Raw genomic sequence first — 140,078 nt, 5'->3', positions numbered from 1 at the left:
TTTTCTTCTTTTCAAGGCCTGTTGAAGAAAATACATAAACCAGAAGAAAATACATAAAACAACATGATAATTTACATACAAGAAAACTGATAGTTTATTTTTATTGGATAGTAATGAAGAAGGGAAGAAGTGAAAGAGAAAGTTTCCCCCACAAGAAGTAGCTCAGTTAAAGCCCTGTCCTCAAAATGAAGAAGAAAAATCTTGCAGTTAAAACAACTCAATATTGAATCTGAATGTTGTCTTCTTGTTGTTTGTTTCTTAGACAGGCTTTGCCTGCGAAGTGCTTTCACAGGATGCTATTTAGTTGGCACTGCTTTGACCCACCAAACCTGTTCATTGTGGCAGTGTGTATACTCTATGTCTGACTGCCTTTCCCAGCTCCTGAGTGATGTTTTTGCAGGGGCTCCAGTTTCAGTCCAGATACCTCACCGAAGAGCTGCGGAGGATTTTCACTGAGGACACTGACTCTGAAACAGAAGTGTTTGAGGGCTTTGCTTCAAACGAGGTGCATGTGAGCAAGAAAGAAGTTCTGGTAAAGGCAGTCACACCTACACGTGAATGTGCTTCTTTTTTTTCCTGTCTCTTCTGTGTAAACTTCATGTTTTTGTAGGAATTTTTCTGATACACTATGATGCTCTTTTTTCACACTGAATTAAAAAGTCTTGTCCTAAAAGAGGGAAAGAATGCTTTATTTAATGTAGCATCACATATTAGAAATGGGAACTACTTCCACTGCTTGTAGATTGTACTGGGCAAGATTGTTCCTCTGGAGACAGCCATGTCTGTATCCCAGACAACACTAATGTGTAGATGTTTTGTTAATCTCTGCACAGGCAGAAGTTGCATACTGTGAACTTGTAAAAAGATGTTAATTTAGGTGAATTTATGGTGATTCCTTTGGATGGAAAGAATGCTGCCTAGAACTAGGGATTTAAAAATTAATTCTCTTATGTCAGAGCCAATATTGTAACGTGGGATTTTTCTTACCTGTAGACGGTGGAGTCAGACTTGAGTGATGAAGAACGCGATAATTTGTTGGGTAATGAGAAAGAAGAGGAGGAAGAGATGAAGAAGAAGGTTTCTCCCAAGAGAAGAAGCTTTGGCCTTCGTGTTGCTTTACAGTTTCCCACCAGGAAGTCATCTGAGAAAAAAGTGCCTGAACAGGCTTTGTCTGATTTACCTCTAAAGGACAGTGAATCCCTCACGCCTCTTTCAAAAGAAATAAACCTCAAGCGGTCGGACAAAGTAGAGGGCTCTGCTTCAGAGTCTGAAGAAGACATTAAAGAAACACAGGAGGAAAGTTCCAGTGCACTGCTTAAGAGAGCCATAAATATTAAAGAAAATAAAGCCATGGTAAGACTTAAGAGCAATGTTTTTTTTCTCTGACATTTGCATCCAATTACTTAGCTTTAGCAAACTTGAATTTTAGGGTCCCTGCTGGTGCTGTGCTGGAACTTTAGGAAAATCTTATGGTGACATTTTCTACCTGGGAAAACCCTGAAGGACCCTCAGCACTCAGACAATTACCCCTAAAATAATCTCAAGTAGGGACTGGCCTGGTCAAGTTTAAAACCAGAGTAGAACTAAGAATTTTTAATGTGAATATGAACAAAGTTATAAATGACCAAGTTTTGCAGCCTTCAGAACATATCAGAAAACCAGCTGGTTCTTTCAGGTGGTTTATGGTGTTGTTTGCCCAATAGTGTTTCTACTTTTTGTTTGTGTGTGACAGATCTGCTGCAGTTACTGATTGGAAAGCCAGCTAAAAGCTGCTGAGGATGATAAATGTAATTTCTCGGCTGTGTGGGATGTGATTTTTACAGTATTGCCTTACTATATAACTGCTGAACGTGTGTGTTTGTGTGTGTAGGTGTGGAAAAGAGCAACTGATCATTTACTAATGCTTTTTCCTTTATTATCCAACATGCCACCAGCTCTCTTTAATTATCATGCTGCTATGTAATCCAAACTGATGTTAAATCTTTAGTAGCTCCTTCAGTTTTACTATGTTTCAGGGAAAGTTGCAGCTTCCAAAGAGTCTTGGGGCTTAAGCAATACCTCTTGGTGTGGTACTGCAGCTCCTGTGTAAAAACTTGCTTCAGCTTTGTACCTGCACTTCTAATCTGTCGTGTGTTCCCACTACTGTTGTGTTGGTCTTGCTGCTCCTTGGTCCTTCTCACCTTCCACTCTTCCTTGCAGTTCAACCACTGTGAAATTCACTGGCATCCTAGGAGCAGTACTGTAATGGCATTAAATAGCTCTTAATAAATGCCACACTGAAGTATTTACTGAGAAATACTGTATTCAGCTTTTAATATCTTGATGGCTGTGGCAATCTCAGAGAGCTGGCAGCTTGGCTCATCCCCACTACCAGTGGCTTTTCAGAAGTTAGCCTCATTCTGGAATTCCAGAACAGGTCAGTGCCTTTTTTGTACCTATCAGCCACTGCTTATGTGGAAATGTACTTCCAAGACATCTTGTGCACGGTGCAAGAAATCATCATCCTGCTGAAGTACTTCTGATGCTGTACATGATCAGAACATGCATGCATTGGGGGAACTGCAAGTGGGGCTTAGTTGCTCTCTAACTTTGTAATGAGTGTGTACCCAGTGTCTGCGCTGCTTAAGTGCAGAGCTGTCTGGCAAAGAGCACAGATGTGTCTGCAGTCAGTAAAAGCTCACTGGAAACCTCTTACTGTCTTCTGGCACCCTGTCTTTTTTTTCTCCCTCCTATCATATGAACTTCATTTCTTGTTATCAATCATTACCATGTTGTAATGTACTCCTTTGGTGCTGCTTTGATAAGACACTATGTAAATCTGACCAGTTTAATTCCCAGTAAGAATTAGTAGGAGCTATGAAGTTAGTATTGTTGGCAGAGTTTTTGCTCATGGCAGAGTAAATAAACGCCTTTTATGAGCCTCACTTTATTTAAGTGCTTTCATAAAGGTTCCTTGCACATGTTGAGCTGTAATTTGAAGTGCATGTGAGGAATGGATGGTAGGTGGTGTTGCTTGTTTTGTAAGTTGCAGTGAGTTTTCAATGTGACATCACTTGATTCCAGCTTGCCCAGCTGCTGGCAGAACTGAATTCCATACCGGACCTGTTCCCAGTGAAAACGCCCTCCTCGACTCCTGCAGTAAGTTCCCAGTACTGGTTGGTGGTGACAGTAATTTTTGTTAGACTTAGATGTTGGACTTAATGTGTTGCATTGGAAACTTTCAGCAAGTTTGTTCTGGTTTTCTTTGGGTTTGGTCACTTCATTTGTATAAATTTGCTATGGTTTGTAAAGTGCCAGAGATTACGTGAGGAAACAGAATTTTTTAAGATAATTTATGAAGAAAGACAAAGACCAAGATAAGATGCTACTTCATCCTTTTGGCTCCGGAAATACTATTTGAGATTTTGGACAAATGTCTGAATATGTGGGAATAAAGAAGAGTAGTTGCTTTGCTTTGGATTTAGATTCTGTTTATTTCTCTCTTGTAGACCTTTCTTCTAAAATCCACCCTTCCCAGTAAAACTATGGTCATGAAGTTGAGCCATTCAACACAAACAGGAATTATACAGTAGTTATTTCAATTGACTTTTCTGAGCTTTAAGCAGCTGAGAAACTTTGCTTAGCAGCTTTCTCTGTAGAGTAGCATTTTTCCATGTATATTATAAATTGAAAAGATTTGAAGAAACCTTGAAGGACTGTATGACAAAGGACCATGTCTTTGGTGGATGTCCATGTAGGACTTCGGTTGCATGAATTCAATCATGCAGTAACTGGGAGGTGGGACAGTGTGAAGAGTGTATCTTGTACCTCCCAAGAATCTCCAAAATTATGAATCTTGAACTAAAGGAAGCAGCTTCTTAATACCCTTTCAGTTAAAAAAGTTTAAAAGAAAATTAATGAGAATTCAGCTTGTTCCTCAAACTGTGTACTCCTCAATGTTCCTCGATTGTGTATTCAGATTGTGGGAAAATCAGAATATTTAGCTACCAAAGAGCAGTGAGACCTGGCTTCCACCCTAATATGCCATGTGTTAAATTTTGGTATAGTTCTGTGATGTTAATTGGAACAGAATTTGACGTTAAGGTGTGATTTTTGAAAGTAGCAAAAAAAATAGTCTGTAGGGAGTATATTTGGTGGTGGGGTTTGGCTTAACAAGTAAGGAGGAGGAGAGCAGTAGATCTCTTCATGATAGTGCAAGTGTGGTACAGATATTTTCAGGTTGTTTCTAGTGTTATGTTTGTAGTGTTCTAGACACTACAAACATAACTGAAAAGACAGTTACTGGAATTTTCTTCTCTTTGTAGAAACAGAAGAAAACCCCAAGGAGGACATTCTCTGAAGGCCAGATAACACGCCGAATGAACCCAACCAGAACTGCTCGTCCACCAGAAAAGTTTGCCTTAGAAAAATTTACTGTGTCAGCTGTCAAATTTGCAGAACACATCTGTAGCTACAGACAACAAAACCTCTTGAAGAGACTCAGTGTGGTATTTGCCAGATTTTGATATCTCCAGTAGTTAGGAACTAGGAAACATTTAAATTGTTGGCCAGCACTTAGACCAGACATCACATACGCAAAGTTATTGAAAATCTTTGAGATTAGCTGCAGAAGAAGTTATTTCCAGGCCTTTCTGTCTCATCTTTCACCTGTTAAGTGGGCTCTATTTGTGACCAGGGTTACTCGGGCATAATAAGGCAGTTAACTTGTGGTCTGTTATTAATTCTTCATCTGAAAATTACAAGAGCCCGTAATGTACAAAACCTTGGAGTGGCAAGGCAGTGGGGTGGTGGAGGTGGCAAAGCAGATCTTCTCTGTTACCAGCCTCAGGAAAAAAAAAAAAAGGCAAAAATCCTTCTCTGGAAATAGCAGAAGGAAGATGTGAGTTATATGGCTGAACTGAGAACAAATTAAGGGAATCTGCACCAGCAAACTGTTAATGTACAGGCTAGTAATTGAAAAGTTGCAGATTTTAATATTTCCTATTTTTAAAAATATGATTTTTTCCTCCTCTAGCCTATGGTGGTCCTTTGTCTTGCTTATATTTTTTTATAGCCCTTATGAGGAAGACCCTTTAAGTTTGAATCCTTAAAGGCTGGATCCCAGTTCTGCTTGTAGGAGCAAGTGCTGGGCATAGTTAAAGCATTATAGAAGGAACTTGGCTATTAGAGGAGAGGAGTAGCACCAAATGAGAACCTGGGCTGGTAAATGACTGTTTTGGACAGAACAGAACTGATCTAGAATGAAGGACAAATGAGGTTTTCAGAGACAGGTATGGGGAAGGCTCAGTAAGAATCTGATGAGATTTGTTCATGAATAGGGGTCAAAGAGAATAATTATTTAGAAGGAAAAAAAACATCACTTAGTGGTGAGTGGAGTACTCTCTTCCAAATAACAGATTAATAAGAAAGGCCTGGGATTGGCAGGACTAACTTAAAACTTCAGTAGAGGTTTTTTTTTTTGCAGAACATTGGAGATTGTCATTGGAGAAAGCAACTAGAGAACATACAAGGAGATTGAAGGATGAAAGCATGGGAAGGCAGATGATCACAGTTCTTGATTTTGAGAGGGAAGAAATGGAGTATGAAGAGTTACAGTGGAGGAGGAGAGGGAATACAAAGAAAAGTTAGCAGTAAAAACGTGTCAAGGATTTGTGCAAATAGAAGTAGTAATAAAGGAAAGGAATTAAATAAAATTAATAAAAAGTGTAGTAGAGAAAAGATTATGGAGGGAGAGGGAGAGAAAGGGGCAGGGATGATTTGGAAACTATTCCCCGTTCTTTCAGTGGTGCATGAGCCTGTAGTTTGCCAGCTGAGGACTGCATACTCATTGAAGGAATTTGTCACCAAGTGTGGTGACAGATGCTTCATGAGATCAGACAAAAGGTATTGAGATGAGTTTGTTTAGCAGGGGGATTGTGGAGTTCGCAAAAGGAGGAGATCATCCAAGTACTCGTCTCATCGCCCGGTAGAAGACATAACTGAGGAGGACTTGGACAACATTGCAATCACTGTTAGAGACAAAATCTATGACAAAGTTCTTGTAAGTGGTTGCCATATTTTTCAGTGTGTCTGTGCTTGAAATGAAAAGTCTCTCACTATTTCCCTGCTGTTTTCTAAAAGGTCTCCTTTCCTGAGGCTCTGGGGAGTTCAGCTCATCATTGTCACACAAGTATAGCTTTGAAAGCTTTGCCAGACTTCTCTGGGCTTGGCTGTGATGGTTGATACTCCCCACTGGCTTTTTACCCCTGAAAAGTGTTTCTGTGCCACAGAGCTATTAAGTCAAGTTTGCTATAGCTATTACTTGCCACTAGTAAGAGTATCCTTTTTGTCTCTCTTGCTAATAAAAGTGTTGTGTTGTACCATTAAATAATAGTGATCCCTGCTGTTCTTTGTACCTCTGGAAATGACATTTCTGTACAGGTTGTGTGGTGTCCAGTGTTCTTCATGGAAGTCCTCCTTCCTTGCTTTCACTGGATTGGGCTATTGGTTATCATAAAGATCATCTTACCATGTATGTCCGGCTCCATGGTATTGGCAGGGATGAGTCACAAGATAATTTTGTCAGTACTTTTAGGTTTTTCCTAGAGAGAAGAGGGTTATGAGGTTCATGTAATTTGAGACTTCTAATGCAACTGAAACTTGGCACTGTCTCTGTAAAATTCCTAGCATCTTCATATGATTACATCGTAACAGAACTTCCTCTTCATTGTTTAATTTGACCTTGGTTTGAAGTTTGTGCTTATTATTATTAGGAAAGCTCTTCAATGGGCATTTAAGATGTCCTTCATGCAAATGTTTTTCTCTTCCATTCCACGTTTAGGGTAGTACTTGCCACCAGTGTCGACAGAAGACAACTGATACAAAGACAATCTGTCGCAAGCAGGGCTGTGGGGGGGTCAGGGGGCAGTTCTGTGGGCCCTGTCTTCGAAATCGATATGGTGAAGATGTGAAATCAGCTCTGCTTGATCCAGTAAGTGTCATTTTTGAACCTGGAATGAAAGTTTAATGAATACAGCTTTGTTACTAATCTGTGATGTTAAGAATACACTCGTGGTAATGGGGTTCAAACCTTTTTGCCAAGAGCAGATCTGTAGTATTAACTAATAGCCATGATGTGCTAGCCCAATGTGGCAGTGGCTGCTCTATTAGCACCTGTGCTTTTATGTGCAGCTGCTGGGCAGCTTGGGGGTACCTGACTTCATGTACCAGCTGGTTAATTCAGTCCCAGGAATTGTCCTGTACCAGCAGGCAGAATGAGGCAAAGGAACTTGTTACCGTGGGTACCCATCTCTTTCTAGGGAGTTGACCACAGTCAGCCTAGCATGGAATGAGTGTTAGGCATTTCAGATGACTTCAGTCTATTTAAAAGTCAATACTGAACACATCAGAGAACTTGAGACTTCAGAGTAAGAAATAGTCAAGCACTTAATAATTTTGTTAATCCTGCAGAATTTGGAAAATGTTAATAAGGTTGATTGGCTGGCTGACAGAGGCTTGTAAAACCTTGCCCTGAACAATCACGTGGTGTGGAAGCCATACTCACATTTTTCTGAGCAACAAGAAGTCCAGTATAACATTTTTCATAACTTACTTTTCCCCCTCTCCCACACTCACACCCCTGTAGGCCTGGATCTGTCCTCCTTGTCGCGGAGTGTGCAACTGCAGCTACTGCCGCCGGCGGGACGGGCGCTGTGCCACCGGCATGCTCATCCACCTGGCCAAGTTCTATGGCTACAACAATGTCAAGGAGTACCTGGAAAGGTGAGAGCTCTGCCCTCTGGTTGTTCTTTTTTAAACTGTTACAGCCCTTTAAATAACATTTGACTTCTTGTGCCCTGTGGCAAATCTTGCACCTATGCAAAAGAAGTTTCTTGGATTTAAAATATTTTCCTTGGCTGAAAGCAGCTTATTTGAAGTGATGTATATTGTCTGTGTAAACAACTAATTTGATTAAAAAATTGAAAGGCTTCTGCCTGTTTTGAAATCCCTGTTGATTGGCTGAAGTGTATAGAAGTGCTGTTTTGGAAGTTATCATCTTCAGCAATGGAATTTTTTGGGGAAGCTGACTTTCCTAGAAAGCACTAACACTGTTTTCTCATATCTTCTAGTTTACAAAAACAACTGGCGGATGACAATTGAGAGCACTGAACTCAAGCCGTGCCTGAAACTGGTTAATATGTTAACAGTTTGACTTCAGAAGTTTATTATTATGTTTTACATAAAATAGAATTGTAGTATATAGCATATTCATTTCTTTATTGGAAACTTGTTGATTGATATGGTCTTACGCAAAAGATCTCTCAGGAAAATGTTTTGGTAGAGAAATCTACATGCACAGACCTATATGTTAAGTGAAATGGCACTCTTGAACCTTGAGTGGTTAATTTTTAATAGAGCTACACAACCACAGGATGGAGAGCTTGGTCAAAATGAGCAATATTTTTATTTATATAATTGTGCAAGTTTGCAGAAAGGGTGTTTAACAACTACCTTCAAAGCACCCCATCTTCAAAGAAACAAAACACCCTTGTCTACCATCTTGACCATAAAGATCTCTTATTCCAGATCTGCTTTCTGAACCTGTTTCACCACCTCTAGTTTATAGACCTTGTCCTTGCAAAGAAGGAAAAGATACTTTAATCTGAATGCCATTATATTCCAGCCAAAGGTGATGCAATCAACAAATGTGAGGATGGTTTTTGAAAGTTTTATTCCAAAGTGCAATTATTCACCAAAACATGAAAGTAGAAGAATGTTTAAAAAGAATTTAAAAATATCCCAGTAAAAAAATCCAACAAAACTTCTCACCAGCAGTTTTTGTGTAAGGTACCTGCTGCCTGAAGCATCTACCACCTGTTGTAACTGGTCTATATCAGAGTTCAGGAATAATTTTTTTTTTACTTACAGTTCATGCTTAGATATTTTTTCATTTGTACAACCAGACTTTCAAACAACTTCATTTAAATGCCAGATATTTGTATTGCATGTTAAAGTATGTTAAAATTTTGTAATATACACATTTCTTTTTATGTAGAGAGAATAAAGACTGATCTAAAGAAGAGTATTTTGTGATTCAAGCTACACCCTGGTGCTGATGTTTCCCATTTACTTTCCTATAGCAAGTGTAATGGTGCTTGGAGATTAATAATCGTTATGTGGAGAAACACATGAGCACAACATTGATGGGTGAGGAAATAACAACATAGACCACATAAGGGTTACATTTAAGATTGTGTTTTTGTGAGACAAAAACACAAGCCTTAATGTGACACTTATGCTCTAGCTTTTGCTCTAGCTGACTGTCAAAAATCTCTCTTTTTACTAGCAGGAAGACTGAGAAAGTGGCATGTTTTATTGAAAGCTTAGTATGAAACTGACAGGAGTGAAGCTATTCCTGCTGGAACCCATTTACCTGACTTCTCAATTTTCAGCTTGAAAGTCAAAACACAAGTTGTCCTCCTGCTTTTGCTTGTATAAGCTGGACATTCATAAACATTCTTGTTTTCCCTTTGATCCACTGGAATAGCCTTTTAAAAAATGTCTGGCATTGCTGAAGTCAGCTCCTGAACCATGTTTCTGCTCCTGGCCCCACAGCCCTCTGTGGTGCCCACAGTAATAGTAGCACCCGCTTTACATGATGTTCTGTAGTGCACGACCAGAATCGTTTGTGTTTAAACAGTTGCTAAATAGTTAAGGCTACATTTGGACATACAGATGTAGTGTAGACTACATTTGGTTGATTTAGATTTAGATTTTGTTGGCCTGCTCTGCATGCTCTCTATGTTCGAATGCAGAGATGAGTCCGTAGCATCTGTCTGGACTGTACTTGTGGATTCGTTAACATGCCCTTTTACTAAAAGCAGAGATTTAGTAATAAAGAAATTTTATATATGTAAACACCAACACAAGCCCAAACTGCACACTCAAGGCCATTCAAATGACAACCTTGCTATTGCTCCATTCCTCTACCCTAACTTCCCTCTTGGGGTTTACCTGCTGTAGTAGCAACTCCTTTCCAAAGGAGTGGCTTTCTTTTTATTATATTCAGGTCTGGTGAAGAACATGATGTTTCTCTGATTGCCACTGGGAGTCACTCACCTTTCTGTAATGATCCGTAGCTTTGTTGACAGCTTTTCTTAGTTAAAACTAAAATCTCATGTTGACAGTAGGCCTGAACTGTTCCTGAACTTAATGCTTCAGTCTCAGGAAGATACAGATTCAAAAGAACAAAATACGGTGTTTATCATGTAAAGGTTGTTAAAAGAGGAGTTGCAGCTCAAAAGGTGAACATGGTTTCCATTCAGGGACAGCCTACAACCCTACTACAGCGTTTGCAATAACTGTTTGCTTAAAAGTCCAGATGAAAAAAAAACCTTAATTCTTACACTTTGCCCACCTAATTAAACCTCATGCTAATCACAGAATCACTGAGTATTCTGAGTTGGAAGGGACCCACAATACAGGTGTTCTCAAGTACTTCCCTTTGTTCTTGGTATGTCTCCCCAAAAGCTTTTTAAGCATTATGACTCAGCAAATAAAACATTCATAATTCTTTATATCTCTTTATTTAGAATTGGCAACTTATAGTCAAGGTAAGAGAAAAAAAACGGCTAGAGACGATTTTTGTGGGGTTTTATGTTTGTTTGTGGGTTTGGGGGTTTTGTTGGTAGGTTGGTTGATGTTTTTTTGTGTGGGTTAGGTTGTGGGTTTGTTTTTTTTTTAATTGCAGTTATGTAGGTTACTTGATCCAGGTTACTAGCATGTGCTAGCTACTACCCTATTCTGCACCTCTAAGGGTTGCAAAAAATATATAGAAGTTCATTTTTGTGAAATTTATAGTTTCTGGAATAGTCTTTAAGCTTCTGAACCTCAGTTGGATTAGAGCTGCTGCTTTACTACAATGCAGGCCTTGTTCAGACATACTTAACAGTTATTTAAGTGCAGGAAGTATATTTAATGATTAGAACACCAAGCTGGTATGAAATTTAAAGCCACAGTGACAAATGCCAGCAATCTAGCGCCATGCCTAAGCTTCTTGGTGCTGTTCATAGGGTCACAATGCTTTAGTGCAACTCTTGATGCAACTTCACTGCCTAATAGAGTCCCTGAACTAGGAGATCAAGCAATTTAAGTTCATTTCTTACCTTGCACAGAAGGCATACAGATACAGGCTCCTTTTCTTGCTGGGTGGTCATACTCCTCCTTGGTCTTTTGGTTACATCTGCAATTGAGCACACCTTATCCAAAGGCCAGTTGTTTCTGCTCTGCATTGCAGCTTAAAAAAAAAAAAAAGTGCTTTCAGTAATTCTATATTCAGACAGTAATTCTAATGTCAGAACTGTCAGCCTCTTGGGCCATCATGCTCAAGCCTGAGACTGGGTGGGGTCAGCCCTTCTCCAGAGAATTATGGCAGCCCAGCCAGTGTCCTGTGAGGAGCTCCTGGCCACATTTCTGCTAGCCAAGTGAAGCATTTAGCTCAGTGCCATTGGTGACTATGCAGAATTTGAGCTACACTGTTACCAAGCGCTCCTGTGGTGTTCAGAATAAATGCAAACATACATTTACAGATTCACAGAATATTCTAAGGGAAAGGGACCAACAAGAATCATTGAGTCCAACTCCTAAATGAATGATACATATGGAGATTGAACCCACAAACCCTGGTGTTACTAGCACCGTGCTCTAACCAACTCAGCTAATGTTCTGTGATTGTGACAGGAAATGAGATTACTGCTTTATTCACTACACTGGTGAAAGTTTTCCATCCCCTACTGTGGCAACAACTACACAAAGAGGATTGGGAGACTTGATTTATTTTTCTCATTAGCCTCATAACTCTTTTATAGAAGAAAACAGAATGGTACCATGATATATGCGCTGAATTAGTTAAATAACAATGGTAGAAAAAGTTGCACTCTTAAACCTCTTTTAAACCTCTTTTTAAACTATACAATCAAGCTCTTATTTCCTTAGCTGCTCTGTCCTCACACTTCTGAGTAGCACAAGACAAGTTTGGATTGTTCCCCTTGCTTTCAGGAAAGGATTATTCTAATCTTAAAGTGATTTTAATCTTTTTATTTAAGCTGTGATTAACTCTCCAGACAGCATCACCAACACAGCTAACACCAGTAGTTACAGAGAAATATCTGACATTGAAACCATATGCTTGGTGCCCTATACCCATCACTGCTGACCTGTCAGAAAGCACTGAGGATGGAACAAGCCAGAAAGCCTCACCACTGCTGGCAGCAGAAGGTCCTGTGTCCAGATGTCAAGTCCTTGGTGTCTCATGAGAAAATCAGTAATGCTAAAAGAGAAGCATCAATAGCTCCGGCCTCAGCTGTGAGTGAACTGCTTTTTTAGACAAAATAAACTACAGATTTCAAGTGTAGAGTCCTTTTATCTACAGAGGAAGTGCATTGCTGAAGTCACCAGAAAGTACAAGCTTATGTAAGTCTAAGGTGATTGTTTCAGTGGAATTTGTTGTTTTCCCCAAGTAAGTATGTCTGAAATCAGTTGTAGAAGGTGATCAGCATGGTATGGGTTGCTGGCAGCAGAGAATGTGAGTATGCTCAGTCCTGTTAAATCTGCTGTCTTGGGGAGAAACCTGAACGTCACCATAAGAAGCTGCCAGAATTTGCTAACAGCTGATGCCTTCTGAAATGCAAATTGTCTGATATCGTTTTCAATGGCATTTAAACTTCATATTTAAACTTCCAATGAGCCGGAGCAAAGTGCAAAAACCAGGAACATGAGGGATTCTGACAGAGGTCCTGAATAATGGCACAATGCAGCATACATTGCCATGAGGTATTAGAAGACTTTCCAGAAACAATCCCTGTTTCATCCATGTCTAACCACTGCTGATTGCGGGCTAACAAAAAGGAATCCCACAGGATGCTGAACATGCCTGGTACTTGGGACAAAGGGAGGTGAGAGAGCCTTTGCTTTAACAGAGCGTTTGGTGTTCAAATGAAAACGGAATCTTGCGATTTCAATGGGGACCAATAGAGGAATCTTTGGATGCATGTCCCTGCCCTTGCTGGCATGTTATGCCTTTTGATGGCTTTCACGTAGGGAAAGATTTTTTTTGTTTCTTTTGTTTTAAGTATCCATGCCATTTTCCTCATATCTTCCCCTCCAAGTTTTGTCTTCCTCCGTGACTTTTTCCCCTGCTTTTGCAACATCTGTGAGCTTAGTTTTGGCATGTTTTGGTCCCTTGCAATGCAGCTTCTTTCCTCACAGCCTGTTTTTTGAAGACACTACAACTCCCGATTTTCTGTTTTTTTCAATTGCATTTCATTTGATCCTATCTCCTTTCCTGAGTGTTTGTAAGCCTTTCTTTTCGCGATCGCAAGATTCCATTTCCCATTCTATGTCCACTTCAAGGGAAAACTGACTTTCATTTGGAGAAAATTTGGAAGAAATAAGAATGGAACAAGGCTGCTGGGGTTACATCACTGGAATAGCTCTGTATAGTAGCTAAACCCTGTCACTGTGGGGTACTTGCCAGTGGACAAATCTGTGTTTGGATGCATATGTTGGTTTAGTCCATGTGTCTGGCAAAACATCACAGAAGAGTGTATATTGTGTGTATTTCAGCACTTCCATAAGAGCAGAAAACTTCAGCTCCCCATTTGGAGAAAAAGAAAAGGCAAACATAAAGAATAACTATTCTTTAATTACCAAAAGAGCCACAAAACGCCCTGAAATTATTAATTTGTCTTCAGACTGAGGTCCAGCTTTTTGAAAGACCTATGGATCTCTGAAAGTAGAAGGTTCATCACCTTACTCTTTGAGGCAAACCAGAGCATAGGGTCTCCAGGCAATAGTCTTCCTGCATGATTTCTGCTATGTTAAGCTTCTCAGGAAGCATTTCCAGAATATCACCCAGGACCTTCTTGACCTCTTCAAGACAATACAACAGATTCAGTAGAAGTCCCAGCAAATCAACTCTTTCTGACTCTTCTACCTTCAAGTGTCTGATTTCTTCAGAAGAGCACAAATATCTCATTTTCTTAGATAAAAAACAGAGATGCTCCCTCCATCACCTTTGGTGTCTTCTTGGCAACAGTAGTGAGAGGAATGAGTGCAAAGCAATTAACACTTAGCAGCTTCTATTTAGCTTTACATTTTCAGGTAACATTGACCCTTGAAGCCTACTAATGCATTGTCCTGGACTTGGGATGACTGCTGTTACTAGGATACACCCTGGAATTGTCTTGATTTTCAGTCAAGTGTGACTTGATTTTTCAGTCAGTAGTTTGTATTTCTCTAGTACCTAATAGCTTCCATCACCCCCTCCATCACCCACAGTCCTTGCTGTCTCAGGCATTAGGCAAAACACAGCACAGGCACAGACATGCCTCACCCCCAGAAAGAGCTTCTCTCGCCTCAGGCTTGCTCTGGAACTGAGACAGAACATAAATGAAGAACAATTCATAACAGGGCTAATGAGCAGGAATTGAAATCACAGCATTAATGCAGCTCAGCCTCTGTTTCAGCCCTAGCTTTGGCAGACTTAATGATGAATGCCATATGCTATGGTCCAGACTCCCTGAAGTGGATGGGGACTGAGCAAGAAAAGCACAAGCTCCCCCCAGGAGATGAAGCAATGTTTGGCTACTTGCATGCAGAGCTGTTGCATTTCCACCTGCAAAGCCTCCGTGATCTGATAGTGATAAGAGGGGGAAAAAAAGAGAAAGATTTAAAAAAAAGAGTGCTCAGAGGAAAGGGAGGAAATAAAGAAAAGGATGGCGAAACCAGAGTGGCAGTTATAGGGGACTTTAATTAACTCTGGTAAGGATAAGGAACTGAAGGCTCAGTCTCACATCATGTGCCAGGCTTTGGGGCATCTGGACATAGTTTCTCAGACCTACACTCAGAAAGGAGGATGCAGAAGATGGCACAATCTGAAAACAGAACTAGCTGAGATTTGTGATTACATTTTCATTCCCTGCTCCTTTATTCATTTACTCTCTTAAGCACCAGTGATGTTCTGTGCTTAAAACCCATTCTTTTAAATTTTTCTGGAAGGAGTTTGGCTATAATAATGTATCTGTGTGTCTGACATATCTGGACTATGAACAGAACTGCAATGTCCCAGCCAATTCCATATTAAGGGACCAAGCTAATCCTGGTATTGGGGTTGGTCTGTTTAACCCAGCATCTGATAGTTTATCAGTAGGAATGTTATTGTTCTGCTAGACTCCAGGTTCTGTGGTCAGGTGCTGAGGCCAAGAGATGGTCAGACACCTTCCTTGGCCAGGATTCATCTCTTCAGACTACCCAGAAACTAAAATTCCCTGAAAACTTCCTCTTCCTTTACTGCTTGCAGAGGAAGTCTTGGAGCAGCCACAAAGCTCCTGCTCAGAACAAGTTCCCAAGAAGGGAAGCAGTGGGAGAACCTGTGCTTGGGCTGCTCTAGCATGGAAATCCTGCACACCACTGTGTGGCTGTGCTGTGGATGCAGCAGAAAAAGTCAGGACTGCAGGCTAGGAGGGACTTCCTATGCTTGGCACAAGTGGGAAGGTGTAGGAAAGCTACCCTAAGGAGTTTTATCATGCAGGAGATGGGAACAAAAGACAGAGGTCAAGACTAGACTCACCAATTCAACCAACCATGCCTTTTTTCTAGTATTTTTGCTCTATTTGTTTATAAAAATATATTAAAAAAAAAAGTGAGATAGATCCATACCTTGTTTCTCACCCCAAATAAATTCAATGTGAAAAAGAAATTGGTCCAAATATCTTCCTAGTGCATTACCTCTTGGCCAGGTTGGTGCATTATCGCTACCATTAACTCATCTGATCTTTTCTAATTTGATGCCTTCCCTCCACCCCCAGCCCCCAAAATTAAGTCTATTGCTGAAATAACTCAGTAAGATGTGTATTCCACCTGTCACTAAAAGCACTGACAGTACACTGGATGAAGAATTTCACCTCTTCACTGCAGACTGGCCTGATCCCTTTCCCATGGAGATATGGCTTGCTTTTCCAAATGAGAGTTGAAGAGATTATCTGATGTTGACAAGAATCCCATCTCAGCACTGGGGTGCAGTCCATATAGTACAGGGCTTTCAGATGGAAGAATTTCATCTATGTATTTGTGGTATCCATCATAATCCAGATTTGGAGAGGCCAAGAAACATGGTGCCAAGTTCCCCTCCAAGCTGTAGGAAAAGAATAATGTTAGTGGTAATGCTGACACCAGAAAACATTCTCCTGTAGCTACAAGGTTTCAGAAATTTATTTGAAGTTTTTAGACATGACAGCTGCATGTTCTGATACAAGGGAACAGGGTTACCAAAGGATTCCCAGCATAGTTACTATTTGCATAATTTCTGGACACTTCCATTTTCTGTGGGGTTGCTTCTTACTTCATGAGGATGCTTTGCATGTATTTTAAGGACTGTCACTACTCATGCAAGTGTATTTTAAATATTGCAAGTCTGCATCACCTCACCAGCCAAACAAGGATTCTTATGCCATTTTGCTACTTCACTGCATCTCTCCAAGTGCAGGAGTGTTGCATGGGGTTTTGTACTGCTGCTTTGGCCTCAGTGAGGTAGACAGTGGTGACAATTTTATTGGGATTGAAAATTAAGGTCTTAATCAGCTCATTATTGAGCCAAGTACTAATAACTGCACTATTCCTATAGAGCAGGAAGACCCTAACTCTGCCAGGATATTTAAGATAAGACTTGGGACTTTGGATCAGATTAAGATTTATGTAGACAGGATTTGGGTGAGAAATACTCCCAGTGGGCTAAATAAAATAAAAAGTAATAAATAAAATAAGAATAAAAGCTGTAGCTGTCAAATTTATTTTTCTAGACTTCCCCATCTCCTGTAAGAACTTCACTGAATTCAAAGAATTTCTCTGAACTTATTGTCATAGAGCTGCCTGCAATTTAAAAGAGGCTTGAAGTTGTTCTTGCTGAAAAATATTTCTAGCTCTAAGTGGTACTTTTCACAAAAGCTATTTCTTCCTAATGCAGGGTCCACTTCACAAAATCACAATAACATTTAACAGCTTCTGGCATTTAGAACGGTCTACAACAAGCTACTTCTCAAAATAACACCAGTAAGCACTTATTTCTGAAGTCATTTTGGTTCTGCAACCAGCCATTTACCTGTGCCTGAACTTGCACCACTAACCTCACCCACAATAAGCTGTATCTTAAGATGCCACTTTGAAGTAGTGCTGAGGTTTTGAAAAAAGCCCTGTTATTTACCTCGAGTGGAAGATCAATTCTGTCAGACAATCTGTACTTACCAGTCTCTCTCTGCTGGCACTTAAATCAGGTTTTACTGCATTTGTGGGAGTCATGTGCACAGAGGGAGGCTGTGGGTTACTGGGGTATGAAGCAGGAGCTTGCTGCCCTTCTGTCTTTATGACTGCTCCCAGGTGAGGTCTATCAAAGATGACACACAGTGGGTTATTCTAATGGACCCATGTGGAATGAATTTGTAGCTAAAAGAACTCATCATAAAGCAAGAAGATAAAAAGAGAAGGCAAACTCCCCAATGAATACAAAGCCCCACTGCTGATGAAGGACCATCCATTCATTTGGCTGCTAGTCACTGAATGATTTTCTGGTTTTGCTGGTAATTCTGGACTTTAACTTTTTCCAATTACAGCAAGAAACTAAGAAAGAATCTTCACTGTTTAAAATACCAGTGGATCTACACTAAGGGTTGGGTCTCTAAACTTTCCAAAGGGCATACAAATAGTAGTGATTCTGTTCAGGTTTCACCACCTATACTTATTTTGCAATTATTTGAATGAAAGTTCAGGCTTGTGAAGGTTAATGGACTACCTAAAGTACTAAAGCAGTAATTCTTTACTTATCCATAGGCTAGAGGCAGAGCTGGAGCCGACAGGATGAGCTTCCCACCATGCCCCCACGACCTCAGCTGTCGTATGGAGAAATCAGCCTCTTTGGAGGTCAGGAGTACAGTGGTGTTTAGCCTTTCCATCTCCATGGCAACTTACTCTTGGGCATCTTCTCCTGAGCAGTTACTTCCAATTGCCTTCATCTGAGTGTGGCTCTTTGACATATGAAATTCTGCTTCTTTGGGACCAAGGAGACACCAGCCCTCTGCTCTCGCTCACAGCTGAAAGGCAGGCTTCAACCCACTGCCAGGGGTGAAAGGGGCACTTTTCCCAGCTTATCCTGGCTCCACAAATGGCCTACTCACACCTAACATGATAATTTTTAATTTTTTTTCCTCACAAATGAACTTTTCTTTTACCTTTGGACAATGAAAAACAACAAGTCTGGAAAGGGTGCTTGAAAAATCTCTTTGTTGTTTTTAGCAAATTGTGTACAATCAGTTCTCTAAAGTGGCTTCCTCAGCAGCTGAGGAGAAACAGACAAAATTTTAAAACATTTATATAGAGATCAAAAAGTACATATATATAATACATATAGTATATATCTATATTATATATGTGTGTACATATATACACACACCGCTGTATAAATATCCACATTTGTTATTTGTGTATATGAAACAGATTAAAACAGTTTCCATGCAAAACTTCTTAAAATTAAAGTTAAAACAACATTTTCTTTTTGTAGCCTCAAAAATTTCAGCATTTGCTGCTGATTAGAAGCAACTTTGGCAATCTGGCCCTTTGGAGTCATGGATGTTTCACATACACTGCTGTCCAGGATGAAAACTCAATAATGAAATTTGAATAATTCAGTATATGTCAGCTGGTAATAACCTGACAAAGCTACAGAAACAGATGTGAGAGGGTAGCAGAAAATTAGAAACAGTCTTACAAGCTATTTTTCCTATTTTAGAAAGAGTGAGGTGCAAGGAAATGTATAACATTTCCATTATTTTTTGAGGAAGAAAATGTGCAAAGAGTAAGTTAAAGTTCTGAGGATAGTGCCATTCTGGATTGCTGAAACTGGTGAGTTTATCAGTTACATTAGTTAAAGTGCAGTTCCATAAGAGATACTTGCCCATGCCTACCCAAAACTTTCTAAATGGAAGCGCCTTAAAATAATTTTCCTGGGAAAATGGAGACCTAAGTGTATCCAATGTCATTAAGCTCACTATACAAGCAGTGTTACAAAGCACTGAATTCAAGTTCCCAATTAATTGTAGTTGCAAAAGTAGACAAGCAGTAGGACATCTCACAAACCCTTTCAACCAAAATCGGCTCAGTGTAAATCATTGACAAAATTGATTCCCCCACAGCCAGACAAGATATTGCTGCAGGATGGATGAGAAAATGCGTGGTCTTCTCTTTCCCTTAGGTTAAACATACTGTGTTTTCAGAGCTTTAGGTTACATATGAAGGTTCTCACCAGGACTGGGCTGAGGAATTATTGCAGACAGATCCAGCAGAGCCTGCAGTCCCAGGCACCCTTTATGTGGCCACCTTACATGATCTCACCAAGGATTCCTGTGGAACCCACCTGTGGAACAGAATGCATCACTGAATAAAACAAGTCAGCTGCTTAAAGAATAAACCAAAGCTGTTCTGAATAAACACTGCTAAGAGACATAAAAGAAGCCCAACTACTTCCTTTCAGAAAGCTTCATCGTTATACATTTGCATTGCTAGGTTTGGTTTTTCAGCAAATAATATTAAAACCAGATTTCTTTTATTTCAATCCAATGAGAGGTATCTGAGCAAAAATAGAAAGTTTGTGACTAAAACTGAGTAATGGTGTAAAATGCATTATCCAAGCTTTATGTTTCCTACCTTAGGCCTTATAAAAAATCTTTAGAGTAAACCACATTTTCAAAACACTACATTATATGAGAGAACATAACTTTGTGAACAAATGCATGTATTTTCCCATACAGATCTTTAAAAACATAATCCTCATGAGTGACAGGAAGGTAACCTACTGTGCCTTTCTTGGAGGAGAAATAAAAAACTTGTATCTGATTGCAGTCTTTTATATCTCCTCACTAGGGAACGTTTAGTTACTGAAATTCTACATTATTTGAAATTGGGAAGTATTCAAGAACTTTGGTAAAAATTGAATTAATATTAATCCCATTACTGCACCATCCTATAAGCATTAAGTTTATTGTAGAATTCTAGTCATAATGCCATAGAGAAAGCATGTGGTTAAGGGTGGTAAAACATTTTATTCAAGGAACAACTGTCTTTCTCTTTTATTTGGCTTCACAGCATTTGAAGCTTCTTTTTGCTCCCCTTTGGTTTGCAAAATATGCCAGTTTGTGATGAAACCTTTGCAGACAGGAACCTTTACGCCCTTGGGGGCAGTATTTGCCTCCCAACAGTTTCAGTAAAAACTTAATTATAGGCTTTAAATATTACATGATGTGACAGAACAGAACAAGTAAAATAGCTGCAGCTATTCCAGCCTGCTTGCTACATAAACTTGTATGCAGCAATTTGATTATGTGAAATGCTAATCCATCTTTATTTTAAACTGGTTCAAAGAACAAATGAAAAAAAAAATTAAAAAAGCCACTGGAATATAATATGCAGTGCTGCATGCTTGTGATGAGAAGGCTGAATAGAGAATCCCTGTGAAAAATGCCAGCAACTTGGGTTTAGAACGGAATGTTCTTGCAGTCAGAATAAACCTGCTTTTCTCTTTGTCGGCAACAAAAACTCATTTAATGTTTTTCTAATTTCATATATATTTATCTCAAGAAATTGCTTTTTCCTTTGTCTTTTGGAAGAGTATATCAATATTCTAATGCAGTACAAGCTCATTCAGCTGCACACTTCTGGGACATTGATTATACTGGGATAATCAAAGCTGGTGATATAAAAGGGACATTTTTGCGAGTGTGAGAAAGCTGCGGAGTTTGCATTAGAAATATTTTGGGCTGTCAGGTTCACATAATTGCCATTGTACTCTATACAAAACTGGTCTGTTGTACCCAAAAAAACCCCAGAGCCATTGCTGGGTGGGTGGATAATGGGGAGGACAGAATCTACTTTCCCCCACAACAACATCCAGTGACAAGTCCTTGAACACGTGCGTGGGGATCAGAAGGTGGAGGGCATGAGTGGGACAATGAGGCAGGACCAGGCATCCTGTACTTCACATGAAGAGACCTTAGCTATTGCAGATTGGTGTGCTGGAGTCTGTCTTAGAAGCAGGAAAAACTGAGAAACAAGATTACATATTCTCGGGAAAACACTATAAACTGGTGGGAGTTATAACAGAGTCATGGCAATTTCCACTGGCTGATGAGATAGCTCAAGTTGCCCAGTTTATGCTTTCTGGTCAATGCTTAATTGCCTTCAGGAAGTTCTTCCCAAAGGACAATAAATTTATATTCATATGATTTACGTGTGTATATATATATATATATGCACAAGGTCATAGACATGCCTATATACATAGGAACTGACATTTAAAAAAACCTGTTGTCTTATTTCTCTCTTCAATATCTATGTAAAAAAAATCCTCGTGAAACCACAGGGTAATGAATCACTAAGCAGTACAATGAGAAAGGCCAATAAGCAGTATTACCAAGAGGACAGAAATAATTCTTGCTCCTACAGACCTTTCTGGTATTCCCTGCCATCAGAATACTCCCTCTCATTAATTAGCAAAATGAATTATCCGGCTTATGAATTGTGGTTTGAAAAGAACAGCTTAAAGCAGCAAGATTTATTAGCAAAGAAAACTAAGGGTTGGAATAAGCTGATTTCATAGACTTTTTTTCTAAATGGGAAGCATTATTAAATCATCATAATAAAATTAAGCAATTATTTCACTATGACACCAAGTACCACAAAAGGGAAAAACAGCTTGATGTCCTACTAACTAAATAAAGGCTAGTAGGGGTATGAAGACAAAAACAAAATTAATTTCTCTGAGTAAATACAAGCTGGGAGATATGGAGAAAACCATATCATCAAGGGGTGACATTTCTGTCTCTTTTATTTCTTTATAAATATCTCTGAAATTTATTTAAATTACTCAAATGGGAGGATCTATTCAATAATATCCTATATCATTCAGTAACAAATAATTACTGCCTTTTATTTAGACATTTCACATTTTCACATACAGAACTTACACAAATGACCTCAACTCGGTATTTAAACTACACAAGTCTGAAATATGTTGTAGCTCAGAAAAAAAAAATCACTCTTGTATCCTTAACTTTGACTCAAGGGGAACATTACTGAGAAAGTCACAACAAGGTGGCATCCTTAATACATAATAATGACACATTCAGGAAATGCACCATTATTTATACATGTGACGTGCTGTAAATTGCTTCCATCATCAGAGCTAATTGTAGTGATTATTAATGCAGTGTTATGAACTGTCAGAATTGCTGTTTGTAATTACATTTGTGCAAATGCTTCATTACCTGCCTAATGAATTTGGTATATATGCACATGTAAACCCCTGTTTTTGTTAACATAATGAAGGGCATTTTTTTTCCCCTTAGCTACTGATGTGGAACTGGTTTTACCTATATTACAAAGCTCAAGCATCCACTACCAGTAAAAAACCCACAACCCCCCTTTGATATGGTTTATTTTCATACTCACCATCACATAATGCCAGCTACTTAAATAAGCTTCAGGGAAAGAAGTGCATCCCCCTTATTCAGTATAAACATGTGACTGAGTGGAAATTACCTTGATGTGTGGTTACCTGACCGCTTCCTACCTTCTTGTGGGCCTCTGAGCAGTTGCTGAGGATGGTGATACAGACGGAGATCTCAGGTGCTGATCTGGAACCTTCCATTCCAGCCCCAAGGGCCAAACTTCAGCCTCCCAGGAACAGAAGTGGGAAAATTGCACAGGGGAAAACAGATGCTTTTAAATTTTCCTTCTCTGGCATGCAGGTCAGAGGTCCCCTGTCAAAGAAAAAAGGAGTAACTTCTGCACCAGTAACAGGGAGTGTTGCTGAGGGCTGTGCCTGCCTCATCTGCCAAAAGGGAGCACTCACAAGGCTGGAGCTGGAAGCAGAGTGAGAAACAGGTTTCTAAAGAATCAGAGGCTATTGGGCAGTATTTTTTTCAGTAATTCCCAGATACAAAATTGTTAATAGTGACATTTTAGTTCCCAATGTTCCCTAGGAAAGGAGAACTGTTTGGTTTGCTACTGTTGGTTTGCTACTGAAACCAACAAAAACAGAGTCTTTACCTAGAAGCCTATAAATATTACTCAGATAACCACTATAGCTTCTTAGCTAAGTCATCCACAGACTTTATCCCAAGTAGAAAATGTACTAGTTTAACATTTATTAAAAAGCCTTCAAACTCTTTGAAATTTTACACCATTTCCCAAAGGGTCATGTTTGAAATTGAAGTTTAATTTTTTTTGCCTCCATTATTTATAGTGTTAATAGAGAATTTTAGCCAGATGATATTCAGCACAAGCATTCATCTAGTTTTTAAATTATTCTCCATTTGCCTGTAAAACCTGCAGAAATTAATCCTTATGTCTCTGATATTTTTCTATATTTTATCCTTTAGTTTAAGAAGTAATAAACAACAAAATTAATTTTGTTACCCTTGAAAATAATGATGTGTGGAGGGAACATCAGAGGGATCAACTCTTGTCTTTCAAAAGAAAATAGATCATCCTGAGCCGAACAACATGTAGCAGAATTAGGGCAAAGGTAAAGGATTTTATGTCTGACAAAAAAACCTCCTTAAATCAGAATACTGATTTCAACCATGAAAAAGTACAACACAAGTTTCTACCCTGAATAAAACCACAAACCCATGAAATGTATTCCATCTGGATTAAATCATACTTTGATTTTCTTATTGTAATTAAAAAACAAAAAAAAAAACAAAAAACAAAAAAAAAAAAAAAAAAAAAAAAAAAAAAACAACAAAAAAAATAAAACAAAAAAACCACCAACCTTAACCAGAAATATATTAAAGACAGTGTCTGCACAGGAATTTGTGGTAAGCCACAAACACCTATGGCTCAGAATAGTAGGTGAGAAAAGAGAGTTCTCTAAAATGTAAAGCTTAGAAATTGTTTAATTCAAAAATATACATATATATTCTTTCACTAAACACAGACTGAAACAGGACAACAATGTATATGAACCACCTTTACTAAAAATTTAGTCTAAATTTTTCAGCTTTCCCTTAAAAGTATTATAATACTAAGTTATAAAAAAATGGAAAAAATAACAGAGTGCTGTATTAATAGTCAGCTGCTCAGCCACAAAACCACAGTTATTCCTTTCTCACAAATGTCTTTCCAAATCATCCTACACCATCAAAATCAATCCATTTGTAGCTCTGACACAACTTTTTTCTTTTTTTTTCGCCCTTTTTTTTTTTTTATTTTTCCCCTGGCATTGGCTAGTATTCCTTTCTAAAGGAGTTCTTACCCTTTTCACATCCCATGTGTGCTGTGCTCCAGCAGCTCCATGAGAATACCCTGCTGGAAGGCGAAATGTGCAGTTAGGGCTGCCTTCATCATGGTCTGCTGTGCTGATGAGAACAAGCTGACTGCTCCAGCACTGCCACTGCTGCAGGGAAGCTGACTCACAGTGGGCTTGAAGATCTTTCTGCAAGTTCCTGGGGTAGCACACAGGGATAACCAGGGATCTGGAGGGAAGGAGACTGCACACTACCTGCGACATGCCTGTTCTACACATTCTCATGTCTTCTTTCTCCTCCTTCTTCTTTCCACCCACCCAAGCAGAACTTTACACAGGGAAAGAGCAAACGACAAAACAAACAGCACATAACCCTTACTCTTTAATTCCTTTCCTTATGCCTGACTGCAGGAACCCATACAGAGGGTATTGAGCCATTGCCTGCACACCCAGGTTTGTAAATCCACTCTGTGGGAGAGTGGTCATGACCATGCATTTAGACAAATTTAGAGCAGGGCAAAATATGTGAGTACCATCGAATGAAAGAGCTCTGGCTTTAGAGCATGCACAGTTGTTTATTTTTTTCCATAAGTGCACCACTGGCTAAAGCTGGTGCAATAGATGCTCTTTCTATCTTTGTATGCATACCTGTGCATGTCTACATTGAATAGCACAAATGTTTGTGTTATTGCCACACCTTTCCTCCTGCCCAACAGTGATGGGAAACACAGAGGCAGTGCAAGGCACAGAGGGCTGGCACCCTGCAGCTGTTAGGTTAGCTGGGAAACACAAGGGTCCCAAGTCCTGGCCTCCCACTGAATGGTCATCAATGCTACCACTTGTCCCCACAGGGGAAGGAGTAATTAAAGCAAACAAAAGGGAAAAAAATTAGTTTACTTTTACCTGGTCAAAACCATGGAGAGCAGCATGGAAATTAGCCAGCATCCTTGTAGGAGGTTCACCAGTCATTTCAATTGAATTTTCTAGTGTTCCTTGGGGAATTATGTACTTTTCTGTGGTTGGAGCTGGCTTAGCACTGATAAAGACACAGAAATCAGGATGACATAATGTATTTCTCAAGGAGTTTGTCCAAGGTTTTGAACTACTCAGCTACTTAGATGAATATTCTGTTGAAAAACAGTCTATATGGTTATTTTACAAAACCAAATAAATTTGTTTTCCTTAAGGCATTGTTATTGCGACTTCTTAATGGGGTAACAGTTAAGTCATTGTCATTTCTTGGTATGTATTGAGGTTTCACCATTAGCTTCTAAAATTTGATTCTGAAGCTAATGAAATTATTAGAAACTCAGGGTTAAGTAATTTGTGGTTGTGGGTGTTATGACATACAAAGACAAGCATAGCTCAGAAAACACCTGGACTGTCTTTAATTTCTTGCAGAACTGGGACCTAGGTATGTCTAAGACATACCAGGATGAAGACAAAAGTGCTAGACAGAAAAATGGTTCCAGCTATCCTGCTGCTTAGGAAATATGTCTTAGACTACTTCAGGGTGTAGCTGTCCTTAAAGTTCTAAATACATGAAGACAGTGGAAGGACACTGATAGATCAGAGAAGAGTGTTATAATGGAAAAGTATCTGCCTCCAAAGTACCTCCTGGTGAAAAACAGGAATATTGAGAAAGATTTAAAATGTGGCTGGGCTGAAGATGTTTTAAACACACCATCAGCCCACACTCCACATTTCTTTGTTACAGTACTAACATTTCAACTCAAATTGCAGCTCATCCACGAGCTTTTCTTTGGCCCTTCACTGGTGTGCCAGAACCTCCTGATTGTGCTGGCAATCTCCATGCAGCACAGGAGGAATTACAGCCAAAGAATATAACATGTCACTCACACCCTGGCTGCTGCATCACTTTATTATGAGTTCTGCTAGGGGAATATTCCCAAACTGTCCCTCACCATGTGGAAAAAGGAATAGAGGGATGGAAAGAAAGGGAGATTTTTATATCACATGACATGATTGCATTCTGTCAGCACCTGGATTGTCATATAGGCTGCATCCATTGAATACAAAGTGCAAGTGATTAAAGCCTTAATATAATAACAAAATAAACATTCAATGTATCAGATATCTGAATTTGAGATATTAACTATGAGCAACAGAAGAGTGCAACTTGACACAAAAAAACCTGAAGTCAGTCCTTCTGCCATTTTGCCAACCACTGTGCCAACTGCCTTTGCAAGATCTGAAGCCAAAGTAATTTTTAAAGTCAGAATCACAGGGGTACATTGGTTTGTTTTTTTTCTTTTTAATACTTAATTATGTACTCTCTAGCCTCCAATAAAATTCATGGTAAAATACCTTTATTTTTTGCTGCAATTTTTTTTTTTTAAATATAAGCTTACAGGGTTTTTAGGCCCAAATGCAGAAGACTAAATCTTGAGAAACACTGAGTGCATCCAAGTCCCAAAAGCTCTAGCTAGCTTAGAGCCATTTGGGATTTGGCCCAACATCTTCATGAAGTTTCCTTTCAGGCTTCCCACAATCCTTCACTATCAAAAACCTTTACAGCAAAATTGTTGCCTCTCTCCTCCCTCAAAAGCCAGGCATAACAGGCTGGAAAACGGAGCAGGTCTGTATTCCCAGAAGCTCCTCAGAAGTTCCCCATCCATCCATGCAGCTTCAGGCACAACACTGCCTCTGCCATCTCCCATTATTTAATTCTGCCCCCAGAGCAGCTGAGAACCCTGATATTCCCCCAAAACCAGCATGATTCTTCCCTTCACAGCATTTCTATGCAGGGTTATTCTCAGACTGGCATGATTAGCTCACTCACAAAGATCTATGGTCAAGCACACTTCCAGTTTCATTGCTGACGAAGGGGGCAGTTTGTGCATGCTCCCACAGTGCCCAGCACACCAGGGCCCCTCATTAATCCCATGGTGGTTTTGTTTCATCTGGCAGTAAACGCTGACTCCAACACATCTCTTCATTTGTTGCAGGCAACCTGGTTGGCAGACAAAGCAGGCTGCTGAGGTTAAACCAGGAGAGAACCACCCCATTCCCATAGCCACCTTAATGTCAAGGCCTGGAACATGCACTTGTCATTTGGCTTCAGGGCTGACAGGCTGTCACATACAAACATTGGCTATTGAGCATAAAACACTGGGGAGGGAGCATCTTTTTTCAGTGGCATTTATGGTTGCTGTGCTCCTGTTCACTCTGTTACTGTGCTGGGAAACCACGGCTTGCCAGGGCATCCCACGGATCTCTTTGTCCACTGCAGAGCGGGTTCTTGGTCCATACAAAGCTGGCCAAAGCCGTGGCTGCTATCTCAGAAAACCAGCACTCCAGGACTAATTATACAGCTTCCCCAGGGACAGCCAGACCCCTTTCATTAAAGTCTCCATTGTGGCCTGCTGAATGGAATGGGAGCTCTTAATTAGGCGGGGGAAGGGTGTGCCTGAGGGCACTCCTACCCGCCCACCAGGGGCTTTCTGTGTTATCTCTCCTGCTCCGCCTGGGAGAGCGCACTGTTCAGCAAAAAGTGACACAAACCCTATTAATACGATGTTTATCCTGATACAACCAAAAGCAAAAGCAAACGCAAACAGAACAAGATCATTTGCTTAGAACTATTACTGTTTAGAACTTTTGATGTAATCCACCGCATATTTTGTGTTCTGGGAACATCCCCCCAGCTGAGGAGGTATTCCCCACCAGAGAGGCAGTTTGACACTCACTTGGAAAAAAACCCAATGGCCATGTGGGGCAGCTTTCTTGAGTGCCTCCTTTGCAACCATCTCCCGCTTTTGTCCTAGAGACATCTTACAAAATCTTCCAGGGTCTGTAGTGAACCCGAGCTTTTTGCCTGCAATAGAAATAATTGGGGAAGGGTGAGTGATGGAGGGGGAGGAGATGGGAAAATTAGCAGAGCAAAAAGGAAAAAGAATGATAATGCCCCCATTAATTTCACTATCACTTGTGCAATGCATATTACTTCCTCTGAAGCACTTCACTAAACCCTTACAATTTCAACAAGCAAAATTGCGAGCTCTCAACAGTGGCCTTATTTCTGGTATTAGAAAAAGCCTGTAGAAATCTGTTCCCTTGGTTTTAAGATAATGAACCTTTTGACATTTTGATAGATGCTCAGCATTGTTACTGAGCTTTAGAAACTCTTATGGGGGGTACAGAGCAATTCCCTCATGAAAAAGGGAGCAACATGTGGTAGATATCACATCAGTTTTTTAACTGATTGGTTCAGTGGGTAAATGCACAAGCCTCTCACCTTGTGGGGCCTGAGCTTAAATTGAGCACAGTGAGGTCACAGCTGTATTAACCTGGTATTCTCACTATTGTCTGTGAGGAATAGTAATCCTACATATAAAGCCTCAGAGCCCTATACAATTGAATATAGTTTGTATAATGACCATTATTTAGACACAGGGGGCACAAGATTACATGAGCGTGGAGAAAATTGCCCTCTGGCCCTCATCTAGTCAAAAGGTAGAAAACAGCACAAAGGAAACCTGCATTATGCCAAGCAGAGGAATGTTCTAAAAATTTCTTCATACTGTAGTGCTTATGGCCTTACACTTTTCATCCATCCCATTGCAATGGATATGGTTGGGGTGGAAGAAACTTCAGAACTTGAATCTTCTGCTGAGAACAAACTGTGCCCAATTTCCCCACAGTAATGCATATCCCATCCCAGTGACAGATGAATCCAGAAGGCTTTGTTCTGTTCAGTAAAGAAAATATAACTACACATACACTTCTAGAAGAATATACACACAAGCATGTAACCATACACCAGTTTATCCACATTTCTAGCCCTGTATGCCCCATTTAACTTTTGAGCTCAATTGTTCTTTGTTTAATGGGGGACAGTTAAGTGGTCCTTGAACCAGAAGCAAATAAGAGGCTTATATAGGGTCTCATGATCTTCAAGTGGGCCTAGTCCTGGAGACAGGACGAAAAACACAGGAGTGGCTGGACTGCTCTCTTCTTAGCATTTTCTAAATCCGTCACTGTGCTTTTTGTGTACCTTGAAACAAGATTTTTCTCCACACAACTTCTATACATGTCAAGACATCCGCTAACACAAAAGATAGTGCCTTGATAAGTACTTGAGGTCTGCACCATTCTCAGACTCGAGCGTATCTGAGACTGATGGTCATTTCATCAGAGAAATCATCAGGAGAGAGAACTGAAGGCAAGAAGGGAAGCAGGTGGGGAAGCAAGAGAGAAGATGATTTTTCCCATTTCCCTGCAGGATAGTGGCCATATGACTGAAGAGAGAAACTTCTGAATAAAAAGCACCTCATTACATGCAAGCAATACTGTCACATAAAGCTGGGGCAGTTGGGCAAAATAAATACCTAGGACTAAGCCTGCCTTCTCAGAAGTCATGTAAAAATGGTGACTGTGGGATGTGGAGCAACAGGCCCATAGGACCATCACTTCGGACTGAAAGACAAAACCAGCACAACTGGAAAACAAATGTGTCAATATTCACAGCTGAAGACATAGAGAGTCCTTCTTGGTATCATAGAACTTTCAAAAGGGAGATTTGAGAAATTGTCATCCTGTGGAGTTACCTACCAGCTCTAATACCATAATGAGAACTAACACTGAAAAATACATTTATAGTTGTTAAGAGGATAGCTTACTGTATGCCTATTTATCAATGACTGTTCTCCTCAGGCATCCATATTCAGTCTAAAAGAAATCACAATCACAGCTCTCCAAATATACTCGTGTTTTACCACACCACCTTTTCATAAACTTTTCATCGGGAGAACAGGCTGTGAAGGACCACAGTAATGGATCTCAAATTCTGGTTGACCACCCAGTTCTAGAAGTTATTTACTTGCTTCTCAAGAGCTGAATTTGTCATGCAAGGCATTACTCTCACACACACTTGCCCTGAAAAATGAACCCTCAGATTTCCTACCTCAGAGCAATACAACATTCTGTCCTGGATAGTATTACTAGTTTCTGAAAAAAGCTTTTTTTCTCCTTTTTTGGATATGTTGAGTCCACTCACTTCTTCCATTTCTCTGTGGATCTTTAAATATCTTTAGCTACCCCTCTGAACACATCCATCACTGCCATAGCCTGGAAGCATGCCAAATACAGATGTTGTACCTTTTGCATGATGACTGAAACAGGATGACACTGATAATTTTTGAGTATGTAAAAACCCCTAGTGCAACCAAGGAACTCAGGACTTGCCTTAAAATACTAAATTACATAAATAATACACAATACAGGTGACTTTAAGTTGTTAGAAACAGTTCAACAGTTACTGCCTTGTGCTGTATTTCTGGTGCAGTTGACTTTGCTGATTTGATTTTCTTTACAAGTTCACTGTGGTCTAGGAGACTGCCCTGGCAGCTGACAGGCTGTCATCCTCCAGCTGCCTGAGCTCAGTCAAAAAACCCTTCTGGCTTCTTGGTGAGGACTGACAAACAGAGGGAAAAATACCATTGTGTTTAAACAACCACAGCAAGAAATAATGTTTTATAGCAGTTGTGAGCTATATTTTCTGTTTAATTACATCAGTTGATTTGATTTAATTTCTGAAAGGCCAGTTTGCCTTCCATCCCAGTGTACTAGATCTGAGGTTCTGCACACCCAAAGTGAGAAGGTTTAGGCTGTCATGCACTAGAACTTTATCTCTCTCCTAGTGCTCTTCCTCCTGACACTACACAAAAGGACTGTGATCTTGTCAGGGATGGCCACTTGTAATCTATGTGGCAGCTGAGAAAACCAGAGACTAGCACAAGGCTGAAGAACCTCACTTTGGCAGCAAACAGAGTGGGAAAACGTTGTCGTAGTCTGCTCTGCTGGACTGACCTGCTGACCGTGCAAGAGCTTGACTGGTCTTGTGGGGAGCTCTCAGTCAGACTCACACCAAAACCCCGGGTGATACAGGCCTTGTAAGCATGCAGTCCCAGGTGGAACAATGTGCAGATGCAGAGGTAAATGGACAGCTGTTTTCAGATCTCATTCTTCAAGGAGTAATTAAACTCCCTGACCCAGTTTGCCCTTGCATGAAGCAGGAGTACCTCAAACAGGTGGAGCAAATCTTTGTGGACTAAGTTAGTTAATTACATGAGATAACTGGAAAGACACACTAGAGAAATAGGAGGTATTTTTGCTATTAATTTCACACCCCTAAGTATTTTCTTTTCATGTTTTATCTCATAGATTACATCCTGTCCAAAGTCCTTCCTATAACCACATAAAAGCATTTCTCCTCATACTATACTATATATTGGTGTGACTGCAGCAGCCACTGAACTGCATCCCTGCAGGAATAAATTGTGATTTATTAACCAAATGCCCTAGCTCCTCGCAGTGCCATTATATCCTTGTACAGACTGGCATGGAATTTTATTTACAGTTATTGGCTCAAGATCGCCGAAGCACAAAGCACTGTAGAGGGCTCTAAACCTGCTCTGTAAATTAAATGCAATGCAGAGCAAACCAAGTGGTAGAGAGAAGTGTGGGAATAATATAAAAAAAAATTAAATTTCTAGCAGAGCTTTAGGTTAAGACAAGCCCTTTAGGAGCACAGATTTAAATGAATCAGTGAAAGAACCTTCTACACTTTCCAGACTCTTAAAATCTTTCTAATATGGGCTTCTAACAAGTACAATACAGTGGATTCAAATAGAAATATTAATTCTTGACTTAAAATTCCAGAGCAGGCAACAGACAAATCAAAATATAGTCCTAACCTTATGTTTTTTTTGAGTCTTGCATTAACAACCTCAGCCAACAGCTGTTCTTCCAGCCTGTCCCTGGTGACAGTGAAATTAATGAAGGTGGTCTGAGCCTGCAGTTGTGGCTTGTAAGTGAGGGTTAACCAGTTTAGTGTGAAGGATGAGATGAAAATTCTTTTTGAATTCACATTTTTTGTCTTCAATCTTGGTGCACCTGGGAAAGAATAAAAGGCACAAGAATGGGGATCTCACTAAATTAAAACCTCATAGGTATCTCAGATTGCAAACAATGTGTACTGTATGATCTTAACAGCATAGCAAATCCACGCAAGCCAAACTTAAGGGGCCTGAAACTTAAGAAACAAAATGAGGATGATTGAACACACCAAAACTATAAGCTGAATACACAGAGTATTTCTTAATTTTTGTCATTTCATTTATATAAACAGCAGACACAGGGAGATTATTCACTGCTGTACTGGAGTCTGTGGCTTAGGCATAAATGTCTATCATCATAACTTACCAGAAATTTAGGAATGTTTTCAAACAAATGCCAATGTGATAGTTGTTAGTTTTTGCTATAATTTCCTTAAATATATGGCCTAAAAAACTACGTAGGGACATGTATTTATAAGAAATGGATAGACTAGAGGAGAGGGAATGGCTGGCAACTGAAACAAAGAACATAATGATTTTTAAGGTAATATGCTAAGTGTTTCATTCCAAATTAATTATTTGTTGGATGAAAGAATGAGTTATCCTAGGTCCACCTTTTATTTACTGGAATCCCTTACTGAAGAGCTGTCATTTCCTGATCCCTTCATCCCTTCAGTGAGGGGTGAAGCCTGTCACTGCCACTCTGTGCCATTTTGAGGCCCAGCCGGAAGGCAACATGAAGTTCACCTATTTCAGTGGCATAGAACCAAAAAAAAAAAAATTGAAAATAACTTGTAGATTACAGTGTGTGCCATGTGTCTGGTCTGGTGGGACCCAGTGACACAACTCTTTGTCATTGACTTACCCAGTGAACAGCGTGTCAATTTTCAGGATTCACTTTCCACAAGCCTAAATCCAGTATTTTCTGTACAGCAATGGTTTTGAATGTTCTCTGCCAAGAAAGGAGATTCAAATATTAGTAATAAAAATCTGTTTTAAAAAGGGCTAAGAGAACATTCATAACATGGAACATTTATAACATGAACTCTTCATAAAATTCAAATTGGCATTTGTTAACTCAATTTTCAAACTGATTGCATTAACATAGATACTAAACACTTGAATGAGATTTATGAAAGTCACATCAGGACATGAATAAAAGAAGTACTTTCTGTAGAAATTTTAACATTGCTTTGTTTCTAGGCTATCACAGGGCATTGCCAGAGCCAGGAACACAGGTTTCAGCACTTAAAAACCTTGCCTGCTTCTGACATGCCCTTAGCTATAAGATATAGGCTAAGCATAATGGTGTGCTGAGACCCTTCTGCATTTCACCAGGGAGAAGGAAGAAAAGAGAGCTGCTTATGATATACTTTAAGTGAATTCCTGAAGGAAACTTCTATGTCTAGTGCTGGGAAACCCATGATTCTACAAAACTCAACATCAGACATGTATATTGTATAATACTGCCATGCAAACTACTGGAGATGGGTTTTCCAGGCTTATGCTTGTATAATATTGCAATAATTTAGCCACATGATCATATGTCCTTTAGATTATACAGCCTGTTTCAGGCAGACATGAATTCACTGTCCAGTTCTGCAACATGGTCTCTCCACAGCCTTCAAAACTGACTGCAGCTGGAGGGAATAAAACTTGACATGGAGATCACGATTCTGCTTTGCTTTCAAAACACACACACATACACTGATGAAACAAGAGCTCTGACAAAAGACACTTTCTTCAGTTTGCTTTGTCAGAAGAACAACCTTTGCTAAGGGAGTCATGCTATGTTTCAGAACATCTATGAGGAAATATAACAAGTTTTAGAGTTTTGGATTAAAATATTTCCTTTAGGAGTTCTCAATTCACAGAAGCAATAAATAACCAATTTCTGTGATTATCACCTATGAAAGGCAAAACCTACATAATGACTTGGTGGGTTTTATTACTGCAGCTGTTGTAGGTTTTCTGTTAATTAGAGATTTGGGAAAAAGAAATGTTTTGTTATTGCTCTTGCACTGCTCAAGAGTGTAAGCAACAACGATAAACAGAGAGGTGGGGAACCCAGTAGGATGACTTAATTTTTTTTTCAGTAAAATAGCTCTGTTTAGAGTTTAATTCTGGATTATGAAGAAAAATTCTGTATTATGAAGAAATGCAGCAAAGCAGGCATGAATAATGGAAGTCCATGACAGAAGGAATATCAAAAAATAGTCACCAAAGAAATTTCTAGAGACAAGTTCTATTTTTGGCAATGTTTTCTTCATAATGTCCTATTCCCTCACCTGCAGCAGATAGAATGAATGGAACTAAAGCACCACTCTACCCAGAAATAGACACAGCATCTTTCATGTGAGTCCCAGCTCCCTGGTACTTAAGAACAAACAAAGTAAATTAAAAAGAGATTGTTCCCCACTAGTGTTTTTTTTCCTGTTGAAATTCTCATAGATTTTGAAAATAAAGTAGATTAAGGGATTCAAAAAGGATTTAAAAAGCTTTAAAAAACCTGTATATGCCTTGAGCAAAAACTATATTTAGCCAAAGCAAATATAAAAACAAATAAATTCCAGGAGATAACATGAGCAATCAGCTATGAGAAGACTGGGACGTGTGTAACATCTTGTCTGATCTGTCAATCTTGATTGATTGACACAAAGATCTGCTATTCCCTTGTGTATGTTCTGCCTTAGGTAACAATGCCTAGGTCTTGCAAAGGCAGGAATTCATGAAGGGGAGAAAGTTTGAATATAGGAACAAGGCTTCATATAATGCAATGGCTTGAGAGTTTATGCAACATCTTTTCTTATGGGACACTCTCATGCAACACAAAATTAAAGCATACCTTTCAGGACAGCAGTTCTCCAAAACAGACCATAACTCTACATGGTAGAATGGTGGGATAGCTTCCTGTAGTGAGATGTTTTGGATCAGCTCAGCAAGAATGAAATAAGTGATAAATTTTTGGACTGGAAAGTACAGGGAAACAATATTTTTCAATGGGAAGAAAGAGGGATAAACACATTTTCTAGAGGAGCTTTCATTCAGTTCCCGCTGCTTAAAATTAAAAGCTTCTGGAACCGACTTGCAAACCCCAACGAGTAATGTAGAGAAGGAAGCTGAACAAATCAGGTGAAAACAAGCACAGAATGGAGCTGTTACCAGGCAATCTCAGTAGGCAAACTGTGCAAGTTGGTCAAACTAGTTCAGTGGGAAAAGCACTGCCTTGAAGCTGCACAGCTGACAAGATGTTCAAGGCAAGGGAAGCTTCTCCCTGTGGAGAAAATGAGCAAATTTTCTTGCTGTTTCATGAATAATAGTCATGCCTCATAAGAATGGAAACTTGTTCATACAAGCTATATTTGCACATAAATCAAACTTCAAGACATCTTAAAAAACCTCTTAATAACCTAATCTTGCAGCTGAAGAGACATGACTACCTCTTTGTGACTGTGCAAAGGAGTTCAGCAAGGTAACACCTCATGCAAATGCAAATAGGAGCTCTATGAACAATGAATTTATTCCTCTGTCTCCTCTCCTATGAGCCAAAATAACATTGATCTGCCATAGTTAATGCTCCTAGCCAGTGATTTCCAAAAGAGAGGGAAACAGGATAGGACACACACAGGTAAAAATTCAAATAGTAAGGACCATCCATACCAAACTTACTCAATGCACAGTTTCTTTTATAGCAGGTGAAGGCCAAAACCCAACACCACATAGACTTGGTACCTGTTTACTTTTATGCCTTGGTTTATCTGCTCCAAAAAAATCTAAGTATTTTCATCTTGGGTAGTTTTTGCCTACATTGCTAATTCGTTGTACCCAAATTTTACTTATTTTTTGTCTTGTGGCTGTCATGCTTACATAAAGCTATGTACTACAACTGATATTTTCTTAAATTGTTTTATTAATTTTTTTTCCTTTCTCTTCCTTCTCAAAACAAATATCTTGAAATATTTTAACAAAAATCTGAGCATTTTGAAGCAATTTTGAACATCCAGGCACAGTCTAAAGCGCATTAGAAACAACTGAGCAGTTTTGTAGTTCCAAAATTGAAAATAAAAATGTTTCCAAATTTGAACACCCAAAATTTGCTAGGCTTCTAAATATGTACTAAGGCACTTAAGCAGGAAGTCTGCTTTTCAGCGATAACAAGTACCTTTAGTTCACCCTATTGTGAGCTGGTTTTGAGAAAATATAAATTTATTCATTTGAAGTTCTCCAAGGCTGAGAATTTCTTTTGCAGGCTTCATTCAGAAACCAAGAGCAGGTGTTGCAGAATATCCAGGAGAGCAACATAAGAACCATCTTGCAAAGAAGGAAGGGGAGAGGTACTCTTGTGATGTGGTTCACAAATCAGCAAGTTCTCTAATAAACAGGCCAGTAAATTTGCTTTGCAAGGAATACAAGTTGATAAATCTCCCTAGCTATGCTTTCTGTCGATTGATATGATAAGATATATTTTACTTAAAATTAGGATTGTCTGAAGCTCAGTGGATTTAATTATTTGTAATTATCCAGTTGTTGTCAGTATATGGCCATTTTATGACAGTGGTATCCACTGTGTGGGTCAGGTTCAACTGTACATCTTTTCAAACACAGAATTAATGTACTATTGATGAAACCATTACTAGAACCAAATTAAAGTCTGGGCTGATGTATTGGTCCATGGGGTGCTGTCAGACATGAAAGGAGTAATTAGTATTCATTACTTCATACTCTGCAACATTCCAATTATTAATGAACTTCAACTGCTGGACTGCACCATATCTATCACAAATACCTTCCTAGTCTTTCTTTATTAGGAAGAAAAAATTCAAAGTACCTGACAGAACTACTAAAATGAAAAAACAACAGAAATTAATCAAGAATGAGGCAAACTCTGCTTATTTGGAAATAAATGGGGTATATATTGTGTGAGTACATATATATTGTGGTGTATATATATATATATATATATATATATATATATATATATACACGTATATATATTTATACACACACAGGCACATGTGCCCATCAAAGGTGAGTTGTGCCCCTTCAATCAGGCACAGAATGCCACATAAATATTCAGCAGAATAATCTATTTTTGAATAGTTTCATATGTTTGGTTTTGTGTCCACATACACAGCTTCATTGTGCGATGTGGAACCCTTTGCTAAATAAATGCAAAGTTATGTTGCTGTGACCCTTGTCCTTTTCAATCTGACTTCTCTCCGTTATTTCACATCCCTTCACATCCTCCCATTCCTCAAAAGTCTGTTACCTTGTGAAGATTCTGATCTCTTTTAGACCAGTATAATACTAATTTTCAGTAAAGTTCCTTCACTATGGATTCTGAAAAGCAAGCTGTATGCTCTATCTCTGAAGCACTTCAAATACAGCTACAGAGAAATGCAACAAAGGGAGATCATTCTAAGTTCTCACAGCACAGGGCAAGAGTGCATCTTCCAGGAGTTCCATGTATACAAGGAGATTTGAGCTGTTTTTTACTGCTTGGATTTACTGTTCAGGCACCAATGCTTGAAATATAGGGTGGGAAGGAGGGAGAAAAATCTTGGGTAAACTGTGCAAAATAAGATAACTTCTTTATTTATAATATTTTACATATTTTCACTTTCAATAATGTGAAGCTGTGCAAGCACTCTAACCACTCGTTGACTAACATGTGAGATCCATCCAGAAATGCCCCAGAAGTATGTCTGGCTTTATATCAGAATAAAGATCATATTCTCCAACATGAAAAATCTAGCTTGTTAATGTGTTGCTTGCAAACAAAAATAGAAGAGAGGGACATTTTCAGACTTAAATTCATGTTTGAGCAGAAACATGGCATTTCAGTTCATCAGATGAAATATTCAATGAGGTTTAATAAGTTTACTCTTGAGAAATCACTAATCAACATTATTCTTCAGGCTGACATCTGCATTGAGGACTCAACAATTTCATCTGAAGTTTTTGTGAAAAGTTATGGAAGACATTACAGACTGAAATTCTCTTGCGCCTAGTACAAACTCCTTTATTTTCCTTATTGTCACCCTGAAAATGTGTATCTAAAAGGTGCCTAAATAAGATCTTAAGAAATATTTTTAATGGTATTTTTTAAGTTTAGGGGGGAAACTGAGCAGGGATTAACACCACTGTGACATCTGCCACGATGAATTCATGACCAGGATCAGCTGAACTGGTTTGATGCATGGGAGGCTGGCAGCAATAACAACATAAACAGTCCCCACCTCTGTCTTACTTATTTCTGCCCTGTGTCCTATCATATCAGTTTTTCCTCGTTTGTCTTACTTTTCAGGGTTCTTTTTTGTTTGTTTGTTTGTTTGTAGGGTTTTTATTGTTGTTTTTTTTTTTTACTGGTTTTCTTTTTTAAATGGAGGGGGGCATTATGGCATAGTGAAAGTAGAGTTTTCTTAAGCTGATATTGCAGCAGGAAACCCTTTATTGTTAAATCCAAATCTACCCCTTAATTTCCAATGCCTTCTCCCTTGCTGTAGATGCCTAACATGGAAAGGAAATACTTTCCTTTCTTTTAGCTGAATTATAATATATGCTACTCCTTGTTTTACTAATATTTTTAATAATAAAGTAAAGCATTTCACTCAAGTTTGAGAAACACACACATATATATAGTATTTTGAGTCCAATTTGGAAACTGAGAACATAATTTTGCTATCTAATCAGATGCAGATACTAACATCTTAATATCTACTCATCTCCAGATTTTAGCCATTGCTATTTGAAAAGAAATAATTTGTTACATGAGGAGTTGAAGCGCTAAGCAAAATGTGGCAATCAAAGCAATATAGATCTAGTTGTCATGGAAAAATTCTGATTACTCAAGCATACATGCCTTCCCTTTTTAATTGTATGTCTTCCAAGCAGAGGATCAAGTATGGGATCAATAGAGTCACACATGTTTTCAATTTATACAGTCTTATCAAAAGCCAAATCTCTTTCAATGGTCTTTAGAATACTTTACCTGAAAAAAATAATTTCCCCCCCCTTCAATATTAGATAAATACTGGTTGTAGAAAGATTTCCTTTATATAATATAAATGACAATGTTTTTCTAAAAGCATGTAGTTAAACCACGGAAAACTGTTCACAAAGAATTGTCCACTATTTAGGAGTTTGACAGTTTTGAGTTCAACATCTTTCTACCTATGGTCTTGCTATTCCTCATATTAAAAATTATATATATATGTTTTATTTCTTATAAGCAAATATGGAAATATGGAATATTGACATAGAAATGTTGGGGGAGCATATATCTATATCTATATTTATATATGTATTTATCTATATCTATATCATCTATATCTATCTCTATCTTTATATATATTACTGTGTTACAGTTTTTGGTATATACTCATTTAAATTATAAACGCTTCCTTGAAGGACTTCAAGAACAATTAGAATCTGAATGACTTAGGAGAAATCTGTTTCAATGGGCATGGAAAAAGGAGTAAATTATGATGGAAAGATAAGTAATTAGACAATATAGCTTGACGGAGCTGTGTACTCCTGAGTGTGAATGAAAAATCATGATTATTTGTGAGGGGTGGAAAAAGAATGAAAAACATTCCAGGACAGATGAGGGAAAAGAGCTGATTCGAATGAGCAGACAGGCTAGATGATTAAGACCTGTTTTAAAACTCAGGTATTACTATGACCATTTTGTGTGTTGTGTAATTGTGTGTTACATCTGGAATTTAGTAGAAAATACTCTGAACACCCTTTGAAATGAAGCATTATCTCCCTAAGTCTAAGTAAAGAAAAGAAAACACATGAGGAGATCAGTTACTTGCCAGTGTTATCAGTTAACATATAATTCAGTCATAAGTATAAGAATTAAAAATATGTTTGTTTACCAGGAAATGACCCGATATTGGTTTTTGCCTTGAATGCTGCACATGCACGTGAGGTGCATATGCTGGGGTCTGCTGACCAAACTGTAGAGTATAAGTAAGGTTTTACCATCAGGCTTTGCACTTTACCTGTTGAAAAAGTGGTTTGACCCACACAAGAAGTGCACATCAACCTTCACTTCATTTCCTCCTCATCACTTGAAAACAGCATAAGAAGGGCACCTTTTCAAGCACAATTTTAAAAGGAAAATGATGCTATAAATAAATGAGCAGAATTGTTGTAATATTTCAATTCTTTAAGTAAGTGCATTTCAACAAAAATCCCTTATGGAAATTAGGGGAACTTGAAGGCAGTAAATGCAAAAGCCAATTCCTCAGCATGTATATATCCTTTCTGTCCTAGATGTACGACTTTAAGGTCAGCTCCATATTTATTCTTTACACATTTAATTCCCTGTTGCTGGGGATCTATCATCAGAGGTCAGCACTCACAGTTTGTTAGAACAGTGGTGTTTTCTGTTGACATCCTATCCCATTCCTTACTCCATGCCACAGCCGTAGCATCATCCCTCAATGTGGTGAACTGGGTCCAGGTCTTCTGTCACAGGAAAAGGAGCCTTAGAATCAGAGTGGAATATTATCATCCAGCAAGGTTACCAAGCAGCAAGACATGACTCAGTGCAATGCACAAGACAACTGAGGAGGATATAAATTAAAGTAAGGCAGAAAAGTAAGGAGGATCCCTGTGGAGTTTCAGATGAAAGGAAAGTGATGAGAAGCAGTTTATCATATTTATAACAGCCTTTACAAAAGTGTTTTCTCTTAAGACATTTACTTCATAAAAATATTTATAGTTCAATAAAGTAAAAAATGCATCATATATTATAAAAGTCATTGTATTCTGATATTGCAAATTAAATGCTTCTGTATGCTCTGAGCACCTATTTCTGGAACATAAATCAGTATTTATCCACGCACACACAAAAAAATAAAATTATTAAAGCAGGATTCCCATGGCATCTTATTAATATAGCTCCCTACCCTCAAAAGCAGAGAATGGACCCATCTCCAGGGGCAGAGGCAGCCACGGAGCTCCCTGTGGGGCAGCAACTGCAGCAAAGCTCTCGTGTGAGTGCCCCTTCACTAAGGGGGAGCTGTCACAGAGCAGCCATCTCACAGCCACACCTCCTGAGTGCCAGCCCCTCACAGGCACTTGCAACGAGAGGAAATAAAATAGAAATGGAATGCCTGAAATCAGTGCTTACCAAACAGGTTTGGGTGGGAAGAGAAATGCCTAATGCAGCACAACAGAATGAGAGTGAAGAAATAAGTTGTTTGGAACAAACAAGAGGGGCTGGTGGAAGTGTAATAGAGGAGCTATAGCACATGCTTGGAATAAATTTTTTTCCTTACTGAAGTAAAGGGCAAACCCCCACCAAGTCCTTCATGGTGTTATTGCAGGCTTCCTTATTAGTGATTTTTGGATTGAATTCAAAAGCCATAAATAAAGGAAAGCACTGCATCATCAGTATTAAATCTGAACTACCTCCTCCTCCCATTCAGAAGTATCTTAAAAAGTCTTCCATCAAAATTTCCTTTCTCCCTGGACATGTCTAGTCCTCATTGCTGGCTTTTAGACTGAAGCTTCTTTTAAAAGTACACACTGAAACAAAAAACAACCTCCATGTATATGTGACAGTTATTTATAATAAAAATATTACATATATTTAAGGTGAGCTAAATCTGCACAATTATTAGTAATAAGAGTGGCACCATACCTCTAGTGCAGCTTCTGTGGCACGATGTCATAGTTACCATAGTATTACAGAACACATACCACCTTAAACTGTCTAACTCTTGGTTCTAATCTCTGACCCCAAAATAAACCTAACTTTTGATGAATGTGCTGAATATACAAGCACGGAGGTCCCAGCAGGCATACACTCCCTTCTGCAAGCATGCAATATATCTATCTCCCATGTGTAACATGTTCATCTAAATACATCAAAAGACTGAATACATTATTTGTTTTATCTCTGGACTGTAAGACAACCAATACAATAATTTCCACAAGCTGAAATACTTCCTTGTGAAAAACAATAGCACTGGGGTACTATCAGGGTTCCTAATATTAATTTTCACACAATGCACAAAAAATATCTGAATATATAGGTACATCTATTGTCACCATCTCTGTACAAAGCTGATACTTAATGACATAGAACTACTTGCTGTTCCTTCTGTAGAAAACTATTAATAAACATCTATTTTAACATAACTAGGGTATTTGTTTTTTCAAGGGTATTTGTCTCTTATTTTTTCAAGGGTATTTGTCTCTTATTTTCCACTCTTCCTCACTTGCAGGCAATCAAAACTGAAATGTGGTATTTTATTTCACTGCTGTTCAGTGAAAGCACTTTTAGAAGTAAAACATCACAGTATGGTTTATTTTTATTCATAAAAATGTTCAATCCATTTCCGAAGAATCTTAAAAGAGTTAAGAATGACATTAATTTCCAGAGTCCTACTATTGAAAATATATGGGGCAATTTTTTCTACCTAGGCTGCAAGATAGAAGGTTTCTGAGAAAGGTTTTCATCTGCAAGCAAATTTTTGGTGGAGAAGGACAGGGAGAGGTTCCAGGTAAAGCAAAGCTCTAGACAAATTAGCAACTGTTAAACTCCAGCACAAAGCAAATATGTACAAAGAGATGTCCCTGCTGTTCCAAGTGCTGACCTTGGAAACTCAAATTTGGATTTATCTCTATTTCCAGAGGGTCCTCATAACTCAGCTCACCTGCTGTGTCATAGATCTGTGATTGAAAATGAGGTAAATGCTGCCTATTTCACATATTTCTGAGAATAAAAGACGTTCATCATGATATAATGCACATAAGAAATAGGAAACAAGTACGAAAAGGGGAAGGAGAATTTGCACTAAGGAAGAAAAGAATGGTCCAAATCTTCAAAAGTAAGGAGGAAGAAAGCTTTGCAGAGACAACTGCAAGGATTGGAACTTCAATGCATTTACTGAGTACTATCATGATTTCCTCCATGTGCAGAAAAATGGGGATTATCATAACTACATGCTCTTCCTGGGGTTGAGCAGAATAGGTCTCTCTGTATCATTTTTACAGCATTTGCTGTTACAAAGGTGTCACAAAGAGCAGACTTTGGCATTAAGAATTGAAAAGGGAAGGGATATTCTCCTGCCAGAGAACATCTCTCTTTCATTTCCCTCAAAAGATACCTGTAATCTGAAGAAAGTATGCCTCTGTGCACACACACTACATATATACATATATATATATATAAATATATAATATATATTTTATATATATGTGTAAGTATAAATACGGACATATCCTGGAAAACAAATACCTTCAATTAGGCCCTTGTATATACAGATCTGTACTTCAAATTTCACTTTTTGTACCTTTAGAGAAGGAATCCAGAAATGTTCCTTTGTGTCCTGGTGATGTTGTTTTATGAAGGTTCCAAAGTAAGACACAAGTGCTGCTGTCAATAAGATGTCACCACATGAAAGTTTTCTTCTGTGCTTTGAGTTTCTCAATGGACTGGCTCCAACAAGTTTTTTGGACTGCAAAACAAAATTAGATGATGTTATCTCCTGAGCGCCATGGAAGTGACAGAATGTTTAACCTCCATGTTATTAACCAGAAGCACACAAAAGTACAACAGGAGAAGTACTCCATCAGCAAGAGATGCACTTCCAAAGACTGCAAAGGCTGGAAAAAATCCAGAATTTCTGGTGGTGACTTGAAACCTTTGAGGCTGAAAACACTGGGATAGAACTCTTTGTCAAACGTTCTCTCTACTGATTTTTTTTCAGTAATTGGTGCTTTTGTCTAGATCAGATAAAGCATGGTGGACACAGTTCAATATTGGCAGCACCTGATGTCCTGCTGCCAGTTCAGGCATTTCCAGCAACATTCAGAAAAGGTATGGAAACCAGAATATTACAAGACAAAAGAGAGGAAGAAAGAGCTGTTTCAACCTCAATAAAGATGTCACTTCTACTTTTTTTTTTTGCATTTTATTTTTCCAAGGGGAGGAGAAAAGCAACAGAGTAAGTATTCCTACCCATGACAGTGGGGGATTTAGAACTTGGATGGTCTTTAAGGTCCTTTCAAACCCCAAATGTTCTATGATTCTGTGAAGACCTGCAGGGATTTTTGCTCTTATTTATCTTTCTTCTTTTACCCACTAACTACAGACATCTTACTCAGGTAAGGCTGCAATGATTTGGAATTTTCACAGGAGAAAATCTGAGGGTGGCCAAACACACAGGCTGCCCAGAGAGGTTGTGGAATTTCCATGGTCCTGGACAATCTGGTCTAACCAATCTTGTAATCCTGTTTGATCAATGAGGATTGATTAGAATATCTCAGAAGGTTCCCTCCAGATGCAATGATTCTGTCAAAGTTTAACTCTAGAATAATTTTCTTTATATATATATATATATTTTTTTTTCCTACAGAGAGCCCTGGTTTCCCTTGTTCTTTTGCAGAGTTCATTTAAACCATGTTAACCTTGGGATGTTTAGGATGAATAGTCAGGAATGGTCAATGGTCTCAGATCTTGATGTTTATTATAAGCAGCTATGTGGAAAGCTTCTATTTTATTCCAGTTGTGTGATAAAGACAGCCCACCATCTATTTGAAATTTAAGCTGGTTACTAAAGAATTTCAGAAAATGAAAGCATCTTCTTCAAAGAAAATTGACATTTAAGACATGGATCCTCTCTTTTTCAGTCAGGACTTGTGACAAGGCACAAATCCCAAACTAGCAGTTTTGGCACATGATGCTTTGATTGTTCTGAGTGTACAGCTCCCAGAAAGGAATGAATCTATGCATGAATGCATGCTCGAATAACTTTGACATGGAGAGGAAGGTGAAAATTGACCACCCATGAGAATAACGTTCAAATGGATAAAATTCTTGATGTAAAATAGGAATAAAATAAAATAACCTTTCTTTGTTTGTACTGTTTGTTTGTACTGTTTGAAATATTGCAGGTAAAATTTCTTCACTTGCATTAGGGAAACCTCAGGGAATCATTCTCCAGTGACTGAAGCAGAGAAAGGGACAGGATGAAAGAAGGAAATCACCCAGGAACTACTTTTAGGACAGCCATTTACGCTCTGCCCATACAGACATTTTTTTTCAGAGAAATTATAGTAATCAAGTTATACTTTTCCAGCGATTTACATGATGTAATATAAATCAATGAAAATTTCTGAATAGAAAGAATCCTCTATATTTCATGTAATTTGATACTAAATGCTTGTTTTTTGCTGGTGTCATCTGCTTCAGGGCTTAAAAGAAAACTTTTACACGTGCTCATTTCTGAAAGCTGTACAGATTATAAAATCAATCTCAAATAACAACTCATTCTCATCTAAAACACAATTTTCTATGTGTACAAAACTGAAGTAATAAAAGAATTGTTAAATTTGATATTCATGTAGTATTTTCCACTTACGTTTTTCAGAAAACTCAGAAATACTTACTGAAAATGTTAAACATTCAGTGTTGGGAAGGCAGACACAGAATTCAATGATAACAGAGGACTCAAATCTTTTGTTATAAAAGAGGAATATTCAAGGTCCACTAAGAAAACAGAAGTATCTTTAATCAAAGTAAGCTGCTTTAAAGAGCTAGCATGTGTGTGCTCCACAGTACAAACACAGGAATTTGGTGTGTCAAAAACCCCAGTTCCATCCATGAGGGATGCCCAATGAGTAGCAATTAAAGACCATTCCTGCCGGTTCTAACGGCAATCTTTGCAATGTAGCAGTTTTGCTTTGAGGTATTTTAGACATTCATTTTTGCCTACAGAAGTCATTGGATTTTTCTTTAAATCATTAACTGAGGGCAACAAGACAATAAACCCATTCATTTACAAGAGGGCTTTTTGATTTATCCATTCTTTCTTCTTGTTGTCACTGATGGGTAAGTCATAAACAATAAAGAATACCCACCTCATTCTCCAAAATAGCTTTGAAATCTGAAGATTTGCTAAACATAGAATGATTGTCTATTTAAATCTTCAGTAATTTTACCATACCAGCCAAGCACCATAAATCACTAGTGACATTGGCTAACAAGGGTTTAAGAGTTGGAACATGCAGTGTAATAAATTTCCAGACAGTTAAAAATCACTATAATTTTATTCTAATGCATTATAGATTGCCTGTAATGTCATCCTGGCCGGGGTGACCCATTTCTAATTTTGAACAGCTGTTCAGCTCGGGAGTTAGTTAATGATTAAATATAAATTGCCTGATTTATTAGTCTGAATGGCTGAGCTTCCAGGTCAATGCTATATAGACAAAATCATCAGTCTTGATGCTTTTCAGAAGTTAACTGTCTCCTGTTCTAGTCAAAAAGAATTTATTCTCAGAGGAAAAGGCTTGACATTCTCAATTAATCCTTTCCAATATTTTCCACATTAACTTACACAATAAGATCACTAATAAAACCTCAAATTTTGGAGATAAACTTCTTTTAACTATGTGTAAATCTTCAAGACCTGGAGCCTAACCATGGGCTAAGGCCATTGACTTGCACAGAGCTTCCAAAGGCTTTGGAGGGCTGCAAGGCCAGGCCAATAGGGACTATCTCAAGTGTCTTGGGACAAACAAAATTTTCATATGCAGATAATAACACCAACTTCACAGTTTTTCTACCAAAGGAAAGATTATTTACATATTTTACATTTCTAGCATAGTAACTACAGAATCAGAAAAAAAAACATATATTCTATTTTAATTTTGCTGGGGTATTTTGATTAGTTTTATGCTCTTACAATATTTTTTTTCAAACTGATTTAATAGTGATTGCTAGCCTCTGCTGAGATATTTGCAGAAACAAAAGTATCCACACTGTGATCTTAGAAAGCAAGGTCACAGGGATTTTAAGAAATCCAACTGAAAATATTTATTCAGATTGCCTTGGGGACTCATGTCATAGTATAAATATTCCTTGTACCTTCTATTTCCTGTCATATACAGGTATTTGTCAAAAAAAGGAATTGTTAAAATTCTAGATGATTAATTGAGATAAAACAATTTCTGTAAAGACCAAGGAGAGATTGCTCAGCAATGCCGTGGCTGACTCCAATGGTTCTGTTAAATAGGCACGCAGTAGCTTTAATGATGTTTGCCTGCAAATAAAGCTAATAACCACGCTGAAATACATATAATTTTAGCCTAAATACATTTCGTTCTTATTTAAAAATTATTAGTTTCTGTAAAAACCCAAAAGCAAATAGCAAATATCTGATGGGTGCTTTCCACTTATTTGCAATCTAAAGTGCAACAAGGGCAGATGCAGGGCGGCTCTGTCCTGACCTAGAGGATTATTCAGTCTTTCTGCTCATTAACCAGAGGCTGCCCAGGCTGTCACAATGTGTTCACAGTTGTGTATAAATGTGGTGACTTCGTTATTGAGATTTCTCTCTAGCAATCATGCCAATATCAATTTCTCAGCAATATTTGATTTTTAGGAAATAAAACTGTGGCGCAGCACATTTTACTTCACGTAAATTTATTGAGAGTTTATTTGTGGTTTGGGGTTGTTTGGTTTGGTCTTTTTTTTAATTTAAAGGATTTCTAAAAGTGGTTATCTTGACTCCTTTGTCCCCTCTGGACTTCCCCCACCTATTTTCCCCACACAATCTTCAAAAATTTAGGCGTAACCTCCCGTTCAACAAAAAAATTTCAATTATTTAAAAACTCACACTAAGATGGACATTCAGGAAAAATCTTCTTCCCTCAGGTCACTTAACTAACCAGTTGGCTAGCCCAGTAATTTTGTTTATTCTGTTAATCATCTTGACATAGAACTGTTTCTTCAGCTGCTTTCTCAAGTGGAGACATGAGCTTATACAGAAAAGGCATGGGTAAATAGTGTAGCAAATAACATGTTTTAATGACAATAATTTTAGGCAGTACCTTTAACTTTGAGAGACACAAACTTCAGAGGAAATATTTTGCTAAATTCTGGGTTTTTTTCCCTGCAGCTCCTGGACCACCATACATTAACTAACAACAATGTAAATAAAAAAAATGCAAGATGGAATTATTATTTCCATTTTGCATATGAGCCTGGAGACACAAAACATTCAGTAATTTGCTCATGGGCAGCTTTGCATGCTGATCTGCGCCTTTAACCACACTTTTCTGCACTCTGCTCAGAAGGCAGCAACGTCCCTGGCTTTGCACTCAGGGGTTTCATACTGCACGTGCATCAAAACAAGTTACCTCAAAGCAATTTGTTTCTCTAGAGTAACAAACAGAGCTAACAACAGTGAGTTCCACTTCAGGGCAAAATTTTCCTCTGTGGGGCTTAATGAAAAAACAGCAGGAACACATTGTGCATACCTCCACAAAAGCTGTTTTTACCATTATTACAGGATCAAAGATTTGGCTCTCTTCTGTCAGGTTTGATGCTTGAATTGGTGGTGTGCAACCAGGAAATTTAGAAATTATTTATAAGTTTAAAATAAGTTTATTGGCAAAGGGGGAAAGATGCATCTTATAGATTAATAAAGAATGTTGACTTGATTTCTTTAGGGATAACGAGGCAGCCAATAGAGTTTTTACGGCGATGAATCTTAGATTGAGAGACTACTGAGGACTTACACTCAAGTATGAGGACTCACCCTCAGTAAGGGCATCTAACAGAGATGGGCTATAAGTAAAACTTCATCAATCCAGCATTCAAGGCACAAGAAGAAGGAGCACCGTAACAGTTCACTACTGTTTTTTAGGTGAGACTTATTTCTGGACACCTCAAGTTTGCCTGCATGATAACACAGAGCTGGCTATAGCTCAAGTACAGTCATCCATCAAAGGCTCAGGTAGTAAAGATGAAAGTGTGAGACAAACAGTAAGCAATGCCTCAATATCTGTGGGATTTGATTTTTTTTTTGGTATATAATAGTCTCCTTTATCACAGCAGTTCTTATTCTACGATTTCTGAATAAGAAAGTTGTCACTACAAAACACACCATTCCCTTTTGTCATCTTTTCATAGCATGCAACATAAATAAAGCCTAGCATCAGCAGAAATACATATTGCATTTTATACCCCAGCACCCTAAATTCAACACCCTATGGGATAAACCATGTATTTTAAATACACTTGTTTTCAAGGAAGCTAGTGCCAGGAAACTCTGCTCCACAAATCACAGCAGAGAGCCATTACTCTCCATAGCAATCCTGCTGAACTGTGCCCTTGGATAATCCTTGTCAGGTACAGAGTATATTTTAAGTGCTCTCATCTATTAATAACAATGATTGTAATGATAAATAATACAAATTGTACCACTTCTGCAAAAAAGATAAGCTTGGCCCAACTTTTTAACATTAGCGCTACTAAACTTCCTTTTTTTTTTCTTGCATAGTATAGGCATACTTATTGTGAAATATATATGAATGTAAAAATCATAATTTTCATAAATTTTTTTAGCAGATAACAAGTCTCATGAATGATTGAAATCTGATATATTTCCACTCAAAATACTTATAAAATAATTTTGCTTATGAAGAAATTATCCTTTTTGATATTTCCTAACTACCTTTTCATTCAATTTACTGTAATCAATTTACTATATAGAAATTGTTGGACTTGATGGGATATTAAAAATTTAACATACAAGAAAGGATTCATAGACATCATCCTCCATAGAATATTTTTTAATCATCTTCAGAACATTTAAAATGTTTGAATTACACAGTGTATTTCTATTATTAGTACCAGCCTGTGTATATTCACCATCAAAAAAGATTAGTCTAACAATATTTGTTACAATGTTGCCCATAGATCATAAAATAATTTTGATCTGCAATTACGTTTAAGACTCCAACTGTTAACCCAGCACTGCCTTCCAAGCCCACCACTAAACCATGTCCCCAAATGCCACACCTACAAATCTTTGAAGTACTTTCAAGCACGGTGACTCTACCAGGCAACCATTCTGGTGAAGAAATTTTTCCTAACATGCAAAATAATAATTCTCTCACACAACCTGGGGCTATTTTCTCTTGTCCTTGTTGCCTGGGAGGAGAGCCTGTCCACTTCACTCTGCAGAGCCTCCCTTGCCCTCTAGCAGATCAACAGTCCTGCCCAACCTGGTGCTGTCCGCGAGCTGACTGCGGGGGCAGCCCATCCCCTCATCATTTCTCATTTAAAGATGTATTCTGGAGCCCATGGAAAGTGAAAGGAGGTCAGTAACTGTGCTGCCTAGACTGAAGGTGTGTTATTGATTACTAACAGCTGCACTGGTTATCACTGCTGAGAATTGCTGGCCACAAAATCTTCCGTATGAAAAATACATACAACTCTCCTTGCCTCTCTCTCTCTGCCAACAGAAAGAAGCTGAATTTTGAGTCAGGGAGCACAGAATATCCATGAGTGCAGAAGCAGAGATCACTAGCATCTGATGGTCTGCCTTCAAGTTCATTCTTCAGAAAATTGATAGAGGAAGATGGAAAAGAGACAGGCAAATAAATGACTGAAAGGGAAAAGGGCAAGAAATTAACTGAAGAATAGGGGGCAATCCTGCTGACTGGATACAGTTGACTTATAGCCCAGAGAGATAGGCACAGAAAAATGTCTAAATATAAAGAGTGATCTTCCTTTAATATCAGAAAAATTCTTGTTTTTATGGACACGACTCTGAGTTGTTTACTCAACTCGGTCAAGCACTAAGAGCTTTTTACAGGCTGATGGGCTACACAGGTTTATCAGCTGCTAAGGTAAATAAAATCTAAGTACCTGTTGCTAAGAAGTGCCTGCATGGTTCATTTTTTCTTCTTCCAGAAAAAAAATACAAGTTTGCCTTCCCTTTGTACTAATTTCACAGACTCCCTTCCACAGTGAATCTTACCTTTAAAAAGCCTGACATGAACCAGTTGGAACAAGTTGCATAGGCCAGGGGTCCACATTGCATAATACTGAATGAAGAATGAAATCAAGCAGATCAAGAAGTACCATGGCTGGAAAAATGGAACTGTTAAAACTTTGCTATATGTAAAACTCTCTAGAAAAGACAAAGAAAACTGCTGAATATGTCTACAGCACTTTATTTGAACCCTAAGATGGGTGACAGTAAAATGTCAGTGTTTCATGCTGAATTTGCATCTTTTCATCAGGTAATTCTGGTTAATGCTACTGCTGCACATAACAGTCATACCCATGAACAGCACACTGCACACCCTCTCCTATAGCATGAGGATTAATGCAAGTTTCCAGCTGAGGAAGCCGAGCTGATTTTAAATGTAACATTGAACACTGCACTTCAGGATGATTGAATAGGGATGAAAATCTGCAGAGAAATTTATTCACTGTTGACCATGTTCTACGTGTTTACATGAAGAAAAAAGATGAACCCAGAGAGCAAAATGCAAAGACAGGAAGAGAACCTGTACTCACCAATCTGCAGACTTCATTCCACCTGCTAAACTTTTCTTATGAGCAGTCTCTCATCATCCTCTAACATTTCACAGGTAGGAAACCATCAGAAGAAAGGCATCTCTCAGCCATATAATTTCCTATAGGTGAAACTTTTTGAATTAACACTTTATAAAGTGGGTGTCACAATCCCAGTTTGTTATAATTCTGGAAAAATTCTTTCTGAGCTTCATAGATTGTTTGGAGTTCTGGTGCATGCTAACTTACAATTTTTTTTCCTTCTAGTTGCCAATCCTCAGGAAGATATCAATGTCCTTTATGTGTGTCTTAATGTTACACACTACTTACAGACATTGTGATAACTTCCAGTCTGCCACACAGCTATTACATAAAATTAGACATGTAATTAAAACTAGGTTACTTCAATCACTTTCAAATATTTTCTTTAAATAACATTTTAACGTTTCTCTTCATTAACAAGAAATTATGTGGTTTGAGTACAGTAGATAGAGAAATCATTGCTAGTGCGAGTGTAAGGAAGTTGTTTGGATATAGCATATATATAGTTAACCAGTTTGTAGAATTCAGTAACTTCAATCACCTCACAAATGGAAAAAAGGATGATACATTAGATGAGAATCCTATTCCTATCTGGAATTTGCAAGACATTTGAATGTACAATATTTTACCCTGGCCTGTGCAAAGGATTGCACTGTAATGGAGCTTTTGAAGTGAAGGGATTGGAGGCTGTATAGGAGAGCACCTAAAAATGGTGACTGGATATTCTTCCTGAGAGATAAATGCAACATGTGGACCACAAGAAGCAAATACAGAAATGCCCCAAAAAATAATTTGGCTTTAAGAAAAAGAAAAAAAATGCCAATAATCTGCAGTACAGAAGTGGTAGGTTAAGACATGAATTATGTAAGGGTACATTTTTTAAGGTTTTTCATAAAACTGAATTTTTTCTTGGCATCTTCAAATTTCTGGAGTAATCACAAGTCAGTTATGAGAAACAAGTCAAAACCAAGTTTTCCTGTGTGATGTGTGCAGGAAATTTTACTATATAATACTTACTTAAATGTTAGAAATAGATCTTAGCATATACAGGAGACACACTGCCTAGACAGGTACTTCCTATTCATTCTTCTGCTGAAATTTCAATTTTATTTTTGGAATCATAAAATTATATAGTTTAGAAGGACCTTTGGGGGTAATCCACTCCTACTCTCAACTCAATACAGGAATAACTTCAAAGTTGTCTTTGAAATCTTCATGATCAGCCGCCATGTCTTCTTTCCTAAGCTACAAATCAATTAACAGCAATCAAGAAGTACTCATAAAAAGTTCAAATACATTATTTTGCATTTGTTAACAATTAATTTGTCCAACTGTAGAGTTATCCATTCAACAACCCCATGAGCTCTGGAGTTTATTATCATTATGAGTAATACCTGCTAGAAAATTAAAAATTAAAGCTACAATTCCTTAGAAAAGTTCATCAGGTGGATCAGCAAGGGTATGAATCAGTTATAAAAATAGCAGTTTTAATGGCATCCTCCCACAATGTAAAGGGAATCCTGGTTGAATATGCAGTATGGATTTAAAAAAGTGGTTAGTAAAAATATTCATAGTAAATGACAGTATGACAAGTTTTGACTTGACACAGGAAACAGACAAATGCAAAGAAATTGCAACTTCACCTGTAGTGCAGAATTCTCCCTATTAGGAACTAACACAGCTGAGAGAAATACTGCTGCTAACAACCCCCAGAAAAATGCATGAGGAGAGGAAATGGGAAGTAAATAAACATAAAAAAGGTATAGTAAACAAATGTAAAAAAATGGGAAGTAAAAAATTGCAAAAAAAGGATGATTTGGATTTGGAAGGTGATTGATTGCAAGGTCACCTAAACCAGGAAAAGGTTATTTGAGATACTGTCAGGCAAGGAAAAGAGATATATTAGTGTTTTTTTCAGAGGAGCACATTAAAACAATAAAAGATTCTATGAGTTTCAGGGGTGACTGCTGTGTATTAAAAAAAGCAAAAAATATAAAATCTCCCCAAAACAACACTAGAAGGCTATTTTTGTCCAAAAGTGTTTGTACTTAGTGGACCTATATCAGTATAGACGTGTGAAATAAAAAACATGATGCTTCCATAAAACTGTCTTCTAGTGCAGATAGCGGCTTAATTGGGGTAGATTTTGATGTAAACGGGCAACTCCAAGGTCATAAGGCTAAGGCTGTTTCACATGGAAGAAAAATACCTGCTGTAACAGCTGATGGGATTTTTTGGGTGGGGGTCAGAGGGATCAGAAGATAAAGAGAGATGGTATAATCTATCTTTGTTTAGCCATTAAAACTGTATCTCCTTTACAACAAGGAAAAAATAGATATTAAAATAGCAGGAAGAAAACCAGGAAATTCCTGAAATAAAGAATTAAATTATAAAATACCATAACTCACAGGCTTGCAAGAATTTCCATAAAAGTGAATGTTGTCATTCTTTTAAAATGCCAGTTCAAGAGAAAGCAATGAGAATAAATGCCACATTACAGATTTGTTCAGCCTTTATTGCTTGATATCTTAAATTGGGAGCTTCCAAATCTAAATATTACCAACAAAAAGGTCTGAGGCAAAGTCAAAGTCTTTTAAACCTAATTAGTGTCACAGCTTTCAAATCATTTGAAGATTTCTTTGCTTAGTAAGGTTGATTAGCTTGCAGCAGAAACTCCTTCCACCCACCATCTCCCAAGATACCATGAGATGTCTTTGTATCAAGAGTGCTTTGTGCTGCAGTTGCTCCATTAAATGCGTACTTACACAGCAAGTAATCCCTCTCAAAAGTTCAATAGATACTTGATGACAAGTGGGGTCCTCAATTACATCATTAACTCACAAGACACTTGCCAGTAAAAGACTAAACAAAGTTTCCTCTTCTATGTGCATGTGAGCACACGTGTACCCGTGTTTGTGGGTCTTTCAGAAAATCAGAGGAGATTTGATGCTGCTTTTATCGTATGTTTAATGACAAATGTTAATGCAAATGAACGTGAGCTTCTAAAGCCCTTTCTGGATGTTATTGCTATACTGCAGTAGGTCATTACTGGTGTAAAAACTTGGCATATATTCCTTGGAAAACTCACAGTCAGTTACTTTTATCAACCACCATTCCAATTATTAGTTATAATGTGCCTAGATGGCTTTGAGGAAATTCAGTCATTTTGGGTAAAAAGCTTCATGGGCTGCCACCCAAATTGCAGAATGTTCTTCAGTACATTTGTGGGGAAAATTATGATAATCCCTAATGAGAGCATGCCTTTAATATTTGAACTAGGTAGTAATAAAATCAATAAAAATAAAAATAAAACACGTTAAAATAAATAAATAAATGAAAGTTAATGAAATTAGGGGGGTCGAGGTGTTAGTGAATGAAGTTTATTAATCAAGCCATACTTACAAGAAGCTTTCCCTGATGACTTCTAGTTTTTCCACAGCTGCTGCTAATTCAGTGTTAGCCTGAGCCACTGCACAATATTTTGGCTCTCTCTCAAAATACACCTTGAAAAAGACATATCACATTAGTACATTAGAGAAGAAATTGGTCCCACTTTATCGCAAAAATTACAAACTATTCCTGATGAAAGACTTTAAGATAATCCCAGTAGTCTTTCATTACATATCTTTGCTTTAGACCCATTTTTCTACAAACCAGTGAGGCAGGCAAAGATTTTTTTCATTACTGACTACAGAAGATTTTATGATAATCTATAGAAGAACATTTTTAGCAAACTAAATGCCACCTTAGTGGGTCTACTCTCCAACTATAATTAATTTATAAGTATCACTTTCATGATTTTAGAATACAGGTGGAAATGAGACAGGCATTACACTTGAGTAGATTTTATCTACAATTGATAAGTTTTTTACTGTTCAGTAATTAAATGAGCATGCTATAATACTAGAATGAATGGAGAAATCCTGCTGCCAGGTGCTCCAGGGAATCACAAGTGACAAGCCCTGTCTCATACTCCAGACAGCCAGAGCCAGGATGGATGTTTCAAGTGAAACATGTACATCTGGAGAATATTTTCCAACTGTTGCATTGTAATGACAGCTGAAAAATCCTGGACAGCTACATCTTTTTTACCACTTCCTAATAAAAGGAAATACATGCAAACATACTGCCAAGTACTGAACACTTCCCACTTGGTGTCTGGTGGTTGTTACAAGCTCCCCAAAACACTAAGCTGAGCCTAATAAAATAATAAAAAAATCATTATTGAAATTCCCCCACTAGGGCTAGTTCAAGAGCTGATATATACATACCTCACTGATTTTTACCGTATTGATGGCCCAGGAACAGAGACCAGCTGCTGAAAAGGATTCTGTATGAACATAATTTAGTTTGAAATGTGGATCCCTCAAGTAATGTTACTTGGCGACCTTCAGACAATGCTGAGAAATATGTTCCTTATCATAGTTGATTAAATCTTGCCAAGAGTCATCAACCTATGAGAAGTTCTAGTGTATATAATGTGCAATTTTTTTGAGAAGCAGAAGCTAAATCCTACCGTCACCTCAAAGGTAAAACTGGAACTCTGCACTAGCTAATTGATTTAGAAATGTTGTTCAGTACAAGGCAAAAATATTTTCCCCAAAATACAGAAGTATTCACTGTCACAAATACAATCTGTGATTTATGTCTTGCTTGGGAAATTAGGAGGAAATTGGATAAATATAATGAAATGTTCTCCCTTTCGTTTTCTCCTGGTTCTGCATTCAATAAATCCCAGTGGTGCTCAGGCTGGCTTGAGTTTATCACCAAAGGTACACAGAAAAGAGCAAAGCAGGGTCAAATCTTCTCCCCCTAAATTCAACCTGCAAGAAAATGAAGATGTGATTTATTTTCTTTTTCTCTGACTCTCTTTTTTGACTGTTATTTTCTTCTTTAATCTCAGATATTATCTGAAGTGAAATTAGATATAAAAATCTCAGATATTATATGATCTGAAATTTGATATTTGCCTTTCCTATAAAGTGTTTTGTGGCTTTCCACCTTCCATCCTTAGGTCCTTTCCCTTAATGTGACAGGACGTTGGTTTTGGCTAGGGTAGAGTTAATTTTCTTCACAATGGCTGGTTTGGAGATGTGGTTTGGATTTGTGCTGAACACAGGGTTGATAATGTAGAGATGTTTTTGTTATTGCTGAGCAGGGCTTGCACAGAGCCAAGGCCTTTTCTGCCTTTGGTACTGCCATGCTGGTGAGGCTGGGGCTGCATGGGAGGAGACACAGGAGAGTTTCAAATCTTAATCAGTGACATAGACAGTGGGATCAAGTTCACCCTCAGCAAATTTGCAGATGACTCCAAAGTGAGTGGTGTGCCTGCCATGCTTGAGGGATGGGGTGTTACCTAGTGATGCAGGGCAGAAGAGCAGGTACAAAAAAGCTGGGGGATATTAGGGCAATGTGTTACTCCTGAGGAGTGACTGAACACAGGGGGGAACTCAGTAGCCCATGCCATTGCAGTAGGAAGCTGCAAGCCTTTCATGATCTAGGTCAAATGCAAAATCTGGAGCTAAACAAGAGAGTGAAGACTTTTCGCTAAGATTTTGAGATCCATGAACTTTTTTCCCTCACTGCCCCTTCTTCCCCTTCAAAGGGTTTTCTTTTAGATAATTAGAAGAAATACCAAGAAGGCAATGACTGGTTCAGGGTTGCACTGGAGCTTTCCTTAAATAGCAAAATATTCACTCCAGTTTTGAGGTAGAGGAAGACATTTAAAATTTGTCAAACCAGCCTCCATCTTTTGCCAAATTTGCCTTCTTTTTATTCCTCAAGTCTGAAACCATAGGTCACAACAAGGGAGGGAATGGGAGAAATGGAAATATCCTATACGGAAACACTGTACTTAATTTCAGCTTTGGAAATCGAATAATCATCAGTTAAAGCAGCTTTGTCAAGACACTTATTTTGGCTTAACAGTGGTTTAGATCAGTGACTTTACATCAGTTAACATCAGTCTTACATGAAATCTGAGTGCCTTCACCACTTTCTGCAACAATTTAATTACCTGTTTAAAAGAAGATTATGATTTCATTGGTGCAAATTTATGTGGGAGAGTAAACCTGGGGGGCATTCTGTATCATCAGCAATTGTGTATTTGGAAGATTACCATACACACTTTTAAAGATACATTGCCTGAGGCTGAAGTCAGTTATACTTGGTTCATCCTTATCCTTGTACCTCATGCTCATCTCACAGACTCATTTCTGTCAGGTCTTGCTTAAACCTAGTTTAATTACAGAGAAGGAAGATATTACAGTGTTCAAGATGTTAATACTTGGATCAAGCACTCTGCATTGGCAGTGACAAGCCTTGTAAGAATTTAATACCCTTACAAAACCTGTTTCTACAATTGTTGGGGACATTTTCCGTGTCCACATTTATTAGATAGGACACACACAGCTACTGTCTGTGGGAATGACAAATATTAAAAATCAATTTGCATTACATTATAAATGACAAGTTACTAATCAACTTAACTATGTCTCTCATCTCCTGTGATGCAGCTTTTATAATTTGTTCCTAATCCTCAGCTAGTGTCACTGTCGCACATATACCTACACCATGATCGGCATATTTTCTGTCTTTAAAGGGGTAGGTCCTGTTTTAAAAGGCAATGGCATGTGCACCTTCCTGTGTAAGCTGCTGACAACATTCAGAGCACAATAATGGCCACCAAAATGACAGCGGTGTTACTGCCCACTATTTTAAAACCTTGCCAGTGTAATTTTCATGGTAAAACCCTTGTTTATTACTATACAGGTGTGCAGCCCTGCCACAGCTATGTGGAATGCAGACTGACCTCAATTTCCTAATAAGTTGGATCTAAAGTGATTTCCATTCTTCACCTATTCTTTCTTAAGTAATGCTTCACTCCAAGTCAATACCTCCAAGGTATTTATTTGCTTAAGGCTGTAAAACTCAAAAAGCTCTTGTAAGCTCCAATTTGAAATCTATAGAACAGGAGAGCAAAAATATTTTTTTAAAGGGTGACATATTTTAATCAATTAGGAAGAGTCTTCACAAATTACTTAGCTAAAGATGTATTCTCATTTGCTGGGCTTTTTTTGGTAACAAAAAAAGAGAGAAGATTAGTGTTTAGAAACTATCGTTAGCCTTATGAAACAGTTTTAGGTTAATGTAGCACAAAATGACACTTTCATTTCCAATGAAAACATTTCAGAAGTGCAATAAAGCAATGAACAGTGGCGTACAGTAATCATTAGTGTCAGGCGCTGAACTTCATACCTGAAATAAAGTGGCCCAAAGATGTGATTATCTCACAATAATCACTCTATGTGTTTCACCTAGCTGCTTAATGAAGTAATTAAAATTGTGTTAAGGGTGTATTTTGAACATCCAAATTTATCAGAAGCATATGGAACCAATAAAGAAAAAGCATCACATGGAAAGTGTTTGGTAGCATGTTGAACTGTTGGATCCCATTTGTACAAGTTTAATTAATTGCACCATTTAGACTTGAAACTTCATGGCCATTTTAAAGTCCTATGTGAGATATGGATCAGCAAAAGGCCGAAGTTAGCATAATCCAGAGAAATATAAAGGTCCTGATCATGTCTTCATTTATCTCAGTATCAAAAATTACTTTTCTCTCAGTAAAATTAGGATCAGACACAAGGTTTTTGGAAAGGCATTAAATATCATCTGGTGATAAGTATTTAAGAAATAGAATAGAAGAAAATGAGAGGCCATTTTGAATGTTTAGACAGGACAGTCTTCCCTGCTGATCAATATCTGGAAACTACAAAATCTTTGGAAACTTGAAGCTTCCATATCTCAAAATCAGGCTATTAACAACTATTACAAGTCAATTAGGAACTTCTTGCTGCACTAGTAGTCAATGACACAACATATGAGAGATTTTGTAGCCAAATCCCAGATTTGAATGAGCCTTCCAAACTCTAAAGGCAGAGGAACTTCACTTTACAGCCCTCCATACTACTGGTGCTTTATTTCAAAAGCCATGCTTGCAAATGTAGATGGAAATTTTAGACTCCTGATGGAATTATGCATTTCTGTTCATTCTGTGGTAAACAGTAAAGCATGTGAGCCTCTGAGTTTCCAACACAGATGTTGATAACTCATGCTAATAGGCTGAACTGAGAGAAAAAGAAGGAGAGTCAATGCTGAAGACACATATTGTCAGGAATGCTATTATAATCTTAAGATTCATGGTTTATACCTTGTAAAATGGTGGAATGAACTGTATCAATTGAGTTGTTCAATTTACCTAGAGCCCCAAAGCCTTTAGAAACCTGAAGTGTTAAGATATGACTCTTTGACTTTACTGTATTACAAATAGGTCTGATTCTCAAGATCCACATCCATTAAATGCTTGAATGAGTTCAGTATTTATTGTTCTTTCATCTCATTAAAACAGGTAAAAGGTTAGGAAAAGGCATAATGTAAAGAAAAGTCAAATGGTAATCATGGTGTGAAATGCTGTTACACATGTAAGTATAATAATTCTTTAGACTTATGCTCCCTGGAAAGGAAGTTGTTCAAAACTGTTCACCTAAAAAGGTTTATTTTGTGTTAAATATAGCTCAACATCAGTAAATAGGAGAATTAGACTGACCTTTAGCTCCTCTGCATCTGCAATGGCCTTTTCTTGGCTCAGTTTCTCAGTCTGAAACCCTATCTTAGCAATCAAAGCTTCAGTACCTTGATTTTTCAGTTGCAGTTCTGCCTCTTGAGTAGCAAATTTAGATTTTAGATCTACCTACAGGGCAAAAGGTAATGCATTATTCAGAACATTAGGCATAGTTCTGAGATCCAAAAGCTGAACTGAAAACAAAACTCATGTTTTGTGGGTCACTAACAAGCAGCATTGTCTTTTCATTTTTTAATGTTTTTTCCCGTTTGTACCCGACAGAATTTTGTGGGCATAAATGATTTAATAATGGCAGCCTAAGCACACCGACCACAGACCCCAGGGCTCACCTGAGATGCTCAGATGTCTGTCCTGCTGCTGAGGCTGGGGCTGCAGTCAGGTGTTGCAGCGGTGCAAAAGAGGCGCAGCTGCTGCCTGAGGCAAAGGCACCAATGCAAGGGCAGAGGGATGCCCTGAAAAGTGCTTGGTATTCACTCTGAGCACATAACTCCAGCAGAGCCTTGCTGAAAGGATGAGGCACACTCAGAGACTGCTGAACAAAAACTACCTGTTATTGTGCTGAAATAGCAATTCATTGCCTACCAGTTGAGAAGCTCATGTAAAAATATCCAGCAACAATACCTCCTCACATATAAAGAAACTTTTTCAAATAACTGTGAGTTTGGCATGGTTTGGGATTTTTTTTTGTTTTTCTGCTAACCTACCAATCATTTTGTCTGGCAGCTAATCAAGATATATTTTAACCAGAGGAGTCTTGGTAATCTGATCTGGATAGGGGTGATAAAACAAAGTGAAAGACAAATGTTAGAGGGTTTAAACTTTAATCATACAGAAGCTGTTGAGGACTCTCCTGATTTGGTGGGCTCCTGAAATCCTACAAAATGAACCAAATTTACCTTTTCAAAATTTGACCATTTGATTTGACAGAGCTGTAATACTGAATTTTAACAGACAGCTGTAGAGATCCCAAACCTCTCCACTTATTTATTGTTCAATTTGTTTGAGCTGACTTTATGTCTTTTTCTTTAAAGAAAATACTAAACAATGCTTCATTTGATATTCTTCTGTAGAGCTCCAGAGAGCAGGGTAAAAATGGCTCAATGTTCAAGTGCCTGGCTAGAGATAGTGCCTGGAGCTGTGGGTCTGTCAGCCAGAACAGCATGCAGCACATGAAATTGTCCAATTACCATTTGGGCCTCATCAAATTAGAAATCAGAGAAAAAAGAGCATGTTAATAATTTACTACCAGGGGCTACTTTATTAAAAACAGACTTTAAAAACTCAGCCACTCTTTTCTGTTGACCATTTTTTGGAAGGCCTTCAGCTGACAAAGCGGGAATAAACCTGCCAGCTCCCATTATTAACCTCATGTAGCAGCATCAAGATGCAATATTATGCAAAACCTGCAGCTGAGCATTTCTTTTTGTCTAAAAGCACACAGAATTTTAGTTTTTAATAAAGAAATAGCTGGATTATGGTTTGTCTTCAGAATTTGCAAGGGAGATTAGGGAACACGTGTGTGGGTGGGATGGGGTGAAGGTTTCTAAGCAGTTTCCCCTCCTTTCTGTCTTTGTGAGTTGGTCAACCCCCAGTGAACTCTTAGCAGAAGCACTGACTGGGGTGAAGTGGCACTAGCCTCACAAGCAGGTGACAGCACCTCATGGAAAGGCTTCACACAAAGGCTTCCTCCTGCTTTCATTACCCCTCAAAATTCACATGTATGGAGCTGCTTCTTCTCTTTCTCTTGGATTTAGCTTTTACTGAGGCACTTGCTTCCCTCCCACCATTTTACAGTAGCCCCACTACATTCCCCCTACCTCTAAACTTTGTCCTTGCTTAAATAGATTGTCTCCTGTCTCCAAAGGTAACTAAAGAGCTCAAAGAGCTTCTACTAAAAAAAAAAAAAAAAAAAAAAAAAAAAAAAAAAAAAAAAAAAGGTGATGATGATTTGCAATAAAACAAAGATTATTTATAAAGAATGAAAGAAAATGATGTGACTTTCACAGTTTACCTGGAAAGTTGCTGGCTTCCCTCTTTCTGAAGAAAGCTTCTGCATGCCTTTACCAAGTGTTCCATGTGTCATGACAGCCTCTTGTTTTGTATTTTGTCCAGGAGGACATTATAAAGCATGATTTACTCCAGAAAACTATTTGGAGTGGTGTAGTTGTACTGCCTATTGTACTTGGCACTCAGGACATTCACACAGGTGTGGGCAGAAGCCATAAAATCCCCATAAACTGTGGAGTTCTGTATGAGTGGCTGTACATACCCAAGGAAAAAGAACAAATGGAAACACAGGAACAAAGAAATGCTTCCAAAACTTATCTATAGAAGTTGTTTCTAAGGATGGCTCATTAACAAAACTCTCCTTCAATCTACCTTAAATATAATGCTGTCATTCACAAAACTCTCCTTCAATCTACCTTAAATAGAATACTGTCAGCCTGTAAAAAACATTAAAGCAAAATGAGCTTTCCCCAGCTGTTTTGCATATAAATTAATTAATTTTGCACTGGCATTCATCATCACCACAGAAGCTCAGTGCTTCAACATACTTAATTATTTTTTTAATAAACACTCCTAAAAACTAGGAACAGAGATTAAACCAGTTCACTATACTGCTACATGTAGAGTTAATATTCTATGGATTTTCTACTTCACCTCTGGAACTCCTGTCGAAGAGAAATCCTCTGTAGGTTAAAGGAATACAGTAGAGTGATTGCTCTAATCACACTGGTCCTCACACACTTCATATTTCATCAAATTCCTGTTTGGAGTGAAGTGTATTTTTGCCATCAGCTTCAGTTTTAACAGAACTGGACACCACAATTTATATTTCCAAAGTTGTACCACCCCTGCTTACCTGTGCTTCTGAAAGATAGACTTACAAACTCTAATGAGGGCAGGATTTAGACCACTGTGGAGTTCTCCCTCTAAAGCTGAGCCTCTAGATACCATGAAATGTCAGAAAATCAGCAGCATTTCTGTGCTAAAATTACCTTCTATCAGCTTCAAGGGGTACCAAGCAGAAAAGTAGCTATTTCTCATGGAGTTCAGATTCACTCCCAGCTGTGGCAGTGGAGGCTCTTCCCTTTGTGCCAGCCAGGCATCAAACCACCAACCATAACTCCAGCTGCCAGCAAATCTCAGCACACTGCAGAAGGGGGCCCAGAGCTCCGGTGTGGCCCTGTGGTGGGTCCCACACAGCACCACATGGGGTTTCTCTCTCACCACAGAGACCAAAAGGCAGCTGGAGGCTGGAAATATCTCCTCACATACTATGTAAAAATCAAAACAGGCCAGGCACATTTAAAACAGCTCCAGATGGCCACTGAGTCATGTGTTTCTGAGGAAAATGAAGAGATAAAATGCCTGTCTTCATTCACCTCTGACAGCAAGAAGAGGGGTTCAGGATCAAAGTTCAAAGGTTCATTTTCTAAATTTGTTGAAAACAAGCAAATACAAGATATCACTCCAGCCCTTTGAATTACAGTATACTTTCCCAGGATAAACAAATAGGAAATCTCCAGAATTAATGTCTGTTTGTTTCGAAGGACCCTATCCACATATACTAATAGCATAAATTCACATACATGTCTAAACAAGAGTACTGTATGCAAAATTAAAAGGGAAATACTAAGAAAACCCATTTAACTCCATCACTGTAACTAACTTTCATTTTGTCCTCTATGACTTCTAGCACACTTAAGCTTTATCATTTGTGGAGTCACATCTCCCTCATTTTAATGATTATTTATTGCATTCTCTACAAGACGAACCCAGTTCAATTAATCAAGGGAAGCCTAAAAATCAATTAATATGAATTAAATGAGCTACACCAACTCTTAGGAAAGTCACACATAATTTACCAAAGCATTGTCAATAATGCTTAGGGAACTTTGGGAAAATTGCTCATGAGTGGCTGTTGATGCAGTCAAATGTTTTAAGCCTACATCATTAATATTACAATCAGGTTGATGCAGAAAGGCTTGCCGTTTTTCTCAGTAAGAAAACTCATTATTTCCTTGTGCCTTTTCAGAGCTAGTTTAGAAGAATACTTATTTCACCTGTGATCAGAAAAACAGAAATTAAAGCAAGAACTAAATAAAGAATGATTTGCATTTAGGGAAAGCAGAGGCAAATTGCTCTACAAAGAGGAAAAAACCAGAACATCATTAGTGGAAGCAATGTAGTACAAATTCATCTTTTAGAAAATCGTTTGTAAAAGCAAGGCTAGTCAGCAGGAATAGACATTTTATGCAGATTTGAGCAGCATTTAGCTTCCGACTGAAACGCATTTCAGCCCTTTTCTCCTTTTTCCATTGTTTGCGACACACACGCACCCTGCGGTACCGCTCTTCCCAGTGAAAGACAACCTCCTCACACATGATCCTTATGAGAGGTCTCTACTCAGCAGCCCTGAAAGGCCCTCTAACAACAGTTTCATTTGTAAATCAGCGAGGGACGGAGTGGGTTCCGGTGGAGCTGGAAGTGGCCCGAGACAACTCGTCTCAATGGGGCAAAATAACTATTGTTATGGAGCTTAACAAAATGGCACAGCATGGGAGCCACGCCGAGCCAGAGAGCAGCTGGTTGTAATTCACACTGGTTTTCAGAAAACACTAATCGTTCCCGAACAGACCTCTTTGAGGATTGGTCTTCCCCGCATTTTCAATTTGTCACTTTCTCTTATGATAAGGTCAGCAGTGACAGCACTTCCTGACATTAACAGCTGTGGCTTTTAAAAGGGTCATTGTGGAACTACTAATTGCAGTAATTTCATTAGCATAAATTATTTATTCTGCCATTCATTTATCTCCAGGATTTTTTTTTATAATACTACATTGTACTTTTCAATATATGCCCATTCAGGGTTGTAGGCAAAGGAAATTATTATTGCTAATTTAGCCTTCTTTACAGGAGGAAAAAAAAAAAGCAAACAAGAAAGAGTTGATACAGTAACAAAATCTGATTTAACAGCAGTTCACTAGAAAACATAAAGTAGCTTGAAGCCAAAAATGAAGATTAGGCTGGTACAAATCAAAACCATTCATTAGTGCTAAAGACAACTGAGCATTAAACCTATGTACATTTTGAAAGAAAATATGAGGGTGAAGTAGGCTCATTCTTCTACAATCTCTCTACTCCAGGCCTTGGCTGATTGACTTTAAACATAAAAAACCCTTCAAGGCAAGTTACAAACAGTTTATACAGGAATTTTGCCTGCCTCCTCCTTCTACCTTTTCTCAGGATGTAAAATAGTCATTACTATCAAATATATAAATCTTAACTCTTTGCAGTTAGGTTGAGCTAGCTGAAACATGCCAAGTGAAGAACAAAAAAGACCAGTATCACTGAAAATTAACACATGTTGCAGGCAATTACCAAAACTGAGGAAAAAAAGCCAAGTCAACGTTTGCTAGAAGGAACAGGTAACCGGGAAGCGTGAGTGGGTGGACAGGGCGGAGTTTTAGAGGCAAGGAGAGAAAAATCAAATTTTACTCCAGGCGGCCTCTTTGCCACACTGAATGTTGTAAAATACCTTAGAGTATGATGAAGTAAGAGCATAATGAATTTATCCTTGGTATGCTTAACAGTGGGTGCTAAGCAGCAGAAAAGCAGCATAAAACACAGCAACAATAAAATATTCAAAGATCATAGAGATGTACACGGTTGTTATTTTCAAAGAGGTGAATTAAAGCATCCTGATCCTTTTATTCTGCACTGAGTGATATGTGACACCGGATGAAAGTAAGAAAGGGAGGGTGCCTGTCATGCTGAATTTGGACACAGATTATTTTAAAATACTGTAGGTCATATCTTATATCAAATGAGTTATAAAAGCTCCTTTGTAAGCTCATGAAGCTCAGTACATGAATTTCAGAACTGCTACACCCTGTTCTTTTCTTGTGCTTCTTTAAAATGAAGCTCAGCAATTTCAGTACTGAAACAGGAGAGGGCTCTTTTCCTCTCCTCTCCTCCAAGAATCAATCAGAATTGATTAAATTTCTGATACTTTCCATTTCCCTTCAAACACCTCTAAACTCACTGTTTCTTGTCCTTGACCCACACATTTGGCCCATGTCCTTCCAGATGAAAAGGGTCTTGCAATGCCTGCTTCCAACAGGCACCACGATTAGGGGGATCACTGTTCCTTCTGTTCAGACACTTTCACCCAGGGTTAAAAGGATGTTCACAGCAGCACCCTTCATAGAACATACTGACCGTGCTGCTCACCATCTCCCTGCTGACCTCAACCTAAACCACTTTCCCTGGATAAACTGTATCTTCCAGAAGGGCAATTGTTTTTTGAAAACAAAGAGCTAGAGGAAAAGATAAACCCAAACTAAACCTCCCAAAACTTCCTTCTCCGTTCCCATAATCCCTGGGAGTTTTTTATGGTTTTCCATCACCATTTAAACTCAGAAATTGTCCATTTTTTATTAAGCAATATAAACATGATGCCATATTAGTATTGAACTTTTAAGAGAAAAAAACCCATTAGCTTAATTTCAAGCTACCCTAAATAAAATTAATCCGTAGTATTGTTATACAGCATTCCACAAAAAATCCTTTATCAACTACTATTGCTCAATTTTTTTGAAAGTGTGAAAAAGACAGTTAGGAGCTAAATGTCAATTATGCCAAAATAATCACTCAGTAGCAGACCTCACATAGCTGATCAATGATAAGGAACAGCACAATCCAGTCACAGGTGAGCACTAGCTAAGAAAAGTTCTGTGCTGAGAACAAAGGACTTTCCTGATGTATCTAAAATGGAGCAAGCAAAATGAAGCATTAACACACCAGCACTAGGGAGAAGGAGAGGACACCACCTCCTATAAATCTTTGATGTAGAGGGAATGGCAGACTCTTAAGATTCCATCTTCTTCAGGGTGGTCTTTTCCACCCAGCCCCTCTCATTCTTTTGATGCCCTAATACATCTCTGCAATTGTCCTGCTGCCCCTCCCTTTGCTAACTTGGTCATTCTCCCTTGACTTTCCTTTTGCTCCTCCTCAGACCCTTTGCTTTACACCTCTCCTACCATTCTGGCTCGGTTTTTCTATTTCTTCCTGTTTCCTCTTTTCTCCCCACCCATAACACTGACATAGCTTCTCTGTTATCTCAAAGGGTTCTGAGTACCCTTTTCTCATCACTTTAAAACCTTTGCCCTGCCTCGTCCTATTATTTTTTGCATTCTGCTCTTTGTTTTTCGGTCATCCCATCGGCTGCACATGACTCATGCACCCAGTGTTGCTTTACGTACATTGATGACACAAACCCCTTAATTCCCTGTCAATAAAGTGTCATGTTATTCTGTTAGTTGACATTTATTTCACTTGCTGGGAATCAAACAAGAAAGATACTTACCAGGAGCAGTCAACACCAATGAAAGAAGAAACTCACTAACAGTTGCTAAGATCAGAGAAATCTTTATTATCTAAAAACAAAAGAATTATTGAGGAACATAATGCTTAAATTAAAAAAAACACACACACACACAAAAAAAAAAAAAAAAAACACCACCAAAACAAACGTCTTTTCTCCATGCAATCACATCTGTTTCTTTCAAATAAGAAGTTGGTATCACATCAAAAATAAATGCACTTGGGTATCCCCCCCAGCTCACCAGACAACAAATAACTACCCTGATGACACTAGAAATCTGTTAAAATAAAGCAGGAGCAGCTGATGGAACATACAAAGGCCAGGTTTATTTTCGAGCATCTCTCCCTCCCCTGCAGCCCTACAGGAGGCATCCGTGTGCCGCGGGAGCCGGAGCCCGGAGCGGGCGGGTCCTGCAGCCCCGCACGGCCCCGGGCAGGAGCAGAGCCCGCCCCTTCCCTGGAAGCAGCACCAGGCATCCCTTCCCTCTCCTTCACCTTCGTTTCACGACTACTGCTGCATTTTGTATGGGTCTGAAAGGAGGGTAAACACTGCAAATGCAACCGCCTGGTGCAGCACTCAACTAAAACCCGACAGCACTTCCTTGGGAATTCCTGAAATCCTCAGTCTTACCTGATTAAAACCCCTCAATACAAATAAGTGGTCTCAAATATAACAGCACTCCAGAGTGAAACTTCTGCAATGGCAGTCTCTGAAGGAGAGAAAGCATTTTCCAGGTCTATGCAAATAACTCTAGCAGTCTCTCTTGCCAGCATGGAGGTTGCTACAGGTTTTCCCGTGCTGGGAAGGACATCAGAGGCAGCTTACTAAAACTCATAGAAGAATCTGAGAATATTCCTTTCCCCTGAAGAGAAACTCACTAATGCATGTGGTTTGTTTGGGGTTTTTTTTCTGAAAACAAACATGTCACACTCTGCATCAATCAGTGGCAAGAAGGGAATAATTGCCCAGGTATTAAAGTGCTAAATGCATTTGTCGTGTGGTGCCATGGATTGCCTTTCCAGGGGAAACTTAAGTCCTGAATAGATGGAGAAGTCTTTGGTTCACCTGGATTCTGCACAGCAATATTTCACCCTTAATTGTTACAGCTCTAGTGACTGTATTTAACTGCATTGGAAAGGGTTAAATGAACTCTGTGTCTGTAAGATCCTAAAAGGATCTTATAGATTCCTTCCAATCCTTGAATGGAAAGATTCTGCAAAGACAGTGTTAAGAATTATGTGCTTCTCTTTTCCTCACTTCTCTGCCTGTGCTAGGCAACTCCCTGAAATCTCGTGAAGGAATCAGGCAGTGACATACCATTAAAATTCAACTTTTAGCAGGGATGAACTTGAACAACACCAAAGGCAATAAGTATGCAGCAAGGAGTAAAAAGAGTGTTGTTTTTTCCCAGCTTATTCAGTTATTGATCTTTCAGTGATCTCCATTGCTTTCTTAGGAAACTGATGAACTTGAAACTGTACCTCAACCCCCTCAGCTTCCTCAATGAACCTCCTGCTGCTGAAGGGCAGGGCTTCCCATGGCCCCTCAGGAAGCCAGTCAATAGCAGGGCACTTAACTAAGGCTGGGAAGTTCCCAGCTCATGTTCACAGCATGGCAGTGCCAGGACAGGAACACAGGACAATCTGCAGGGAGGAGGGAGGGGTCAGGGAGAGAAAAGGATCACAGGGCAACTTGAGGCCATCCAAGAGAGGCGTGCAATGAACCATGGTCCAGCACCAGCCAGTACGCACCTGAGGCTACCAGCCAAATTTGGCAGCTAATAAACTTTGTCAGTCAACAATCTTGGGCAAATAGGTTTTGCTCCTTTCTCCTTTTACAAACATGGCACCTTTGCAGCTTCCTTCAGCTCTCTCCATGTCAATATCAATTTCTCAGTTTGATAGCTATAGATGGTAAGGCAGGCACAGGGACTGGCTGGCATGCAGACAGCCAAAAGGGGCACATTCTGCTGGTCATGGTGACAGAAACTCTGTTATTGAGTTTCTAAATCTATTCAAGCCTCTTTTTGTGCTGTGCGACCCCTCTAAAAGAGCAGGAAGAAAAGGAGATTTGGATCTTAGCTTGCATGGGAATTTTAAGGGATTATTCTTAATAAAAGTGGAAAGAGATATATGAAAAGGGGAGGCCAAAATATTGAAGGGAAAATAAAAATGTGACTGGGTCATGACCAGGTCTACACAAAGCAGCTCGCATTTGAGAAGGAAGGTTTATTCTAGTCCTCAGCTGATTCTGTGAACCTACGCATTGCAGTTAGCACATGCTTTGGCCATTGTACATGCTCTTGGTTAATTGGTAAAATGACAGACATCAGGCTGTTAAGACAGGAATGGAGTCTCTCCTCTATGCTTCTTACTAAAGGAGCTATTTTTGCTGCACAGGGCCTCTCAAACCATATGTCACTGATATTGTTAATTCCAATAGAAAACATCTAAAAGGTTTCAGAAGAGTTTATAACTTGTCCAACAGCCATAAGAGCTAGGAGAGCCATCCGGCATGCCAGGGAAGTGACAAGTTTATTCCTCATTTAGGATAATTGGGAACTGACATTTGTATAAGAGAAAACTGGATTTAAAAGAAGAGCAAAGAATTGAAAGAAAAGAGGTAAAAAAAAAGAAGCAATGAAAGTAAGAGGTTGACCTGTCTCAATACTTCACTGAGTTTTAAAGCAATCAGAAGGGATAAAGTGATATGAAGATAGTAACAATGGGAAATGGTTCAATGGTATCTGGAAAGAAGATAAAATAGCAGATGGAAAAGAATTGCCACTATCTCATAGTTTCTAAAAATACATATCTGCACTAGAAAACACAGGACAGGAATTTATGCAAATAACCTAGATAGTAGAACAAAGTCAAACAAAGAATACCCAGGTTGTCCAGGAATCCACAAAGATGGGCCAATCAGCAAGTTGGCTTAAGGTACAGATGGAATCATCTACTTTGAATGTTTGAAGAGGCAAATGGCAGAAATGCCCATGTAGAATTCTAGCCAAGTGGTGAAAATAATACTGAAACTGTACAAAGACACAGAAAGATCTTGGAATTTACTGCTGATGATAAAGATGGGCACACACAGAAGAAAAAAATCAAAAAAGATACAAGAATAAATGGTCTCTACCACAAAAATCTGAATCAGAGAATAAGAGAAAATGTAGGGGAAGAATCTGCTAGATCTGTTTCACGACTCTTGAACACTGTTGAGTTTTCTGAATTTGGTTCTTGGTTACACTATGTATCCTTCAGTTAGATGTTTCTCCCCCATGTCACCTCATTTTCTGAAAAAAATTCTATGCTTAGTTGTAACACCAAGACTCAAGGTGAGCAGTGCTGAAGCCCAGGGAACCCAATTTTCTCTTTTTCATTCCCCTAGTGGCAACCTTCTCAGGCCTGCACACCATCCCTGCTGTGGCAGCAGCAGCAGTGGAGAGCCTGGAGAGATGGAGAGATCTGTCCCTGCTTGGATGTGCTGCTCCAAGTGCCCTTGCTGTAGCAGTGGTGCCAAACTGAATCTATCACACCTCCAAAGCTGCAAACCATACACAGACTTGCTTGAAGTTTCATCTGCTACACCCTCCTACGCTCCTCACACTGCTCATATTTGGACTTAACTCTCTAAGTACTGGACTGCAAGAAGAGTTCAAATCAAAGTCTTGGGCCATTTGCCAAAGATAAAAACACCAGAATTTAGTGTTTTCTTTAGTCTTATATCCTCAGTAATATTTTAATCTCTCTATTAAAAAATTGTTTGTATGGAATGATTACTGTTTACATCAATCTTACACTGAACTTTAGGGGAGAGGATGCTTTCCCTATCCACTGTAATTTGTTAGAAGTGATTTAGAAGAATTACTTCTATATATAAGGAGCTGGATAAGTTTATATGAACTGCAGACCCCTGAGAACGCAATACTGGGCTTTTAGGATTGTTTACTTTAGATGCTTACTCTAGCATCTAAATTCTAGATATACTAAGTGATACCCAGAACTCCTCTCTTCTCTCCTTGCCCTTGGCAGATGCATTCAAATGTGTAAATACAATCTTACAAGTACAGGTTTACAAAGTATTAGGTAACAATTGAATTAAACTGTTACAAGGGCTAAGAAGAGAGAAAGTAAATAAATTCTGCAAAATTGGATTCTAGGAACCTTACAGCAAATGAAGAGAAATTATCAAATCAATTAAAAATGTAGCAATAGGTAAAATTAATTACTTACACAAAAACTTTGTAGTTTATTGTGACAGAATGAGGTGTAGAAGAACAATTTCTCAATCGTTTAATAAATTACTTCTTGGAATATCTGGCCCTAGAGCTCAAACTGTGAAATACTATTCAAAATTTCCATTATTTTTCCTTAAAACACATAGCTAAGAGATTTTTACTATACTGTATTGTTAGGCAGGAAATTCCAGAACAGCCCTGGATATAATATAATACCCTGATTATATAACTATCTATTTGTAAATTACTTTTTGTGAACAAAAATATAGGATACAGCATATACTTGAAAAGGTAGTCATAAAAAGAATGTAACCAGTTGCTGACCACAGCATAACCCTTCTTTTTCCTTTAGCTTAAGTGAAATTTGGTAAATTGACACCAGGCATAGATTTGATATGGCATGTTTTCAGGGTTCATTTGCATTCTCCCCAGTGAATTCCCTATACTACAAAGGACCTTGTGCACTGCTTGCTTTGCACACAGAATAATGAAGATGCCATGTGATCTGCTAGCAAGAGAGCTGTGAGGAAAATTCAGTAATTATTACTGACTACATTTTGTACAATCTTTGCATAAGCAAGAAGGTCTTATTTTGAAAACATTTATCTTTTGTCCAAGCCATACATTACAGTTTAATTTGACAGAGGGGAAAAACCCCCAAAGAATAGGAAATTCTCCATGTAAAAAAATGGAGAATGTCTTGCAAGACAACCAGGATATAAATATCACATTGAAGATATTTCATCTAGAAATAGAAAGATGTAGTAAGTTTTTAAAGATAGACACATACTTTTCTTTGAGGATTTTTGAGATTTAAACACACAATGGAGTAATGAAGATGATCATTGAGGAAAAAAGCACTGTTATCTTGTGAAATCAGTATCAACTTCTGTGTAACATTCACTGCTCCTAAGAACACAACCCCTCTTTTCTCAAGTGTCCATATGAGCCTCACACATGTCACTCTCACTACAGATGTGCATCTTACACTGCATTTTTTTGGCTCAGCCTCCTCCTGCTCATCTCAAATATGCAGACCCTCTAGGTTCACTAAGTGTTTCAAACAGAGCAAGACAGAAAACTAAACAGCACCTTGGCACATACTTGGCCACTGGTCTGATGGGGCTCATCCTATTTAACTGTTAGTGCACTCTCATCGTTTTCCCACGTGAAACTCAGCAGTGCTGGGGCGGGAATCAGGAGCTGCACAGACCAGGAATTAGTCCTGACCAGCTCTATGCCACCACCATCACTTTGTGAGTAGAGCACAGGAAAAGATAATCCATATGGATACCAGTCTTTTCATGCTACTGGTCCTCAGGACCACAAAATGCCCTTCATAACTTTACTAATACAGATGTATCCTTAAAAGTCAGTTCTCTGAGTGCTCAAGAAGAGATGGCTGACATCCAAATCAGAAAAGCCTGGAGCTATTCATACAGAAACAGGAACTCTGTAAGAGCCTGCCAACAGAAGAAACAGATGTTTTCTGTGCTACAGAACTTAGAAATCCTCGATAGCTACTCCCTACTGAATCAAACAAAACAAACAACAAAAAATAAACCCAAACCAAAATCCAAAACAAATCTGGGGTCAGTATTAGTTTAACATAGAACCATAAATCCTAAAAACATAGTTCTCTTTGGCTGAGATTTAAGCACTCGAGCAGATAGATGTGTATTTATGCCCTCAAAGGAAAAACCATGACAGCTGGCCAAAACTGAGCTCTGATGGGGCTTCACAAGTTCCTCTCACATTCACAGATAAAAATAGATGTTCTGTCAGTAGCAAGACAAACCACAAGGAAAAGTCTAATTTGTCCTAATGAAAGAGGATTTGGAAATGAAAGACAATAATTTAAAAGAAAAGTAATCATAAAAATGTGGACAAGATTGCCTGTAGCAATGCAGGACACCCATTCTGCCTATGTTTGACTTTAATTCTGGTTGAAGCATGAAATTACTGCACTACTAAATTCCATAGAAAATGGGGAGCCAGCTAAATCCTGACAGGACTATAGAAAGAGGAGACCATTATAAGGATGTGATGACTAAAGCAGTCATGCCAAGCTGGAAGGAAATTGGAGAAATGACATTTCTCCAAAACTAGAAAACTTAGTTCTTAATGCTGGGACTTCACAACAACCACTGAAGGACTGTAAACATTAAATGAGGAAAATACACTGTGAAGAAACTTTCTCAAGGATGGAGGAGCAAGTATTTGAAGTACTCATCAGCAGCTCGTGAAGAAAACTGGCTGCACATGGACTGAATAACAGAGATTCAGTTCAAAAGAAAAATCATTTAACATGTCTGATTTTGGAATATATAGCAATGTTTAAGAGCACTGAGGAGACTGAAGTGAGAACCTGGAAAACATGCAAAAATGAAATGCTGCAAAGAGTATGCTTACTGGAAAGAGTTAATTAAGGTATATTTGTGTAGGGCATGAGGGCTGTGAGGCATTCAGTTCACATCTTTGGGGAAAAGCTGAAGGCTTACCATGACCAAAAAGTGATGTAAAGTAAAATCAGATGCAGCTCCAGAGACAGCAAGACTGACTGACCTCATCATATTCATGCTTTTGAGAAATAATTGCTTCTTCTGGCCTTTGCTTTTCCAAGAAATTTTGGTGATGTGCAGAGTATTTAAGACTGATTACTGCACAGAAATTTGGGATATTAAAAAATTCTATAACTCAAATCACTGAGCTTCAGAAATGCCTCATCCTGTGTGTGCCTTAGACCCATCAGTGCATTAACATTTACTTTTTTTGCTTGAGCATCATTCTTCCTTTATAATTTATTTCATCATTTGCTATGAAAGTTTTTGAAATTCTTAGGTGCTTATCTGTCCTCAGATACACTTCAGTTGTGGACTCATATTTTATAATAGTGCCACCCATTGTCTTCACCTGACATACTTGCAACTCAAATTTGCACCTACAAGGTGTGTTTTCAGTACATTGACAACAGAATTGATTGCAATGTCCAGATTGAAAACAAGCAAAAGAAAACCAACACAAAACCAAAGAGATTCAAAGAACAGCACTGAGTAGTTTTGGTTCCTGAGCTACAGATTCCTCAGCATAAACAGAACTGCAGGATGTAAGATTATAAGTGAGCTCAAGGGAAAATGTGGTTTTATGTAGGATGCTGATTTTTCTAAAATGAAATGGAAAAATCAAACTGTATCACTTCACTGAGTTTTAACATTAGGAAGCTGTCTGAATTCACCCTTTTGTTCTCTTTCTCATTATATTAGTCTTCTATTCTTCAAATCTAGGGAAATGAGGAGGTGATAAGTCACCCTGCACTAGCTAAAATTTCATATGGATATCTAGCACTGTGTTAACTCACGAAATTTATGTCTCCTTCACTACTATAATGTCACTACTTTGCTCCCCTGTAACATGAATAGGTATCTCCTGTTCTTGCCTCCAGAAGTGCTAATTTTCACAGTAGGGTACTGATGAAATTGTTGCAAGGTAAAAGAAGTTTGAAAGCTGGCTTTCCAATGGCCCTTAAAAAGAAAAGAAAAGAAAAAAAAAAAAAAAAAAGGAAAGAAAAGAAAATAAAATAAGAAATTACTGTAGGAATAAGGAAAACATAAAGGGTAAAAATGTGAAAGGAGAAAATGAAGAGAGATATTAGAAATAATTTTTCCCCGTTCTTTCTTAAAAAAATACAAACACAATAGTAATGAAACAGACACAAATAGCACTCTCAGAAAAAGAATGCAGAAGTTAAGCACCACTACTGAACATGTCACTGAAGTCTAAAACAGAAAATGATACAGAATATGTCACACTAGATTGTTCGGAAGTCTCCATTGGCCTTTAAGTTGCAAAATAATTTTGTGTAATGAAGAAGTAATGGTAACAAAATTACAGTTAGGAGGGAAATTTAAGCAGGATTGGAAAAAGAGAAGAGGAGGGAGGGGGAAAAAGAGAAGTGGTATGTTACAAAGTACAAGAACTTGGCAAAAACTCAGTCAAATCAGAATGCTCTTTAGAACAGTGGTGGCTAAGAACCTCAGAAAAACAGAGCCTGCACAGAAGATCATTGTGGAATAATCTGCTATGGGAAGGCTCTTCTAATCCCCAATCAAGCAGATCATTTTAATACAAAAAGTATGAGGCAGATATCCCTTCCAAAACATTCTCATTCTTAAGGGTTAATGGTTTTCAGACTTCTCATTTTCTTATCAGTTACACAGATATTTCAGATGATCAGTGAATTGAAGCCTACACAACCTGAAAGTTCCTAAAGATGCCCCTGCAAAACCAGTTTTCCTAGCTACTGCTTTCCAGCTCTCAGGAGAGAGCTACAGTTTCCCTCCAAAACAGTGTCTCTGAAAGAGAGTTTAGGTGAGACACTTGCTGCAATTAAGGTATCATATTGTGTATTGCTAAACAGTTTTACAGATGTACTTTAATTTTTCCAGTTTTATACGCATAGGAAAAGTAGAAAGAATTAACATTTTCTATGAAATTCCAATCATTTGTGCAAAAGTTTGAGAGTTGAGTACATGTACTCAGAATTACTATGTGTAAAAGCAGGAAGAGTATTTACAATTGCATTAACAGCACCACAGGCTCCTCAGGAGCACCTTCTCTCTGAAGTGCCTCATTATGTCCCAGACATGAAACTGAGACACAGAGCAGCTGTGTGACTTTCCTCTGAACAGGCAGGAAGTCAACAGCAGATCTAGGAGCAAAACTTGGTGTACACCAACCTCCACACAGGCAGGTTATTACAGGGGTGACAGAGGAGAGGCAAATTCGGTGCCACACGTCAGCAAGTAAACTTTCAAGAGAAGTATGCCAACATATGCTGGGTTATGAGGTAACTGAAATGTGTTGCTATTTTGATCAGCTCATCACTGTTTCTCGCCCCTGAAATATGCCTTACTTTCTGCTGCAGCCCCAGCCTCAGGAATCACCTCCAGGAGTGTTTGCTGATGTCCATCAGGCCCAGGGCTCAGACTTCTTTTCTAACTGCTCCAGTTGTGACCTTCATGTCTTCATCACAGAACAGATCTGGAGCCTCTCCTGTGAAAAGACAAAGGGGTAGGTAACATGTGACAAATAATTTTCTACATGGTATTTAGCCCAATATGTTTTAAGCACATAACAAGAGCTACAGTATGATGCTACATATATCTAGTAACAAAACAGTCTCCTCCTTCTCCCTACATCTTTTTGCCTAAAAGGATTTTTTAAAATTTTTTAAGGGGTAGAAAACAACTTTGTTTTGAATTTTCCCTGATAGGAACTTCACTTCTAAATTATGTTCCCCTCAGAATGGTGATTTTTTTTGTCACAGGCTGTTTACATTGTTTACTAGTCTGGTTGCAAAAGTAAATATAACTTTATAAAAAATCTTTCAAGATGCACTCCAGGTGTCTAGAGGTGTGGTTTCTTCTTCCATTTTATCCCCACACTCAGAGTCCAGATTCTCTAATCTTCCAAACATGGGTGAAGCTTCATTGCTACATGCTACACTTGTACAGTCATGGCAACATTGCTTGAAGTTAGTGAAATCACACCAAAGCAAAAATGACATTAAGTCAAAGGAACATTCTCATTTCCTCCCAGATCAATACATTTTTGCATGTAAACCGTAGCAATTTGTCTCCTCAACAGGTTTCTTAACCTGTTTGCTTTCTTAACCAAGTTTGACTCAATGCTCAGGTTGGATGGCTTGACATGGGCTCTCTAAAATCTCCCCCTACAAATACCTGCAAGAGAAATAATCTCTTTAAAGTTCAATGAAAACACAGATCATTTGTCATTGGAAAAGATCTTTCAAGAAATTTGTTGCTTTAATCACCTGATGCCAACAAGTCATTAATCAGCACAAGAAAGCATTCATCTGGAACTTGGGCATCTGTCAGCAAAAACACAGTGGGCATGTTCTTGGCACCCGTCTTGGCAAGATCTACCTGTAAGGAAAGGAGGCAATCACTCATATTCTGTTAAAATGTTGATACAGAAAAAGTGTGAAATACATGTTTGTGGTGGCAACACATTGCTGACTTCTCTTTACTTTTTTTCAGTTTATTTACATATCACTAATTTGCTATATAACATCCAAAGTGAAATGCAGTTTGCCATTTTTTCCCCTGTATCAGATACTGAAGTTTTGACGTTGTCTAGTGGTAAAGATTGAAGAACTCTCTCCACAAATGAACTAAAAAGGGATATTGCAACCATGAAAGCTCCCATCAAGAATAGCCATTACCATACCAAAAAATGTGTGGGAATGGCATTGAAGAATCAGATCCATTTTAAAATCCTTTTTTTTTTTTTTTTCTGAAAGACCTAGTGAATTTATTTAGGAAATCTTTCTTGTCTGCAAAAAAACCCCAACAAAACTGAGGTGTGCACTGTTGCCCTGAGGGAGACATGGTGTGGAATCATGTGGTATAAACATGGAATGCTTTTTGGCTTGGGTGTCCAGAAAGAAACCAACTCACATCAGTTGCATTCAAGTGTGACCAAATTTGAAATACAGAATAAGGTCAATGCTGGTTGTTATGACCAAGCTGTCACAAAACCTAGCAAAGCAAATCTTTAGGCTCGTTAGCAGGGGCTTACAAATTTTCCTGCTTGGAAACAGCAGGGAGGAAATGACCGCTTAAGTCCACATCTTACCCTGCACCTCATTTGAGCAGGGAAGGAGGGCACAACAAGTTGCACACCATGAACACACTGAAGAGCAATCTGCCTTTTTCAAAGCAGAACAGCATCTACCTTCCCCTGAAAACCAGAGACTGAGAAAGCCTTGAGCTACACACACAGTGGCAGTTTGGCTCTGGACCAAGGAAACAGAAGGACTTTTTGGGGACTGGCATCCACCAAATTTGGCCACAATCAGATCCTCCTTCAGCCACATCTGAGATTCAGAAATGTTGCTTTTCCACACAGAGCAAAACCGAAAATGTTCCATCCTTTTCTGTTTGCTCACATAGGGCTCAGCCTTGCAAGGTCTGTAAACCTGATAAGAGCATCTCAATCAATTCCATTCCTAATCATTGCATATGGGCAGTTTATGTGACTAAGGGACTCACATGCAACAAGGACAAAATTTTTTCCTATGTTCACCCACTTCAACTTTACATCCCTAAACCAATACATGTTCAATGACACACCAAAATTTATATTAAATCACTAACTATAAACACCAGAACTCCAACCACATCTTTGTAACATGTGAAGCAGCTACCTTGGAAAAAGTGGAGAAAACTACTAAAATTCTGTGAAGAATATTAGGGGAGAGACACTAAAACACATTTTGACCACCCAGTTTTCAAAAATAAAGAAAAGAGGTACAGCTGGAAACCACAGGAACCATGGAGTTGTTAGTGTAAATTCCACTGTTTTGCCTGTGATTTTATCAAGCTTATGCAACAACAAAACACATTCTTGAAGTGGTGAACTCAACAGACTAAAATAATATCTATTAGTTTACCCTGAGGCCCTGATTTCTTCTGTGTAATTTGGAAAACCTCCAGGGAACAGATGTATCCTGCCAGTCCAGACAAGCTCTGTTTACCACCTACTCCAATCAGAAGTTCATAACCCCTAGAAGCTTATAGGATAGGATTGATTCAGTGCCTGATGTCAAAACATAATAAAGTAACAGTAACATAAAATAACTTCAATAACTTTCTCAGCAAAGCTCCTAAATTCCTTTTAATTGCACCAAGCCTTCTACCCCTCCCCTCTTTCCTTTTTTTTGTCTGTCTTTGAGATAAAGTTCTCCGGACACCTAAAGGGACATTATCTTCACCTCAGCATTCTCTGTTTCTTGCAATATTCAAGCAAGTGGAAAGAAACATTCTTTTCCTTTATCTAATATTGAAGGTCTGCCGAGGAGCAGAGCAGTCTGGTTACACATTCTTTACATTGAGCTGCTCCAAAGCATCCCACCAGGAATCTGGTGGGCCCTGACTGAACCCAGAAGAGAGACCCAGTGAACTTGGAGGGAGGCTGACTGGGCTGTAGGAGCACATCTGGCAGTTTGCACCACAAAGGCCAAAGGACAATAAACCACTTAATGACAAATTTGCATCAAGCTTTATTAACTCTTGGAATATCTCTCCCAGACTAATTAGAGCATGCTGTTATTTGCTGATCATAGAACTCCATAGGAAGAATGAGGCCAGATGAGGACTTTGCCCAAAATTAGATGAGATACAATTGCTAAAATTTTGAAATGTGTGTATTGAGGTAATTCCTCCCACAGAAAACTATGTTTGAGACACTGAAAGAAATCTCTTGTGGTGTATATTCTAATGATTTATATAAGCATCTAAAATGATTTTCAAATTTTTTTTTTTAACATCAGATACAGATTCTAAGGGATGAAAGACCAGAGATGGGAGACAGCAGGTTGGACTTTTTGCTTAATTTTTGCTACATGTGTCATTGAGATATCCCCTTCATTGTCTGTATGTCTCACATCACTGAAAAAATTATTGAAAAAAGCCTTGAAAAAAACATTGATGAGAACCTTCTCAAATAAAGAGATAATGTGTCTAATCTGGTTGCATCTAATAAAGAGCTAAAAACCTTTCCAACCAAAACATTACTGGAAGCAAATTCTCCTTGACTTCACTGTAGAACTTTGTCAGCCTTATTCATCATTTCACAATGGATCCATCAAAAGACCCCATAAAAGGTGCAGAAAAAACTTACAGGATTTAATTTCACAACCACTTTTCCAGGACTGCCAAACTGTAAGCCTAAGACGCCCTGCCACTTTGTTTGCCAGACTGAGATCCCACTCTCAGTCACCAGACTTTAGAGAGAAGAAAATAGCTTACCAACATTTTCAGACAAAACTAGTGATACCTGAGAAGGCTTCTTTCTGCAGGTCTGATGATTATCACATCAACCTCCAAATCAGCCTAAAATAAACCCTAAATCTACAATCCCTATGAAAGGTCCCCATGATTATCTTTGAAATTCAAGCATTTCTTTAATCCTCTTGGAGCAAAGCTCCTACAATAGATTGCTTTGTCAAGAGTGCTGTCTCTTATATAACTCCCATCTGATAATGTGCAAAGTGAAAGCCGATGACACTGAAATCCTAGTACAGCTCACTGAGAAGAAAAGTTTGTGTGTTAAACCATTTGACACTGCAAACAATACAAACTGCTTCAACAAAGCTAATCTCTGCCAGCAGGGGCCTCTGTCTCTTTCTGGAAATCACTGATATTATACATGACCACAGTGATGGTATCTGTTGAAGAAAGATCACAAATAATGACAAGGAACAATAATGACATCTGTCCCTCAGTTACTCAGCAATATCTTCATCTTCGGAAAACTGGCTGGTTTTCTTCTGGGCAGGAAAACAAAGAAAATGTAGTAAATCAGATTTTAGAAGCAGAAGCTGAGATTTGGAGCCATGATGGGTACTAAGATATTGCCTGACGTGAAAAAACCAAATTACATTGAACTGAGGTAAGGTAAGCATATGTATGAAAAAATGTTATGGGTAAATAAAATAAATCTATGATGACACTTAGAAGTTCTGGCTTGTTTAGATTTAAAAGGTACAGCAGCTGGGCAGCAAAGCAACTCCAGGTCTGCTATGCAGTGGTATTATTTACTGTATGCTTAAGGTATTGTCCTTGCTTTGAACTAATCTAATTTTAAAAGCATTTTCCCATTCTTGGAAACAAAAGACAAATATTGCTTTTCTTATAAAGGCCTGCTACATCATTAACTAATTAAAAGATAAGGCAAACTATCTACAGCATCATAGATTATCTCTCCAGCCTCAGAAAATAAGTGGTGTTAATTTCTGTGGAGTGCAAAAAAACCCAGTGAATCTCTGTTCAAACAAAACGAAGGTTATTTTTAACACTGAGCCACAATCTGCTCTTCCATGAGGGTGCCAACAAAGTCCATTTATCAGCTCTGTTGCTGCATGGTGCCCTGCATAAACCTTCCATCAAGAGTGTTACGAGTTTGCTCTGCAACAAGCCCTGAACAGCAGAAAGCAATGACTTCTTGCAAGCACAGCATCACGATGGATTACATGCTCCCTTTATAGATATTCCAGTTACACCCACTGCATGGCAGCCTCAGACAAGGCTGGGCTCACAGAAGCAGGCATGTCAATGTGCTCCCCAGGAACTCCTCAAGTAGCTCCCCACAGCTGGGTAGAACTCCAATAGACAAGACCTGTCACCACTCAATTTTTAACTTGCTGTCACAAGGCAAAATACTTTCCAGCTACCAACATATCTCAAAATACTTGTCTGTAGTGTTCATCACCATCTTATAACAGAAATGACAGTCTTTGCTTTCCACTAGTTTATCACCATAGACATGTGCTGACTCATGACCAGAGATAATGACTACCATTTGGTTGCTGTAAGCATTTGGGTGCAGCAAACAAAATGCCCTAAAGATAAAAAAATATTTTCTTTTGTAATATTTTCATCTGGCATCAAAATAGGATGTCTTAAGGAAGACTAACTGATATGTTCTGCAAAGACATTAGTTATCCTTAGCAGATATCCAGTAGACGTTGTGCTTGAACCTATACATTCTTGAACATGAACCAGGATGTCTCTAAAATTAGCAAGTTCTCCAGCCAGTTGAACATACAAAATATAGTTAAAACGAATGGCTGCTCTCCACTGACTGGCACAGTTAGGTGGGCCATTATGGCTTGAGGCTACAGGGCAGTACAGGACACACGGAAACATCAGCACTGCCAGGACCTTCCATGGTCACTAGCCCTGTTTTTCAATACTGCTCAAGAAAACAGGACAGAGGTCATCATGACAAAAGTAGCACTTTCTCAACTGTGACCTCAAGCTTCCTTCTTTCCCAACTTCCATGACAGGAGGGGTGCAAACGTGTGTGATGGGCCAGTGCAACCCCACCAAAACAAGGTGTGTGGTGTACAAGAGGACCTGACAAGCCCTTGCCTCCTTGCCTTCGCAGTGATCCATGGGCTGGGCAGACAAAAAAATATTCTGTAAAAGAACAGAGCTGCACTCCAAGGAACAGAAAAGCAGATAAAAACAAACCAGGATCAGACTTACCTGGTTTTACAAGTGAGGGCAGGATTTGCTGACCCTATTATATCCTTCCCTCTCTGAAGGGAAAATCCCTGCTCTGAAGTCTTGAATCCCTACTCTGGTGTTCAGCTACCTTTGAAAACCCTAATTCAAGCACTGGAACAAGATACTGAGGGATGTGGCTGAGTCACCATGCCTGGAGATATTTAAAAGATGTGTAAATGTGGCACTTAGGTATGTGGTTTTGAGGGTGGACATGGCAGTGCTACATTAATGGCTGGTGGTATTGGTCTTAGAGGTCTTTTGCTACCTAAATGATTTGTGATTTTATGGTTATTGTTTTAGAGCTTTTTCAATCTCTGTTTTGTTCTACTTAGTCTTCCAAAAGTTGTTTTACCCTTGAAATGTTGACCTTCTCTTCTCAACAACCAATCAACTGAAAAAGTAAGCACAACAAATGTAGCAAACCATTGCTCTGTTTCCACCAAATATATTTTCTGTCTCAGCTTCCTATCCATCTGATCTTTAGGTCACTTCAGGGACGGGACTGTCTTCTATTTTGGACAAAAAGCATCTGTTCTTCACCAGTCCACAACCCAATGTCCATCATTAGATTATAAAGATCAGCAATAATAGAGTGTTGTCAGGTACATTAGCCCATGGTAGGATCTGAAAGCCATTGGAGAGGTCTCTTATATTTAGGATGCAGTGGAACCTCATATCAGTTGCTGGGAATTTTTGAATCCTTGCCTGGTGAAGATATGTGTCTGCTTGTACTGTGGCTCAAATATTCTTGATTATTGGTGGAACAAAAGCTTGTTGCTGGAAGTGGAAGCCAGCTATCTTTCTGTAGATGGTAAGCAGGGAACCTGAAGAAAGGAAGTCGGAGGCAAATACTGCAAAACGTCGCTGAAAATAAAAAGAGGAAAAGAGATGAAGATTCTCAGCAGATAAGAGTCAATGAAGTGGTAAATGAGGAGACAGCCTGGTGAGTATACATCTACTTGTGTGTCACAGAAAATACTTCATTTCTAGCCTCATCCTTGATGCAGTCCCACAGCAGTTGCACGTCTGGTTATGAGCCCCAAGGGCACATCTGACAGGTGGATGACCACATGAGCCTGCAATTCAGGGAACTCTCAATGTCATAATAAATCCAGTGTGTCTCTTTCCATTTAGCTATAAGAACAGCAAGATTTTCAACCTGCACTAAATTTCAAACACTATATTTTCTCCTATTCCCTTTCATCAGCTACCTATTGTAGTGGAAAGCTAAATAGTCATTATTTCATGTATTAAATACAGGATTGCTATAATATGACACTTTAAACCCTAGATGGAACTTAGGCTTGATAATGAAGCTGCCAGCAGCTAGATTCATAAAGGCAACATACTGAAAATTATTAATTTCTTTAATAGTTGCCTTCTGTCTATCATAACTGAGAAATAAAATGTAACTTGATTAGTATTAGTGACAAAACACTGAAGCACTGTACATTTTCAGGCTTAACCTCAGTTGAAGGATCAACAGTTCTGTCCTACAGGAAATCTGGAATACAAATATCCATGGGAGTATCGAATTGGGATTGACATTTTAAAATTAAAAATAAACATACATTTTCTATCACATCATATTTTGTTCAGAATTTCTGTTGCAATTAAGATACTACATTTTTACAAAGTTTCTGATGATAAAGGGTTTTTTGGTCATGAAATTGGCTCCCAGCACACTTGGAGATGAGGAAAGCATGGTCAAAACAAGTACAAATCATTTTGAGAACACACACAAACATCAGTTATCACAGATTAGAGGAAAATTAGCTGATCTCAATAAGAAAAATACCAGAAAATACCATCATGGAGTATGAGGGGGCATGCTTCTCTCTTTACTGCATTATCCAATACTCTTTCTGGCTCTCCAGATGACACAGGTCCAGGTGAATTAAAAGGAGGCCACCTAAAAAGTGGGTAGAGATTGAAAAAAAAAAAATTTAAAAGGGCTCTGAGTTGCTGGAAATTTGCATTCTTTTTGTCCAAATAGGAAGAGAATCTTGTTTCTTTAGATGCTAGTGTACATGTCAACTAAAGCAGGTCTTTAAAAGAAATACTATAAAAGGAAAATTCATGAATAATGCAGTTATTCCCTGCTCAAATCAACAAATACTTCCTTCCCAGAACTTCATAAAATAATGCATTCTCTTTCTTTCCTTGTGTTTGCAATGAATTTTACTCTATTTTAGAATTCTTAAGTAGTTATATTAAATTCCTGAATTTCATGGTCAGCACTTTTCTTGATTTGATCTGTTTTATAAAAATGGAAATTTTAAATTTTTGGCTAGATTTTGTTTTAAAAGAATTCAAAACCATTCAAAAGAAAGAAGCAACAACCCTTTTAAAGCACTAGGGATTTTGAGATCCTAACTTTCAAATTTTTGTGAAAGAATAAAAGGTTTCCTGTCTCAAAAAGAATATAGTTTTGGGAAGAAAACAGGAGAGTATTGAGATGTTAGCTTTGCATGTCACCGAGTTAGACCTGATTTTTCCAAGCCAGAGATATTTCAGATTTGAGTAGTCACTTACTTTTTTTTTAATCTTTACAGCTTGTTCCTTAACAAGATATTTAGCTGATGCCTGGTGTCAATCCTTCATGGGATGAAGTATGATCTAGTGAAAAAATTTATACAATTCATCTGCATTAAAAGATGCAAGAACAGTACAGATAATTCAAAATGTTTTCTTTGTAAGTTATATATTTGTGTCATATAAGATGACATGAAGACATGACATCTGAACAAGAATCTAATATGTATTTATGGTAACAGTGAAGTATTTACACAGAATATTGGTCTTCCTGTAACAAAATTAACTAAAACACTAATCTGTTGATTTTGGACTGGAAACTTTATATTTACACAGGTTCTGGTGAAGGAATACAATATATTTTAATTGCCAAAAAATTAAATTGTCATTTGGAAAGTAAGAAGGTTGTCACCTACTCTAGGCGGCACTGCCTTGACATCTTGGACTAGATGATCTCCACAGGTCCCTTCCAACCCCAACAATTCTGAGATTCTGTGATTTTGTAATTATCTTAATTTCCCAAATCAACTGAATTACTTTCAGTGGCCATCTTCTGTGCTTTTATTCTCATGGCAGAAAAAGACTGTTCATTGGAAGCAGCATCATAAAGTTTCTGTGGATTTTGTCTGATGTCTTTACAGGTGAAGAAATAGTTGTATTTACAGGTGAAGAAAACATAGAGGGTTAGAGGTTAAACACCTGCAGTTTAGGGAATCAGTGTCTGTGCCTCAGCCATGCTGCTCTCTACAGTCAATCAGTATGGCCAACATCCAGCAACTTCATCAAAAGCAGCTGAAGGATATTTTCCTTTCAAAACTCCATAGCCCCTTCATTTTCTGCTTCTCTTTTCTAAAACAGTTTATAACCTCCCAGGAATATATGCTTTTCTCTTTAATCAATTAGTTTTGAAGCTTTCAGGTTTTTTCTGTTGTTAATGGTTGCCATCATGGACCACAGCAAAAAAGTTATGTCATAACATTAAGTAAGAAGCAAATTCTCACCAGTGTCCATAATCAATATGCTGCAAAATCATGAGGATAAACAATTTAATATCTATCAAATTCAGGCATATTCAAATCATTAATAAAATACAAAAGTTTCTCATTCTTTTGCTGGAACATAGGTTTGACCATGTTCTTCCATTTTTTCCAAACATCCCTGAAATGTAAAACAAAGGCATAAAAATTATTACCATATGAAGCAACATTGAAATTAAACAAAATCAAGAATTCAAAATCATGCTGGCTAAAATTTCTGGAACATTTCACCATATTGCGGGTTTTTAACTATTGAAGTCCTTAGCAATCAGTAAAACTCACAGATAGTCTTTGAGAATATACACCCTTAGGATTCTGAATTCCAGAAAAGTCTTGCTGATTTACTTGATTGACTACTTCACAGCTTTTGAAAGTTTCACAGCATATCCATCTGCATCCTTTGAAACTGAAATGCTTTGAATGTGAAATCCCCAGGTATCCTGACACTCAGAAAATTAATCAGTGAGTAGATTATTTTCTCCTTCTCTTGGGAAGGATTAAATAAGATCTCTACCAAAATATGTAAAGTGCAAAAATATGAAGGATAGATCTCATTTAATCAGGACATTTAATCATGAATCTAATGCAATAACATCCCCAGACAAAGGAATATTAAGGTGATTGTACTAAATTTCAGCCTATTCCCCAAAATGAGGTGCTTACATGATGGTCAGTGGAGACCATTGGGTTACAAATTTACTACAACAGTGAACAAATTAACTCAAAGACCCTTATGTATTCATCAGAACTGCAAAATATTGAGACTTAAACTTTGAGTTTATACCATTTTTATCCAACTGCATTGCTTTCCTTAGATGTGTAAGGGAAAAAATAGCTACAGAAAGCTGCTAAGTCATGTTGAAAACACAGAATAAAACAACTTTCATTAAGCATTATTATAATGCTGAACTCTGGTACGATGTGATCCTCAATTTTGCCACTTAGTGAAGTATTCTATAGATACATATTACGGGATTCATCATCCACAGAAGTTTGATTTCTAATTGCATTCTTCCAATTTTGTGCATGGAAATTAAAAACCTGCAGAAATCACTAGGAATTTATTAAAGCAGGACTGGAAAACTAACAATCATCCTTCCTAGGTCATATATTTTTTGTTTTTCAAATTCTCACAGAAGGTATTCTGCACAAAATAAACCACAGTAATAGGTGGACTTCAAGGAAAACTTCAGTATTGTCACAGTGACTGAGGCTCTCATCTTCAACAAGCAGCCTAAATTCTCTGTCTCAGAGCTGGGATTTGAACCAAAGGGTTCAAAAACATTTGAAACATTTAGGGAATACAGTGGTTAAAACCCTCATAGCACAGCAGAGAATGTGCTGCAAACTCAATACTGTTCAGCAAGAGCAAAAAGATTTCTCAAAAGTTTTGTACATCTAACCCAGATTTTTTTTGTCCAGCCAATAATGTAATGCATTTGGGATACACCTGCTATTGATTTTGAGATTATGAAAGCCAGAATTTAATAAGACTTGAGTATTTTCAATAAGAAATGCCTATATGTATTTTTAAAAAATGAAAAAATAATTATGAGTTCCATGTATAATAAGTAGAAGAGGAAAAGTGTAGACTACAGATTTAAATTTTTTTTCTATTGCACAGTGTATTAAAATACTTTGGGTCAGGCAAAATAAAATAATGAAATGTAAGTATATGGTTTTGAACTTGTCTTGCTTATTTAAAAACTGGACAACATGTTCATGAGAGCCTGTAGGAAATGGAAAGTGCACTTGCACAGGGACAGCTGGAGGCTGGACATCACAGCACTGGCACAGTCCTGACTCACAGCAGACTTATGAATGCCTTGGGCAAAGCAGAATAAGCAAACACGTCACTGCAAGCAGTTTCCAGTAGGACTGTGGAAGTATTGTCATGGATTTTTCAGTGAAATGAATCATCTGCAAACCTCAGCGGTGATTTTGACTGGTGAGCTCAACGAAGGTAACAAATGCTTCCAAGGCCATTTCTGTCTAGTCACAGTCAGCTGAAAGGATGGTTATTGACTGGAGAAGTAAAACAAGAAGATAAAGAGTGGAGGTGTTCTGGAAGACAGGACAGAAAGGGAGAACCTCAACATATTTGTTAGATGGATGATCATAAATTCTGGGGGCAAAAGCTGTGGTTGCACTTACCCTTCTTTCTTACCACAGAAGGAAAAACTTATTGCAGAAACTATGTGCATATGAAAGGCTTAAACTCTCTTAATTACATAAAAGACCATTTTGTTCTTTTAACTCAATGTGTACCCCTAATTTTAAACCCCAGTTTTCTTGATCTAAATTTTATATAATGCCCACAAGTATAAACATTTGCACATTTTTGTTCTTTGTGGCAGTGTTCCAGACTCAAATACTATTGAGGACCCCAAAATTATTCTACCAATATTAGTTTGCATCAGAACATGCCTCCATCAAGCAACATTTTCAAATTTTCTGCTGTTCTAGAGGCAGAGCGGGTGAGTCATATGCCTTGGGGAATGCTAAATAAAACCCTACACTACATGCTAATCTCACCCACTCTAGCAGATACCTCAAAAAATGTTATGTGGCTACAGATAAGATGAGAACTGACAGAAAACACTGCAGATTAAAAGCGATATGATCTGTAAGAAAAATATCTTAACCTCTGAACTATGGAAAGAACATAGCAATGAACAGTAGTGAATTGCTGTACTTTAACAAGTTCATCTCTTAAGCTTTTTTTTATGAACTTAATTTAAATTGCTAATTTGTGCAGTTTGCTGTGAATGATTCTTTCCATTATGAAAACAATCCACAATTTGCCTGTTCCAGATAATTGCTTGGAGTGATGGCTTAAGACACATGAAGACGCTTCAGTGTAGCATTTGAATGCATTTACCAGGAAGAAATATTGGTACACACAAACACAAAAATCATGTAAGAGGCAGTCATTTTGATCTACACATGACAGTACAAAATCATTCCATCACAGTTCACTGAGACAATGCTGTAAATGCAATGGAAAGGGAACACAATTTACTTGTTTCTGGTTGTCATGCAGTTCACCTGCTGGGATTAGTGGAGGGACTTGGTAGAAGAGCATTTAACAAGAGGAACTTGGCTGAAGAGCAGCGGACAGAAGGAAGAGGTACAGACAATGCATCCACTGCCTTGTATATGCCTTAATTTTTCTTAGAAGGAGCAGTGGATGGTTTACAGTACTGACTTAAAATGTGAAGGAATACTACTAAAATTTCACAGCAAATCCTTAAAGGTTCATAAACTCTCAAATTTTATGCCACGAGACTGTTGGTGGGTGTAACATACTTGGAGAACAAGCCCCTGTGATGTTGACTTCACATCCTTGGTTTATTTAACAAGTTTCCTGCAAAAAGAATACACAGCCTTTGCTGCCCATGAGCTCCTTTCATCAGCTTCTCTTTGCAATGGAAAGTGTTATGTTTTTGTACTCTAGAGCCATAGCTGTGGTTGCTACTGGAATGACAGTCATTACCTGAAAAATCCCTTCTTGATCAGAGGAATTTCTGAAAGCCTTTTAAGGCTGATTCCCCATTAAAGGAGCTATGACAGTTTGCAGCAGCTCGTGAGCTCACTCTGACGCACAGCAAATTTCTTTTCTCCTAAACTTTCCATTCATTTTGATGGGCAAAAAGGCGATTGAGCTCTATTAATGCAGGATTCTATGTCAACATGAATTTGGAAACACTTCAAAGAATGAACTAAGGTATAAAGAAGACAAATGATCTTTGCTTATCTGATGTGAATACAGAAGAAATTAACACAAAACATGAAAGAGAAAACAGGGTAAAAGCTTATTCAATTAAGATTTGTGGATTTATACCTACTTTTTTAAACCTGGTGAAAATATAATCCATTAGCAGCGATGTAGATTGGCTGGAAAATCAGACAACTGATTGGAAAAGCAGTTAAATTACACATCAAACACACTTAAACGCTTCTAAAGATTTTATCTCAATACTTCTAAAATCATAGAAAGTTTTTAAAACTGAAAAATCTTTTTTGCTATCTTCTTCCACACATTTACAAGGACAAGCCAGTGTATTACCTTATAGTGCTTTTCATGGCATGAAAAAAGAGGGCACAATTTTTTTCAGTATAGTTTCCTGTTCAAGTTGCAGGAAGGATAAAAAAAAGGGATGGTAAAGAGGGCATATCCACTGACAGCTGGCTCTACCTTGATTGTGTTCTTCACAAAGAACAAAACAGACAGCTTATATGAACCTATTTTGCTTTGACTGTCTGACTCCTCTTGTTGCAAAATCTACCACCAGTACAACAGTTTTGGCCAACATACAGCCCTCTCCATTTGAGTGTTATATTAACATTTCCTTTGATCTGCATCCATCTCACCTAGAGAGACTCCAAACTCCACCAGACAAGGATTGACCCTCCTTGGATGTTTTCTGGTACCTGGCAAAAGTAAACTCAACTTCTGACTGGTCCATTTCAGTACACCTACAGGCACCGTGCTGAGACACTCAGGCTAGGACAAAGCTGGCTCAAGGCTTCTTGTGAACAGAGGTTAAGCCAAATTTTCTCATCTGCAATCAGACAGCAATTTGTGGGAGCACAGTGTCAGTTCCAGTTTGCACCAAGAAGTTTCATCCTCCTCCTTTCCCCTTGCTTGCCACAACTTTCAAAGTTTTCCAGTTTGTAAAGCATTGAATTTTGCCAAGGCCCAGATGAGCAGTAGCCAATGGTTGCAATAACACTGTAATTACTCTGGAATATATTTTATCACTGCTGTTGAGGGAAGATAAATTTCTCAATCTGTATGGAACTTACTCTGGAGGACTGCTGATGTTGCGTGGTAGTTGAATGAATTGTTGGTCTGGAGCTTGTCTTCAGAGACAGCACCAAGCCTATTACCTATAAACACTGCTTTTCCTACTCCAGCATTTCCAACAAGCAAGACTGCTTTGCCTTTTATTATGAGTAAATCAGTGGAGTACTGGAGATGTACAGTCTAAAATGTGTGAACAAAGACTGACTAAAATTGAAAAGAAAAAACCCCATCAAACACTTGCACATCACAGTTTACTTTTAAAAGAAAACTGTAATTTCTGTCTTTCTCTCTGGCTAGGACTAAATTCTAAAAAGTGATGAAGCAGGATACAGCATTCTTTTATTCTCAAAGAATTGCTAAAATAAATTGTTTTACTTCTTACACAGTATTTCTACTTGAAAAATTTTATTCAACTTCTAATAGGAAGCTTTTGAAATGCGGTTGTATCTGGAGTGTCTTCATTCCATCTCAGGCATTTCAGAACCAGTCTCCCTATAACTGTTAGAGAAGCAAAGACTGGTGAAAGATGAAGATGGTTTAATTTATCAATTATTTCAATTAATTTTTGGCCAGGCTTTCAACTTACCTAAAACCATTTGGACAAAGAGTTGGCAATAAACAGCTTTACTTACTGTGAGCACATAAATGCTTCCTTGTCTGATAAATCTTTCTTTTCCTAGCTCTTCAATTGTCTGATAAATATTTCTTTTCCAAGCTCTGTGTTTTCCTATCAAATATTAACCCTCAAAGACAACAACAGAGTTGATAATGGATTATATCTTTTGATCATCAAATCCATGTTTCTGTGTCCATAGTCTTCTAATCTCCCCAGGAAAATTCCTACTCATCTAAGCATTAAAAAGTTGTACAATACAAGTTAATGCAATCAAAACACCATGAATCACTTCAGAATATCCTATGCATAACACACTGAAAAAAGTGCAAAAATAACCATACCTTCAAACTGAGGCAATTACAACTAACAGCTCATGCTTTCTAATCCTCCACTGGCAGGTATACATCATACTACTTTCAAGAGTTGTCTTCTACAAATACAACTCTAACTTTATAAATTTTTCAAAAGCCTGGTAGGAAGGTGATGAAGTGATTTGCTTCCTCTAGATCTCATACACTTTATTTGTGTGAAGTTAATTTAGCTGCCAAAAAAAATTATCTGTGCATAAATGTGGCCATAGGAAAATATTAAGGATCAGTTTGTGGTGCGTGGTTGCTGTGAGCATTATTTTCAATGACTTAAATGGACTTGGAGCCTGAATTTCTCTTACTATGGATAAAAGGTACCCCACAGAGAAGTTGGTAGATGGCCCAGAAAGGCTGGAATCCTATGCTGGAAGCCTGTGCTAGGGCAGGTTTCTGGGAGGACCTGTGAACCTGCATAGAGAGGAGCCCACACTGGAGCAGGTTTGCTGGCATGACTCATACCCCCATGGGGGACCAATGACGGAGCAGTTTGTGAAGAACTGCAGCCTGAAGAAAGGACTCAAGCTGGAGAAGCTCATGGAAGCCTGTCTGCCATGGGAAGGACCCTGTGATGGAGCAGGGGCAGAGTGTGAGGAGCACTTCCCCTGAGAGGGAAGGAGGAGCAAAGACAATGATGGGCTGACTGCAACCCCATTTCCCATCCCTCTGTGCTAATGGAGTGAAGAGGGAGGGAAAATTTGGAGTGAAGTTGAACTGGGAAGGAGGGAGGAGTGGAAGGAAGTAATTTTTAAGATTTTGGGGTTTTTTTGACACTACCCTACTCGGATTTGATTGGTAATAAATAAAACTTTTTATAAATAAATAAATTTTAAAAAAATTATAAATAAATAAAAATTTCCCCAAGTTGAGTCTGTTGGGCCTATGACAGTGTGCTGTGCTATTTGATTCCCCTGTCCTTATCTTGACCCAAGAGTCATATTTTTTCTCTACTGTCCAGCTGATGAAGGAGAGTAATAGTGGCTTGGTGGGCTTCTGACATTTAACCAGGGTCAGCCCTCCACACTACTCTTCTGATTAAGTAGTACACATAAGAGAGATAAAAATCTCCACTTAAATGATGACAAAATTCTCTGAATGCCTATTTGGGGATATATGTGGCCACCAAATGAGTAATAAATTAACAGAATAAAAATTAGAAGAAATATTTAAATAAATAATCGAGTTTGATCCAATTAATCTTCAAACTGGATGTCAAAAATGCCAACTAATATCATCAGATACTCACGTGTTCTACTCCAGGCGCTGGGGTTTCGGGTGATGAATACCAGCTCTGGATATTGTAGCTGGGGCAGCAGCTCTTAAACTTGTACTTCAAACAGCAGCCACATTTACAAGCAATGAATGTGTGCCTATGACTCTGTCAGGGTCACAACCTAGAAATTATCAGTAAACTTTTCAGGGAAAGAAAGTTAAGATATGTTTTTTAACAAGAACATGATCAATCATGTTTATTACAGTGCCACAGAGGATTATCTGCAACACAATGCATACACTGCTTCTTGAACAAGCTAGACAAACTCTTTGAACATGCCTTAGTTTTTTTTACCAGAATCACAGAGGGTGACAAATTCAAAATTTTTAACTTGACCTTGCATGAGTTTATTAGAGTTTAATTAATTTAAAAGGTGACTAGCCTGCTTTGCCAATGAGAGCTCTCCTGAAAGCAGACAAATGCAGAGGGGAAAACCTCTCTCAAGGTCAATGAAAATAATCAAAAGATAATTCAGAGCAGGAGTCTAAATTTAGGTTAGATTCCAAAATGTTTCTTGAAAAAGCCACTTCCTGTTTCTCAAAAAAAGTTAGATTATACAGCTCAACCCTCCAGACACGTTGCTGAGTAACCAGAGGATTACTACGGTTTAAGTTTCTAAGACAGGAAAGCATAAAACTCCCATCGCTTTCCAAAGATTACATTCAGATCTTAGATTTGTATTTCATTACATTCCAGCATTTCAGAGAGCCCAGAAAACTGGTTTAGCTGTATAACTAAGAAGGAAAGAAGGCTGTATCCTACTGTGCTTAGACTGACTGATTTGGATTTCCTACACTAACCTCCCATCAATGCCTTGAGAAGACTGACCTAGAACAGAGACCAGATAGAGTTTAAGAATAAAGTAGGTATTTATTAAAAGGCTTCAATGGACACATCTCGGGTGGTACAAGAGCCCTGGCTGGGCTACACCCAAGATGGACCCAAAATGGTCACAAATGGACAACTGGTCATGGGGTGTCACATTTCTATAGGTTTTGGTCCATTAGCATATTGGAATTAATTGTTCAATTATAACTTTAGGTTATGGAGTCCCATCCTTCTTGTTTTTCTCTCTTCATTCCACCATTGTTTGTGCTCTTGGTCCTGAAATTTGTATTGATTGTCCTTGGTCTCAGGCTAGAAAAGGAATTGCTTTGTCTAGCTACTCTGTGAAGAAAGCTTACCATCACTTAATATGAAGCTCAGAACCCCACAATAAAGCAGCACAGAATCTGAAAAATATAAAAGCTAAACTTAAGGCATTACAGTGATGCAAGGACTTCAATAATGGAATCTTAAAGCTATTTTACTGAGAGACTTTCCAAATACCAGTTTCAATAATCTCATCATTGATTTCTCGAGTTACATCAGCTCACATCTAGGAGGCACAATCAGCATTACAGTATTCATAGGCTAATTTAAGGCTCTTTTCTATGCCAAATAGGCAAGATGTAAAGTGTAAATTAGGCATTAAATATTACTTAGCAATAGTGAAAACCAAAGAAATTATAAGAATAAAAGAAAAAGGCATGCACAGTGCAAAACTGTCTCCAGAAAAATAGAGGAAGAAGCAAATGGGAAAACAGGTAAAGGGAAATCCACTGTAATTGTGTCTCAATGACTCACCTTGTTGGCACCCATAACAGTGTTGAGGGATTCAGTCTACATAGGAGCTGTATTCCTATTTAAAACAAACCTTTGTTACCCCTCATGGGTAATATTGGCTTGTCCTCTCAGAGAAGATGACAGGAGAACTGCAAATTATATTTCAATAGAATCTTATCACTTAAGTGCTCAAACAACAACATTGTACTGCAATTAAAACTTCAGAAGATAAGACATCACTGAAACAAGAAGCTTTTGTAACATCAAACCCATGTTTTCTTCCTTTGCTTTTTTATTAGGTAGTTATTTAAAATAACAAAAAATTCAGTGAACACTCAATACAACAAAATGACTGCATTTTATGTAATAATGATCTGTTTTGATTACAGGAGAGTTGGTCATTAGTGTTCATGATACGGGAGATATAAGGGAGATGCTGCGGGTCTGGGGAGAAAGTAACAGGCCCTTCAATGCCACTGAATTAGAGCTGTGCAGGCCAATACCTTCTGTCTACCAGCACCTTGCCCTGCCCTCCGGCCTTTCCAGAACCACCAGTGCTCTGCACCCATGTCCCGCTGCATCAAAACCTCAGAAAAATGGAAGAATTCTATCTCTTATATTTTCTCTGAATTCTGGTATTGTCCATTTTGGACGGAGAATGACATCCTGGCAAGAACACGTGTTCCTTGCCATCCTTCCACTCTCAGGTCTCCTGGTGTGTAAAACCACACAGTTCATCAGCTGTCAGACCTTCTGCATTAAAAGTCAATTCCAAATGGGAATTTGTGTTTGCATACATGTGATGAAGAACTTTCAGGACCTGAAGGGAAGGAGCAGGATGAATGTTAGTAGCATCATTTTCATATAGTAGGAATTGTTCACTTTTTTCTGAACTGAAGCTTGGACTGAAACCCTGTACTCAGCCAACAGTTTACATTAATTTATTCTTGTCTCTGTGCTAGTTTAGCCCCAAATTTCCATTAAGCCTAAGGATAGAAAAGGAGATTCCCAGTCTGAAATAGCCATATTCTGCACTCAATTCTAATGGAAAGTGTTAAATGGAGAAGAAAATCTATGCAGCTGCCAACATTTAGTAGCATAAATAAGCAAGCATTATGTATTAGAATTATTTGTCTAGTGTTTTGGCAGGACATTCCATGATGTCTGTCTAGGAGTCTAATTAAAACATCCTGCTTCTCCTTCCAGAACAAAGTATTACTTAGTCTATCTGTCAAATTGAATGTTCATTACTTCATGCCATGATTAACTGTCCTTTGGGACATGCAAACAGCACATAAAATGTAGAATTTGCTTGCAACATTTGCATTTTCTATTGCTCATCATGCAGCTGACCGAGTGGCCTCAGCAGTGTGTTATTACCCTGCAGCCTCAGGCAAAGGCAACATGAAGAATTTTTGTGCAAGAGCTGTGGCAGTTTCTTTACAAGGTGAATTGGAAAACATGCTGCATAGGCAGGCAGGTACCTTACCCTTCCCATTCCCTGCAATTCCACCAACAAACACAGAGTGACACACTGCTGGCTGCTTCTCCAGCTGAACATCCTTACACACAGAAAGGACATGCAGGGAGCACCTCTCCTCTCCTCTTGTAGTTCTTATCACAGAGACACAATTATTCACAAGATTTTTTCCCTCTCTGCATTCTTATTCCCTTTAATAGGAAAAAAAAAGCTCGCACTTTCTTGGCAGATTTGCCTCAGCAAAGCTAATGTTGCATCAAGCAACACGGTCTCAGAAAATGGTAAGAGTTAGTGCAAAAGAATCAAAGCAGTTACCTCAGCAAGTGAGAACAAATCCTATTCTGCCAGACAGCCACACAGTCCAGCAGGACTGTAGAAACCCAAGGACACAGAACAGTTACCACAATTTTGCCACTGCTTTGGCAGAGTGGATTCTGCAATCAGTTGTACAGCTGGAATTCAGAAAAATACAGTCAGTCTCCTAAAGCAATACATTGCTTCCAAAGTAAGTCACAGAATAGAAATAGCTTGGCTGCTTGTGGATTTCTGTTTTAGTGAAGAGTATTCATTGTGATTTTCCAAAGCCTAACAGGAACAAGTTCATGATCCTCAGTGCTTGTCTTCTGATTTACTCAGTTAGCAGGAAAACAAATACTCTGTTAGAAGGCTGATTGTGAGTTCATAATATCTCAAGGCATACCTTACTGTTTTTCACCCTTCTGTCAGGATAATGGAATAGGAGAGAAGAGTATAAAATCCTTTATAAATCCTCTGATCAGTAACATTCAACTATTGGGTTATTTTCAATGTACTCCAATAAAGGTAAGGACGTGCTGCCTTGGACGAACATACAGCAGATGTCGATGTTCCTTGAAAAAAGGTGGGAATAAATACACTTTTTACTTGGTCTGCATACTAATTAGTGTTTTTATGTTTCACTTTTTCACTCTGTCTGTAATTAAAATAAATAAATTAGAGCCTAAATTTAGATTATGGGCAACTAATTATTGTGAGTATACATGCATGCATACATGTACCCGCATGTATTTAATGTGTATTAGCACAACATGGACTATACTATACCTAAAAGCCAGAGCAAAAAGTCATATGTAGCCATGCACATTCCAAATCCACACCTTCTTATTTATGTGTTTTTGTTCCCTTAGTCTTACCTCACTATAAATATCTGACCAACAACGAATTTGCTACAAAATACTAATTCTTCTTACCATGCACAAACAAACGTTTTTGTCACTCTAGATTGTCACTGTACACAGCTTTTCCAAGCAGGACACACGTTTCCTAATGGACATATTTATCATACTGAGGAACATTACTGCCATGATGAAATGCCTTTGCAATAATGAGTCATTGAGAGACACTTTATCAATGTTTTAACATATTCAAAAATAATCTTTGTGTCTAATACAAACAACTCATTGGCAATTATCTTGATAAAAAATCTTAAGGGGAATGATTAAAGACAATGAATTTGTTTACTTTGAGAATAAAGTTCTCTTCTGGCTGCAAGTACAGCTCCAGGGTAGATTGTTTAACCATCTGCTCAGACTGTAGGTTCCCCATCCTCAGAACATCCAGAGATGGAAACAGGTCACTGATCACGCCTGTGAAAATTGGGATATCATCTGTCACTATTTTATGCAAATTGAAGTCTCTTAAGATGCACATAAGCACATGGAAAAAGAAGGTAAACAATGTATCACAAGAACATTAAATAATTGTTTTAGGAGTCTCTTTTTATTCAAAGGAAAAGCACCAGAAACATATTTTACCCAGTCCTCCGGGATGTTCCTGTCTCCTTGTTTCAGAAATTAGCAGAACTGACTTGATAGCATGAAGTCCCCAGTCATAACAGCCCTACAAAGACATTTTAACTAATCATGTTAGCACATGAAATAAAACTGAGTGGTAATGTTCATGAAGAAAATAATAATTTTACACACAGAGTAAAAAAAGACATTTTTATTCACTTGTAGTCTTTCAGTGGCTTTTGGTCAGCATTAAAGGTTGACTAAAATATATAAAAGGCTGAAATATATATACCTGTATATCTATTTCATTTTCAGTATTCCACCATTTGATTCCCTATTCTTAACTGGCTACCAGCTGAGTAAGGTTTGAAAACATATTCTGCAGCCACACCTAGGAATTCAGTATAAACACAGCCTATTAGTATTATCAATGACCCCCCCCAAAAAAATCCCCAAAAAACCAACCCCAAAACAACAACAAAGAAGCAAATTCACAACTTAAAAATACACCATTTTAAGTTGACAGATGCTATGCATCTATCCTCTTCCATGACAGTGGTAACTCTGAGAGTGAATAAAATGTACTAAACACAGCACAAAAAATAATTCAAGAAAAAGTAATTTCCAAACTCAGGACAGTTCATGATCAGTAAGAAAAAAAATTTGGAGGTAAATTATTATTTATCTATTATCTGCATTGAAAAGGATTCTCCACACTTTAGAAATGGTACATCTGGTCAAAGAAGTTAAAACAGAATTGATAATGAAACCATTATGGACTGTGCTTAATAAGATTTTTTTTAGATTTAGGCAAGGATTTTTTTGGTGTATTTTGGCTTTTTCTTTCTTTTTTTTTTTTCTGTTGTTGTTTTGGTTTTGGGGTTTTTGTTTGGTTGGTTGGTTGGTTGCTGTATATGCATCTTAAAAGCAGCCTCATGTGTTTAATTTCATTATCTCTAGAAAATTGCAAGAATGTGCCAGGAAATCTTCAGGAAATTTAGACATAATTTCAAAATTATGCAGGCATGAAAATAAAGTCGTTTTTTATTTCATAAAGGCCCTGTTGAGTTTATGGTTTAAGGTTGAAGCATTCTTCAAGTTATAATTCCATTGATAAAAATGAATATTAGGAATATCTTGCAAAAAATTATACAGCCGGAGATTATTAAAACAGCATACATACAGGAAAGAGTTTGTACAGTTTCTAGGGTTTGCATTTTTAAGATAAGATTTCTAAATATGAATCCTTTCTAGTATAATAATTAAATTATTTAGAAATGCTTTTCCATTCCCTTTTTTCCAGCTTTTTTTTCACTGCTTTTACTGGGGAAAGTTTAAAGACATGTCCATTCAATTACAATATTCTATGTGTTTTTCAAAATAATTTATACTCTGTTATTATTCTCTTCTCCAGAAGATTGTTATTTACATGGGTGTTACACAGCAGCACAATGTTGTCAGTCATCCCAGGTATGAAGATATACAATTGGTGATATACAGTTGTTTAACGCAAAATGAACACATTACAAACATCCAAAGGTAAGAAGAAAGGACATTTTCCAAATTCATGTCTGACAATTTATTAAGGATGGACACGTGATTATTTAGAGTGTCTTTAAAATACAAGATAAGACAATATGCATAAATCCCTCCTATTATGCAATATTCAGCTGCACTGGTATGGAGTGTGTGCTAATGGATATGCATTAAATCCAGAAACCCAAAGAACCCTCACCTGTTCAGGGAGCAGCTCCCTGCAGAGAGGTTGGAAGGTGATGAACTTCCTGGCTAACAGACAGGCATCAATAAACCCTTCAGCAGCCAACATCATTCCAGAGACCAGTTCAACGTCAGGGACAACCATGGCACAGGTTCTAGGGAAGGAAAAAACCCATAATTCAAATGCACAGATTAGTATTTAAACATGGTGAGAATAAGTCAGCTAAATCAAATGTCTGGTGTGTGCAAACATTTTTAAAAACAGAGCTCAAGAGAGTCACAATTAAGAGTGTCAATCTAAGCTGACAAGGACCCGAGTTCAAAGCAAAACGAGCTAATTAGGCACTGGTGATTGTTAATATTCCATAACATTGCTGCACAAAAGAGGCATCTGAGAAACACAGACAGGTACTGCCCAAACTCAGAGCAGGCACAGGCTGCAGTGGTGGCACTTGCCAGCAGCTGTGCAGGGTCTGGAAGCCAAGTGCAACACAACCATTGCTAAAAATGGCATCCCTTTTTAAAGCTCTTCAATTTTTTTTTTGAGAGCTTTAGTGCTTTATATGAAGGCTTGGTTACCTTTAAAGGTTTTACTGTTTCTTTTCTAAATATAACTGCTTAAACTTTTAGAACAAACACCCAGAAATTTTAATGACACAAATGAAAAATATCTCATTAAATCTCATTTTTAAAGCAACATGAAGTAATAATGTTATTGCCAAACAATTTCACAGTTTCCTCATTAAAAATCTTTACTTAATTTACATCCTAGCAAAAGGGAGATCTTGAATTTTATGTTCAAGCCAGCTACAAACCAGCAAATTTATTCCTCAGAGCTCTTTCTTACTACTGAAAAAAACCAAATATTTCTTATTTTTCCCCATCCAGAAATCTACTGCTGAACTAAATGACCAGTTTTAATTTTGTCATATTTGAGTATGAATGGGGAACTTCTCATTTAATTCTGTCTGACCTGCACATCCAGGGATCATAGTAATAAAAATATTCCAACTCTGGATTTCAGTGTCGTGTTTTCACCAAGAAATACAAATCTGTTAAAAAAAAAGATAACACAATGAAGACTTAAAAGAAAGATACTACTTACAAAAGAGGAAAACTCACTAGACCTCGGAAGCAGAGGTATTTTAGCTTTTAGCAGTCTGTCTGGCACTGAATTAAGAAGGAAAACACTGGACTATTAGAGCCCCAGAAAGTGCATGTGGTTGAAGCATGTCTATAGGAAGAATCACCTTTGGAAACACAGAATAAAGGAGACTAGTAGGGATGCAGAGGGTTTGAAAAGGCCAGGAGACAATATTGAGTAAAAAACCCCAAAATGGAGAACATAGGACAGTGGGAAAACAAGGCATGTCTCAAAAGCACTGGAAAGTCCTGGAACCATGGAGACTTCTTGCAAAGTTGAATCCCTCCAAACTTCTCACGCATAGGGTTGCCATGATCTCACATGGTAGGACTTGAACTAGTTTCAATAGCAAAACTTTAATTGTAATCTGGTAGGACCAGAATTTACTCACATTTATTCCTGCAGTTTGAAGAGAAAGTTATTTTTGGGTAGTACATTACACAGATGATTTTGTGTTACCATCTAGTCTTTCATTTACAAATAGTTTCAGAAGAACTTTGGGAGGAAGATATTACTGGTTCAGTATTTACAGTCTGCAAAGAACAAAGAAGCACTCCTACCACACTAACTTCTTTTTCTTCCCAATTTTATTGTGGATAGGCTTTAATTGTATAGCCACTACTGACTATACATCCACCAAGAGATGACTGAATTCCTCAAAGCTCCTGTCTGGACCAAACCTGTATAGATACTCCCTACGGACTAAAATTAAAATATTTAACTTCTTTTTCTTGAAAGCAGCAGTTTCCAGTGTAATTCACATGAAAAAGAAGCTAAACAACAATCTCCATACTGCTTAACAGAACATCTCACCTCATCATCCATGTATTCTGAATAGTTGAAAATTTTCACCATCATACCAAGGGCACAGCCTAAATCTTCCATAGTCTCTGTCTTCTCTGTGCCAGCTCCTTCTGCAGTAACACCACTCACTGCAAGGTGGAGAGCCTGGGTTGGAGTAATAGAACACCTTAACATATGAAAAAAGATTTTTTTGGATTGCAATGAACTTTCACAATATCAGGAGCTTTTTTATAACTCTTATGTTTCATGGATGATTTATTCCAAGTCCACTTTCTCATTAAAATTTAATGTCCTAAACCACAAATGTATCTCTTCCATAGTCATGTAAAACCATAGTGTGGTACTACTTGGAAAGTGCTTATTTTAGAAAAGAAAGCTAACTACATCGATATTTTTTATCAAGAAGGAAGATCCTATCAGTGATCACACACAATAGGAAATAGGAGGGTGTAGTTGCTGCTTTGCTTATTTCAAAGACTTGAATTTGGCTTCCCAGCTGAGGGTTGAAAGCATTAAGCTAGCCAGGATGCCTGACTGTATCTTTTTTGATCACTTATTTTAACAAGAAATTCCATATTGGAGCCAAAATACGCCGAGAAAAAAATTTTTCACTGTATGTGGTATAAAAAAATAGTAGTTTGGACTTTCATAAATGAATACAAAAACTTGCTGAAAGATTCTGATTAACCTTGGCAAAGATCTGCTCATATTCCCCTTCAGACTAGACATTAAATATGTTAGCTTAAGTTATGCAAAAAATATTTCAGTTTTTATAAATGTAGTGACCATTAAACTCATACCATTTCTTATGTGCACCTACATGCACATAGATTCTGAAATATATTGTGTCTTGATAACCTCATAGTATACCTATGAGGTAGGAAAGAACTCTAAACTTCTAAGAAACTTTTAACTTTTAATTCCTGAAACAGATAAAGCAGACAGTGTTATTTATAGCAGCCATTACCTGTCAGTCAAAGGTGTAATAACTTGCCAAGGGATATTTCCCAAGTACTCGTAAAAGTACTGAAACTGAGCATCACAAATGTTGGCAAAACTGTTTCTGGACATCATCCCATCTGTGGCATACCTGTGACAGCAAGCAAAAGCTCTGGAACTGGAGACCTAAGAGCCATCAAAGAGCCATGATGCCAGGTAGGAGCTATTCAGGTGGTACAAATGCCACCCATCACAAAGCTGCAGCTGTCATCAGCAGGTCGCACAACTCATTCCTAGCCACTTATGACTAATAACTACCACAATCTATTATAAAGGATTAGATGTACCTCGAGGCATTTGTGCTTTTATACAGATGCAAGTTTAATAGAAGATCATTTTAATAGAGCTGTTACAGCAGAACACAAGGGCTCTCCACGCAAACAATGCAGTCTTTGCAAGGGAGCTGACATTACTTTGACCACAATGAGTTTCATTTTACTCCTCAAGCCTTGTTTCCTCTTATCTGAATGCCACCTTAAAAGCCTATTTTATTTCTGAGGCTTAGGGGGAAAATAAGTATTCTTTCCTGTTTCAATTCCAATCCAGTGAAACATTTTGGGCATTCAAGCCAACAGCATTAGTTTTACCTGAAATAAAGTTGTACATAGAGTAAGCACTTTGGTTTAAATAAACATGCATTATTTCAGTTGTCTGCACATACAAAAAGTCACCACAGGAAGAGGAGATGCTCTGGAGGTGCACATGCCTCTGAAAGGAGAGCAAAACACTGTGAATTGCTGAAGGCAGAACAAACTGTGAATGCAAAATACAGCTGATTCAAACATGCACCCTCTGGGCTTGAAGGCTTGCTGATACCTCTCTGCCATGAACATTGGTACAAATGGCCATGATTTTTTCATGATCACCCGAGGAAAGTTCTCCAAGCAGCATGGTAATAAAGAGCATTTAGCTCAGTGACCTGAAAAGATTTAGGTAACCCTCTAAAACCAGATGGCTTCCAGTACTGCTACCATTATTATTACTAGAAATTAGTTCTGCCTACATCATGAACTAATTCACCATAAAAACAGGCTTATATATACAAATTTTCTGATGTTCAACATGAGATGCCAGAAGAAATCCTGCTTTAAACAGAAATTTGAACCATCTCCAAAACAACAACAATCCAGGTGAGCACAAATGCTGCAGATGGTCAGCTAGGCAGGGTAGGAGGAATGGATGGATAAGAAGTTGTACATGAAATGGAATTGAAAATTCTGTGGTTATAATCTCCATAGAGATATGTACCAGACTTTATGAAATTGTACTAATTGTACAAGAACATTTATTGGCAAACTAAAAATAGTCCTTAGGAAAGATCAGAGACATTTTAAAAATAGACAAAGCAATAAGGGGATGAATACAAAATACGATATAAATGACTATACAGAGTTATGCAATGCAAAGTGACTATGGAATTATTCAGGTTTCATATTAAAAGGGGGAGAAGAAACCCCAATGTCAGCTACTGCTTGTAATTCAAAGGAGGCAAATGTAAAAAAGCATGGAAATATGGATAGAAAGATATAAATGCATTTTCTATTACAGGGAAAACTTAGATAGTTCTGTCAGATATTCACGACCCCTTTAAAGTCTCTTTCCTATTTTGTATTTCCCTTCAGCAGATATTCTATTTTGGAAAACAAAACCAAAACTACTGAAAGTTTTCACAAATAGAAAGAGTACTCACAGCAGGAGAAAAACATTTAGGAGAAGTTTGAGGTAAAAAAGGGTAAAGCAAAAAATCAAATGGTACAAGGTATCCTTCTGAAATGGCACATGGTATCCTTCTGAAAACCAAACATAGATGCAAACTGCTTGGTTAGACATAAACAAACCCTATAGTTTTGGCTTCCTTACATCATGGGTATATATGTATTGAATTGTACGTACACATCCTGAATGCATACTCTGGTCTTAGCACACCATTGTGGCAGTATGTTCACTTTTAGCTTTTGTCTCAATTCAGAATAATCCTCCAAACCCCAGTAATTAAGATGTGATGCCCATGAGGTAGCAGAAATGGAAGAAAAAGTCATGTTTCTTTTTTCAGTAGGTGCTGTATTGTTTAATGTGTTATAGTAATATGTTCATATGTTTAACATTTAATATGTAAACCATACTAATATGACTATTTTAATGCTACATTTACTTTCTGTGAATTAAACAAAAAGGAGATGTCCAAACCTGCTTCTTGTGTCAGCCCTTCAGGGCTGTTGCCAAGCTCTCTTTCAGCCTACCAGATGCCATTTCTACATCTAAAACCCATCAAGTTTGTGATGTACTAAGCTCAGCCTGGGCTGGGTGGTCAAAAACTCACTGCTCTCTCTGTCTCTCTTCATAGGCCAGTGTGGCCTCCATGAAGCAGAGAAGTACTGCATTGTATAGTTTATTCAAGGTGTAGCAACCAAGGCTCAACCTTTTGAAGCGAAAACCACCCAAGCATGCATAAATTTATGCACGTAACATAAATGGTATATTTTGTACTAAAAATAAAGGAAGTTCATCTCATTAATCTTCTCAAATGATTTTCATTGCATCAGTAATTTATACAAACTTGAAATTTTCCCTCCATTTTCTCTGTCACTGTACCTTCAGCAGGATTTAGATGAGACACAGGATATTGGAGATTTTTTTTTTTACATATCCACTTGATTTGAACACAGACATACTGTCTTAAAGCTCCAAATAAGAAAGTGTGGAGTTTTTGTGTTCACAGCCCCAGAGTAGGCACAGACAATGCAGCAATTTCTGTCTCCATGTGCTCAAACATAGTTTTTCCAAGATACAGCTATCTCCAAGAAGCAAGCTGCATATACTTGTCCATTCAGTCTGGGGCCTCCCTGCTGCGACAATCAATCATTAGAACCACAGGCAACACTGATTTTATGCAATGCGAGTGCTTATGCATTCAGCACTGTTCTGAGAACAATAAGTTATTGTCTCAGGAGTTGCTGATCTGTTCTCCCTGACCTACCACTACCCAGTTAGCACACAGGCTGGCTGGCCAGTTGGCAAATATGAGGCTCAGAAGCAGCGGAAAGGTTCAGCTGATAGGAGATGTGTGAGAGCACTGGAGGTTGGAGAGGTGTGTGCTAAAGGATAAGACAGGAGCGGATCTGAAACTATAACAGAAGATGAAGTAAAAAGAGCAGCAGGAGAGAGAAAGTATGAGAAATGCAATATTCAACCTTGATCAGTTCTGTGACTTTTAGTACTCATATTTTCATTTTCGTTACTTCCAAACAGTAGACTGCCTACAGTCTACAGTCTTATAAAACCATTTTATGCACAAGAGAAAGATAGACAATTTATTAAATTATAGTAAATGACACAATATTGGGTAACAAAATGTTCTGGGTTTATTATAATTTATTATTTTTTCCAAACTTATATAACTAAAAGGAACAGTTAATGCAATTGAAAGTGTCTATTTAATCTACATGTCAAAGACAGCAAAATTCATGAAGGAGATTTCACATAACTCAACATGTCTGATCATTAGATCTACATTTGTCATGGAACAGAACATGCTCCTTTTCTGGTCTGTATTTCCCAAGGGCAATATTTATATATTCCTCTGTATTCTCTTGAAATTTAAGATCAGCAGCATTGTCAAAAAGTTTGGTAAGACGATGGGCTATTTGCATCCAAAAATACCAGATATATAAGGAAACAATTTACATTAGATTTGTGTCAATCACACTAATGCATGCCTCTGTTAAAGTGGATGACTCTCTGACTGTTGCATGATTACAGCACACAAGGTTTTTTATGGGGAAAAGCTGGGCCAAAATGATAAATCAGTGAAAGGAGTTAATTACACTTCTGTCAGTTGTCAGAAGAGTCTGAAGGACAGAGCTCAATATAAAACTGAGAAATCTTGAAATTGTCATTATTTATGGCTAACACTTATTCTACAAAGGGCCTTATTAAGGTCTAAATGCCTTTTCTAGATACACATCTCTCCAAAGACCATGGAACTCGAAAATCACTGTCTATACACCAGCACGCTCTACACCTGACACCCAAAACAGAAGACTTGCTTGCTGGCCTTGTGTGTGGATGAAACAAATCACAGAGATTTAGTCATGTGGAGAATCTATAAGGGCATACCATCATGTTTGAAAAGGCTCCACATTCAAGCCTTCATCACCTCTGAAAGCATCAGTTCCTCTGAGTTACAACTCACAGCCCTTCAAAAAGGTTTTGCCTGGGGCACACTTAAAGCTGTAGCACTGAGAGAATTGATGGCTGTGGCTGGATAGACTGAGGCCAGGAGTATCATCTGGCACGTAGATAACATAGTATGAATGAAATACATCAAAGTGCTTGTGCTTTTATACAGATGGGTGTCACAAAACCTAGGAGATCATTGTTCAATTGGGGAACACAGAAGGATAGCTACAAAACATTCTGTGTGCAAGGGGCAGCAGCTCAGTCAGTAACAGCCTACCAGACACCATAGATCTTCCAGTCTCACTTATCGTCACTATGCATTGCTTGCCTGAAAATCCATGCTAGAAGAAGAATATATTTGATGGTCTCATTGACCTTTTTCCATCTCTAATTCCTGCAAACCTACAACCCAAAAATCCAAATAAATGCAACTTACATGTGGCTAAATTTCCAGAAAAACAGATCAGGATTTGTAACTTGTCTCTCATCTCTTCTTGATGAACACCTTGTACTCATCTTAGCTGGGAGAAAAAAAACGTTTGCTACCTTCCTTAGGCAAAATGTTCCTATTTTCAAAGTAAATCAGAAATTTGCTCAGAACAAAAGTGCAATTCAATGATATTATCAGCTCACAAGGTTAGCTGGAAAACTTCCCTTTCTGTAGAGAAAATGAAGTACATTAATACACAAAGAGGCTCAGCTGTTTTGGCTGTGTTCCTCTTTAAAGGATGTCTAGCAAGTCTGCTGAAAAACCAAAACAGAAGAAAGGAAAAAGCATGTGCTTGCTTTCTAAGTATACAGCCAAAGCTTCTTCACAAAAAGAGAGTCTGAAAAAGAGACAGAGATTTTAATGATCAGCTTAAAGCCAGGAATTCCCTCCCAGTTAAGGTAAAAGTCAGACCAAACATTAGAACAGAACAATATAATCCACTATTGATTTAAAATAATAACAATGAATACAGCGGTAAGGAACAGAGAAGGTGGCAAGACTTTTACATTTCCTTTCCAGAAAATGAAAGGGGACGTAATTTAATTCAGACTAAGGAAACTAGGGGAATGGAACTGTGCCAGAAAAGTCTCCCCAAAAGGTAAGTCTAGGCAGGGGAAACTCCTCTTCAACCTCCCAAAGAGTCCAACCTTAGCAAGTAAAGGATGAGGAAAAAAATTTCTAACTTAACAGGGCAGTAATGTGCAGATAAATTTTAAAAAAAGAAACCACCAAAACAACAAGTAACAAAGTAAATAAGAATCAGTTGAGTGGAGGAGGAAAGAAACCACTTTTTAAAAAGATACATGTATTATTTTTGATGTACAAAGAGTTAAAAACATGAAAACACGTGGGTATTGACACAAGAACAATTAAGGATCAAAAGATTAAATTATGTTTGACTGACGCACTCCAGCTTTTAGCTTGGTATCTCAGAATAAAAGTCATGTCTCAAGAAACAGGTTTGTGTTGGTTTGGGGGTTTTTTTCTAACTTCTTATTGCAACATTTTCCTGCAAAAAGAAAGACTGACTCTAAACATGGCTGCCTCTAAAGCCAGGAAGGGTGAATGCAGGTGGGGAGTTCAAGGCATTCCTGCGAGTGTGTGGAAGGAGGACTTTGGCTGCACAAATCCACCACGTCCTGTTGCAGGTGTGAAAGAAGGACTCCCAGAGTATGGATAGGGAAAAAGTGAATTTGATCCAAACAGAACATACTTTGAACACATTTGACAATTCTGACATCATGCCATCCCTAAATAATGAGCCAATGCCTCAAGTTGAGCTGGTCATGTAACAAGCAGTAGAAATCTGGTATATCAAATAGGAACAAATGACAAAAAATCATTGGAACATCTCATACCTGCACAACAAGGAAACAATCTGACAGCTCTCATTTCCTGCTTGTTGCAGAACTACACTTTGGAACAGTTTGTAATCATACTGGAAATTTTACCTCTGCTGCAGAGCTTCAGAGCTTTCATACACCTTTGGCTTTCTTGTAGCTTCCACCATATTTTCTTTATTTGTTATGTCAGTCTTCCACTGCTGTACAGAAAGAAAGGGAGGTATTTCAACTCTCAAATTTATTTTTTCTACTTCATATGGTTTACTAAACTGGGACAATAAAAACATGGGAAAAAGAGCTGGAAGAACACACCTAATCAGCTTGTTTTAAGTTCTATTTCTTAGATGGAAAAAGAAAAAAATTTAAAGCCACAAACACCTATTTTGACAGTGTTTAGACTGAATATGAAGGAAAAGTAAAATGAACAGAGAGAATTGCAAATACCACTGATGATATCTTAAAACTCTTCAACAAGATAAAAATTACAGATTTTAGCAGAATTATTAACTTAGAGTATTTTTGCTCATGCAAGGTCAATGCCTTTTTCAATATGCACCATGAAGAAACTTATGCATGTTAAACACCACAAATCATTTCATTGCTCTTAACAGGGTCCTCAGCTTGTACAAAAAATACTTTTTTAGCATATAATGGACCATGTTGCTGTCAATGTTTCTAAATTGCAGATTTAAACAATTAGAAATATATTTGAAATTTCAAGCACAGAATTTCCCTATGGAATATCATCCTATACTAGATTTTCAGAATTGTACATGGTGAGGACTTTTACTAGATCTGTGGATTGAATTACAGTTATATTGGCAACACAAAATTATCACCTTTACTGTGCAAGGGTTCAGTGACGTTTTTTGGTCAGAATGAACAATTAAGGCATAATGCTTTGTGTCAGTTCAAGGGTTTATGTTGCTTGTTGGAATTGCCTTTAGCCATTAATAAAGAACAGATCTTAAACTTGTATTTCTACCATCACTTTCCTAAATGATAGGGACTTTGCAGAGAAGATTTCTGCACCTCAGCAGTATCGTTTCTCTATGTGCCTCCACACAAATAAAAAAAAAAAGCTAACAAAGAGTAAGTAAAAGAAGATATTAAAGACATCTGAAGGAATGACACACAGATCTTTGTCTCAAATTGTGACACCAGCAGCTTCCAGTCCATGTGAAAGGAAAACAAGGCAGATAATGACTCTGATGAAGATACCGCATGCCTTGAAATTCTATCCACAGGGAAATGTCAGAATCAGCCATGTCTAATTTACTTTGCCAGCCTTTCATTTATTCAATTAAATATACCACAAATTTACTTTTCAGAATCCCTTGTATCTGAAACTAGAAAAGCAAATAAACAAAACAAAACAAAAAAAAAACCACAGAAAAAACTGCACAAATCAAAATTATTTATCAAACAGAGGAACTAAAGCTGACAAGAGCTTAACAAATTCTCCTGTAATTGTTGTTATTGTATATCATAAGAGAAGACATCACTAAACACTGAAAATGGACAGTATATTATTAAACGATTTTCAAAAAATTTAAGGAATTACAAGCTTAGAAAGTTGTTATTTTTTTTTAAGTCCTACATGGAGACAAGAATGTTTTTAGGATATGTATAATTACACAGCATAAATGTAAATTCCCATTACTAACATCTGGAGAAAATGTAAATCTGCAATTAAGATTCAGGAAGAAAAAGTTTCACCTTGCCAAGTACATTAAGGGAATGAACAATATTGATACAATAATAATATTTCTAATAATTAAATTCTTATTTGATTATTACCTAAAGTTTCAAGTAGGTGTTCACTGAACTTTAATAAAGGATTTTCTATTCTTTTACACTTTTGGTAAGAAAATTCCATGGCAGTCCATGTTTGGCTGATTTTTTCCAAAGTCTGGGAATAATAAGAACAATAATAACATCTGTCTATATATATATCACATTTCATATTGGGAATTGAGGAATTTAATTAAATTATATGTAATTCACAGTGACGGTAAACTATACCACAGATAAGAAGTTCATTTTGCTAGGCTGTGAATTTTGATACCTAGAGAAGTCACATGAAAATATTCAGGTCTATGATTAATTTCTTGAAACAAATAGTTTGTTACATGCTATTCTGCAAAAACAGAAGGGAAAAAAAAGTACATCTCTCACCTTTTCAGTACTCAACTCTTGCACAGCATTGATAACTACACTTTGGACTTTATCTTCTACCTTTATGAAACTGGAGTCCCAGAAGGTCTGAGAAGGTCTTCTGCTCCTGAAAGCCCAACCTGTAAAGAAAAGAGATAGCAGGAAGCAAATTAAGACGATGAAAAAGTCCAGCATAAGCATATAACTAAGTGTTCAAATGGAATCTAACTAAAAAACACAATTAAATAAGTTAAATGTACTCTAGATACCAGATACATGTTCAGATTTGCCACCGAAGTGTGGACTTAATCAGCCTAGCAGAAACAGTTCTTGATGCTGTTACAGGTTTAGGGTTCTTTTTCTTTGTTTTGTCTTGTACTCTGGTGTTTTGTACTTCATAACACTAAAGGTAAGTTTATTTGCACAGCTGCAGCTGATGCAAGATACAGATTTAGTATCTGAGACTAGAAACCCTGGGGAGTGATGGAGATATTTGCAGTATTTTGTGGCTACTTGGTAGGATTAATGAAATTCAATTTAAAAAACCTTAAAAATTCTATCAATTATTTGAAAAGATAACGGTCAATTATTTTTTCATTTTCTTTTTGTTAAAATAAATCACAATTTTGTGCTAATACTGTTAGGATGTCCCTGCATTAAAAATAGGTTTAAATGCGCTTTCATTAAAACTGTATGTGATTAATTGGTATACTGAAGACAAACAGAAAAATTCTGTTACACACTGTCCTACGCTTTCAGATTCAAAGTTTTTTAATCTTAAAAATGAAAAACAAAAAGGAAATTGGCCTTCAATATTTTTTTTCAAAATGGTTCAAAAGCATTTTATTAAAATTTTGAAAACCAACAAGTTCTACATGTTATAGCATATGAACCAAAACCACTGGGATTTTTTTGACTAAAAAGAAAAAGTATCAGAACTGGGTAGGTGGAGTTCACACTTTTGAAGCAATTTAGGAGACAACATCTAGGATGAAATTTGATTTTTCTCTTAAAAGACTAATAAATAGGCATGCAATAGAGATAATTTCTTTCTAGATGAAACAAATATGAAACAAAAAGAAATTTTATACCTGTTAGGTTCAAGACTTTGTATTCAACCACTGTGCTGTCTGTGGGGCATAGCTGTAGCATCCTGCAGATAGTCTGGGGAGTCTTTGTTGTTATTTTCACTTTGCACTTCTCTTGTCCCTTTGGAATTTTCTTCTGCAGGGCTACTGTCAACAAAACATTGAAATACTTCAAGGAAAAGAGGTGCCCTCCCTTTAAAAATGAGCACCTTTCCTGCACCTCCCAACCCCCTGGAGCTATGTCCATGAGCAGAGCAGATGAACCTCTGCAAATTCCTCCTGTAAAAGTGATTGTTGTCCGGAGGGGTCTGCCATAAACCCCCATCCTCTTTTTTTATTTCCCATACTGCCTCAACTCAGAGAAATCACAGCGTGATTTTATGTACAACTCCACAGGGGCTGCAAATCCATTCAGAAAAATAGTTTTAAAGGAAAGCCCCCAAAACAAAGCATGATCCAGAACATTCGGCTTGGACATGAGTAATAAACCCACCAAAACATCCAAGTGGGTGGGAAGAGTGGGGAAGGGGTGGCACTGAGACAGACAAATTGCAGAAATAGATGGCTGTGGAACCTGCCTTGGCAAACCTTCTGAGCTGCACATCCATCTGTTCCACATTAATCTCTCTCCACTGGGTTTCAGTCCAATCATCAATGCTGCTCTGAAACAGAAAGTACAGATAAAAGCATCACAACATTTGGTGAAGACAAGCTCCTGCCACAAACCAGACAAATGGATGCAGGGGCAAGCCCATCCTACAGCAAGAGTTCATGGGCCTAAATGTTTTCCTATACCACCATTACTTTTCAAACACACATAACAATCCATCTTCTCTAAATTCAACTCAAAGACCAAGCATGTTAACAGTTTCATGTTTCAGTATCTGATAAAAACATACCTGCACAACTTTCTTGTGCTATCAGACACACACCCATACCCACAGGTAACATACAAACGAACCTGGGAGATTTTGGGAAGATGCCCTGCAACTCCTCCTGGGGGTGCTACCAACAAAATTACAAACTTAAGACCTAGTACACGTATTTTTAACCTTGCCTATGAAAGGCAGCATCTTGAGGGAAACAGAACTTTGCAAGACTGATTCCCCATACAGACCTGTACAGTGACTTTTCTGGACTCTTGCCTCTAGATTTGTAGAGCTTTCTAATGTACAATTCTGAGTTCTGAATTGGATTTTATGGATTTCTGAATTTTTACTCAGTTACTTAAACTAACCAAGCAAGTTCTGGGTATTAAGAAAGCTCTAAAGGAAACTACAAAGTTTGTTTTGCTTTGGGATTATCTTGAAATTGGTTGACTTGGGAACAGAGATATTTTTACTCTGGGCATCCTAAAACATAGCCACTATTATTTCAAAAACAAAAGGAATAGTAAAATCTTCAGTATTTAACTTTTTAAAATCCAAACTATAACACTCCTAGGATCAAATTAAAAATATAACATTCAAATATAGTCTAAATTTATAAGTAATTTGTAAGTAATTTTAAGAAAAACCTTACATTAATATAAACATGAATATCCCACACTTTCTTGAGCAATTGCACTTTTCAACATTGTATCATGTGCTTGTAGCCTGGAATAAATACTTCAAATAGTTTTGTAGATAGATTCCCACATTAGAAACATTTCTTTTTCCAGCATCTCAAGCTCTTGATTTGCTGGAAGAGGGAAGGGGCACTCAAAGCACAGTTGTAGGGTATATTGAGCTTACTTAACCTGCCAGTGAAATCTATGGATGCTGCATATATGATTCAAGGTAAGAAAAGCTGAGAGAATTGTGGCAAAGAGGCTAGCCTCTTTTTTTTTTTTTTTTTATCTGTACAGAGGCATTTGCATTGCCTCTGAAAGCACCCAAAAGCCTACAAATGACTCTGCATTGAAACCACAAAAGAAAAGCTACATATAAAGAAGTTAATTCATGTTCTTGCACTCTTCAACTTATTAAAGCACTTCTTCCTAAAGTTGTATAAATGTTAACAAAGTCCCCTCATGAGGTTTTAAAAAAGAGCCACTTAATAGTCTACTTTAGGCTATTCTACTCAAGAGCACATTATGCTGTGTAAAGGAAAATGAGAAAGTATTCAGAATTTTAAAATTTTAATTTTTTTTTTTTTGGTAAGCATATGCAACACTGGAAGAGAAACAAGAAACCTGAATTTGGTGGCACTAGAATTATAACAGCATTTTGAAAAAAAATCCCCAAACCCACAAATAAAACTCCCCAAAACACCAGTAAAACAAAAAACCCCAAAAACAAACAAAAAAGCCCAGCAAAACCTCAGAAGTTCCAACTCACAAATATTTTTAATGTGTACATTGAAATATCATTAACTTTTGTACTGAAATATTACAAGCAAATATGTTTTTCTGAGAATCCTCATCACCTTATTGAGATGAACATATGGATTTTCTACACCAAATGGAAAAGGAGTTTCCATTTTAAATCTTTCTCTGAATCCCATCTGCTTACCCATGAAGAACAGGTAGTGACATTTGTCACTGATTATGCTCATTCTTATTAAGAAAAACAGAGACAAAAAGGGCTGATCCCAGAATTCAGTATATGTCAAGTAAAGTGCATTTTCTTCTGATTAACTGCAATGTCAGATACCTGAAGAGGAATTACTTTGTGCTATACTGACAGAGCTCTATTCCTCATGGCATCCTGTTCTTTGGGCAATTCCTATTTAACAGAGTAACGTTTTCTTTAAACAACAAAAAAAAAATCACACATGGTAGAAATACACCAGTAAAATGTGTATGTTAACAGTGAAAATATCCCTGCATCTACTCATAAATAAGAAATTAGAGTGGATGAATTATTTCACCAAAACTATACTCTATATTATAGCTTTTACCAGAATTTTTTAGAATTCATTTCATGGATCACTGGTAATTATAAACTACTTGAACTTAATACACTCAGTTATTTTAGGTATAATCACATAAAACTTCATTTTAATTATGTTGGGAATCTTCCACACAGTAAAACAGCGAGTTCTACTCCTGCTGCTGTACCCACTTTCAAATATGTAAAGATGACCTGGAAGTAGCTTTCTCATTCCACAAATCTCCCCACAAAAAAAAATCAGTAAACCACATGAAAAAAAATTCCATCAGGATGAAAAATATACCTTGACATGTGGCTTTTGTCTGTAGCACAAGTACAAGAAAGGGAAGTTCAAATCGGAATCACTTCAGGGTAACGAGAAAATCACCTAAAGGTACACATCAAAAAATCCTACCAAAAATATTAGACCTGATGGGCACAGAAATAGAAATTTCACCATGGACTGGCAGTGCATATCCCAAAACAGACCAAATAAAGGTTTCTCATCTCTCATATGCAGATGCTGCTCTTAAAACAATGTTTTAATAAGTTCTTCTTTTAGTGTCAGTAAACACTATAGCTGTAGTGTTTTCCCATCTATTCCTCTCACCAGATTTTTTTTAATTCAGAAAAATTACACTTGCCACTCATAAAAATTATAACTGGGAGGGGTGTGGGGCAGAATATATAGAGAAAAAGGTGGCTGAGGATGTCTGTAAGACAGCACCACATAACAGCCACCAAATTCTACCTTTTGAAAACGTATTTGAACGGTCCCAAACTACTGCTGCCTGTGATATGAAAGGCAAGGAAGTTTAGATTGGATATTAGGGAAAAATTTCTTCACCAAAAGGGCTGTCAAGCAACACAACAGGCTGTCCAGGGAAGTGGTGGAGTCACCATCCCTGGAATATTTAAAAGCCACGTAGATGAGGCAGTTAGGGACATAGTTTAGTGGTGGGCCTGGAAGTGCTGGGTTCAAGGTTGTGTTTGATGATATTAGGGGTCTTTTCCAACATGAATGATTGCATGATTCTATAAAAATATGTGAGGCTTAGGATTTTAAGACTCTTTCATACCCTAGAAGATTACTGTCATTTTTTGACTGTGAAATCAAAGACAAACATCAGTTACATATTTAGTTACAGTTCTAAGTAGACACCTTAGGATCAAAATTCACCATCAGGAGTTGGTTTTGAGGATTATGCCTAATTTGGTTTGAATTAAACTGACAAATTTAATCCACATGAACATTCCACTTACTGTAGGTCTGATCTTCATACTGCTCAACAGATTTTAACTTCACATATTTCCAAGAAATAAAGGTATTTTCTGGACTTTCTAAGAAGGACTTTCTAAGTGGACTTTCTGCAAGGCAAAAACCCACACCCAACCAGTTTTTTTTCTTTTACTGATGAACAAATGCTGGTGGAAAGTTTTAGTGTCCCCCTCCTTGCATGTTATTAGCTATGTCAGTTTTCAATGTTGGACTTGGTACTACACAATAATTTAATTCATGTGTGTCTAAAGCTCTCACTGGAGCTTCCATCCTCTGTGCTCCCACCTGAAAGCATGTTTGCTTGGGATCAGGACAAGAGGAAGGGACAGAGCACCGTTTTCAAACAACTTGGATGTCTGGGTCCCCCATAAGTATCTTTGAAAATTTGTCCTCATACAAGAATAAAACTCTTTATGGACTCTGATGAAAAATAGGACCAAAATGTCTGTACTTGTTCCTTCAGTTCTTTAGAATATTTTAGCTTTCCCAAAGTAACCAGCATATTTTTGTTAATGATTTAATTATAACCTCCTCCTAATCCCCCTACTTATTAGAATATAAATTAAAGTATTATGAACCAGCAGGAAAATGCACTTTTATTTTTGCGTTGTTCAATACCTTTTTAATGTGTTCATCATGTTCGTTTGCAGTTATCTAGTTCTTCACTAAACAATTGCAATGAAATACTGCAATTTGGGCTAATTATCTTCTCAGACAGGGTTTTTTCAGAAAGCTTCCAAGATTGTTGAAAGTTTGAAATGAAAATAAAAAGAGAAAAAAAAATCAAGCATCAGAGAAGGCAGTAGAGTTCTCTTTCTGTAATAATCTGAACATGAAATCTCATCCAAAATATTTCTGAAGTGCAGAGACTGGCACTGAACCAAGCTGTACTATTGGTATGCGTCATGTGCTTACCAACAAACCACATATTTCTAAATATGATCTCAAATTGTCCCCAACAGGTGAATTCTAGAATGCTAAAGAATTACAGATTAGCTCAGATCCTAAAAAGTATGGAACTAGGCTTTCCAGATCTAGACATACATATACCCCGCACTCCTGATACTTTCTAAATCACAGAATGACAGAATATTCTGAGTTGGAAGGGACACAAAGATCGAGTCCACCTTCTAAGTGAAATTCTATCCTGTACTTTTCTCACTTGCTTGTTTTCTCCCCTTTTTTTCCCTCAGATATATTCTCTCTCATAAGTCACTAGGCTCTTCCTCCTGAGTCTCATAAAAATTCCAAGTCTTACTTGTAAGCTAATGTTTTCTAGAGAAGAAAAAAGCACCTACTCCTGTAAAAGCTTACCAAACAAGTGGCAAGCAGAAGTGATTTCTTTAAGTTGCCTTCCACTGTCATTGCCACGTGTAAAGTTAAGACAAGTTATCAGCCTCTTGAAAGAGTAGATGTAATAATGTATATATTGTCTGAAATCAGTGAGAAAACAAGTTTGGAAGGAAACAGGGTAAACATTAAATGCAAGACACTAATTTAATTGCTAACAATGCCAGAAGTGTCTACCTAAGGAAAATTCATTTATTCAAAATTAGTAGCTAAATATTCATTATTATTGCCTTATACCTACAACTAATTTGCAATACTCTGCCACAGTTTGAGTGTAATACAGTGTCATAGAAATGTACATCTAAAAGTGACTTCAAGAGTAATTAGACCACGTTCCTGCTCCAAGAAGAGGTTTGCCTCTATACCTATGCAATTTGCAAAAAGGTTTTTCTAGCTCTCCCTGGAAGATTTCTCAGTAATGAAGAGCCTGTCACCTCCTCTGGCAATCTGTTCTAGCAATTCATTATGCTTGGCATAAAGTGGTTTTCTCAGTCATCATACTTGAACCTTATACACTTTAAACTAAGTTCAGTATGTTCTGGGTGTAGAGAATAGACTACTTCCCTCCTAAATGTAGAAATCTCTATTGTATTTGAAGATTTATGCCTGTTATCTCTTCTCTTCTTCAGCCTCAATGAATATCAACAGATCCTTTTTCCTGAAGTGTAATGTCTGAGCACAATACTCCACTAGAGGCTTCATCAAGGCTGATTGAAGTGTGAGATTTCACATCCTTGTGCCTTTCAGGACAACCACTCATTTGAACACTTACATACCGCTTTAAACATAAAGAGATAACATGATAACATGTTACCTCTTAATAATATGACTTCACTTATGTTCAACATATGACAATACCTAAATCATATTAAAGAACTCTTTCTAATCAGTTCCTTCCTATCTTATTATTCCTGTGTAAGAATAATACATGCTCCTATGTGCTACACTGGATGGAGAGCCTGGACACACCTGCCATCCATGGATTCTCTGAACCTCATGCAGAAAAATGCAAAATACTCTATGCTGTTTCTTGAATTGCATTTTAGATCTGGCTTTAGCTACAGGTTAACTTCTGGAAGGAACCTGCAGTCAGAACATCACTAAAGCAAGAATAGAATCAGAGAACATGGTTTGATTCCCAGCTGCAATATATAAGTCAGTATTTCAAGGCATTTGAGTCACAAATAGCTTAGCTAAAGCTGTAATTTAAGCAATGAACAAAACTATCTTCCTAATTATAAATAAACAGTTTCATGTATATGGCTACTGGCTTTGAACACAGATTCTAAACTAGAACAGTCATGAAGTCCTACAGAAAACTGAGGCAACATATCTGTCAAGATCCAATGTTTTGGCTTTAAAATCAGTATAATCATCTTCAATCTCCTGTAATGTTAAAAAAAGGAGAAAAAAGTATAAAAATGATTGTTTTTCCAATGGCAGAAAAATCTGACAGATGCCATATGGTAGTGTTAAACACACAGCTCACCTCTGCCACTGATCACACTTCTGAGATTTTTCAGCGCTGTTTTAAACAACAAGCAATGATTGATACTGCTAACAGTGATAGTTGTTTTGGGGGTTTTTTAAACAAAAACAGAGTTAGCTGCTAAAGCATTTTCCGAGAAATACAGATTGAGTTTGAATTACAGTTTAGGATATAATGCAAGTGTACCACTGCAAAATCAATACATGTGTATACTAGGGACACCTTTGTTTAAGAAGCATAGTGAGAGGGATAGGCATCTACATTGCCCCTTGCTTTGATACTGTTTCATCCTTTTAACCCTCCTGTTAAATAAATATCTTCTCAACAGGTTTTTACAAAACCAAATTATGCCTATGTAGTGTCATTAAGAAGGTTATTATGCACATCAGACTTCAGCTACTCAAATACTTGAAGTCAACTCACTAAGTAAACAGTATCTTTTGACTCTGAATCATTGTTACATTTAATTAGGGAATCTTAATCCATGGCTACCATGTATCAGGCAACAGAACAAGTCATTTTCTATAGCACAGATGTACTCTATTAATACTCAAGGTAATTAACCATGTTCACAGATAAGGACTTTTGGAAAAATAATAGCAGGGCAGAAAATAGAGGTGCATACTAATGCAAGCTCATGTTGGCTCCAAAGCTCCAACATCTCCTTTTTTCCATTAGCAACATAAACAACAACATGCAACATGTACATGTAAATCTACACTTGTTACTTTACTAAATATGTTAAACATTAATCACTTCTGAGAATTTTTTTCTTTGCAGCTTGTCTGTATCTCTTTTCAGTTGCAAGCCACTTGAAAAATAAATAAACAAACAAATAGAAGTATCAGTAGCGATGGTGGACATTTAAATAAAAACCCAGCATTTCTGAATAGGCTTATCAAATTAACTTGTGTATTTAAAAATCTTCTTCCTTTCTAACTCCATCCATCCCTTAACTAACATCAATTTGTTTGTTTGAGGTTTTTTTAAATACACAGCAAAAGCCTACTCATATACACAAAACCCATGACAGGATGAACTACTGCACTTGTCCGAGACAAATAAAGGAATTTAGGTATCGTTCTGTGGCTAAATTAGAAAATATTTTCTTTTAGAGGTGCACGTATTTAACTCACCAAGAATCCATTTAAGCCAGTAAGTCTGAGAAGACCACATTTGTGCCCTGAAACCTAAGCATCCTCTGATCCTCTTTGGGATCAGACCCCCCCAGTCACACCACAAAACAGATCATTGCTCTGTTCAGGTTTTCAGGCAATTCCACTCACATTTCAGCCAAACACATTCCTGCCTTTCTAGAAGCATGTAAGGCTTGTTCCTGGAAATATGTGGACCCTATTCATATATCATGCACTTAACAGCACAAACCTTCAAGCTTCTAACAAATAAATTAACTGTAAGATGACAGCTATTGTCTGATAAAGATCTGGATTAGGACTGTAAAACCCAAAGGCAAATAGTTTCTGAAGAACCTGCAACATAAATATTTTAGTGGTGACAGTAAAACCAGTGCAGTAATTGGTGCTTGGCATCTCACCTGTACCTCTTCTGTCAACACTAAATCTGCATGCATGAGGAAGAATGGCTCAAACTTGAAAACTAATATTCATTGACTGTTCTTTACCTGGCAATAAGCTGGAAAGTCAGCAAATTTACAATGCAGAATGCTCATTCAGAACTGTGCTAAAGGGCTGCTTTTGTCCTGAGTCACTAAGGAAGCACTCATCACCTCAAAAACTGCCCTCTTACCGTCTACATCTGGCCAAATTGTTGTACCCTACAGAGCAGCTTAAAATTGACTTTCAAGCATGTCACCAAATTTGTGTTTATATACTGAGCATACAGGGAATCCTCCAGAGGTAAAGGCAAGACTGGGTGAGCTGCACACAGACCTCAGGAGGGGTGTCTTGAATCCATATCTGCCACAGACAAGGCTGGTTCAGAGAAGAGAGAAAAAAGGCAGCAGTAGGTCACTGCTGCCATTCACTTCTCCTTTCTGAGGCAGCTTTGTGCAGGGATCAGCAGGAATTTACTGTGAACCATAAGGGATTTTAACAGGAGCAATTAAATTCAGAAGTACAGTAGAGAGAGTCCTGACCCCAAGACATGGAAAGCTCTGCCACAGATTAGAAAAAAGTACCAGGATTTTAGTCCAAAGGCATTATCAACTTTACAAGGCTTCTGCATGAACTAAGCATGTGCCATTCATTTAGTTTAGATCTCGTTTATAACCATTCCTCTGGGTTTTTAATAACCTAGATTAAGATACATACTTGCAAAAAAGATCAGTGTATGCACACAGAGAATATACTTCTTACCCAATCTAATGGAACAGTAAATCTCTATATTCTGCTAATCCTTTCCTTATAAGTATCATTATTATATGTTTTATCAAATTATTTTTGTTATTTATCATTTTAACAACTTTAATATTTGTGTCTGCTCCCAAATTTTGCCTGTTTAAGTAACAGTAAGTAACACCTTACCAAAAAAAAGCATTCCTCACACATGCAGCAATCTCTCTCCTTAGCACACTGCCAAAATTGCCGCAGAGCAGATCCAAGCTCCTGGAGACCAGCAGAGCTCACAGCCCACCTTCTAATGGTCTGCATCTGGGCAAACCCAGCAGTCTTGTGGGTACACAGGTGCCAGGAGCACAGGGAAATGGCAGGGACACAGCCAGGAGAATTCCTTTCTGGATCAGGATAGTGGAGAAGAGAGTCATCCCAGGGCACCCATTACATCTGCACCTGGAGCTGGACACACCTGGGCTTCACCAGCCCCCTCTTCAAGGGGAATTTAATCAATATCTCCCTGCTCTGCAAAGCTGCAGGGTAAAAATGAAGGAGACAGAATTTGGCTGCCCTTCTGCCAGCTAAGTGCTCTAGCCAGCAGGCAGTAAAGCCAACTACATAATATGATAGAGTACTTCTTTGCTTGAATTTGTGTTAAAAGGAGATCAAATCCTTCCAAAAACCTAATTTTACAAGTTCATAGATATTTATACAATGAACTAACACCAAAATCTTGAAAATTACAAGAAAAGGTGTCTTAAAAAGTACAGTAATAAATATTCTGTTTTAAAGATATACCATGACTGCTGGTGAGCATAGTGTTATTTAAGCTTTTATTGCAAGACACTTCTATAAACCAATATTTTAAAAACATTCTCTATCTTTTAAGTAGAATCAACTGATTTTGTATCTGCACCAGAACTGCATGTTAATTGCATCTTAACACTCAGGAAAAAAAGCTTACAGAACTGACAGTTCTAAATATTATATGTGAAAAAAGTGACCTTTTATCTTTTTTTTTCTTTCTAGATTTTGGGCAATGTTGCTGGGATATTTTGTTTTACTTTATCCAAATTTATTTTATTCACTAAAATTTAGTTTATCCACTCAAAACCTTTGGCAAAAGCCATCTGAATGTGTCTCCACATGTGACACCTGATCAGGAAACACAAATCTAAACTTAAGAAAATTAATTTCTGTCTTAGAGAACAAATGGTAGACACTGTACCTAGCTGCGTTGGAAGCCTGTCTCATGCCTCTCTAGTTCAATTCAGCACTATAACATTCCCGGAGTCAAAACTCCAAGTTTACAGATACTTTGAATAAATAAGGAAATAATGGTACAATGGTACGATGTTAACATATTGCTGTAACCTAAAGGATTGTATATTATCTTTCTGAAGAGCTTTAGAGAAACTATTCAGTAATTCTGCTCACTTTAACTATGCCCCTTGAGTCCACCAAAAAACAGTTTTTTCAGTTTTTGAAATTGCAACATAATGATGGAAATTTCCTCAATCAAATTAATTAAAATTAATTAACCCCTACAGAAAAGTCAGTAACAAACATATGCTTGCGATAGTCTTTGCAATTTGATCTTTTCCCTTCTGGTTTAGCAGAATGAGCAGTTAAGCCTGTGCTGTCTTAAGTAATTTCTATGAATGAAAAGGTGAAGGAGCAACAGATATTTCCAGCAAGGCTTCATCCTGGTTGATTCACTTCCAGAATTAAAACACAAGTGGAAATTAATTGCCCCATGGAGCATACACATTTAACTCCATTTCAGCTTCAGCAGATTGAGTTAAAAAAGACCTAGATGAAAAAGAGCAAGCACTCCTGAACACGTACTTTCATGCATAAACACATGGTTTATTATAGTAACAGAAAATGCTGCTATGAAAATTAAACTTAAATCTTTCCCAGAGGAATAAAATTGAACACACTTTAGCCTCTTTAGTAACAGTGCCAAATTAATTTCTATGGTCTCTGATTTCACTCGAATGAAGTAATTGTTTTATGCCCCAAAGGGATGAAAATAATTTTTCCCTTGTATGTTTAGAAATCAGAATAGCTATTCTCCCTAGGAGCAAACCAGTCATGAGTTCCCCAAGCAGACCCCTGGTCACTGCAGACCCCTTGTCTCACCACTGTCATCTACAGGCTTCCCTCAGCCCTGGCACGGGGCAGGGCTCTCTGTGGCCCCCCTGACTGTGCAGAACCAGCAAGAGCTCCTTCACGTGCAATGGCTGTGCACGACGTCTCTGACGGGCACGAGCTGCCACCTTTGTGAAACTGCTGGCACAGGATGCTCTTCCCAAGTATCCACAGCTCCCCCACCCACCAAAAGAACCTCAGCCTGTTCTCATGACAGTCAGCCAAGATCCAACACATTCACCCCAAATCCCTTTCACAGATTGTGCTGGTGGGCACTGTCAGACGCTGTAAGATTGGGTTTCTTGCTCTCAGATAGTAATTTAAGGGGTGGCATGGAGCAGCACACTGTCTCAATAATTGCAGAGGTAAAGTACATAATTTTCCAGCTTAGGTCCCAAAAGTTGGCCTCACATTTCCTAGAAGGGCATGGGTCCAGAGGAGGGCCACAAAGATGCTTAGAGGGGTGGAGCACCTCTCCTCTGAGAAGAGGCGGTGAGAATTGGGATTGTTCAGGCTGGAGAAGAGAAGACTCTGAGGACACATTATCAGAGCCTTTCAGCACTTAATGGGGACTTACAAGAAAGATGTGGACAAACTTTTAAGCAGGGCTTGTTGCTACAGGACAAGGGATAATAGTTTTACACTAAAAGAGAGTAGACTTAGACTATGTATTAGGAAGAAGTTTTTTTTAGTATAAGGGTGGTGAGACACTGAAGAGATTGCCCAAACAAGTTGGGGATGCCCCATCCCTGGAAATGCTCAAGACCAGGTTGCATGGGGGTCTGAGCACCCTGATCTAGTTGAAGATATCCCTGCTAATCACAGGAGAATTGGACTATGTAACCTTCAAAATTCCATTCAAATTCAAACTATTCTATGATTCTGTAATTCCAATCAGCTGCCAGTCCTGTCTCCTATTACAACTGCTTCCAGTTTCAGTAAAGAACAATAAAAAAGCCCCAGGAGAAGGAACCAAAAACTATGGCTGCTCCCATCCTACACAGCTGGCTAAATATAATAGACAAATATTCTGCCTTTCTTTCCTGATCTCAGATTTTTCATTTTCCCTTGCTTAAAGGCAGAGATTTAAAAAGAGAAATGGAGTTCTGTCTCATCCAAGGACTAGCCTAAAAAACTACAATTTTTATAGCTATAAATAGATGAGTCCTTAGTCCTTAGAGACAGGTGCCATGCTCAGGAGAAAACTCAAGCCATGGGCTGCATGTGGAGACCAGAACTTTACTAAGACAGCTTCCAAAACCCTAAGAAGTGGTGGATTTAGGAATCACCCTTGCAATTCCTCATAATGCTATTGCTAGTCTGCTCCTTGCACAGCATGTGACGTTCTCATCCTGTTAAACACTCTTAACTCTCCTCAGTGCACTGTGATTTTGTGTTCTGGATATTAGAAACCTGACCCTTGCTCTTTGCATGGCTCAGAATAGCCCATATTTCTCAGATACTGTATTCATCCAACAGCAGAGATAATAAGCCATACCTCAATCCTCAGTGAGCTTTTAGGGAACATATCAAATCTTGAAAACAACATCTCAGATGTGAAATCCCATGGTTTAAATTCCTTGGCACAGGCGAAGTAACTCTCCAACAAGTTTCTGTGATTAAAGAATAAATCCTTAAAGCTTTTTTAGGTAGTTTTAGCTGTTTTCACATACTCTAATGCTTCTTCGGTTTCTTCTTTGAAAGGATTTTTGGTGAAAGATACAATCTAGACTAGAATGTAAATAAATGAACCACAGAAAAAAATTTAAAAGTTACTTTTCAAAATGTAGTCATGGCATCAGTCATAAAATTACTTTTCAATTTATATATAAACAAAAATCCCAACATGTATTATATTTTAATTTTTTTAACTCTAATGATTCAAGTTTTATAATTATCTCGTAATGCAATGCTCACTTTTGAGGTGCTCCCAGAGCGCCCGCAACCTGCCCAGCTAGACTGACTCTTAGGTATCACCTTCTGTATGTACAGTGAACATTCAGAAAATAGCACAGTAAAGAGAGTTCCTTCCTCTCAGTAAAAGTGATATTGGAAATTTATTCACATGTTTGACATAACACCGCCATAGCTTTTGGGTACTAATTCTCCTGTGGCACATATTGTGCCAACAAATACAGAAATGCCAATATGAGTTCTCTAGATTTTATCATTTAGTAAACTTGCAGAAGAGGGCTTCCCCAACCCCAGAATCAAACGTAGCACACATGCATATATAGTGTGTAATTCTCCTGCTTCCTGACCAACAAAATTCTCTAGAACAGTGAACCCTACACAATGTCTTTGCTTGCCAGCATTTACAAGTGCTCAGGCCCCCAGCAGTCCACTTGGTTTCAGTGGAAGCATGGGGAAAGCTTATTGACCACAAAAAATGCCTCAAGGCAGGTCATTCACAGCTTGTTTGCAAAGCCCATATTTTCTTGGCTTGTGCAGCTCTTACCAGCATTTTGAAATTCACAAACAGAAATACCTATTAAGAGATGTGATAAGAAAAGAAGCAGCAAACTTATACCAACAAAGCAGAGTAAGGAGCAACAACCTATCCTGGAAAGGTTATATGGCTTCTAGAGAATTTGTTTCTATACAAGAAGCATATTTTGTATTTAACTGCACAGTGCCTGTATGTCTGATGCCTACCTGATAATTATTTATTCATCTTATCTTCAATTTAATAATCTAAAACTGTTTGAAAGTATCTGTAATGTAATTTTAGTGTTTATTAAGCAGCTAAAAGACAGACTAGGTCCATGTCTTTTTAAATAGTATCCTGTGTATCAAGTAACATTTATTTATTAGGTACTTTGGTGGTTTACAACCCTTACTTGAAGCTACCTGAGCAACAAGTAGGTTGTGACTTACTACACACATAAACACAAAGTATACATCTCACTCACTCAACCCTTACCATCTTCTATTTCCTGGAGAACATCCTGAAAAGCTGGGTAACAGCTGCTTTCTTTGGCTTTTAAGATATTAAGAATTGTTTTTTTTAAATCCAGACAACACTGAAACTATAATTTTACAAATGAGAAAGAAAACAATTGAAGGTCATGGTTGCCTGTCAAAAATATACAGTTTACAAGTACACTCAGAGAATTGATGAATAAATATGTCCCAAGCCTACTACCAAATAAAGACTGATAAATGCTGGCTGAAATCCTTAGAAAGGTTTAAAAACTGGGGAATGAACTGGATTCTTCACAATTCTCACTCACCTGGCATCATGGCATCAAAACACTGTGAATAACAAGCATGGAAAAAGAAGAGGATTAAACACAGCTCCCAACAATTTGGAAAGTAAGTAACCTTGCCTATTATTTTAAATTAAAAAGAGCTATTTTGCTTGTAGCAAGCTATGATTGTTATCATTAATCAACATTGTCTGATTCATGGCCAGATTTGGCAATAATTTCCTGAATATAAACTTCATTCTCCAACTCATTTTTTCCAGAGTGTGAGAAATATCATGGGAAGAAATTTAGAAGAGATGGACAACAACAGAATCCCTTACAGCTGTTTAACCCCTTAACACTAACTTCCTCTTACATTTAACTCAGTCTTTCTTTTGTAATTTATGCAAGCCCTGCTTACTTTGGGAAACCACTATAAACTATTTGCAAAAACAAAACAAGATAAAGTTGTTTTGGTGCCTCATTTTTCAAAGTGCATAGAGAAAGGCAATCCAAAAAAAAGCTCTCCTTGATGCTTGCAGAAATATCTGAAATCTCTTACTTGTTTATTTTTAAATAAAAGGTTGTCTTTTCTTCCTTTGCAGAAGTTCAGCTCAGTTTGGAGGCCTGCATGAAGACCATGCAGCAGAAGAAGAGCAGAATCATTTCTCACAGTGTCAGGAATCTGCTGTGACCAGCATAGATTCAACTGCATGCAGCAGTGTCCTGGAATTAGAACCTTCTCTGCAAAATACAAAAACAGCCCCTGAATACTAACTCATGACAGCACAGAGCCCTCCATCCCCATTCCTATAAGCACTTTAAGGATGAATGCCACTGAAATTCAGAATTTAGTTCTGACTAGAACAAGATTTTTAAAAAATCCTGAAGACAGAGCCAAAAGACTGTTTATAAAGACACAGATCATATTTCAGCTGTATTTATTAATCAACACCATGCCCAAACACCCTCTCAGAATCATTGGCTGAAGATCCTTTGAATGGTTCCTTGTAGTTATTCCAGAAGTGAAAAAATCTGCATTTTACTATTTAATTTCTTAATGTTATGTGGTAATTTGTTTTTCTGAATAAACATGAGAGTTAACATAAACCTAAAATATGAAATTGATCTTATTTACTATATTTTATTACACTTTGGCAGTGTTTACAAATAGAGAAATTATAAATACACAGCAAAGCATTTTAAGAAAATATTTATGGAGCATTAAAGCTTACATTCTGTTCCACAGATTATTTTTTCCCTTTCACTTAAGCCAATTCATCAGTTCTGCCTCAGTTTTAGCTGAGTTTTTAGTACTTACACTACTCTGCCTGGCACATCTGCTTCACTGCTGTGACACAGAGCAGGGAGCTGACCCTGGCCAGAGCCTTCAGATCATTTTTTATTGTGACAGGATTATAAACCTCAGTTATTCAACAATTGATTATCAATCATCTCTGTACACAGTCACTCCCAAACTGCAATCAAATCTTAGGTTTGCTTGAGCTGTGAGCACTCTGGAGCACAGCCCATATTATTGCTGTCTCTACAGGTAAGAAAGTCACATCTGAATAATTAGTGTCACTCTTCTTTTTTGATGCCATCCTTTGATATTAGTGTTAGAGTAATCAAAAACAATAAGATGCCTTTTATGATATGAGCTTAGCTCACATGAAATGCTCAAGGCAACAGAGAAGGGCAATCTATTGAAAATACATTTAAATGGTAATTCAAGAGAATAATCCTATTTTGTACCCTGGAAGCATAGCTTCAACTGATTCCAAATTTTGATGACTCTAAAGAATACTTAAGTCTTACCCTTGAGATTAATGAACCCAAAATATAAATTCCTGAAAATTCATATTTCAATATGACAAAAAAATTGCACTTTGAAAAACACTTATTGCACCAAAACCATTTAAAACATTTTCAGTGTCAAATATCAAAATTGATAAATAACCTTTGAGTTACAGAATTCAGGGAGATGAACCCTTGCTATGAGCTCAGTTTTAGGGCACTGTGCAGCTAAAGTTGTGCTGCTACATCCATAATGCATCCCTCTGATTCCTTTCTGTGCCAGTGACTTACAAAGAAGAAACTGGAAAATAACACAAAAGGAAGCAATAAGAAAAATAGTGGTGCAAGTCTGCTTTTGCATTACTTACAAACTCATGGTGCAGTTTAGCTTGTTTTGACAGAGAAGACATGAGCAGCACAAGAGCAATCTCAGCATAAATGAGTAACAATGGCAAAGCAACAGGTAAGCAAGTGGGCAAAAAATAAAATGGAGAAGCTAGGATGAAAACCACAACACTTCTATTGGTCTGTTTTAACCATCATCCTTCTCCCAAAATCTAATTTATTAGGGCCTGATAGAGTAACAAACAGCTTCTCCAGCACCTTGAAGCTCAGTTTCCGTCCCAGCCTGTCCCTGAGCACCAGCAGCTGCTCCAGGGCAGCAGAAGTCTGCTCTCCCAGAGCCCATCCTCCCCTCCTAAAAGCCTCCTGACATCTGTCATGCTGGTCAGTTCCCATCGCATCCTTGAGGAGGGCATGCCTTACCCTGCTTGTGTGCTCCCTGGAGATTCATAAGGCAGACATTAATTTAACGAGTTCATTTGTGGCTTTATGAAGTAATTTATGCTTCCTTAACACAATAAACTCCTTAACCTTCATGTCCTTCATAAATCTGATAGGGTTTGGACTTGCTCCAGTATGGAAAAAAGGAGCAAAAATGTCATTAGGAGGGGTTATTTTTCTGTTTTTGAACACTAAAGCCATGTTATGACATGTAACTACTGGATTTAAATACCAAAGTTATTAATTAAACTCCTTTTGTATATACTGAGTGAGCAGTAAATTAATGTCAAAACCTTTTATTTCTCTTCTAGTTTCTCCTTTGCAAAAGGTTGTAAGATATTTTAAAATAAATTTTTAAGCACTTTGTGATTACAAATATTTTGTTTTGGTTTGTTTTTTAAAATAACATAAACACATGGAAATTGAAAGTTAAAAGATACAAACTTCAGAGGGTAATCTGGGAAATTCTGTTTTCCCTTTGCAGAATATGCTAGTCAAGTAAACTGCCACAATAGTGCTACAGATACCGCTTGTGACACCCAAATCTTATATATTCGTGTCCCTAACATCAAACCAAGGAAAAAAGTAATCCCATTCTCATTTGAAGCAGAAACACCTAAGCCAGCTGAATGCCTGTATCAGTTGTCACAAAAATTAGCTTCCTTAATAAGTACAGATTTAGCAATGAACTGTGAACTTGGTCGTCAACTTCCTCTTCTCTTTATGCTTGTCATGATTTGCTCTGGGTATTTTATTTTTTCCTACTAATCTTTGGAAAAAACCTTGACCTTTCCAAGCTGCCCAACAGTGGATTTCAGATGCATTCAGGTTGCTGTGCTAGGATTCTTTCTGCTTTGATGTTGATGGGAGTTTTGTCATGGGCTTCAATCGGGAGGAGATTTCCGTCTCGGCGGGGGAGTTGTGGTTCTATCCCTGCCCCTATTCATAACCGCTGCCTCTCAAGATCAAACTGAAAAGATAATGACCAGCCTGAAACCTGAACACTGCTAACAAAGTGCTAGCAGACAAAAAGAATACTTCTCATCTTCCTGTCATTGCCATTGGTACTTATACAAAATATCTGTAATACTGCAGCATAAATGGCACACATTTATTCCCTCCCTGAAACTTCATTTTCTTCCATAAAAATGCAGAAGTGATAATTAAAAAACTCTGTGAAAACTGTTTGACTTTCCTGGTCTTAAATTTGGCTTTTCCCAAGCAGAGTTATGGACATGAATCACTACATTCCTCTCCCTCCGCCAAAATTTGGACCTGTATACGTACATCAGAAAATTTTCCATAGGACTGGAGTATTTACATTTAAAAACATGTTATTTTAATGAGTCAAACCTTCTCAAAATTTTGGAAAAGAAACCCAAAAAGTCAAGATGAGGACCAGAGGCATGACTCAGGGGCAAGAAAGAACAGTACAAAACCTTTAATCCATGATGTTGCCTTTTTGTACTGAGTGTAAATCCACTGTTGCTATAATGCAGAGTTTCCAAAGCCATTTTAAGTGAAATTTTATTGCAAAGGTAGGAGTCTGGTCTGGTTTGCAGTGTCTCTCTCTCCTTTTTCTTCAAAGTGTTCATGCAGACTCAGTTGAAAAGTTGAAAAGTAAATACTTCATGTAAGTCCCAGAACATTTACAACAAAAAAATTACCCTGAACATTTTGTACTTAGTCCTAATTCTAAGTGTCTTCAAAATATTATTAATAAAGCAAGAGATTTCTAAAGAGATTTAGACATGTACACTAAAAGAAGGTGCTTTTTTTAAAAGAAAACCTTATCGAAGAAATTGTTTTTATAGTTTAACTCTAATAACTCTTACGTGACACATTGTGAAATCTTGTATACAAATCTCTTCCAATGTACACTTCAGAAGCAGCACCAATTCTAGGCAGACTCATGCAAAATTAAATATTCCTTCTATTATTACCTTCTTACGAGCTTTCCTCCTTTATGAGCTGTAAAAGTCTTTCATCTTGCAGCTTAACAAACTGCTTTCACACCATGTCGTCACCAGAGAGCTGATTGGAGGTGGCGATTCCTCTGCGCCCAGCTCTGGTGCGGCAGCTCCACAGGCAGCAGAGGCAGTTAGTCACCACTGCCCACGGGGGAGGTGACTCATGCCTCATCCCTCACCATGACGTGCACTGGACGAGAAGTACATCACCTCGCACTCTGCTGGGGATGGCTCTGGAGACTGGAGCACAAATCAAAATATATCTTTCATGCAGTAAACAATTCAGATGACAGCAGTCACATCCATTATACAAAAGGCAACAGAAAGAAAGGAAGAGTGACATGCTAGACCGAACCAAGCCTCCAACAACAAGTCACTTCTGATTATATTAGAAATGGGATAGCTACTTTTTTTTAAAAGAGGCACTTTCATAAGAGCTATTTTGCATCAGTTGTCTCTGATACCAGTCGAAATATCATTGTCTTTTTATCTTTTTTTTTTTTTTTTCTGCTTTATCATAAGTATTCAGATATAAAAACCTCTTCTATGAAAGCCACTGCGTGCTGGAGAAGTGTTTGAGCCAGCTCCCCAAACCGAAGGTCTTTTCTGTTGTTCTCCATCCCAAGGCACTCTGTGGTGCTCCTCACAGCACAGACAGCTTTCTGCATTACCTCATGTGGCACCCAAATCAAGTGAGATGCAGGTTATTGGTTTGACAATACCACTGCTGCGTTTCTGTTTAGACAGACAAAAGATGAAGAGGGTTCAGCTGCCCATAAGATCTCTCCAACAACTGATGCATAATAGAAGCCAGAACCTCAGCACATTGTTTTTTGGACAGAGTGAGGAAAACATGATATGTAAATAGGAAAGTTTCAAATCCAGAAAATTTTTCTAGAACACCTATACTACACAAACATACATATTCCTTGTTCTTCCTCCTAAACTTGCTTTTCCAGCTTCCCTATGGATATTCACTGACCTTTCCCAAGCCTCTGGGCTTGGAAACATGATCATACACACCATCTTTTGAAAACCATCCCTGGATATGCCATAACACCTTTCATCAGTGCCGTATTTTAATATACATAATTGCATTTAGTCATCTCTGCTCTGCCAAAAATCCATATAGTTTTATCTTCCAGAGAGCCTTATTGGTAGGTAACAGATACAGAATCAGGGTCCTCCTTCCAGATACCAGCAAGTTGCATTTACGAAATGAGACAAGATTCTCACAGACCTAACTCTGTTCAACTGTATATACTTGATTCCTTAAATTAGTGGGAACTAGAAAAATATTTGGCAGCATAATTTTTATCATAAATTGTGTCTTCATGACCAAAAATAAACTAACTCTTCAGAATCTTTGCCAGGGCTCTGTATTTCATGGCTTGGCAGCTCTGCAAGTTACTGTGAATTTCTCTGCTTGCTCAGAAATACAGAACTGAAATTTTCATTGAATCAAAATGCTTTTAGCCTACCTGAAAGAGTTAACAGCCTTTACAGAGTACAGGCTAAACTGAGTGCTGTCTGGGATAATACCAACAAGAAACTGGTTGATTCTCTGACACCAACAAGCATGTACAGCATTAAGTGACTCCTAAAATGAGCTGGTAGCCCACTGAACGGTACAGGGCGGAGGGCTGAGAGGGACAGAGACAGCTCCCCAGCAGAGGAGTAATCCCTGAGAGAAGGTCAGCCTGCTTGTGGCATAGGTCAGCAAAGGGAGGTAAGAAATATCAACAATTGCTGCCATAGCATAAGCATGGCTCCATCGGTAGAAGGATGGGAGGGAGAAGGGGAGCTGTGCTTTGCCCAGCTGAACTGTTCACAGATTTTCCTGTTGGACACTACAGTCATGAAAACAACTCCTTTGCTACAAATATTTTAACTGGGACCAAGTTTTCTAGAGTTCCTGTAGTTCTAGTTCTCAACACAGATGTCACAGAGGCAGTACAGCAGAAAAATCTTTTGTGACCTTTATCAAAGTAAGTGGCAAGAAGATCTTCAAAACCATTCACAGTCAAGGGACAAGAGGTCAGGAAAAAGACTGACACTATTCCTAACTATTAAGAATTTATTAACTATTAACTTAACTATTCTAAAATGCATCCAACTTACTGGATAAAAGATACACATTGAGCCTCACCGTGATGCAAAGAAAAGATGCGTCAAGAATTAATTTTTGAACCTGTTCTGTTGGTCAAACCAAGGCTGTGGAATCAGTCTGAGATTTTGTCCAACCCTTGTTCCCTCAAAAAAACCAATCAGACAACTTTTTTTGTTTCAGACTGACACTATATTCCGTCGAGACACGACACTCTCACTGCCTTGGTCGCTGGTCGTTCTTCGGGTTTCAAAATAACAAACCCTTCGGAACTGAAAAGAAGAAGCACAAACCCGCTGCATTTCCCCACTACCCACCCCGGGAGACGGGGGAAGAACGCCCTGAAATTCCCTGCGAAAAGCCCCGATGGGCCGGCAGGAGGCACCCGCGGCGGCGCTGCCCGGCCGGGGCTTCCCGAGGGACCGCGGCGCAGGGAAAGGAGGCTCGGCCGGGAGACGGGGAATCGGCTGGGGAAAGGGGGCTCGGCCGGGAAAAGGGGAATCGGCTGGGGAAAGGGGAATCTGCTGGGGAAAGGGGAATCGGCTGGCGAAAGGGGGCTCGGCAGGGAAAAGGGGGCTCGGCCGGGAAACGGGGAATCGGCTGAGGAAAGAGGAATTGGCTGGGGACAGGGGGGTTGGCTGGGGAAATGGGGCTCTGCCGGGACAGGGAGCTCGGCCGGGGAAAGGGGGCTCGGCAGGGACAGGGGGCACGGCCGGGGAAATGGGGCTCGGCCGGGGAAAACGGGGCTCGGCTGGGGAAAGGGGGCTCGGCTGGGGAAAGGGGGCTCGGCCAGGGAAAGTAGTCTCGGCCGGGCAAAGGGGGCTCGGTCGGGCAAAGGGGGCTCGGCCGGGACAGGAGGCTCGGCCGGGAAAAGGGGGCTCGGCCGCGACAGGGGGCTCGGGGCCGGCCCCCCTCACCTGCCGCTGCCGGGGCCGCCTCGGGAGCCGCGCTGGGGCCCGGGACGCGGCTCCGCTGCCGCCGGCTCGACCCTTTATTGCCCCATACACACCCCCCTCGCCGCCCCGTCCCGTCCCCACGCTCACCGCGTTCCCGTCTCCCTGGGGGTGGCTTCCCGGGCCCTTCCCGCTGCCGCAGCCGGGGCACGGCGCTGCTCGCTCGGCGGCGGAGCGGAGCCGGCCCGGTGTCCCCGCCTGGACGGAGCCCGTGCGGGAGGGCCGGGGCGCAGGGCACGGCAGCGCGGCGGGGATTGAGGGAATTCGGCACCGTTCGCAGTGCCGAGTCCCTACGGAGCAGCGATGGTGCATCCTCCCCCGCGCCGCCGGGAACGTGTGAAATACGAATCCCCGTCTCAGCATCTCTCTCCGCAAATGTGTAGAAAAGTGCCAAAAATTAACTGTTTGTTGCCTGCCCGTACCTGCTCCCCGGCGCGCCCTGGGGATGACAGGACAGCGCGTCCGGTGGGAGTTGTTAGCCATAAACCAGACCCCAAATGTCCAGCTCCCACTCGGGGATTCAGAACAACCACTGGGACAGGTCCCACCAGATCCCGCTCTCGCTGCTGCGGGGACGCAAGGACAAGGGGCTCAGGAGGAAGCAATGCGCCGACAGCGGTTCCATTTGGGCAGCTCTTAGTTAAACTTCAGGCCATGAGAGCAGCAGCCGCCTCTTCCACGACCGGTGGGAAGACAGCTGCTTTCTGAAGTTATGCTCACTGTGCAGCAAACATTTCCTATCGGGATTTAAAACTGCTCCTCAGCTTGCTTTTTGCAGAAAAAAATCCTCCAGGTCACTAGTGTTTGCATTCACAGCTGCCGAAGCTGCCTAACTGTATCTGACTAAGCACAAACAAAACCCAGATATTTTCATAATACATGTTTTCAACCCAGTGAAAGCAAAATATCTGTGGATGCCTGAGTAAAACATCCATTATGCCAGCTGCAAGGAAAGCCAGCTTCACTTGGTGTGTGACAGGTTTCCCTCTGAGGTTTTTTCAGTTTGGCACTTAGACACTGCTCATGTCTCTACCAGCTCATGGTGGTCTGCCAAGCTGTAGAGCATCTCTGTAGACAGCCACTCATCCCAGAAAAAGTTGATTTCTGTCATATGACTAGTGCAAAAACACCCCTTTAAAATATGTGCCTGCTCTTGGCATGAGCATCTGGAGACCTCTGTGATCATGGCATTATTTTCAAGAAAACATCTAGGATGGAATTGTGAGTTGAGTCTACTGCCAATGTGCCTTAGAAATCAGTACCTCAGAGCGCACAGAGCCCTGTGCTGCTGCATGGGAGCTCTGTCAGGAGCCGAGCACTAATAGTGAGGCAATGCCCAGCAACCCACCTTGTGCCAGGCTGCTGCCCCACAGACCTCTGGAGCTGGCTTGCGTCCTTTGTGCAGAAAACTGCAATGCTGTTTGGTGAATTTTACTCTCCTTATTTTGCTGCGCACAGGACATTACATTTCTTCCCCTGGTTTCTTTTCTGCGAGCACCTTTGTTCTTATGTTCTAAGAGAAGGTGATTACTTTTCCCTCTGCAGGGGTCAGCCAGAATTCAGCAGTGTTGCTAGGGCTTGGAGCTTGGCTCTCTCACCAGCGCCATCCGTTTGCTTTTCATGCTTCACTTGGTCAACATTCAGCATGCAACCAACTTTCAGAGCACTTTTCACCTTTCTCAAGGAAACAGAAAGAGAATTTTTTTTTTTTTTTTTTTTTTTTTTTTTTACTTCTCTTGCTCTTTGGAGACATTGATCTGTGTGATATAGCTCCTCACAGCTAAGCTTGAGCTACATCTCTTTTCTGGAATCACAGAGTGGCAGAGAAAACACCTGTCTTGGTGTAAGTACAGGGGTTTTTCCAGGCTTCCCCAGATGAACCTGCCTCTTGGGTCATAGACAGAGGAGTCTACAAACTTAAATGGGCACTGATGAAAAAAATCTGTCTGTCTATCTATCTATCTATCTATCTATCTATCTATCTATCTATCTATCTATCTATCTATCCACCTACCTACCTACCTACCTATTGATTAAAGGCAAGTAATTTCCCAATTTCCTGTGGTGAAATAAAACATTCTTTGAAGAAAACTTAAAATATCTATAGTTAAACAAGGATGAAAAATCCTTAAAGTTGACCCAAAGTCTCTTTCTGATTTCTGTAACCTCAGTGACTGTCCTCATAATATGTCCTCAAGATTTACTTGCCTTATTCTTTTCTGATAATCTTTTTGTTTCTTTAAATCTTATCTCAAATATTCAGCAGAAAACCTTCTAGGAGTGCACTTCAGCAAGAGTATGGGTAAGAGCTTTGATGCAAATTTTCTAGTTAGCTACTGCAGCTGTAGCACAATAAATGCATATATTCAACCCAATATATAGAGTAGATATTTGAATTTCTTAGTTGGCCAGTCAGATGGACATTTAACAGATTGTTAACGGACAAATTCAACAGTAACTTGAGATCATAATAGTACATTTTGAGGGATATGAGGTGACAATTGACTAGATATAAGTGAAAAAGATATTGATCTCAGTGAAGTAGTATAATAGATGCTTTTGTTCTCTGAAATTAAAATGGTTGGCACCTTCAAAAAGTAATTTTCTAATCCTTATTAAAAATTGCTTGTAGAATTTTCATGGAAAGCTTTGTTTAGTTCAGCTGAGGGATCACATGGTACATTCTGTCAAATGAAATTGACATTCAAATGAAGGGGTACACACAGATTATTGTGGTACATGTATTTTTATTTCTTCAATATGACAAAAAGGTAATCTCCAAATTCTTTTTCTGAACCTGTTTGAAATCTGTTATCATCTTCCACAATAACTTTCCCTTTTGATTTTCCTCCATGTATCATTGCTGTCCAACTGTTAGGGGTTTGTTGCAATAAATATTTGTCTCAGTCAGCTTCTTTTCACTGCATGTGTTCGTGTGTGTTTGCTAGATATCTCCTCAAGACCACTGATGACGATTTCTTTTTTTTTTTTTCTTGCAGGGCACAAGCAGAACTTGAAAGAATGGAAGAGATCAAATAGAGACAGGATTAAATTTAGCATTTTTGTGGGTAAAGCCTCTTTATGTATTGGCTTGTTACATACTCCATTGTTCTCTAGCTCTCTACTCTTCACATGCGTATTAACACGTCAGCTACCACAATTAATTAGATAACAATCTAATATAGACTAGAGTTCTTAAGAGTGAGAAATTTTATTCTAACAGTGTGGTAACAGACTGCTGTGCTAAAACAAGCAGAACATAGAGGCTATTGAACAGTCACAACTAAAGGAGAAACAAGGGTGCAATCACTAATTATTACTGGCTAAATAGCAATAATAAGTAGCAAGGTGATCCTCAATGCCAAACTGATTTTGAAATCTACAAGTGTAAAAACAGAAGACTACCCAAAGGTTTCAATCTTAGTTTCAGAAAAAGTCTTCAGGCACTTATTTCAACAAAAGTGAAACTTAGATATGCGAATGTAGAAGTGTGGATTGTGTTTAATGCAAAAGTCACATTTACTACAATACATCTGAATTACACCACTTGAATGTTTTCAGTAACTTGACGTTGGATGCCAGTGAAATCAGTTCTGCTCATACTTAAGAACAGGAGCTTAAATGTATGATTATCTTAAGCTCTTACTATTTAAACTAGTGTATTTTTATTCCATCAAGGCTACCAACTTTATTTCTGTGTAGTTTCATGCTGTTATAAAAGAGGAAGAGAAAAAAAGCTGAGGGAAATAGAATTTTTCTCTATGTATGTAGAAAAATCTCTCTGGTTTATGACAATCTGTAAAAATTGATTGCTTCTCTTAATGTAAACAGATGGTAACATCCAGGATGATTGACATTTACTATGTCCATGCACAGCTCCCAGGGGAATCTACTTTTAACCATATGCTACTCTGTCTGCAAGTCCAGCAGTTAGAAAAATAAACACTATCAAGAATCTCCACTTTCAAAGACCTTTCAATAGTGACTCTACTGAGTACTCTGTGACTTCTGCTCAAGATAGAAAGAAGCTGCCAGTATCATGTGCAAGACCAGTGTTGTGCCAAAAGTCAAAAGCATTAAAAAAATATATATTTGCAAAGGGAATATCCTACCTATTCTCCACCTTCTTCTATCTCCATATGGTAACTACTGCTTTTCCTGTTCAGGTACTATCATTTTAGACTTCATTCAGATTTCTTTTAGTACTTCAGTCTCCTATTTTGTAATGTACACTTTTTCCCCCTAATTAAATATTTTACCACCCTTCTCATCCCACTCTCAGGTAATTCTTGCCTGCTTCAATGATCTTGACTTCTTTTCCCTTTATGAGCAGCAGTAAACTTTAGTGACTGCTGTCAATAAAAACGGAAGACTTTAGGGGGAAAAGGTACACCAATCATCATCATGTTTATGCTCTAGCTAACTTTTTTTCTCCTTTAAATAAACACCTCTTCCACATCTGGTTATGGAAGTTTCCTTTTAGGAATTGGCATAAAATGATGAAAAAACTGGCATGCTTAAACAAAAATTGCAACAGTACAAAAGTAAAATGTGTGACTGGAGAATATTACTTCACTTGGTTTGGCTTTCACTTTCTTGGCTTTTTCCACTCACCTGTTTAGTTTTGCATATTAATCCCTTGGATTTTTAAAACTGTAAACAGAGAATCTTTATCTGCAAGACTGAAGTAGAACTGACAAAAAGGAGATAGCAAGTGGATAGTGCTTTACATACTTGTTGATGTACAAACTCAAGAATCTTTAAGTCCTGAAAGATGTACATGTGTCCACTTAGCAGACACACATATCAGCATCAATTTAAGTTAGGAAACTGAGTTGTGAAAGTAAATTAATACCTTGTTAATTCACTTAGTTTAAAAAAAATCTGAATGTGTCTAAGTCTATGCAGAGAATGCTTCTCTTGCTACTTGCTTTCAGTAGTTTTAAGAATCTTTCAGAACTTTGACAAATGTGTCAACACCAAAAGGTCAGTCAGCTTTAAGACTGGGTTCTTCCTTGAATTTGGTCCAAGACTTTCCTTTAAAATACATACAAGTAACACAAAGTTATGCATTCAACTAAAAACAACACAAAAATAAATGCTTAACAGAATTTTAGATCAGCAGCACAAACACTTTTTGATAAACACTCCCTGCCAAGCAAACTTTTATTTTAAACTGTAGCTTGGACTAAGCTTCCATAATCATGGGGATGGAACAGACATCTCATTCAACTGAAATACTTTCCAAAGGAGTTTTCCAATATAAATATTTAGGAGAGAGTACTTCTTTTGTCTGGTCTGTGTGTTTCTGCAATGTGTTTAGCAAGAAGCAAAAGGTTATTCAAATAAAAAGCTATAGCATTTGAACAGGCAATGAGAGAGGTCTTAATGGCAACCTAGGCTACGCTAGGATACAGCACAGATGCATGAGGGAACAGATGCAAGAGAGAAAGTGAAAAATTCCAGAAATGCTGTAAAATATGTACCTGATAA

At 38.2% G+C, this 140,078-nt stretch overlaps 1 protein-coding gene and 1 pseudogene across 1 annotated transcript in view; one reads left to right on the top strand and one right to left on the bottom strand.

The window, feature by feature from the left end:
- CDCA7L (cell division cycle associated 7 like) overlaps nucleotides 1-9,034 on the top strand; it is an 18,627-nt gene extending 9,593 nt beyond the window's left edge. The window contains exons 3-10 of the mRNA XM_058812014.1: nucleotides 401-532; nucleotides 994-1,353; nucleotides 3,064-3,138; nucleotides 4,305-4,487; nucleotides 5,909-6,040; nucleotides 6,821-6,970; nucleotides 7,625-7,761; nucleotides 8,109-9,034. Of these exons, the coding sequence (XP_058667997.1) occupies nucleotides 401-532; nucleotides 994-1,353; nucleotides 3,064-3,138; nucleotides 4,305-4,487; nucleotides 5,909-6,040; nucleotides 6,821-6,970; nucleotides 7,625-7,761; nucleotides 8,109-8,139 (1,200 nt within the window). The 3' untranslated portion in view covers nucleotides 8,140-9,034. The remainder of the gene's footprint in view (nucleotides 1-400; nucleotides 533-993; nucleotides 1,354-3,063; nucleotides 3,139-4,304; nucleotides 4,488-5,908; nucleotides 6,041-6,820; nucleotides 6,971-7,624; nucleotides 7,762-8,108) is intronic.
- Nucleotides 9,035-19,350: 10,316 nt separating this feature from the next.
- LOC131572396 (dynein axonemal heavy chain 11-like) lies at nucleotides 19,351-127,030 on the bottom strand (annotated as a pseudogene).
- Nucleotides 127,031-140,078: the final 13,048 nt, after the last annotated feature.

The sequence above is a fragment of the Ammospiza caudacuta genome, chromosome 1, assembly GCF_027887145.1.
Source record: "Ammospiza caudacuta isolate bAmmCau1 chromosome 1, bAmmCau1.pri, whole genome shotgun sequence".
NCBI classification, from domain to species: Eukaryota; Metazoa; Chordata; class Aves; order Passeriformes; family Passerellidae; genus Ammospiza; species Ammospiza caudacuta.
This window is presented reverse-complemented; position numbering and strand designations above follow the sequence as displayed.